Genomic DNA, 132,856 nt, shown 5'->3' with positions numbered 1-132,856 from the left:
TAATACACTTTGTGTGAAGACCAGTTAGTGGAGTGTTCAACATAATACCCTCTGTTTGAGTGTGTGTTAGGGACAGTTAGTGGACTGTTCACTATAATACACTCTGTGTGAGGACCAGTTAGTGGAGTGTTCAACATAATACCCTCTGTGTGAGTGTAGGTGTTAGGGCCAGTTAGTGGAGTGTTCAACATAATACACTATGTGTGAGTGTGTGCGAGGGCCAGTTAGTGGACTGTTCAACATAATACACTCTGTGTGAGTGTGTGTGAGGGCCAGTTAGTGGACTGTTCAACATAATACACTCTGTGTGAGGGCCAGTTAGTGGAGTGTTCAATATAATACACTGTGTGAGGGCCAGTTAGTGGACTGTTCAACATAATACACTCTGTGTGAGTGTGTGTGAGGGTCAGTTAGTGGAGTGTTCAACATAATACACTCTGTGTGATTGTGTGTGAGGGCCAGTTAGTGGACTGTTCAACATAATACACTGTGTGAGGGCCAGTTAGTGGCATGTTCAACATAATACACTCTGTGTGAGGGCCAGTTAGTGGAGTGTTAAAATAAACACTCTGTGTGAGGGCCAGTTAGTGGAGTGTTCAACATAATACACTCTGTGTGAGGGTCAGTTAGTGGAGTGTTCAACATAATTCACTCTGTGTGAGGGCCAGTTAGTGGAGTGTTCAACCTAATACACTCTGTGAGAGGGACAGTTAGTGGAGTGTTCAACATAATACACCCTGTGTGAGGGCCAGTTAGTGGAGTGTTCAACATAATACACTCTGTGTGAGGGCCAGTTAGTGGAGTGTTCAACCTAATTCACTCTGTGAGAGGGACAGTTAGTGGAGTGTTCAACATAATACACCCTGTGTGAGGGCCAGTTAGTGGACTGTTCAACATAATATACTCTGTGTGAGGTCCAGTTAGTGGACTGTTCAACATAATACACTCTGTGTGAGGGCCAGTTAGTGGAGTGTTCAACATAATACACCTTGTGTGACAGCCAGTTAGTGGAGTGTTCAACATAATACACTCTGTGTGAGGGCCAGTTAGTGGAGTGTTCAAATAAAACACCCTGTGTGAGGGCCAGTTAGTGGAGTGTTCAACATAATATACTCTGTGTGAGGTCCAGTTAGTGGACTGTTCAACATAATACACTCTGTGTGAGGGCCAGTTAGTGGAGTGTTTAACATAATACACCTTGTGTGACAGCCAGTTAGTGGACTGTTCAACATAATACACTGTGTGAGGGCCAGTTAGTGGAGTGTTCAACATAATACACTCTGTGCGAGGGCCAGTTAGTGGAGTGTTCAACATAATACACTGTGTGAGGGCCAGTTAGTGGCATGTTCAACATAATACACTCTGTGTGAGGGCCAGTTAGTGGAGTGTTAAAATAAACACTCTGTGTGAGGGCCACTTAGTGGAGTGTTCAACATAATACACTCTGTGTGAGGGTCAGTTAGTGGAGTGTTCAACATAATTCACTCTGTGTGAGGGCCAGTTAGTGGAGTGTTCAACCTAATACACTCTGTGAGAGGGACAGTTAGTGGAGTGTTCAACATAATACACCCTGTGTGAGGGCCAGTTAGTGGAGTGTTCAACATAATACACTCTGTGTGAGGGCCAGTTAGTGGAGTGTTCCTGATCCTCAACACGGGGGCCCCTCAGGTGCGTGCTCAGTCCCCTCCTGTACTCTCTGTTCACCCATGACTGCATGGCCAGGCACGACTCCAACACCATCATTAAGTTTGCCGACGACACAACAGTGGTAGGCCTGATCACCGACAACGATGAGACAGCCTATAGGGAGGAGGTCAGAGATCTGGCCGTGTGGTGCCAGGACAACAACCTCTCCCTCAACGTGACCAAGACAAAGGAGATGATTGTGGACTACAGGAAAAAAAGAGGACTGAGCACGCCCCCATTCTCATCGACGGGGCTGTAGTGGAACAGGTTGAGAGCTTCAAGTTCCTTGGTGTCCACATCACCAACGAACTATCATGGTCCAAACACACCAAGACAGTCGTGAAGAGGGCACGACAAAGCCTATTCCCCCTCAGGAGACTAAAAAGATTTGGCATGGGTCCTCAGATCCTCAAAAAATTCTACAGCTGCACCATCGAGAGCATCCTGACTGGTTGCATCACCGCCTAGTATGGCAACTGCTTGGCCTCTGACCGCAAGGCACTACAGAGGGTAGTGCGTACGGCCCAGTACATCACAGGGGCAAAGCTCCCTGCCATCCAGGACCTCTATACCAGGCGGTGTCAGAGGAAGGCCCTCAAAATTGTCAAAGACTCCAGTCACCCTAGTCATAGACTGTTCTCTCTGCTACCGCACGGCAAGCGGTACCGGAGTGCCAAGTCTAGGTCCAAAAGACTTCTCAACAGCTTCTACCCCCAAGCCATAAGACTCCTGAACAGCTAATCATGGCTACCCGGACTATTTGCACTGCCACCCCACCCCCATACTTTTTACGCTGCTGCTACTCTGTTAAGTATTTATGCATAGTCACTTTAACTCTACCCACATGTACATATTACCTCAACTACCTCAACTAGCCGGTGCCCCCGCACATTGACTATGCAACGGTACCCCCCTGTATATATAGCCTCCCTACTGTCACTTTATTCTATTGTATATATAGCCTCCCTACTGTCACTTTATTTTTACTTCTGCTCTTTTTTTCTCAACACTTTTTTGTTGTTGTTTTATTCTTACTTTTTTGTTTAAAATAAATGCACTGTTGGTTAAGGGCTGTAAGTAAGCATTTCACTGTAATGTCTGCACCTGTTGTATTCGGCGCATGTGACCAATAAAATTTGATTTGATTTGATTTTGATTTGATTCAACCTAATTCACTCTGTGAGAGGGACAGTTAGTGGAGTGTTCAACATAATACACCCTGTGTGAGGGCCAGTTAGTGGACTGTTCAACATAATATACTCTGTGTGAGGTCCAGTTAGTGGACTGTTCAACATAATACACTCTGTGTGAGGGCCAGTTAGTGGAGTGTTCAACATAATACACCTTGTGTGACAGCCAGTTAGTGGAGTGTTCAACATAATACACTCTGTGTGAGGGCCAGTTAGTGGAGTGTTCAAATAAAACACCCTGTGTGAGGGCCAGTTAGTGGAGTGTTCAACATAATACACTCTGTGTGAGGGCCAGTTAGTGGAGTGTTCAACCTAATTCACTCTGTGAGAGGGACAGTTAGTGGAGTGTTCAACATAATACACCCTGTGTGAGGGCCAGTTAGTGGACTGTTCAACATAATATACTCTGTGTGAGGTCCAGTTAGTGGACTGTTCAACATAATACACTCTGTGTGAGGGCCAGTTAGTGGAGTGTTCAACATAATACACCTTGTGTGACAGCCAGTTAGTGGAGTGTTCAACATAATACACTCTGTGTGAGGGCCAGTTAGTGGAGTGTTCAAATAAAACACCCTGTGTGAGGGCCAGTTAGTGGACTGTTCAACATAATACACTCTGTGTGAGGGCTAGTTAGTGGAGTGTTCAACACAATATACTCTGTGTGAGGGCCAGTTAGTTGAGAGTTCAACATAATACACCATGTGTGACGGCCAGTTAGTGGACTGTTCAATATAATACACTCTGTATGAGGGCCAGTTAGTGGAGCGTTCAACATAATACACCCTGTGTGACGGCCAGTTAGTGGAGTGTTCAACATAATACCCTCTGTGTGAGTGTGTGTTAGGGCCAGGTAGTGGACTGTTCAACATAATACACTTTGTGTGAGGGCCAGTTAGTGGAGTGTTCAACAAAATACACTCTGTGTGAGGGCCAGTTAGTGGACTGTTCAACATAATACACTATGTGAGTGTGTGTGAGGGCCAGTTAGTGGACTGTTCAACATAATACACTGTGTGGGCCAGTTAGTGGAGTGTTCAATATAATACACTCGGTGTGAGGGCCAGTTAGTGGACTGTTCAACATAATACACTCTGTGTGAGGGCCAGTTAGTGGAGTGTTCAATATAATACACTCTGTGTGAGGGCCAGTTAGTGGACTGTTCAACATAACACACTCTGTGTGAGTGTGTGTGAGGGCCAGTTAGTGGAGTGTTCAACATAATACACTCTGTGTGAGTGTGTGTGAGGGCCAGTTAGTGGACTGTTCAACATAATACACTGTGTGATGGCCAGTTAGTGGAGTGTTCAACATAATACACTATGTGTGTGAGGGCCAGTTAGTGGAGTGTTCAACATAATACACTCTGTGTGAGTGTGTGTGAGGGCCAGTTAGTGGACTGTTCAACATAATACACTGTGTGATGGCCAGTTAGTGGAGTGTTCAACATAATACACTATGTGTGTGAGGGCCAGTTCATGGACTGTTCAACATAATAGGTATATTCAAAGCATGTGTGTTTGCTCATGTTTTAGGGGTATTTGTGCAAATCTCTCTGTGAGTTTGTTTGTGTGTGTGTTCAGTTGTTGCTGATAGGAAGATGTGATGTTCTGTGGGGTTCATGCCATGTAACAGCTGGCATGCGTTACATAAATGAAGCTAGTGGTAAATGAATTCAAGAATGTGTGTATATTATTTTGGTTAATCATATTGTGAGTGAGTGTGTGTGTGTGTGTGTGTGTGTGTGTGTGTGTGAGTGTGTGTGTGTGTGTGTGTGTGTGTGTGTGTGTGCGTGCAGCGGCGTCTTCTGGATTCTGTCATGTTGTTTTGGCCTCGTTGTGTACGGAGAGATTGAGTAACGCTATAACCTCATCCCATTGGCACTGGGCGTGCACGGCTTGTATGCGGTTGGTGTAATGGGCGTGCTGACAAAATGGAGACACGGCCGAGACCCAGAGACCTTCTCTGACATGTTATGTAATCCCAAACCAATCAGGGGACAGGATACATCCCCAGTCCCTGTGATGGTTGTTATTACCACGATTATGAAATGACCAGATGGCTCCTCCTGATGTCACCTAGTGGCTTCCACGATGGGAAACCCTAACTCATCCTCGATGGGAAACCCTAACCTTCCTCGATGGGACACCCTAAGCCGTAGCCCTTCCTCGATGGGAAAACCGAACCCTTCCACAATGGAAAACCCTAACCCTTCCACGATGGGAAACCCTAATGTTCCTCTATGGGACACCCAAACCTGTAACCATTCCTCGATGGGACACCCTAACCCTTCCTCGATGGGAAACCGTAACCATAACCCTTCTTCGATGGGAAATCCTAACCCATCCTCGATGGGAAACCCTAACCCTTCTTCGATGGGAAATCCTAACCCTTCTTCGATGGGAAATCCTAACCCATCCTCGATGGGAAACCCTTCCTTAATGGGAAACCGTAACCATAACCCTTCTTCGATGGGAAACCCTAACCCTTCTTCGATGGGAAATCCTAACCCATCCTCGATGGGAAACCCTTCCTTAATGGGAAACCATAACCATAATCCTTCCTCGATGGGACGCCCTAACCCGTAATCCTTCCTCGATGGGACGCCCTAACCCGTAACCCTTCCTCGTTGGGAAACGCTAACCCTTCCTCGATGGGACACCCTAAGCCGTAGCCCTTCCTCAATGGGAAAACCTAACCCTTCCACGATAGGGAACCCTAAACCTTCCTCGATGGGAAACCCTAACCCTTCCTCGATAGGAAACCTTAACCCTTCCTCGATGGGAAACCGTAACCATAACCCTTCCTCGATGGGAAACCCTAACCCTTCTTCGATGGGAAACCTTAACCCATCCTCGATGGGAAACCCTAGTGTTCCTCTATGGGACACCCTAACCCGTAACCCTTCCTCAATGGGAAACCCTTCCTCGACGGGAAACCCTAAACCTTCCTCTATGGGAAACCATAACCCATCCTCGATGGGAAACCCTAAATCTTCCTCATTGGGAAAAACCCTAACCCTTCCTCGATGGGACACCCTAACCCTTCCTCGATGGGACACCCTTACCCGTAACCCTTCCTCGATGGGACCCCGTAACCTTTCCTCGATGGGAACCCGTAACCCTTCCTCGATGGGAACCCGTAACCCTTCCTCGATGGGAACCCGTAACCGTAACCCTTCCTCGATGGGAACCCATAACCCTTCCTCGATGGGAACCCGTAACCCTTCCTCGATGGGAACCCGTAACCGTAACCCTTCTTCGATGGGACACCCTTACCCGTAACCCTTCCTCGATGGGAACCCGTAACCTTTCCTCGATGGGAACACGTAACCCTTCCTCGATGGGAACCCATAACCGTAATCCTTTTTCGATGGGACGCCCTAACCCGTAACCCTTCCTCGATGGGAACCCGTAACCTTTCCTCGATGGGAACCCGTAACACTTCCTCGATGGGAACCCGTAACCTTTCCTCGATGGAAACCCATAACCCTTCCTCGATGGGAACCCATAACCATAATCCTTCTTCGATGGGACGCCCTAACCCGTAACCCTTCCTCGATGGGAACCCGTAACCTTTCCTCGATGGGAACCCGTAACCCTTCCTCGATGGAAACCCGTAACCTTTCCTCGATGGGAACCCGTAACCCTTCCTCGATGGGAACCCGTAACCCTTCCTCGATGGGAACCCGTAACCCTTCCTCGATGGGAACCCGTAACCGTTCCTCGATGGGAACCCGTAACCGTTCTTCGATGGGAAACCCTTAATCTTCCTCAATGGGAAACCCTAACCCTAACCCTTCCTCGTTGGGAAACGCTAACCCTTCCAAAATGGAAAACCCTAACCCTTCCACGAACGGATACCCTAACCATAACCCTTCCTCGATGGGAAACCCTTCCTCGATGGGAAACCCTTCCTCAATGGGAATCCTTCACTCGATGGCAAACCCTAACCCTTCCACAAAGGGAAACCCTAACCCTTCCTCGATGGGAAACCCTAACCTTTCCTTGATGGGAAACCCTAACCCTTCTTCAATTAGAAACCCTAAATCTTCCTCGATTGGAAATCTTAACCCTTCCTCGATGGGAAACCCTTTCCCTTCCTCGATGGGAAACCCTAACCCTTCCTCGATGGGGCCCGGCCACTTGATCTGTGATTATATCTTTTCACATTGTCTGTCAGGTGTGTTTCCAGTACTTTTGGCAATTAATTAATTTCACCTTTTTGAATGTCGACATCACAAAACAATTCCAGTAAAATGTATAAAAGGTGACAACAATAAGGAAAGGGCCTGGGTAACAAAAGTATTCTTGCGCTTTGCTTGCTTAATAACATACTGTACATATGTCCGGCTTTTTTGCAATAGCAGGCTCTGTCGTAGCCGGCCATGACCGGGAGACCCATGGGGCGGCGCACAATTGGCCCAGAGTCGTCCAGGGTAGGGGAGGGAATGGCCGGCAGGGATGTAGAGCATGGCGTTTGCAACGCCAGGGTTGTGGGTTCGATTCCCACGGGGGGCCAGTATGAAAAATAAAAAGATAATGTAAGTCGCTCTGGATAAGAGCGTCTGCTAAATGACTAAAATGTAAATGTAAAATGGTAACATTAATATTTGTTTTTGTGGCACAGTGTTTCTTTTCACTCATGTTACAGAGTCTGTTCAGTGAACCATGCTTGTGTGATAATGAGTAACCTTGCCCGAAACCTGAAGGTTTGCGTTAGCTCCCTAAGCAAATGAATAGGCTCGAGTTCAGTGTGCTACCAGTCTTACAGTCCTGTCCAGAAACAACAGCATTGGTTTGCTCCTACTTGTCTGTGTCGACGTGGTAATCAAGCTATAAACCTGAATATCCTGCACATTTCCTTCTGGCCTTGTAATGAAAATAAAATGTGTTAGAAAAACATGGGGGGGAGAAACAGAAGTTACATGTTACCGTGGCAACCCTGATAAATACATCCCATAACTAGGTCCCTGGCCGCTGAGATTAGAACAGTGGGACATGGAAAAAGATAGCTTTTGTTACATTCCTGGGGTCTGGTCGCTGAGTGATGGCGATGGTGCTATTAGACTGCATTTATCGGCTTTAGTTAACGAGCGCAGAAGGAATGTCTCACCACTGGCTGTCCCGTCCGGTACATTGTGTGACAGTGAACGCAAATAAAAACGTAATACTAAAACTCAAATAAAACTGATGTTCTCTGGAATTAACCGACTGTGGATTAACACACTGCTATTTCTACAGCACGTGTACAGCCTCAGTGTGCTTCCATATCAATGGAATAATATCAATGGATATCAATGGAATGATATCAATGGAATAATATCAATGGATATCAATGGAATAATATCAATGGATATCAATGGAATAATATCAATGGATATCAATGGAATAATATCAATGGATATCAATGGAATAATATCAATGGATATCAATGGAATAATATCAATGGATATCAATGGAATAATATCAATGGATATCAATGGAATAACATCAATGGATATCAATGGAATAATATCAATGGATATCAATGGAATAATATCAATGGATATCAATGGAATAATATCAATGGATATCAATGGAATAATACATCTAATAGTATAATCTAATAGTAAAAAGGTCCCACATAAAACACTTTAGACATTGACTTAAACATTCCCTTTACCTTTGTTTGTATTAAATGCATGCTGCCCCATACCTATCCCTACCCATAATCCATTGTCCCCATTCCTTTAGCCATATTTTTGTCTTTGGGAAGACTGGCAGGCTGGCAAGGGCCCATTATCCCAGGACAGAATGCAGTCCTTATAGACTCACCTGTTTAAATATAGCTTGTCTACACACACCTACACTGTCGTGAAAAAGTATTTTCACCCTTTCAGATTCTCTATTTTTTTATATTTCTGACACTGAATATTAGATAAAGGGAACCTGAGTGAACAAATAACACAAAATGTTGATACTTTTTTCATTTATTTAATTAACAAAGTTATGCAACACCCAATGCCCCTGTGTGAAAAAGTGATTGCCCCCTTACACTCAATAACTGGTTGTGCCATTTGTAGCTGCTTCCTGCAGTTGTTGATCAGTCTCTCACAATAATGAATTCTGCTCTGTATCAGAGAAACCTAAAGGAGAATGTCAGGCCATCCATCCGTGAGCTGAAGTGCAAGCAAGACAATGATCCAGAACGAATCAAATCACAATCAAATCAAGCTTTATTTATACAGCACATTTCAGACATTGAATGCAACACAATGTGCTTCACAGGAAGAAAACAAATTAAAACAATGAAAATAAAAACTGAAATATTTACTACACAACATACATAAGAATAACAAATACTGAACGACTAAAAAGCACCCTAAGTAAAAAGCAAAGCTAAAAAGGTGTGTTTTAAGATCTCTTTTAAAAACGTCCACAGTTTTGGCCCCCCTCAGGTTCTCTGGCAGGCTATTCCAGAGGCTGGGGGCATAATAACTAAAGGCTGCCTCCCCATGCCTCTTGGTCCTAGGCTTTGGGATAGTTAAAAGGCCAGTGCCAGAGGACCTAGGGACCTACTGGGTACATAACTTAAAAGCATGTCTGACATGTATTGGGGTGCACAATCGTGGATTGATTTAAAAACGAATAGAATAATCTTAAAATTAATTAATTATATATCAGCGCGCGACATCCGCACCTTGGCAATGTTCCTCAGGTGGTAAAAAGCTTCTTTGGTCTCATTCCTGATGTGTGATTCGAAAATTGAGTTCAGAATCTAAAATAACACCTGGGTTTTTTTAACCTTGTGTTTTATCTTTATTGCCCGTAAATTAAAATGTGAGGCCAGATTCTCTCTCTGTGCTTTGGCTCCAACAGTAAGTACCTCGGTCTCGTCTTGATTTAGCTGGAGGAAGTTGTGAGCCATCCAAGTATTTAAATCACTTATAGAGTCAAATAATTTATCTGTGGAGCTAAAATCCTCTGCTTACACAGAAATGTAAAGTTGTGTATCGTCTGCGTAGCAGTGAAAATTAACACTGTGCTTTCTGATAACGCTGCCAAGTGGTAACATATATAAATTGAATAGTACAGGACCCAAAATCGAACCTTGTGGAATGCCACATGTGATATGTATTATCTCTGAGTTAGGTTCACCAAGGGTGCCAAAAAAACTCTAGACCGGTTAAATAGGTCCTAGTCTACATCAGAATGGCTGAAAATAAACACATTTAAAAGTTCTGGAATGGCCTAGTCAAAGTCCAGACCTAAACCCGATTGAGATGTTGTGGCAGGACATGAAACTAGCAGTTCATGCTTGAAAACCCACACGTCACTGAGTTAAAGCAGTTCTGCATGGAAGAGTGGGCCAAAATTCCTCCACAGCGACGTGAGAGACTGATCAACAACTACAGGAAGCATTTGGTTGGAGTCATTGCAGCTAAACAACCAGTTATTGACTGTAAGGGGGCAATTACTTTTTCACACACAGGGGCATTGGGTATTGCATAACTTTGTTTATTAAATAAATGAAAAAGTATCAAAATGTTGTGTTATTTGTCGCTCAGGTTCCATGTATATAATATTAGGTTTTGGTTGAAGCTCCGATAACATTCCGTTTCCAAAATAGGCAAAAATAGAGAACATCTGAAAGGGAGCAAATAATGTTTCACTGCACTGTACACACACACACACACGGTGGATAAATACAGTGCCTTCATAACGGAAGGTAGCCGTCAAGTGATTTAAGGTTGCCATTGTTTAGCCGATACGCAATCACTGTGAATGAGGAGTCATCTCACACACACTCTCCCCCTCCAACCTTTATTTTTTTCACCATTCTGTGCGCTCTCTATTCCCCCCCCAACCCACATCCCTCTGGAGCCATTCCAACCCCATTACATCACCCTTAACACTCTCCTGGTCAACAGACAGAGGAAAGTAAAGGAATGTCAAGAAATCAAGGAAAGGAACCCATTCCCTGTAACGTCTGTCCACATGGAGCATTTCAAATCACTGCTTGTTTTCGTTTGCTGCCCTTGACATGGATTTACTCAGATAGCACGAGGGCTAATTGTCGTAACACCCTGACTCTATAGATGACCTCAGAGAGGAGGGGCGGAGATAGAAGGCAAGTGAAAGAGAGAGACAGGTGGTACAAGAAAGAGAGAGAGAGAGCAAAGTAAAGAGAAAGAGAGGAGGACTGACATCTCTGACTGGGTCGGCGCGGGGGGAAATGGTGAGAACCGTCGGAGGCTCTGGCCTGCCTGTGTTGTTTCAGCCCACTCTGGAGCGGCCAGGCCAGGCCAGCGCTGCGCTGCGCTCGTTTCCCCTCTCCCTCCAATCCAAACGAAATGACTCAACCAGGGCTGTCCCTCGCCGGCCCCTCAGGGCCCCCGCAATAACTCAACCCTGAGAGGTCTACCGGTGTTGGTAGCCAGTGACCTCATTCTGCCACGGCGTAGACACTCAGGTAGGGGACGAGCTGGAAGCCCCGTTGCGTGCTGGGACAGGGTATCTCCCTCCCCCCCCCGCCCCCCAAACTCACAGTTTGAGGGTCATCCGCAGGGCACAGCCAACCCCACATGTATTGAGATGGGATGGGGAAAGTTAATGAAACTCTATTCTATTGAGTTTGCTCGGTGCTTAACCTTGCAGTTCTTTGTTTTCTTTCTTTTCAAGGCTTTATTCTTCCCGAAAGGTTGGCCAGAAGGAAAGGAATGTGAAAGGGATGTGAAAGGTTGGCCAGAAGGAAAGTGATGTGAAAGGTTGGCCAGAAGGAAAGTGATGTGAAAGGTTGGCCAGAAGGAAAGTGATGTGAAAGGTTGGCCAGAAGGAAAGGGATGTGAACGGTTGGCCAGAAGGAAAGGGATGTGCGTACAAGCCTCTAAACCCAAGGAGATACAATAGTATTCAAACGGAGGACACACAAACATAGATAAACATGCGCACAAACACGCCACACACACACACACGGGTCTTACCTGCTAGGTCTTCCTTGGATGAGGCCATGCGTGGGGAGCCGTGCATAGGTTCGATCTTCAGAGAAAGCCTGCAACGACAACAACAACCATCTGGTCAGCAACCGGAGACTCACAATTCATTTACCTCAAAATCACTGCTTGAGCCACTCACCATACCTTGTGATATCATAGCTTTTGAATGATCCCTATGTCTATGTCCTTATGCCCATAGCACTGGATATCAGTGGCTCACTTTAAAGTAGGAGTGTTGATTTAATATGTGTGACAGAAATCCTTGCCAGGGGGAAATGGATGTTAAAAGTCAAAGCTTGTGTTTGATTCTATTATACAAATCTGAAAACAAATGAAATGTTTGGAGCTCAAAAACAAGTAGGGTCTCTGTCAGAAGAAAACCTTCTTTGCCACATGTGAAGCCTGTAGCGGCATGCCAACAGCTCAGGGGGGCGCTATTTGATTCTTCACTGTTACAATCAAATAATATAATCTGTATGATGCTTCAATTAAATGTTCTGATCAAATGACCTCAACAAAAAAAAAGTATATCCTATCACATCTGGAAATTGATTTTACACTACACACTTAACCTTCATACTACCAACATATTGGATTACCCAAGAATAAACTATTGGAACAAGCAACAATCATAGAAGAATATAAACTTAATTCTTATCAAAACATCATGAGACATATAAATTTAAAAAATACTTATTTTAGCAAAATTATAGTTAATTTCCATATCCTGTAAAACAAAAATAGGTTTCCTTTAATGTGTAGCTTTTCCCCAAAGTACAATCCACATTAGTCCTAAAAAGCTGATTTACCATCATTTGATTGTAGTATCATTTCGTTTTTAGAATTTTGAAGTAAATACAAATGTGGTCATATTTACAGCAACATTTGAAATACACAAAAAGTGATTCATACATGGATCCTAGGAGACAATGACCAGCTTAGTTCTCTTTATCTACAGTGAGGGAAAAAAGTATTTGATCCCCTGCTGATTTTGTACGTTTGCCCACTGACAAAGAAATGATCAGTCTATAATAGTAATGGTAGGTTTATTTGAACAGTGAGAGACAGAATAACAACAAAAAATCTAGAAAAATGCATGTAAAAAATTTTATAAATTGATTTGCATTTTAATGAGGGAAATAAGTATTTGACCCCCTCTCAATCAGAAAGATTTCTGGCTCCCAGGTGTCTTTTATACAGGTAAAGAGCTGAGATTAGGAGCACACTCTTAAAGGGAGTGCTCCTAATCTCAGCTTGTTACCTGTATAAAAGACACCTGTCCACAGAAGCAATCAATCAATCAGATTCCAAACTCTCCACCATGGCCAAGACCAAAGAGCTCTCCAAGGATGTCAGGGACAAGATTATAGACCTACACAAGGCTGGAATGGGCTACAAGACCATCGCCAAGCAGCTTGGTGAGAAGGTGACAACAGTTGGTGCGATTATTCGCAAATGGAAGAAACACAAAAGACCTGTCAATCTCCCTCGGCCTGGGGCTCCATGCAAGATCTCACCTTGTGGAGTTGCAATGATCATGAGAACGGTGAGGAATCAGCCCAGAACTACACAGGAGGATCTTGTCAATGATCTCAAGGCAGCTGGGACCATAGTCACCAAGAAAACAATTGGTAACACACTACGCCGTGAAGGCCTAAAATCCTGCAGCGCCCGCAAGGTCCCCCTGCTCAAGAAAGCACATATATAGGCCCGTCTGAAGTTTGCCAATGAACATCTGAATGATTCAGAGGAGAACTGGGTGAAAGTGTTGTGGTCAGATGAGACCAAAATCGAGCTCTTTGGCATCAACTCAACTCGCCGTGTTTGGAGGAGGAGGAATGCTGCCTATGACCCCAAGAACACCATCCCCACCGTCAAACATGGAGGTGGAAACATTATGCTTTGGGGGTGTTTTTCTGCTAAGGGGACAGGACAACTTCACCGCATCAAAGGGACGATGGACGGGGCCATGTACCGTCAAATCTTGGTTGAGAACCTCCTTCCCTCAGCCAGGGCATTGAAAATGGGTCGTGGATGGGTATTCCAGCATGACAATGACCCAAAACACACGGCCAAGGCAACAAAGGAGTGGCTCAAGAAGAAGCACATTAAGGTCCTGGAGTGGCCTAGCCAGTCTGTAGGTTTTTGCTCCAACCCTGTTCCTGGAGAGCTACCGTCCTGTAGGTTTTCACTCCAACCCTAATCTAGCGCACCTGATTCTAATAATTAGCAGGTTGATAAGATGAATCAGGTTAGTAAACCCTGGGGTTGGAGTGAAAACCTACATGAGGGTAGCTCTCCAGGAACAGGGTTGCCATACGATACATTAGGCCATGTTAGGGTTAAATCCCAGGTGACAACAGCATAACAAAGCTAGAGGGGAATGGCGTATCATTGCTGCTTTCGAGTCCCCTTTGAGCGATGTACAAAATGTTCCCCTGTGGTTCAAGATACATTACTCTCCCTCACAGCTGGAGCTAAACACTCCCTCACAGGGGTAAATGGTAGAGCTAAACGCTCCCTCACGGGGGTAAATGGTAGAGCTAAACGCTCCCTCACAGGGGTAAATGGTAGAGCTAAACACTCCCTCACAGCTGGAGCTAAACACTCCCTCACGGGGGTAAATGGTAGAGCTAAACGCTCCCTCACAGGGGTAAATGGTAGAGCTAAACGCTCCCTCACAGGGGGTAAATGGTAGAGCTAAACACTCCCTCACGGAGGTAAATGGTAGAGCTAAACGCTCCCTCACAGGGGTAAATGGTAGAGCTAAACGCTCCCTCACGGGGGTAAATGGTAGAGCTAAACACTCCCTCACAGGGGTAAATGGTAGAGCTAAATTCTCCCTCACAAGGGGTAAATGGTAGAACTAAAAGCACATTTATGTCAAGGGAAATCAATGAAGATCGTATGGCAAACAGCACATAAACACTTTGAGAGGAATGCCTGAGGGTCACAACTCAGATCTGTGTTGGACAGAAGATATCCAGATGGACAGTGCGTTTTTATCGTGGGTATAAATCGTGGGTATAAATAACCTAAATTCAGAGCTTTCCATATCTGACGTTTACAACTCCACTACATTAACATTCCTGTCTTCATTATATTGGATCAAATGCATTCTTTGAGATGGGGTTCTGCCAACCTGCAATGGTGTTGATGGAAAATGTGAACATTGATAGGTCCCGAAATACAGATAAATCACTGTTAGTGCAGATTAATTCCTGGTTAGGGACATTTCAGTGAACAACTACAGTAACACACAGCTCCAAATGAGGATGGCTTCAATTAGTGAGTGAGTGAGGAAGAAGCAGCTCTTAAAGGGGCAATCTGCAGTTGCTACACAGATTTACGGCCTTATAAATTAATTATACAGTATGTACCCATTGGTTCTTGAAGAATATAAATTATGAGCTTAGTTCAACTGTCATACCCCATCAGAAGCCAAAATGTAAGCTTGTTATAAAGAAAAATGTAAACAAAAAATAAATATCCTCAAAACATGGTTAAAACTATAATGTTGATAGCATGGACGGTCAGTCCTTGCATCCATACCTCTGTCCATGAATTTGAGAGTGGTTACATATCTCCAGCCCCATCCCTCAACTTTTTACCTGAAAAGGGGCGGGGAGGCGCTTTGTTATCGTTTCAACTGCTGATTGCCGCTTTAAATCACACAAATATCAAAACTATCAATGCAGCTTCTCCCGGAGTAAACAGTACATTTCTGACGGCAAATACATGTGTATATATTAAATCAAATAAAACCCAAACAAAGCATGCTGACAACAGACAGACTAACTGACAGACAAACACTAACTAACTGACAAACACTAACTGAGAGACTAACTAACAGACAAAGACTAACTCCTGTATTGTCAACTATTTTCAAAAAGTATTTTGGGCTGCCTGAAGAACTCATTACTCACTGGATGTGATTTGCCGAAAGTACGTATTCACACACACAGCAATGTAATTCAATGTGTGTGTGAGTATTACCGTAGGACACAGCTCTTCTGGGAAATCAAATAATTTCAATCAGGTTGTTTTTTAAAGTGGGTCATGACGAATGGATCAAAGGAATTTTCCTTCGTAAAAAGTTGAAGTATTATAGTTAATGCTCAAAGTTGTGACGTACAGTGCATTCGGAAAGTATTCAGACCGCTTGACTTTTTCCACATTTTGTTACGTTACAGTCTTATTCTAAAATGGATTAAATCGTTTTCCCCCTCATCAATCTACACACAATACCCCATGATGACAAAGCAAAAACAGGTTTTTAGAAATGTAAAAATAAATAAATAATGACATTTACATAAATATTCAGACCCTTTACTCAGTACTTTTACAGCCTTACAGCCTTGAGTCTTCTTGGGTATGACACTATAAGCTTGGAACACCTGTATTTGGGGAGTTTCTCCCATTCTTCTCTGCAGATCCTCTCAAGCTCTGTCAGGTTGGATGGAGAGCGTCACTGCACCACTATTTGCACAACTATTTTCAGGTCTCTCAAGAGATGTTAGATCGGGTTCAAGTCCAGGCTCTGGCTGGGCCACTCAAGGACATTCAGAGACTTGTCCCGAAGCCACTCCTGCATTGTCTTGGCTGTGTGCTTAGGGTTGTTGTCCTGTTGAAAGGTGAACCTTCGCCCCAGTCTGAGGTCCTGAGCACTCTGGAGCAGGTTTTCATCAAGGATCTCTCTGTACTTTGCTCCGTTCATCTTTCCCTCGATCCTGACTAGTCTCCCAGTCCCTGCAGCTGAAAAACATCCCCACAGCATGATGCTGCCACCACCATGCTTCACCGTAGGGATGGTGCCAGGTTTCCTCCAGACGTGACGCTTGGCATTCAGGCCAAAGAGTTCAATCTTGGTTTGATCAGACCAGAGAATCTTGTTTCTCATGGTCAGAGTCCTTTCGGTGCTTTTTGGCAAACTCCAAGCGGGCTGTCATGTGCCTTTTACTGAGGAATGGCTTCCGTCTGGCCACTATACCATAAAGGCCTGATTGGGGGAGTGCTGAAGAGATGGTTCTCCTTCTGGAAGGATCTCCCATCTCCACAGAGGAACTCTGGAGCTCTGTCAGAGTGACCATTGGGTTCTTGGTCACCTCTCTGACCAAGGCCCTTCTCCCCCGATTGCTCAATTTGGCCGGGTGGCCAGCTCTAGGAAGAGTCTTGGTGGTTCCAAACTTCTTCCTTTTAAGAATGATGGAGGCCACTGTGTTCTTGGGGACCTTCAATGCTGCAGACATTTGTTGGTACCTTTCCCCAGATCTGTGCCTTGACACAATCCTGTCTCGGAGCTCTACGGACAATTCCTTCGACCTCATGGCTTGGTTTTTGCTCTGACATGCACTGTCAACTGTGGGACCTTATATAGACAGGTGTGTGCCTTTCCAAATCATGTCCAATCAACAGAATTTACCACAGGTGGAATCCAATCAAGTTGTAGAAACATCAAGGATGTTCAATGGAAACGGGATGCACCTGAGCTCAATTTTGAGTCTAAAAGTAATCCTTCTACCCCCCCCCCCCCCCCCCCATAAAAAAAAAGGAAAAGAAGTGGCTATCATAAGTTGAATGCACCAATTTGTAAGTCACTCTGGATAAGAGCGTCTGCTAAATGACGTAAATGTAATAGCAAAGGGTCTGAATACTCATGTAAATAAGGTATTTTTGAAATTATTATTTTATACATTTGCTAAAATTTTGAAAAAAACGTTTTTCGCTTTGTCAGTATGGGGTATTGTGTGTAGATTGATGAGAAAATATATAATAATACATTTTAGGATTTAACCTTTAAAAAAATGTGGAAAAAGTCAAGGGGTCTGAATACCTTCCGAATGACTTGCTTGTTTGAATTGATGTGGAATGATTCAAAGATAACTTTGTAAAACATTGCCACTGTGAGAGAAATGCTAAATACTGTTACAATGTCAAGTTCTTACTTCAGAGAAACTCGATTGATTGATTTTAGGAGATGGGCACTGACATGGAAAATCTACTGTATATCGATATATCAGTTGATTACAGCATCTTTTGATTTGATATCGATATCATACCGGTTTGTTGAAAATACATTGCAACTTTTCTGTTCACTTTCACAGTTCTGTGAAGTCCAGATAAGTGCTACTGGGGCAGGAGTGAATGTTCTGGTAGCATCAACATGCCTAAGCAGTTTGAATACAATGGGAAGCCCAGCCACAGTTGACGGCACATCAGCAGTATGCTAAATGGTGATGGATCATACATGACTGGTGGAGAGAGGCAGAAACTGACAGCTGTGGACAGCCACAGCAGCGCTGGTATACGAGTAGTTTCCACTGTAACCCTCTACTCTCCTCTGGTCATAACCTGCCCTGGTTACAGTCTGAACCAGACAACTGTACTCCTCTCCTCTGGTCATAACCTGCCCTGGTTACAGTCTGAACCAGACAACTGTACTTCTCTACTCTGGTCATAACCTGCCCTGGTTACAGTCTGAACCAGACAACTGTACTCCTCTCCTCTGGTCATAACTTGCCCTGGATACAGTCTGAACCAGACAACTGTACTCCTCTCCTCTGGTCATAACCTGCCCTGACTACAGTCTGAACCAGACAACTGTACTCCTCTCCTCTGGTCATAACCTGCCCTGGTTACAGTCTGAACCAGACAACTGTACTTCTCTACTCTGGTCATAACCTGCCCTGACTACAGTCTGAACCAGACAACTGTACTCCTCTCCTCTGGTCATAACCTGCCCTGGTTACAGTCTGAACCAGACAACTGTACTTCTCTACTCTGGTCATAACCTGCCATGGTTACAGTCTGAACCAGACAACTGTACTTCTCTACTCTGGTCATAACCTGCCCTGACTACAGTCTGAACCAGACAACTGTACTCCTCTCCTCTGGTCATAACTTGCCCTGGATACAGTCTGAACCAGACAACTGTACTCCTCTCCTCTGGTCATAACCTGCCCTGACTACAGTCTGAACCAGACAACTGTACTCCTCTCCTCTGGTCATAACCTGCCCTGGTTACAGTCTGAACCAGACAACTGTACTTCTCTACTCTGGTCATAACCTGCCATGGTTACAGTCTGAACCAGACAACTGTACTTCTCTACTCTGGTCATAACTTGCCCTGGTTACAGTCTGAACCAGACAACTGTACTTCTCTACTCTGGTCATAACCTGCCATGGTTACAGTCTGAACCAGACAACTGTACTCCTCCAGACATTTCATCAGTCTTTTTTTTCTTCTCCCTCTTACACAGGATGGAAAGTTACAGTGCATTAAAAGAACAACAGACAGAGGGAGGGAGGGATGGAGAGAGGGAGGGAGGGATGGAGAGAGGGAGGGAGGGATGGAGAGAGGGAGAGAGGGATGGAGAGAGGGAGGGAGGGATGGAGAGAGGGAGGGGAGGGAGGGAGAGAGGGAGGGAGGGATGGAGAGAGGGAGAGAGGGATGGAGAGAGGGAGAGAGGGATGGAGAGAGGGAGAGAGGGATGGAGAGAGGGAGGGAGGGATGGAGAGAGGGAGAGAGGGATGGAGAGAGGGAGGGAGGGATGGAGAGAGGGAGAGATGGAGGGAGAGGGATGGAGAGAGGGAGGGAGGGATGGAGAGAGGGAGGGAGGGATGGAGAGAGGGAGGGAGGGATGGAGAGAGGGAGGGAGGGATGGAGAGAGGGAGGGAGGGATGGAGGGAGAGGGATGGAGAGAGGGAGGGAGGGATGGAGAGAGGGAGGGAGGGATGGAGAGAGGGAGGGAGGGATGGAGAGAGGGAGGGAGGGATGGAGAGAGAGCGTCCAGGTTGGTCAGTGCAGAGGAAAGCAGCAGACGGATGGAGAGAGGGAGGGAGGGATGGAGAGAGGGAGGGAGGGATGGAGAGAGGGAGGGAGGGATGGAGAGAGGGAGAGATGGAGAGAGGGAGAGATGGAGAGAGGGAGAGAGGGATGGAGAGAGGGAGGGAGGGATGGAGAGAGGGAGAGAGGGATGGAGAGAGGGAGAGATGGAGAGGGAGCGTCCAGGTTGGTCAGTGCAGAGGAAAGCAGCAGACGGATGGAGAGAGGGAGGGAGGGATGGAGAGAGGGAGGGAGGGATGGAGAGAGGGAGGGAGGGATGGAGAGAGAGAGGGAGGGAGGGATGGAGAGAGGGAGGGAGGGAGGGAGGGAGAGGGAGCGTCCAGGTTGGTCAGTGCAGAGGAAAGCAGCAGACGGATGGAGAGAGGGAGGGGAGGGAGGGATGTGAAAGCAGCAGACTGAGCTCATGATGTAGGCGTTTGGATGAAGATCAAGGGCTCTCTCCTCTTGCTCTCCCTTTCTCGCTCTGGTCGCTAAGGGACTTTCAGACTGAGTCAGGGTCACTTCACCTTGGAGGATCGCAGACAGCCATCACTATGGTTACCACATGGGAACCCCCCTCCACTGGTCCGGATGGTTACCACAACCGTCACCACAAAACTGCCATCCCCCCCAAACCCACCTCTCTCCTCCATCCCTCCCTCAATTGTTTGGAATGTGGCCATCCCGTTCTATCAGGCCCTCCATCCACTGTTCCAATTCCACCAACATCTCTCCCACACACCAGGAGATGGTCTGATGAGACAGAAACCTCCCCAGGCCACATTTAACAGAAAAGTAGACAAGCTGTACTGCAGTGCTGGATATGGGAACCAGGTGTGGGTTTCCAACAGCTACGGGGGCAGGAAAGAAATAGATGTCCCTTTAAAACAGTGGTGAAGCCTGCTACTAACACAGTGTTAAAACAGTGGTGAAGCCTGCTACTAACACTGTTAAAACAGTGGTGAAGCCTGTTACTAACACTGTTAAAACAGTGGTGAAGCCTGCTACTAACACAGTGTTAAAACAATGGTGAAGCCTGCTACTAACAGTGTTAAAACAGTGGTGAAGCCTGCTACTAACACAGTGTTAAAACAGTGGTGAAGCCTGCTACTAAGTGTTAAAACAGTGGTGAAGCCTGTTACTCACACAGTTAAAACAGTGGCGAAGCCTGTTACTAACACAGTGTTAAAACAGTGGCGACGCCTGCTACTAACACAGTGTTAAAACAGTGGTGAAGCCTGCTACTAACACTGTTAAAACAGTGGTGAAGCTAGTTACTAACACTGTTAAAACAGTGGTGAAGCCTGTTACTAACAGTGTTCAAACAGTGGTGAAGCCTGCTACTGACACAGTTAAAACAGTGGTGAAGCCTGCTACTGACACAGTGTTAAAACAGTGGTGAAGCCTGCTACTAACACAGTGTTAAAACAGTGGTGAAGCCTGCTACTAACACAGTGTTAAAACAGTGGTGAAGCCTGCTACTAAGTGTTAAAACAGTGGTGAAGCCTGTTACTCACACAGTTAAAACAGTGGCGAAGCCTGTTACTAACACAGTGTTAAAACAGTGGCAAAGCCTGCTACTAACACAGTGTTAAAACAGTGGTGAAGCCTGCTACTAACACTGTTAAAACAGTGGTGAAGATTGTTACTAATACTGTTAAAACAGTGGTCAAACCTGTTACTAACAGTGTTCAAACAGTGGTGAAGCCTGCTACTGACACAGTTAAAACAGTGGTGAAGCCTGCTACTAACACAGTGTTAAAACAGTGGTGAAGCCTGCTACTAACACAGTGTTAAAATAGTGGTGAAGCCTGCTACTAAGTGTTAAAACAGTGGTGAAGCCTGCTACTAACACAGTGTCAAAACAGTGGTGAAGCCTGCTACTAACACAGTGTTAAAACAGTGGTGAAGCCTGCAACTAACACAGTGTTAAAACAGTGGTGAAGCCTGCAACTAACACAGTGTTAAAACAGTGGTGAAACCTGCTACTAACACGGTGTTAAAACAGTGGTGAAGCCTGCTACTAACACGGTGTTAAAACAGTGGTGAAGCCTGCTACTAACACAGTGTTAAAACAGTGGTGAAGCCTGCTACTAACACAGTGTTAAAACAGTGGTGAAGCCTGCTACTAACAGTGTTAAAACAGTGGTGAAGCCTGCTACTAACAGTGTTAAAACAGTGGTGAAGCCTGCTACTGACACAGTGTTAAAACAGTGGTGAAGGCTGCTACTAACAGTGTTAAAACAGTGGTGAAGCCTGCTACTGACACAGTGTTAAAACAGTGGTGAAGCCTGCTACTAACAGTGTTAAAACAGTGGTGAAGCCTGCTACTAACAGTGTTAAAACAGTGGTGAAGCCTGCTACTAACACGGTGTTAAAACAGTGGTGAAGCCTGCTACTAACACAGTGTTAAAACAGTGGTGAAGCCTGCTACTAACACAGTGTTCAAACAGTGGTGAAGCCTGCTACCAACAGTTAAAACAGTGGTCAAGCCTGCTACTGACACGGTGTTAAAACAGTGGTGAAGCCTGCTACTAACACAGTGTTAAAACAGTGGTGAAGCCTGCTACTAACACAGTGTTAAAACAGTGGTGAAGCCTGCTACTAACACAGTGTTAAAACAGTGGTGAAGCCTGCTACTAACACAGTGTTAAAACAGTGGTGAAGCCTGCTACTAACACAGTGTTAAAACAGTGGTGAAGCCTGCTACTAACACAGTGTCAAAACAGTGGTGAAGCCTGCTATTAACACGGTGTTAAAACAGTGGTGAAGCCTGCTACTAACACAGTGTTAAAACAGTGGTGAAGCCTGCTACTAACAGTGTTAAAACAGTGGTGAAGCCTGCTCCTAACAAAGTGTTAAAACAGTGGTGAAGCCTGCTACTAACACAGTGTTAAAACAGTGGTGAAGCCTGCTACTAAGTGTTAAAACAGTTGTGAAGCCTGTTACTCACACAGTTAAAACAGTGGCGAAGCCTGTTACTAACACAGTGTTAAAACAGTGGCAAAGCCTGCTACTAACACAGTGTTAAAACAGTGGTGAAGCCTGCTACTAACACTGTTCAAACAGTGGTGAAGCCTGCTACTGACACAGTTAAAACAGTGGTGAAGCCTGCTACTAACACAGTGTTAAAACAGTGGTGAAGCCTGCTACTAACACAGTGTTAAAATAGTGGTGAAGCCTGCTACTAAGTGTTAAAACAGTGGTGAAGCCTGCTACTAACACAGTGTCAAAACAGTGGTGAAGCCTGCTACTAACACAGTGTTAAAACAGTGGTGAAGCCTGCAATTAACACAGTGTTAAAACAGTGGTGAAGCCTGCAACTAACACAGTGTTAAAACAGTGGTGAAACCTGCTACTAACACGGTGTTAAAACAGTGGTGAAGCCTGCTACTAACACGGTGTTAAAACAGTGGTGAAGCCTGCTACTAACACAGTGTTAAAACAGTGGTGAAGCCTGCTACTAACACAGTGTTAAAACAGTGGTGAAGCCTGCTACTAACAGTGTTAAAACAGTGGTGAAGCCTGCTACTAACAGTGTTAAAACAGTGGTGAAGCCTGCTACTAACAGTGTTAAAACAGTGGTGAAGCCTGCTACTGACACAGTGTTAAAACAGTGGTGAAGGCTGCTACTAACAGTGTTAAAACAGTGGTGAAGCCTGCTACTGACACAGTGTTAAAGCAGTGGTGAAGCCTGCTACTAACAGTGTTAAAACAGTGGTGAAGCCTGCTACTAACAGTGTTAAAACAGTGGTGAAGCCTTCTACTAACACGGTGTTAAAACAGTGGTGAAGCCTGCTACTAACACAGTGTTAAAACAGTGGTGAAGCCTGCTACTAACACAGTGTTCAAACAGTGGTGAAGCCTGCTACTAACAGTTAAAACAGTGGTCAAGCCTGCTACTGACACAGTGTTAAAACAGTGGTGAAGCCTGCTACTAACACAGTGTTAAAACAGTGGTGAAGCCTGCTACTAACACAGTGTTAAAACAGTGGTGAAGCCTGCTACTAACACAGTGTTAAAACAGTGGTGAAGCCTGCTACTAACACAGTGTTAAAACAGTGGTGAAGCCTGCTACTAACACAGTGTTAAAACAGTGGTGAAGCCTGCTACTAACACAGTGTCAAAACAGTGGTGAAGCCTGCTACTAACACGGTGTTAAAACAGTGGTGAAGCCTGCTACTAACACAGTGTTAAAACAGTGGTGAAGCCTGCTACTAACAGTGTTAAAACAGTGGTGAAGCCTGCTCCTAACACAGTGTTAAAACAGTGGTGAAGCCTGCTACTAACACAGTGTTAAAACAGTGGTGAAGCCTGCTACTAACACAGTGTTAAAACAGTGGTGAAGCCTGCTACTAACACAGTGTTAAAACAGTGGTGAAGCCTGCTACTAACAGTGTTAAAACAGTGGTGAAGCCTGCTACTGACATAGTGTTATTTTCCTGATTGACTGCTCGTCGTACGGGTGGCCTGAGGTTTTAGGCTGCAACTCAGAGAGCCTTCAGCTCAGACGCTGAATTATGGACTGCTGGGTCTCTGATGTTTGTCTTATTGGCGCTGCCTGCCCTTAGAGCTGTGGTTCTATCCATGTTGGTTTTCAATAATATCACTTATAGCTGTGGCTCTATCCATGTTGATTTTCAATGATATCCTCATGAAGGCTGAGAATCATGTCATAACCATATAGTTGGTCAACAGGTCAATAGAAAGATCTGTATTGTGTACTGTACACAGGAGACCATGGAAAAGGTTGGGGGAAACAAAATATTTAGATCAAAAATACCCCTCTGCTACACATAAAGAGTTGATGGTGCACCAGAGTAAAAAAACATAGAAGAAGAAAAGAGAATCCATATGTGTTCCCTGCAGCAAAATACAGCTATATGCACAAGATACATTAAAGGGGCAATCTGCTGTTTAAACAATAACAAAGCCAAATCCCCGCCACGGTTTCTGTAAAAAGCTGAGCGATGTGGTTGGAGAATTGTAAACACTCTAGTTCATAGACAGCGCTATGGATGCAAGGACTGACCATCCATGATATCAAAATTATATACTGAACAAAAATAAAACGCAACATGCAACAATTTCAAAGATGTTAGTGAGATACAGTTCATATAAGGAAAGCCTGCTACTAACTGTGTTAAAACAGTGGTGAAGCCTGCTACTAACTGTGTTAAAACAGTGGTGAAGCCTGCTACTAACTGTGTTAAAACAGTGGTGAAGCCTGCTACTAACTGTTTTAAAACAGTGGTGAAGCCTGCTACTAACTGTGTTAAAACAGTGGTGAAGCCTGCTACTAACTGTGTTAAAACAGTGGTGAAGCCTGCTACTAACTGTTTTAAAACAGTGGTGAAGCCTGCTACTAACTGTGTTAAAACAGTGGTGAAGCCTGCTACTAACTGTGTTAAAACAGTGGTGAAGCCTGCTACTAACTGTGTTAAAACAGTGGTGAAGCCTGCTACTAACTGTTTTAAAACAGTGGTGAAGCCTGCTACTAACTGTGTTAAAACAGTGGTGAAGCCTGCTACTAACTGTGTTAAAACAGTGGTGAAGCCTGCAACTAACTGTGTTAAAACAGTGGTGAAGCCTGCTACTAACTGTTTTAAAACAGTGGTGAAGCCTGCTACTAAGAGTATTAAAACAGTGGTGAAGCCTGCTACTAACAGTGTTAAAACAGTGGTGAAGCCTGCTACTAACCGTGTTAAAACAGTGGTGAAGCCTGCTACTAACACAGTGTTAAAACAGTGGTGAAGCCTGCTATTAACACAGTGTCAAAACAGTGGTGAAGCCTGCTACTAACTGTGTTAAAACAGTGGTGAAGCCTGCTACTAACTGTGTTAAAACAGTGGTGAAGCCTGCTACTAACTGTTTTAAAACAGTGGTGAAGCCTGCTACTAACTGTGTTAAAACAGTGGTGAAGCCTGCTACTAACTGTGTTAAAACAGTGGTGAAGCCTGCAACTAACTGTGTTAAAACAGTGGTGAAGCCTGCTACTAACTGTTTTAAAACAGTGGTGAAGCCTGCTACTAAGAGTATTAAAACAGTGGTGAAGCCTGCTACTAACAATGTTAAAACAGTGGTGAAGCCTGCTACTAACCGTGTTAAAACAGTGGTGAAGCCTGCTACTAACACAGTGTTAAAACAGTGGTGAAGCCTGCTACTAACACAGTGTTAAAACAGTGGTGAAGCCAGCTACTAACTGTGTTAAAACAGTGGTGAAGCCTGCTACTAACTGTTTTAAAACAGTGGAGAAGCCTGCTACTAACAGTGTTAAAACAGTGGTGAAGCCTGCTACTAATAGTGTTAAAACAGTGGTGAAGCCTGCTACTAACACAGTGTTAAAACAGTGGTGAAGCCTGCTACTAACTGTGTTAAAACAGTGGTGAAGCCTGCTACTAACTGTTTTAAAACAGTGGTGAAGCCTGCTACTAACAGTGTTAAAACAGTGGTGAAGCCTGCTACTAACTGTGTTAAAACAGTGGTGAAGCCTGCTACTAACACAGTGTTTAACTGTGTTAAAACAGTGGTGAAGCCTTCAACTAACACAGTGTTAAAACAGTGGTGAAGCCTGCTACTAACACAGTGTTAAAACAGTGGTGAAGCCTGTTACTGTTTTAAAACAGTGGTGAAGCCTGCTACTAACTGTTTTAAAACAGTGGTGAAGCCTGCTACTAACTGTGTTAAAACAGTGGTGAAGCCTGCTACTAACACAGTGTTAAAACAGTGGTGAAGCCTGCTACTAACACAGTGTTAAAACAGTGGTGAAGCCTGCTACTAACTGTGTTAAAACAGTGGTGAATCGTTCTACTGACACGGTGTTAAAACAGTGGTGAAGCCTGCTACTAACATGGTGTTAAAACAGTGGTGAAGGCTGTTACTAACACTGTTAAAACAGTGGAGAAACCTGCTACTAACACGGTGTTAAATTAGTGGTGAAGGCTGTTACTAACACTGTTAAAACAGTGGTGAAGCCTGTTACTAACACAGTGTTAAAACAGTGGTGAAGCCTGCTACTAACTGTGTTAAAACAGTGGTGAAGCCTGCTACTAACACGGTGTTAAAACAGTGGTGAAGCCTGTTACTAACACTGTTAAAACAGTGGTGAAGCCTGTTACTAACACAGTGTTAAAACAGTGGTAAAAACTGTTACTAAAACTGTTAAAACAGTGGTGAAGCCTGCTACTGACACGGTGTTAAAACAGTGGTGAAGCCTGCTACTAACACAGTGTTAAAACAGTGGTGAAGCCTGTTACTAACAGTGTGAAAACAGTGGTGAAGCCTGTTACTAACAGTGTGAAAACAGTGGTGAAGCCCGCTACTAACAGTGTTAAAACAGTGGTGAAGCCTGCTACTAACACAGTGTTAAAACAGTGGTGAAGCCTGCTTCTAACAGTGTGTTAAAACAGTGGTGAAGCCTGCTACTAACACAGTGTCAAAACAGTGGTGAAGCCTGCAATTAACACAGTGTTAAAACAGTGGTGAAGCCTGCAACTAACACAGTGTTAAAATAGTGGTGAAGCCTGCAGCTAACACAGTGTTAAAACAGTGGTGAAGCCTGCTACTAACACAGTGTTAAAACAGTGGTGAAGCCTGCTACTAACTGTGTTAAAACAGTGGTGAAGCCTGCTACTAACTGTTTTAAAACAGTGGTGAAGCCTGCTACTAACAGTTTTAAAACAGTGGTGAAGCCTGCTACTAAGAGTATTAAAACAGTGGTGAAGCCTGCTACTAACAGTGTTAAAACGGTGGTGAAGCCTGCTACTAACCGTGTTAAAACAGTGGTGAAGCCTGCTACTAACACAGTGTTAAAACAGTGGTGAAGCCTGCTACTAACACAGTGTTAAAACAGTGGTGAAGCCTGCTACTAACTGTGTTAAAACAGTGGTGAAGCCTGCTACTAACTGTTTTAAAACAGTGGTGAAGCCTGCTACTAACAGTGTTAAAACAGTGGTGAAGCCTGCTACTAACAGTTTTAAAACAGTGGTGAAGCCTGCTACTAATAGTGTTAAAACAGTGGTGAAGCCTGCTACTAACATAGTGTTAAAACAGTGGTGAAGCCTGCTACTAACTGTGTTAAAACAGTGGTGAAGCCTGCTACTAACTGTGTTAAAACAGTGGTGAAGCCTGCTACTAACTGTTTTAAAACAGTGGTGAAGCCTGCTACTAACAGTGTTAAAACAGTGGTGAAGCCTGCTACTAACAGTGTTAAAACAGTGGTGAAGCCTGCAATTAACACAGTGTTAAAACAGTGGTGAAGCCTGCAACTAACACAGTGTTAAAATAGTGGTGAAGCCTGCAGCTAACACAGTGTTAAAACAGTGGTGAAGCCTGCTACTAACACAGTGTTAAAACAGTGGTGAAGCCTGCTACTAACTGTGTTAAAACAGTGGTGAAGCCTGCTACTAACTGTTTTAAAACAGTGGTGAAGCCTGCTACTAACAGTTTTAAAACAGTGGTGAAGCCTGCTACTAAGAGTATTAAAACAGTGGTGAAGCCTGCTACTAACAGTGTTAAAACGGTGGTGAAGCCTGCTACTAACCGTGTTAAAACAGTGGTGAAGCCTGCTACTAACACAGTGTTAAAACAGTGGTGAAGCCTGCTACTAACACAGTGTTAAAACAGTGGTGAAGCCTGCTACTAACTGTGTTAAAACAGTGGTGAAGCCTGCTACTAACTGTTTTAAAACAGTGGTGAAGCCTGCTACTAACAGTGTTAAAACAGTGGTGAAGCCTGCTACTAACAGTTTTAAAACAGTGGTGAAGCCTGCTACTAATAGTGTTAAAACAGTGGTGAAGCCTGCTACTAACATAGTGTTAAAACAGTGGTGAAGCCTGCTACTAACTGTGTTAAAACAGTGGTGAAGCCTGCTACTAACTGTGTTAAAACAGTGGTGAAGCCTGCTACTAACTGTTTTAAAACAGTGGTGAAGCCTGCTACTAACAGTGTTAAAACAGTGGTGAAGCCTGCTACTAACAGTGTTAAAACAGTGGTGAAGCCTGCTACTAATAGTGTTAAAACAGTGGTGAAGCCTGCTACTAACATAGTGTTAAAACAGTGGTGAAGCCTGCTACTAACTGTGTTAAAACAGTGGTGAAGCCTGCTACTAACTGTTTTAAAACAGTGGTGAAGCCTGTTACTAACTGTTTTAAAACAGTGGTGAAGCCTGCTACTAACTGTTTTAAAACAGTGGTGAAGCCTGCTACTAACACAGTGTTAAAACAGTGGTGAAGCCTGCTACTAACACAGTGTTAAAACAGTGGTGAAGCCTGCTACTAACTGTGTTAAAACAGTGGTGAATCGTTCTACTGACACGGTGTTAAAACAGTGGTGAAGCCTGCTAATAACTGTGTTAAAACAGTGGTGAAGCCTGCTACTAACACGGTGTTAAAACAGTGGTGAAGGCTGTTACTAACACTGTTAAAACAGTGGTGAAGCCTGCTACTAACACGGTGTTAAAACAGTGGTGAAGGCTGTTACTAACACTGTTAAAACAGTGGTGAAGCCTGTTACTAACACAGTGTTAAAACAGTGGTGAAGCCTGCTACTAACCGTGTTAAAACAGTGGTGAAGCCTGCTACTAACACAGTGTTAAAACAGTGGTGAAGCCAGCTACTAACTGTGTTAAAACAGTGGTGAAGCCTGCTACTAACTGTTTTAAAACAGTGGTGAAGCCTGCTACTAACAGTGTTAAAACAGTGGTGAAGCCTGCTACTAACAGTGTTAAAACAGTTGTGAAGCCTGCTACTAATAGTGTTAAAACAGTGGTGAAGCCTGCTACTAACACAGTGTTAAAACAGTGGTGAAGCCTGCTACTAACTGTGTTAAAACAGTGGTGAAGCCTGCTACTAACTGTTTTAAAACAGTGGTGAAGCCTGCTACTAACAGTGTTAAAACAGTGGTGAAGCCTGCTACTAACTGTGTTAAAACAGTGGTGAAGCCTGCTACTAACACAGTGTTTAACTGTGTTAAAACAGTGGTGAAGCCTGCAACTAACACAGTGTTAAAACAGTGGTGAAGCCTGCTACTAAACTGTGTTAAAACAGTGATGAAGCCTGCTACTAACTGTGTTAAAACAGTGGTGAAGCCTGCTACTAACTGTTTTAAAACAGTGGTGACGCCTGCTACTAACTGTGTTAAAACAGTGGTGAAGCCTGCTACTAACTGTGTTAAAACAGTGGTGAAGCCTGCAACTAACTGTGTTAAAACAGTGGTGAAGCCTGCTACTAACTGTTTTAAAACAGTGGTGAAGCCTGCTACTAAGAGTATTAAAACAGTGGTGAAGCCTGCTACTAACAGTGTTAAAACGGTGGTGAAGCCTGCTACTAACCGTGTTAAAACAGTGGTGAAGCCTGCTACTAACACAGTGTTAAAACAGTGGTGAAGCCTGCTACTAACACAGTGTTAAAACAGTGGTGAAGCCTGCTACTAACTGTGTTAAAACAGTGGTGAAGCCTGCTACTAACTTTTTTAAAACAGTGGTGAAGCCTGCTACTAACAGTGTTAAAACAGTGGTGAAGCCTGCTACTAACAGTGTTAAAACAGTGGTGAAGCCTGCTACTAATAGTGTTAAAACAGTGGTGAAGCCTGCTACTAACACAGTGTTAAAACAGTGGTGAAGCCTGCTACTAACTGTGTTAAAACAGTGGTGAAGCCTGCTACTAACTGTTTTAAAACAGTGGTGAAGCCTGCTACTAACTTTGTTAAAACAGTGGTGAAGCCTGCTACTAACTGTGTTAAAACAGTGGTGAAGCCTGCTACTAACACAGTGTTTAACTGTGTTAAAACAGTGGTGAAGCCTGCAACTAACACAGTGTTAAAACAGTGGTGAAGCCTGTTACTAACTGTTTTAAAACAGTGGTGAAGCCTGCTACTAACTGTTTTAAAACAGTGGTGAAGCCTGCTACTAACTGTGTTAAAACAGTGGTGAAGCCTGCTACTAACATAGTGTTAAAACAGTGGTGAAGCCTGCTACTAACTGTGTTAAAACAGTGGTGAAGCCTGCTACTAACTGTTTTAAAACAGTGGTGAAGCCTGCTACTAACTTTGTTAAAACAGTGGTGAAGCCTGCTACTAACTGTGTTAAAACAGTGGTGAAGCCTGCTACTAACACAGTGTTTAACTGTGTTAAAACAGTGGTGAAGCCTGCAACTAACACAGTGTTAAAACAGTGGTGAAGCCTGCTACTAACACAGTGTTAAAACAGTGGTGAAGCCTGTTACTAACTGTTTTAAAACAGTGGTGAAGCCTGCTACTAACTGTTTTAAAACAGTGGTGAAGCCTGCTACTAACACAGTGTTAAAACAGTGGTGAAGCCTGCTACTAACTGTGTTAAAACAGTGGTGAATCGTTCTACTGACACAGTGTTAAAACAGTGGTGAAGCCTGTTACTAACACAGTGTTAAAACAGTGGTGAAGCCTGCTAATAACTGTGTTAAAACAGTGGTGAAGCCTGCTACTAACACGGTGTTAAAACAGTGGTGAAGGCTGTTACTAACACTGTTAAAACAGTGGTGAAGCCTGCTACTAACACGGTGTTAAAACAGTGGTGAAGGCTGTTACTAACACTGTTAAAACAGTGGTGAAACCTGTTACTAACACAGTGTTAAAACAGTGGTGAAGCCTGCTACTAACCGTGTTAAAACAGTGGTGAAGCCTGCTACTAACACAGTGTTAAAACAGTGGTGAAGCCAGCTACTAACTGTGTTAAAACAGTGGTGAAGCCTGCTACTAACTGTTTTAAAACAGTGGTGAAGCCTGCTACTAACAGTGTTAAAACAGTGGTGAAGCCTGCTACTAACAGTGTTAAAACAGTTGTGAAGCCTGCTACTAATAGTGTTAAAACAGTGGTGAAGACTGCTACTAACACAGTGTTAAAACAGTGGTGAAGCCTGCTACTAACTGTGTTAAAACAGTGGTGAAGCCTGCTACTAACTGTTTTAAAACAGTGGTGAAGCCTGCTACTAACAGTGTTAAAACAGTGGTGAAGCCTGCTACTAACTGTGTTAAAACAGTGGTGAAGCCTGCTACTAACACAGTGTTTAACTGTGTTAAAACAGTGGTGAAGCCTGCAACTAACACAGTGTTAAAACAGTGGTGAAGCCTGCTACTAAACTGTGTTAAAACAGTGGTGAAGCCTGCTACTAACTGTGTTAAAACAGTGGTGATGCCTGCTACTAACTGTGTTAAAACAGTGATGAAGCCTGCTACTAACTGTGTTAAAACAGTGGTGAAGCCTGCTACTAACTGTTTTAAAACAGTGGTGACGCCTGCTACTAACTGTGTTAAAACAGTGGTGAAGCCTGCTACTAACTGTGTTAAAACAGTGGTGAAGCCTGCAACTAACTGTGTTAAAACAGTGCTGAAGCCTGCTACTAACTGTTTTAAAACAGTGGTGAAGCCTGCTACTAAGAGTATTAAAACAGTGGTGAAGCCTGCTACTAACAGTGTTAAAACGGTGGTGAAGCCTGCTACTAACCGTGTTAAAACAGTGGTGAAGCCTGCTACTAACACAGTGTTAAAACAGTGGTGAAGCCTGCTACTAACTGTGTTAAAACAGTGGTGAAGCCTGCTACTAACTGTTTTAAAACAGTGGTGAAGCCTGCTACTAACTTTGTTAAAACAGTGGTGAAGCCTGCTACTAACTGTGTTAAAACAGTGGTGAAGCCTGCTACTAACACAGTGTTTAACTGTGTTAAAACAGTGGTGAAGCCTGCAACTAACACAGTGTTAAAACAGTGGTGAAGCCTGCTACTAACACAGTGTTAAAACAGTGGTGAAGCCTGTTACTAACTGTTTTAAAACAGTGGTGAAGCCTGCTACTAACTGTTTTAAAACAGTGGTGAAGCCTGCTACTAACTGTGTTAAAACAGTGGTGAAGCCTGCTACTAACACAGTGTTAAAACAGTGGTGAAGCCTGCTACTAACTGTGTTAAAACAGTGGTGAAGCCTGCTACTAACTGTTTTAAAACAGTGGTGAAGCCTGCTACTAACTTTGTTAAAACAGTGGTGAAGCCTGCTACTAACTGTGTTAAAACAGTGGTGAAGCCTGCTACTAACACAGTGTTTAACTGTGTTAAAACAGTGGTGAAGCCTGCAACTAACACAGTGTTAAAACAGTGGTGAAGCCTGCTACTAACACAGTGTTAAAACAGTGGTGAAGCCTGTTACTAACTGTTTTAAAACAGTGGTGAAGCCTGCTACTAACTGTTTTAAAACAGTGGTGAAGCCTGCTACTAACACAGTGTTAAAACAGTGGTGAAGCCTGCTACTAACTGTGTTAAAACAGTGGTGAATCGTTCTACTGACACAGTGTTAAAACAGTGGTGAAGCCTGTTACTAACACAGTGTTAAAACAGTGGTGAAGCCTGCTAATAACTGTGTTAAAACAGTGGTGAAGCCTGCTACTAACACGGTGTTAAAACAGTGGTGAAGGCTGTTACTAACACTGTTAAAACAGTGGTGAAGCCTGCTACTAACACGGTGTTAAAACAGTGGTGAAGGCTGTTACTAACACTGTTAAAACAGTGGTGAAACCTGTTACTAACACAGTGTTAAAACAGTGGTGAAGCCTGCTACTAACTGTGTTAAAACAGTGGTGAAGCCTGCAACTAACTGTGTTAAAACAGTGGTGAAGCCTGCTACTAACTGTTTTAAAACAGTGGTGAAGCCTGCTACTAAGAGTATTAAAACAGTGGTGAAGCCTGCTACTAACAGTGTTAAAACGGTGGTGAAGCCTGCTACTAACCGTGTTAAAACAGTGGTGAAGCCTGCTACTAACACAGTGTTAAAACAGTGGTGAAGCCTGCTACTAACTGTTTTAAAACAGTGGTGAAGCCTGCTACTAACTTTGTTAAAACAGTGGTGAAGCCTGCTACTAACTGTGTTAAAACAGTGGTGAAGCCTGCTACTAACACAGTGTTTAACTGTGTTAAAACAGTGGTGAAGCCTGCAACTAACACAGTGTTAAAACAGTGGTGAAGCCTGCTACTAACACAGTGTTAAAACAGTGGTGAAGCCTGTTACTAACTGTTTTAAAACAGTGGTGAAGCCTGCTACTAACTGTTTTAAAACAGTGGTGAAGCCTGCTACTAACTGTGTTAAAACAGTGGTGAAGCCTGCTACTAACACAGTGTTAAAACAGTGGTGAAGCCTGCTACTAACTGTGTTAAAACAGTGGTGAAGCCTGCTACTAACTGTTTTAAAACAGTGGTGAAGCCTGCTACTAACAGTGTTAAAACAGTGGTGAAGCCTGCTACTAACTGTGTTAAAACAGTGGTGAAGCCTGCTACTAACACAGTGTTTAACTGTGTTAAAACAGTGGTGAAGCCTGCAACTAACACAGTGTTAAAACAGTGGTGAAGCCTGCTACTAAACTGTGTTAAAACAGTGGTGAAGCCTGCTACTAACTGTGTTAAAACAGTGGTGATGCCTGCTACTAACTGTGTTAAAACAGTGATGAAGCCTGCTACTAACTGTGTTAAAACAGTGGTGAAGCCTGCTACTAACTGTTTTAAAACAGTGGTGACGCCTGCTACTAACTGTGTTAAAACAGTGGTGAAGCCTGCTACTAACTGTGTTAAAACAGTGGTGAAGCCTGCAACTAACTGTGTTAAAACAGTGGTGAAGCCTGCTACTAACTGTTTTAAAACAGTGGTGAAGCCTGCTACTAAGAGTATTAAAACAGTGGTGAAGCCTGCTACTAACAGTGTTAAAACGGTGGTGAAGCCTGCTACTAACCGTGTTAAAACAGTGGTGAAGCCTGCTACTAACACAGTGTTAAAACAGTGGTGAAGCCTGCTACTAACTGTGTTAAAACAGTGGTGAAGCCTGCTACTAACTGTTTTAAAACAGTGGTGAAGCCTGCTACTAACTTTGTTAAAACAGTGGTGAAGCCTGCTACTAACTGTGTTAAAACAGTGGTGAAGCCTGCTACTAACACAGTGTTTAACTGTGTTAAAACAGTGGTGAAGCCTGCAACTAACACAGTGTTAAAACAGTGGTGAAGCCTGCTACTAACACAGTGTTAAAACAGTGGTGAAGCCTGTTACTAACTGTTTTAAAACAGTGGTGAAGCCTGCTACTAACTGTTTTAAAACAGTGGTGAAGCCTGCTACTAACTGTGTTAAAACAGTGGTGAAGCCTGCTACTAACATAGTGTTAAAACAGTGGTGAAGCCTGCTACTAACTGTGTTAAAACAGTGGTGAAGCCTGCTACTAACTGTTTTAAAACAGCGGTGAAGCCTGCTACTAACTTTGTTAAAACAGTGGTGAAGCCTGCTACTAACTGTGTTAAAACAGTGGTGAAGCCTGCTACTAACACAGGGTTAAACTGTGTTAAAACAGTGGTGAAGCCTGCAACTAACACAGTGTTAAAACAGTGGTGAAGCCTGCTACTAACACAGTGTTAAAACAGTGGTGAAGCCTGTTACTAACTGTTTTAAAACAGTGGTGAAGCCTGCTACTAACTGTTTTAAAACAGTGGTGAAGCCTGCTACTAACTGTGTTAAAACAGTGGTGAAGCCTGCTACTAACTGTGTTAAAACAGTGGTGAAGCCTGCTACTAACACAGTGTTAAAACAGTGGTGAAGCCTGCTACTAACACAGTGTTAAAACAGTGGTGAAGCCTGCTACTAACACTGTTAAAACAGTGGTGAAGATTGTTACTAACACTGTTAAAACAGTGGTGAAGCCTGTTACTAACAGTGTTCAAACAGTGGTGAAGCCTGCTACTGACACAGTTAAAACAGTGGTGAAGCCTGCTACTAACACAGTGTTAAAACAGTGGTGAAGCCTGCTACTAACACAGTGTTAAAATAGTGGTGAAGCCTGCTACTAAGTGTTAAAACAGTGGTGAAGCCTGCTACTAACACAGTGTCAAAACAGTGGTGAAGCCTGCTACTAACACAGTGTTAAAACAGTGGTGAAGCCTGCAACTAACACAGTGTTAAAACAGTGGTGAAGCCTGCAACTAACACAGTGTTAAAACAGTGGTGAAACCTGCTACTAACACGGTGTTAAAACAGTGGTGAAGCCTGCTACTAACACGGTGTTAAAACAGTGGTGAAGCCTGCTACTAACACAGTGTTAAAACAGTGGTGAAGCCTGCTACTAACACAGTGTTAAAACAGTGGTGAAGCCTGCTACTAACAGTGTTAAAACAGTGGTGAAGCCTGCTACTAACAGTGTTAAAACAGTGGTGAAGCCTGCTACTAACAGTGTTAAAACAGTGGTGAAGCCTGCTACTGACACAGTGTTAAAACAGTGGTGAAGGCTGCTACTAACACAGTGTCAAAACAGTGGTGAAGCCTGCTACTAACACGGTGTTAAAACAGTGGTGAAGCCTGCTACTAACACAGTGTTAAAACAGTGGTGAAGCCTGCTACTAACAGTGTTAAAACAGTGGTGAAGCCTGCTCCTAACACAGTGTTAAAACAGTGGTGAAGCCTGCTACTAACACAGTGTTAAAACAGTGGTGAAGCCTGCTACTAACACAGTGTTAAAACAGTGGTGAAGCCTGCTACTAACACAGTGTTAAAACAGTGGTGAAGCCTGCTACTAACAGTGTTAAAACAGTGGTGAAGCCTGCTACTGACATAGTGTTATTTTCCTGATTGACTGCTCGTCGTACGGGTGGCCTGAGGTTTTAGGCTGCAACTCAGAGAGCCTTCAGCTCAGACGCTGAATTATGGACTGCTGGGTCTCTGATGTTTGTCTTATTGGCGCTGCCTGCCCTTAGAGCTGTGGTTCTATCCATGTTGGTTTTCAATAATATCACTTATAGCTGTGGCTCTATCCATGTTGATTTTCAATGATATCCTCATGAAGGCTGAGAATCATGTCATAACCATATAGTTGGTCAACAGGTCAATAGAAAGATCTGTATTGTGTACTGTACACAGGAGACCATGGAAAAGGTTGGGGGAAACAAAATATTTAGATCAAAAATACCCCTCTGCTACACATAAAGAGTTGATGGTGCACCAGAGTAAAAAAACATAGAAGAAGAAAAGAGAATCCATATGTGTTCCCTGCAGCAAAATACAGCTATATGCACAAGATACATTAAAGGGGCAATCTGCTGTTTAAACAATAACAAAGCCAAATCCCCGCCACGGTTTCTGTAAAAAGCTGAGCGATGTGGTTGGAGAATTGTAAACACTCTAGTTCATAGACAGCGCTATGGATGCAAGGACTGACCATCCATGATATCAAAATTATATACTGAACAAAAATAAAACGCAACATGCAACAATTTCAAAGATGTTAGTGAGATACAGTTCATATAAGGAAAGCCTGCTACTAACTGTGTTAAAACAGTGGTGAAGCCTGCTACTAACTGTGTTAAAACAGTGGTGAAGCCTGCTACTAACTGTGTTAAAACAGTGGTGAAGCCTGCTACTAACTGTTTTAAAACAGTGGTGAAGCCTGCTACTAACTGTTTTAAAACAGTGGTGAAGCCTGCTACTAACTGTGTTAAAACAGTGGTGAAGCCTGCTACTAACTGTGTTAAAACAGTGGTGAAGCCTGCTACTAACTGTGTTAAAACAGTGGTGAAGCCTGCTACTAACTGTTTTAAAACAGTGGTGAAGCCTGCTACTAACTGTGTTAAAACAGTGGTGAAGCCTGCTACTAACTGTGTTAAAACAGTGGTGAAGCCTGCAACTAACTGTGTTAAAACAGTGGTGAAGCCTGCTACTAACTGTTTTAAAACAGTGGTGAAGCCTGCTACTAAGAGTATTAAAACAGTGGTGAAGCCTGCTACTAACAGTGTTAAAACAGTGGTGAAGCCTGCTACTAACCGTGTTAAAACAGTGGTGAAGCCTGCTACTAACACAGTGTTAAAACAGTGGTGAAGCCTGCTATTAACACAGTGTCAAAACAGTGGTGAAGCCTGCTACTAACTGTGTTAAAACAGTGGTGAAGCCTGCTACTAACTGTGTTAAAACAGTGGTGAAGCCTGCTACTAACTGTTTTAAAACAGTGGTGAAGCCTGCTACTAACTGTGTTAAAACAGTGGTGAAGCCTGCTACTAACTGTGTTAAAACAGTGGTGAAGCCTGCAACTAACTGTGTTAAAACAGTGGTGAAGCCTGCTACTAACTGTTTTAAAACAGTGGTGAAGCCTGCTACTAAGAGTATTAAAACAGTGGTGAAGCCTGCTACTAACAGTGTTAAAACAGTGGTGAAGCCTGCTACTAACCGTGTTAAAACAGTGGTGAAGCCTGCTACTAACACAGTGTTAAAACAGTGGTGAAGCCTGCTACTAACACAGTGTTAAAACAGTGGTGAAGCCAGCTACTAACTGTGTTAAAACAGTGGTGAAGCCTGCTACTAACTGTTTTAAAACAGTGGTGAAGCCTGCTACTAACAGTGTTAAAACAGTGGTGAAGCCTGCTACTAATAGTGTTAAAACAGTGGTGAAGCCTGCTACTAACACAGTGTTAAAACAGTGGTGAAGCCTGCTACTAACTGTGTTAAAACAGTGGTGAAGCCTGCTACTAACTGTTTTAAAACAGTGGTGAAGCCTGCTACTAACAGTGTTAAAACAGTGGTGAAGCCTGCTACTAACTGTGTTAAAACAGTGGTGAAGCCTGCTACTAACACAGTGTTTAACTGTGTTAAAACAGTGGTGAAGCCTTCAACTAACACAGTGTTAAAACAGTGGTGAAGCCTGCTACTAACACAGTGTTAAAACAGTGGTGAAGCCTGTTACTGTTTTAAAACAGTGGTGAAGCCTGCTACTAACTGTTTTAAAACAGTGGTGAAGCCTGCTACTAACTGTGTTAAAACAGTGGTGAAGCCTGCTACTAACACAGTGTTAAAACAGTGGTGAAGCCTGCTACTAACACAGTGTTAAAACAGTGGTGAAGCCTGCTACTAACTGTGTTAAAACAGTGGTGAATCGTTCTACTGACACGGTGTTAAAACAGTGGTGAAGCCTGCTACTAACATGGTGTTAAAACAGTGGTGAAGGCTGTTACTAACACTGTTAAAACAGTGGAGAAACCTGCTACTAACACGGTGTTAAATTAGTGGTGAAGGCTGTTACTAACACTGTTAAAACAGTGGTGAAGCCTGTTACTAACACAGTGTTAAAACAGTGGTGAAGCCTGCTACTAACTGTGTTAAAACAGTGGTGAAGCCTGCTACTAACACGGTGTTAAAACAGTGGTGAAGCCTGTTACTAACACTGTTAAAACAGTGGTGAAGCCTGTTACTAACACAGTGTTAAAACAGTGGTAAAAACTGTTACTAAAACTGTTAAAACAGTGGTGAAGCCTGCTACTGACACGGTGTTAAAACAGTGGTGAAGCCTGCTACTAACACAGTGTTAAAACAGTGGTGAAGCCTGTTACTAACAGTGTGAAAACAGTGGTGAAGCCTGTTACTAACAGTGTGAAAACAGTGGTGAAGCCCGCTACTAACAGTGTTAAAACAGTGGTGAAGCCTGCTACTAAAACAGTGTTAAAACAGTGGTGAAGCCTGCTTCTAACAGTGTGTTAAAACAGTGGTGAAGCCTGCTACTAACAGTGTCAAAACAGTGGTGAAGCCTGCAATTAACACAGTGTTAAAACAGTGGTGAAGCCTGCAACTAACACAGTGTTAAAATAGTGGTGAAGCCTGCAGCTAACACAGTGTTAAAACAGTGGTGAAGCCTGCTACTAACACAGTGTTAAAACAGTGGTGAAGCCTGCTACTAACTGTGTTAAAACAGTGGTGAAGCCTGCTACTAACTGTTTTAAAACAGTGGTGAAGCCTGCTACTAACAGTTTTAAAACAGTGGTGAAGCCTGCTACTAAGAGTATTAAAACAGTGGTGAAGCCTGCTACTAACAGTGTTAAAACGGTGGTGAAGCCTGCTACTAACTGTGTTAAAACAGTGGTGAAGCCTGCTACTAACACAGTGTTAAAACAGTGGTGAAGCCTGCTACTAACACAGTGTTAAAACAGTGGTGAAGCCTGCTACTAACTGTGTTAAAACAGTGGTGAAGCCTGCTACTAACTGTTTTAAAACAGTGGTGAAGCCTGCTACTAACAGTGTTAAAACAGTGGTGAAGCCTGCTACTAACAGTGTTAAAACAGTGGTGAAGCCTGCTACTAATAGTGTTAAAACAGTGGTGAAGCCTGCTACTAACATAGTGTTAAAACAGTGGTGAAGCCTGCTACTAACTGTGTTAAAACAGTGGTGAAGCCTGCTACTAACTGTGTTAAAACAGTGGTGAAGCCTGCTACTAACTGTTTTAAAACAGTAGTGAAGCCTGCTACTAACTTTGTTAAAACAGTGGTGAAGCCTGCTACTAACTGTGTTAAAACAGTGGTGAAGCCTGCTACTAACAGTTTTAAAACAGTGGTGAAGCCTGCTACTAAGAGTATTAAAACAGTGGTGAAGCCTGCTACTAACAGTGTTAAAACGGTGGTGAAGCCTGCTACTAACCGTGTTAAAACAGTGGTGAAGCCTGCTACTAACAGTGTTAAAACAGTGGTGAAGCCTGCTACTGACACAGTGTTAAAACAGTGGTGAAGGCTGCTACTAACACAGTGTCAAAACAGTGGTGAAGCCTGCTACTAACACGGTGTTAAAACAGTGGTGAAGCCTGCTACTAACACAGTGTTAAAACAGTGGTGAAGCCTGCTACTAACAGTGTTAAAACAGTGGTGAAGCCTGCTCCTAACACAGTGTTAAAACAGTGGTGAAGCCTGCTACTAACACAGTGTTAAAACAGTGGTGAAGCCTGCTACTAACACAGTGTTAAAACAGTGGTGAAGCCTGCTACTAACACAGTGTTAAAACAGTGGTGAAGCCTGCTACTAACAGTGTTAAAACAGTGGTGAAGCCTGCTACTGACATAGTGTTATTTTCCTGATTGACTGCTCGTCGTACGGGTGGCCTGAGGTTTTAGGCTGCAACTCAGAGAGCCTTCAGCTCAGACGCTGAATTATGGACTGCTGGGTCTCTGATGTTTGTCTTATTGGCGCTGCCTGCCCTTAGAGCTGTGGTTCTATCCATGTTGGTTTTCAATAATATCACTTATAGCTGTGGCTCTATCCATGTTGATTTTCAATGATATCCTCATGAAGGCTGAGAATCATGTCATAACCATATAGTTGGTCAACAGGTCAATAGAAAGATCTGTATTGTGTACTGTACACAGGAGACCATGGAAAAGGTTGGGGGAAACAAAATATTTAGATCAAAAATACCCCTCTGCTACACATAAAGAGTTGATGGTGCACCAGAGTAAAAAAACATAGAAGAAGAAAAGAGAATCCATATGTGTTCCCTGCAGCAAAATACAGCTATATGCACAAGATACATTAAAGGGGCAATCTGCTGTTTAAACAATAACAAAGCCAAATCCCCGCCACGGTTTCTGTAAAAAGCTGAGCGATGTGGTTGGAGAATTGTAAACACTCTAGTTCATAGACAGCGCTATGGATGCAAGGACTGACCATCCATGATATCAAAATTATATACTGAACAAAAATAAAACGCAACATGCAACAATTTCAAAGATGTTAGTGAGATACAGTTCATATAAGGAAAGCCTGCTACTAACTGTGTTAAAACAGTGGTGAAGCCTGCTACTAACTGTGTTAAAACAGTGGTGAAGCCTGCTACTAACTGTGTTAAAACAGTGGTGAAGCCTGCTACTAACTGTTTTAAAACAGTGGTGAAGCCTGCTACTAACTGTTTTAAAACAGTGGTGAAGCCTGCTACTAACTGTGTTAAAACAGTGGTGAAGCCTGCTACTAACTGTGTTAAAACAGTGGTGAAGCCTGCTACTAACTGTGTTAAAACAGTGGTGAAGCCTGCTACTAACTGTTTTAAAACAGTGGTGAAGCCTGCTACTAACTGTGTTAAAACAGTGGTGAAGCCTGCTACTAACTGTGTTAAAACAGTGGTGAAGCCTGCAACTAACTGTGTTAAAACAGTGGTGAAGCCTGCTACTAACTGTTTTAAAACAGTGGTGAAGCCTGCTACTAAGAGTATTAAAACAGTGGTGAAGCCTGCTACTAACAGTGTTAAAACAGTGGTGAAGCCTGCTACTAACCGTGTTAAAACAGTGGTGAAGCCTGCTACTAACACAGTGTTAAAACAGTGGTGAAGCCTGCTATTAACACAGTGTCAAAACAGTGGTGAAGCCTGCTACTAACTGTGTTAAAACAGTGGTGAAGCCTGCTACTAACTGTGTTAAAACAGTGGTGAAGCCTGCTACTAACTGTTTTAAAACAGTGGTGAAGCCTGCTACTAACTGTGTTAAAACAGTGGTGAAGCCTGCTACTAACTGTGTTAAAACAGTGGTGAAGCCTGCAACTAACTGTGTTAAAACAGTGGTGAAGCCTGCTACTAACTGTTTTAAAACAGTGGTGAAGCCTGCTACTAAGAGTATTAAAACAGTGGTGAAGCCTGCTACTAACAGTGTTAAAACAGTGGTGAAGCCTGCTACTAACCGTGTTAAAACAGTGGTGAAGCCTGCTACTAACACAGTGTTAAAACAGTGGTGAAGCCTGCTACTAACACAGTGTTAAAACAGTGGTGAAGCCAGCTACTAACTGTGTTAAAACAGTGGTGAAGCCTGCTACTAACTGTTTTAAAACAGTGGTGAAGCCTGCTACTAACAGTGTTAAAACAGTGGTGAAGCCTGCTACTAATAGTGTTAAAACAGTGGTGAAGCCTGCTACTAACACAGTGTTAAAACAGTGGTGAAGCCTGCTACTAACTGTGTTAAAACAGTGGTGAAGCCTGCTACTAACTGTTTTAAAACAGTGGTGAAGCCTGCTACTAACAGTGTTAAAACAGTGGTGAAGCCTGCTACTAACTGTGTTAAAACAGTGGTGAAGCCTGCTACTAACACAGTGTTTAACTGTGTTAAAACAGTGGTGAAGCCTTCAACTAACACAGTGTTAAAACAGTGGTGAAGCCTGCTACTAACACAGTGTTAAAACAGTGGTGAAGCCTGTTACTGTTTTAAAACAGTGGTGAAGCCTGCTACTAACTGTTTTAAAACAGTGGTGAAGCCTGCTACTAACTGTGTTAAAACAGTGGTGAAGCCTGCTACTAACACCATGTTAAAACAGTGGTGAAGCCTGCTACTAACACAGTGTTAAAACAGTGGTGAAGCCTGCTACTAACTGTGTTAAAACAGTGGTGAATCGTTCTACTGACACGGTGTTAAAACAGTGGTGAAGCCTGCTACTAACATGGTGTTAAAACAGTGGTGAAGGCTGTTACTAACACTGTTAAAACAGTGGAGAAACCTGCTACTAACACGGTGTTAAATTAGTGGTGAAGGCTGTTACTAACACTGTTAAAACAGTGGTGAAGCCTGTTACTAACACAGTGTTAAAACAGTGGTGAAGCCTGCTACTAACTGTGTTAAAACAGTGGTGAAGCCTGCTACTAACACGGTGTTAAAACAGTGGTGAAGCCTGTTACTAACACTGTTAAAACAGTGGTGAAGCCTGTTACTAACACAGTGTTAAAACAGTGGTAAAAACTGTTACTAAAACTGTTAAAACAGTGGTGAAGCCTGCTACTGACACGGTGTTAAAACAGTGGTGAAGCCTGCTACTAACACAGTGTTAAAACAGTGGTGAAGCCTGTTACTAACAGTGTGAAAACAGTGGTGAAGCCTGTTACTAACAGTGTGAAAACAGTGGTGAAGCCCGCTACTAACAGTGTTAAAACAGTGGTGAAGCCTGCTACTAAAACAGTGTTAAAACAGTGGTGAAGCCTGCTTCTAACAGTGTGTTAAAACAGTGGTGAAGCCTGCTACTAACACAGTGTCAAAACAGTGGTGAAGCCTGCAATTAACACAGTGTTAAAACAGTGGTGAAGCCTGCAACTAACACAGTGTTAAAATAGTGGTGAAGCCTGCAGCTAACACAGTGTTAAAACAGTGGTGAAGCCTGCTACTAACACAGTGTTAAAACAGTGGTGAAGCCTGCTACTAACTGTGTTAAAACAGTGGTGAAGCCTGCTACTAACTGTTTTAAAACAGTGGTGAAGCCTGCTACTAACAGTTTTAAAACAGTGGTGAAGCCTGCTACTAAGAGTATTAAAACAGTGGTGAAGCCTGCTACTAACAGTGTTAAAACGGTGGTGAAGCCTGCTACTAACTGTGTTAAAACAGTGGTGAAGCCTGCTACTAACACAGTGTTAAAACAGTGGTGAAGCCTGCTACTAACACAGTGTTAAAACAGTGGTGAAGCCTGCTACTAACTGTGTTAAAACAGTGGTGAAGCCTGCTACTAACTGTTTTAAAACAGTGGTGAAGCCTGCTACTAACAGTGTTAAAACAGTGGTGAAGCCTGCTACTAACAGTGTTAAAACAGTGGTGAAGCCTGCTACTAATAGTGTTAAAACAGTGGTGAAGCCTGCTACTAACATAGTGTTAAAACAGTGGTGAAGCCTGCTACTAACTGTGTTAAAACAGTGGTGAAGCCTGCTACTAACTGTGTTAAAACAGTGGTGAAGCCTGCTACTAACTGTTTTAAAACAGTGGTGAAGCCTGCTACTAACTTTGTTAAAACAGTGGTGAAGCCTGCTACTAACTGTGTTAAAACAGTGGTGAAGCCTGCTACTAACAGTTTTAAAACAGTGGTGAAGCCTGCTACTAAGAGTATTAAAACAGTGGTGAAGCCTGCTACTAACAGTGTTAAAACGGTGGTGAAGCCTGCTACTAACCGTGTTAAAACAGTGGTGAAGCCTGCTACTAACACAGTGTTAAAACAGTGGTGAAGCCTGCTACTAACACAGTGTTAAAACAGTGGTGAAGCCTGCTACTAACTGTGTTAAAACAGTGGTGAAGCCTGCTACTAACTGTTTTAAAACAGTGGTGAAGCCTGCTACTAACAGTGTTAAAACAGTGGTGAAGCCTGCTACTAACAGTGTTAAAACAGTGGTGAAGCCTGCTACTAATAGTGTTAAAACAGTGGTGAAGCCTGCTACTAACATAGTGTTAAAACAGTGGTGAAGCCTGCTACTAACTGTGTTAAAACAGTGGTAAAGCCTGCTACTAACTGTTTTAAAACAGTGGTGAAGCCTGCTACTAACTTTGTTAAAACAGTGGTGAAGCCTGCTACTAACTGTGTTAAAACAGTGGTGAAGCCTGCTACTAACACAGTGTTTAACTGTGTTAAAACAGTGGTGAAGCCTGCAACTAACACAGTGTTAAAACAGTGGTGAAGCCTGCTACTAACACAGTGTTAAAACAGTGGTGAAGCCTGTTACTAACTGTTTTAAAACAGTGGTGAAGCCTGCTACTAACTGTTTTAAAACAGTGGTGAAGCCTGCTACTAACACAGTGTTAAAACAGTGGTGAAGCCTGCTACTAACACAGTGTTAAAACAGTGGTGAAGCCTGCTACTAACACAGTGTTAAAACAGTGGTGAAGCCTGCTACTAACTGTGTTAAAACAGTGGTGAATCGTTCTACTGACACGGTGTTAAAACAGTGGTGAAGCCTGCTAATAACTGTGTTAAAACAGTGGTGAAGCCTGCTACTAACACGGTGTTAAAACAGTGGTGAAGGCTGTTACTAACACTGTTAAAACAGTGGTGAAGCCTGCTACTAACACGGTGTTAAAACAGTGGTGAAGGCTGTTACTAACACTGTTAAAACAGTGGTGAAGCCTGTTACTAACACAGTGTTAAAACAGTGGTGAAGCCTGCTACTAACCGTGTTAAAACAGTGGTGAAGCCTGCTACTAACACAGTGTTAAAACAGTGGTGAAGCCAGCTACTAACTGTGTTAAAACAGTGGTGAAGCCTGCTACTAACTGTTTTAAAACAGTGGTGAAGCCTGCTACTAACAGTGTTAAAACAGTGGTGAAGCCTGCTACTAACAGTGTTAAAACAGTTGTGAAGCCTGCTACTAATAGTGTTAAAACAGTGGTGAAGCCTGCTACTAACACAGTGTTAAAACAGTGGTGAAGCCTGCTACTAACTGTGTTAAAACAGTGGTGAAGCCTGCTACTAACTGTTTTAAAACAGTGGTGAAGCCTGCTACTAACAGTGTTAAAACAGTGGTGAAGCCTGCTACTAACTGTGTTAAAACAGTGGTGAAGCCTGCTACTAACACAGTGTTTAACTGTGTTAAAACAGTGGTGAAGCCTGCAACTAACACAGTGTTAAAACAGTGGTGAAGCCTGCTACTAAACTGTGTTAAAACAGTGGTGAAGCCTGCTACTAACTGTGTTAAAACAGTGGTGATGCCTGCTACTAACTGTGTTAAAACAGTGATGAAGCCTGCTACTAACTGTGTTAAAACAGTGGTGAAGCCTGCTACTAACTGTTTTAAAACAGTGGTGACGCCTGCTACTAACTGTGTTAAAACAGTGGTGAAGCCTGCTACTAACTGTGTTAAAACAGTGGTGAAGCCTGCAACTAACTGTGTTAAAACAGTGGTGAAGCCTGCTACTAACTGTTTTAAAACAGTGGTGAAGCCTGCTACTAAGAGTATTAAAACAGTGGTGAAGCCTGCTACTAACAGTGTTAAAACGGTGGTGAAGCCTGCTACTAACCGTGTTAAAACAGTGGTGAAGCCTGCTACTAACACAGTGTTAAAACAGTGGTGAAGCCTGCTACTAACTGTGTTAAAACAGTGGTGAAGCCTGCTACTAACTGTTTTAAAACAGTGGTGAAGCCTGCTACTAACTTTGTTAAAACAGTGGTGAAGCCTGCTACTAACTGTGTTAAAACAGTGGTGAAGCCTGCTACTAACACAGTGTTTAACTGTGTTAAAACAGTGGTGAAGCCTGCAACTAACACAGTGTTAAAACAGTGGTGAAGCCTGCTACTAACACAGTGTTAAAACAGTGGTGAAGCCTGTTACTAACTGTTTTAAAACAGTGGTGAAGCCTGCTACTAACTGTTTTAAAACAGTGGTGAAGCCTGCTACTAACTGTGTTAAAACAGTGGTGAAGCCTGCTACTAACATAGTGTTAAAACAGTGGTGAAGCCTGCTACTAACTGTGTTAAAACAGTGGTGAAGCCTGCTACTAACTGTTTTAAAACAGCGGTGAAGCCTGCTACTAACTTTGTTAAAACAGTGGTGAAGCCTGCTACTAACTGTGTTAAAACAGTGGTGAAGCCTGCTACTAACACAGTGTTTAACTGTGTTAAAACAGTGGTGAAGCCTGCAACTAACACAGTGTTAAAACAGTGGTGAAGCCTGCTACTAACACAGTGTTAAAACAGTGGTGAAGCCTGTTACTAACTGTTTTAAAACAGTGGTGAAGCCTGCTACTAACTTTTAAAACAGTGGTGAAGCCTGCTACTAACACAGTGTTAAAACAGTGGTGAAGCCTGCTACTAACTGTGTTAAAACAGTGGTGAATCGTTCTACTGACACGGTGTTAAAACAGTGGTGAAGCCTGTTACTAACACAGTGTTAAAACAGTGGTGAAGCCTGCTAATAACTGTGTTAAAACAGTGGTGAAGCCTGCTACTAACACGGTGTTAAAACAGTGGTGAAGGCTGTTACTAACACTGTTAAAACAGTGGTGAAGCCTGCTACTAACACGGTGTTAAAACAGTGGTGAAGGCTGTTACTAACACTGTTAAAACAGTGGTGAAGCCTGTTACTAACACAGTGTTAAAACAGTGGTGAAGCCTGCTACTAACCGTGTTAAAACAGTGGTGAAGCCTGCTACTAACACAGTGTTAAAACAGTGGTGAAGCCAGCTACTAACTGTGTTAAAACAGTGGTGAAGCCTGCTACTAACTGTTTTAAAACAGTGGTGAAGCCTGCTACTAACTGTTTTAAAACAGTGGTGAAGCCTGCTACTAACAGTGTTAAAACAGTGGTGAAGCCTGCTACTAACAGTGTTAAAACAGTTGTGAAGCCTGCTACTAATAGTTTTAAAACAGTGGTGAAGCCTGCTACTAACACAGTGTTAAAACAGTGGTGAAGCCTGCTACTAACTGTGTTAAAACAGTGGTGAAGCCTGCTACTAACTGTTTTAAAACAGTGGTGAAGCCTGCTACTAACAGTGTTAAAACAGTGGTGAAGCCTGCTACTAACTGTGTTAAAACAGTGGTGAAGCCTGCTACTAACACAGTGTTTAACTGTGTTAAAACAGTGGTGAAGCCTGCAACTAACACAGTGTTAAAACAGTGGTGAAGCCTGCTACTAAACTGTGTTAAAACAGTGGTGAAGCCTGCTACTAACTGTGTTAAAACAGTGGTGATGCCTGCTACTAACTGTGTTAAAACAGTGATGAAGCCTGCTACTAACTGTGTTAAAACAGTGGTGAAGCCTGCTACTAACTGTTTTAAAACAGTGGTGACGCCTGCTACTAACTGTGTTAAAACAGTGGTGAAGCCTGCTACTAACTGTGTTAAAACAGTGGTGAAGCCTGCAACTAACTGTGTTAAAACAGTGGTGAAGCCTGCTACTAACTGTTTTAAAACAGTGGTGAAGCCTGCTACTAAGAGTATTAAAACAGTGGTGAAGCCTGCTACTAACAGTGTTAAAACGGTGGTGAAGCCTGCTACTAACCGTGTTAAAACAGTGGTGAAGCCTGCTACTAACACAGTGTTAAAACAGTGGTGAAGCCTGCTACTAACACAGTGTTAAAACAGTGGTGAAGCCTGCTACTAACTGTGTTAAAACAGTGGTGAAGCCTGCTACTAACTGTTTTAAAACAGTGGTGAAGCCTGCTACTAACATTTTTAAAACAGTGGTGAAGCCTGCTACTAACAGTGTTAAAACAGTGGTGAAGCCTGCTACTAATAGTGTTAAAACAGTGGTGAAGCCTGCTACTAACAGTGTTAAAACAGTGGTGAAGCCTGCTACTAACTGTGTTAAAACAGTGGTGAAGCCTGCTACTAACTGTTTTAAAACAGTGGTGAAGCCTGCTACTAACTTTGTTAAAACAGTGGTGAAGCCTGCTACTAACTGTGTTAAAACAGTGGTGAAGCCTGCTACTAACACAGTGTTTAACTGTGTTAAAACAGTGGTGAAGCCTGCAACTAACACAGTGTTAAAATAGTGGTGAAGCCTGCAGCTAACACAGTGTTAAAACAGTGGTGAAGCCTGCTACTAACACAGTGTTAAAACAGTGGTGAAGCCTGCTACTAACTGTGTTAAAACAGTGGTGAAGCCTGCTACTAACTGTTTTAAAACAGTGGTGAAGCCTGCTACTAACAGTTTTAAAACAGTGGTGAAGCCTGCTACTAAGAGTATTAAAACAGTGGTGAAGCCTGCTACTAACAGTGTTAAAACGGTGGTGAAGCCTGCTACTAACTGTGTTAAAACAGTGGTGAAGCCTGCTACTAACACAGTGTTAAAACAGTGGTGAAGCCTGCTACTAACACAGTGTTAAAACAGTGGTGAAGCCTGCTACTAACTGTGTTAAAACAGTGGTGAAGCCTGCTACTAACTGTTTTAAAACAGTGGTGAAGCCTGCTACTAACAGTGTTAAAACAGTGGTGAAGCCTGCTACTAACAGTGTTAAAACAGTGTTGAAGCCTGCTACTAATAGTGTTAAAACAGTGGTGAAGCCTGCTACTAACATAGTGTTAAAACAGTGGTGAAGCCTGCTACTAACTGTGTTAAAACAGTGGTGAAGCCTGCTACTAACTGTGTTAAAACAGTGGTGAAGCCTGCTACTAACTGTTTTAAAACAGTGGTGAAGCCTGCTACTAACTTTGTTAAAACAGTGGTGAAGCCTGCTACTAACTGTGTTAAAACAGTGGTGAAGCCTGCTACTAACAGTTTTAAAACAGTGGTGAAGCCTGCTACTAAGAGTATTAAAACAGTGGTGAAGCCTGCTACTAACACAGTGTTAAAACAGTGGTGAAGCCTGCTACTAACACAGTGTTAAAACAGTGGTGAAGCCTGCTACTAACACAGTGTTAAAACAGTGGTGAAGCCTGCTACTAACTGTGTTAAAACAGTGGTGAATCGTTCTACTGACACGGTGTTAAAACAGTGGTGAAGCCTGCTAATAACTGTGTTAAAACAGTGGTGAAGCCTGCTACTAACACGGTGTTAAAACAGTGGTGAAGGCTGTTACTAACACTGTTAAAACAGTGGTGAAGCCTGCTACTAACACGGTGTTAAAACAGTGGTGAAGGCTGTTACTAACACTGTTAAAACAGTGGTGAAGCCTGTTACTAACACAGTGTTAAAACAGTGGTGAAGCCTGCTACTAACCGTGTTAAAACAGTGGTGAAGCCTGCTACTAACACAGTGTTAAAACAGTGGTGAAGCCAGCTACTAACTGTGTTAAAACAGTGGTGAAGCCTGCTACTAACTGTTTTAAAACAGTGGTGAAGCCTGCTACTAACAGTGTTAAAACAGTGGTGAAGCCTGCTACTAACAGTGTTAAAACAGTTGTGAAGCCTGCTACTAATAGTGTTAAAACAGTGGTGAAGCCTGCTACTAACACAGTGTTAAAACAGTGGTGAAGCCTGCTACTAACTGTGTTAAAACAGTGGTGAAGCCTGCTACTAACTGTTTTAAAACAGTGGTGAAGCCTGCTACTAACAGTGTTAAAACAGTGGTGAAGCCTGCTACTAACTGTGTTAAAACAGTGGTGAAGCCTGCTACTAACACAGTGTTTAACTGTGTTAAAACAGTGGTGAAGCCTGCAACTAACACAGTGTTAAAACAGTGGTGAAGCCTGCTACTAAACTGTGTTAAAACAGTGGTGAAGCCTGCTACTAACTGTGTTAAAACAGTGGTGATGCCTGCTACTAACTGTGTTAAAACAGTGATGAAGCCTGCTACTAACTGTGTTAAAACAGTGGTGAAGCCTGCTACTAACTGTTTTAAAACAGTGGTGACGCCTGCTACTAACTGTGTTAAAACAGTGGTGAAGCCTGCTACTAACTGTGTTAAAACAGTGGTGAAGCCTGCAACTAACTGTGTTAAAACAGTGGTGAAGCCTGCTACTAACTGTTTTAAAACAGTGGTGAAGCCTGCTACTAAGAGTATTAAAACAGTGGTGAAGCCTGCTACTAACAGTGTTAAAACGGTGGTGAAGCCTGCTACTAACCGTGTTAAAACAGTGGTGAAGCCTGCTACTAACACAGTGTTAAAACAGTGGTGAAGCCTGCTACTAACTGTGTTAAAACAGTGGTGAAGCCTGCTACTAACTGTTTTAAAACAGTGGTGAAGCCTGCTACTAACTTTGTTAAAACAGTGGTGAAGCCTGCTACTAACTGTGTTAAAACAGTGGTGAAGCCTGCTACTAACACAGTGTTTAACTGTGTTAAAACAGTGGTGAAGCCTGCAACTAACACAGTGTTAAAACAGTGGTGAAGCCTGCTACTAACACAGTGTTAAAACAGTGGTGAAGCCTGTTACTAACTGTTTTAAAACAGTGGTGAAGCCTGCTACTAACTGTTTTAAAACAGTGGTGAAGCCTGCTACTAACTGTGTTAAAACAGTGGTGAAGCCTGCTACTAACATAGTGTTAAAACAGTGGTGAAGCCTGCTACTAACTGTGTTAAAACAGTGGTGAAGCCTGCTACTAACTGTTTTAAAACAGCGGTGAAGCCTGCTACTAACTTTGTTAAAACAGTGGTGAAGCCTGCTACTAACTGTTTTAAAACAGTGGTGAAGCCTGCTACTAACACAGTGTTAAAACAGTGGTGAAGCCTGCTACTAACACAGTGTTAAAACAGTGGTGAAGCCTGCTACTAACACAGTGTTAAAACAGTGGTGAAGCCTGCTACTAACTGTGTTAAAACAGTGGTGAATCGTTCTACTGACACGGTGTTAAAACAGTGGTGAAGCCTGCTAATAACTGTGTTAAAACAGTGGTGAAGCCTGCTACTAACACGGTGTTAAAACAGTGGTGAAGGCTGTTACTAACACTGTTAAAACAGTGGTGAAGCCTGCTACTAACACGGTGTTAAAACAGTGGTGAAGGCTGTTACTAACACTGTTAAAACAGTGGTGAAGCCTGTTACTAACACAGTGTTAAAACAGTGGTGAAGCCTGCTACTAACCGTGTTAAAACAGTGGTGAAGCCTGCTACTAACACAGTGTTAAAACAGTGGTGAAGCCAGCTACTAACTGTGTTAAAACAGTGGTGAAGCCTGCTACTAACTGTTTTAAAACAGTGGTGAAGCCTGCTACTAACAGTGTTAAAACAGTGGTGAAGCCTGCTACTAACAGTGTTAAAACAGTTGTGAAGCCTGCTACTAATAGTGTTAAAACAGTGGTGAAGCCTGCTACTAACACAGTGTTAAAACAGTGGTGAAGCCTGCTACTAACTGTGTTAAAACAGTGGTGAAGCCTGCTACTAACTGTTTTAAAACAGTGGTGAAGCCTGCTACTAACAGTGTTAAAACAGTGGTGAAGCCTGCTACTAACTGTGTTAAAACAGTGGTGAAGCCTGCTACTAACACAGTGTTTAACTGTGTTAAAACAGTGGTGAAGCCTGCAACTAACACAGTGTTAAAACAGTGGTGAAGCCTGCTACTAAACTGTGTTAAAACAGTGGTGAAGCCTGCTACTAACTGTGTTAAAACAGTGGTGATGCCTGCTACTAACTGTGTTAAAACAGTGATGAAGCCTGCTACTAACTGTGTTAAAACAGTGGTGAAGCCTGCTACTAACTGTTTTAAAACAGTGGTGACGCCTGCTACTAACTGTGTTAAAACAGTGGTGAAGCCTGCTACTAACTGTGTTAAAACAGTGGTGAAGCCTGCAACTAACTGTGTTAAAACAGTGGTGAAGCCTGCTACTAACTGTTTTAAAACAGTGGTGAAGCCTGCTACTAAGAGTATTAAAACAGTGGTGAAGCCTGCTACTAACAGTGTTAAAACGGTGGTGAAGCCTGCTACTAACCGTGTTAAAACAGTGGTGAAGCCTGCTACTAACACAGTGTTAAAACAGTGGTGAAGCCTGCTACTAACTGTGTTAAAACAGTGGTGAAGCCTGCTACTAACTGTTTTAAAACAGTGGTGAAGCCTGCTACTAACTTTGTTAAAACAGTGGTGAAGCCTGCTACTAACTGTGTTAAAACAGTGGTGAAGCCTGCTACTAACACAGTGTTTAACTGTGTTAAAACAGTGGTGAAGCCTGCAACTAACACAGTGTTAAAACAGTGGTGAAGCCTGCTACTAACACAGTGTTAAAACAGTGGTGAAGCCTGTTACTAACTGTTTTAAAACAGTGGTGAAGCCTGCTACTAACTGTTTTAAAACAGTGGTGAAGCCTGCTACTAACTGTGTTAAAACAGTGGTGAAGCCTGCTACTAACATAGTGTTAAAACAGTGGTGAAGCCTGCTACTAACTGTGTTAAAACAGTGGTGAAGCCTGCTACTAACTGTTTTAAAACAGCGGTGAAGCCTGCTACTAACTTTGTTAAAACAGTGGTGAAGCCTGCTACTAACTGTGTTAAAACAGTGGTGAAGCCTGCTACTAACACAGTGTTTAACTGTGTTAAAACAGTGGTGAAGCCTGCAACTAACACAGTGTTAAAACAGTGGTGAAGCCTGCTACTAACACAGTGTTAAAACAGTGGTGAAGCCTGTTACTAACTGTTTTAAAACAGTGGTGAAGCCTGCTACTAACTTTTAAAACAGTGGTGAAGCCTGCTACTAACACAGTGTTAAAACAGTGGTGAAGCCTGCTACTAACTGTGTTAAAACAGTGGTGAATCGTTCTACTGACACGGTGTTAAAACAGTGGTGAAGCCTGTTACTAACACAGTGTTAAAACAGTGGTGAAGCCTGCTAATAACTGTGTTAAAACAGTGGTGAAGCCTGCTACTAACACGGTGTTAAAACAGTGGTGAAGGCTGTTACTAACACTGTTAAAACAGTGGTGAAGCCTGCTACTAACACGGTGTTAAAACAGTGGTGAAGGCTGTTACTAACACTGTTAAAACAGTGGTGAAGCCTGTTACTAACACAGTGTTAAAACAGTGGTGAAGCCTGCTACTAACCGTGTTAAAACAGTGGTGAAGCCTGCTACTAACACAGTGTTAAAACAGTGGTGAAGCCAGCTACTAACTGTGTTAAAACAGTGGTGAAGCCTGCTACTAACTGTTTTAAAACAGTGGTGAAGCCTGCTACTAACTGTTTTAAAACAGTGGTGAAGCCTGCTACTAACAGTGTTAAAACAGTGGTGAAGCCTGCTACTAACAGTGTTAAAACAGTTGTGAAGCCTGCTACTAATAGTTTTAAAACAGTGGTGAAGCCTGCTACTAACACAGTGTTAAAACAGTGGTGAAGCCTGCTACTAACTGTGTTAAAACAGTGGTGAAGCCTGCTACTAACTGTTTTAAAACAGTGGTGAAGCCTGCTACTAACAGTGTTAAAACAGTGGTGAAGCCTGCTACTAACTGTGTTAAAACAGTGGTGAAGCCTGCTACTAACACAGTGTTTAACTGTGTTAAAACAGTGGTGAAGCCTGCAACTAACACAGTGTTAAAACAGTGGTGAAGCCTGCTACTAAACTGTGTTAAAACAGTGGTGAAGCCTGCTACTAACTGTGTTAAAACAGTGGTGATGCCTGCTACTAACTGTGTTAAAACAGTGATGAAGCCTGCTACTAACTGTGTTAAAACAGTGGTGAAGCCTGCTACTAACTGTTTTAAAACAGTGGTGACGCCTGCTACTAACTGTGTTAAAACAGTGGTGAAGCCTGCTACTAACTGTGTTAAAACAGTGGTGAAGCCTGCAACTAACTGTGTTAAAACAGTGGTGAAGCCTGCTACTAACTGTTTTAAAACAGTGGTGAAGCCTGCTACTAAGAGTATTAAAACAGTGGTGAAGCCTGCTACTAACAGTGTTAAAACGGTGGTGAAGCCTGCTACTAACCGTGTTAAAACAGTGGTGAAGCCTGCTACTAACACAGTGTTAAAACAGTGGTGAAGCCTGCTACTAACACAGTGTTAAAACAGTGGTGAAGCCTGCTACTAACTGTGTTAAAACAGTGGTGAAGCCTGCTACTAACTGTTTTAAAACAGTGGTGAAGCCTGCTACTAACATTTTTAAAACAGTGGTGAAGCCTGCTACTAACAGTGTTAAAACAGTGGTGAAGCCTGCTACTAATAGTGTTAAAACAGTGGTGAAGCCTGCTACTAACAGTGTTAAAACAGTGGTGAAGCCTGCTACTAACTGTGTTAAAACAGTGGTGAAGCCTGCTACTAACTGTTTTAAAACAGTGGTGAAGCCTGCTACTAACTTTGTTAAAACAGTGGTGAAGCCTGCTACTAACTGTGTTAAAACAGTGGTGAAGCCTGCTACTAACACAGTGTTTAACTGTGTTAAAACAGTGGTGAAGCCTGCAACTAACACAGTGTTAAAATAGTGGTGAAGCCTGCAGCTAACACAGTGTTAAAACAGTGGTGAAGCCTGCTACTAACACAGTGTTAAAACAGTGGTGAAGCCTGCTACTAACTGTGTTAAAACAGTGGTGAAGCCTGCTACTAACTGTTTTAAAACAGTGGTGAAGCCTGCTACTAACAGTTTTAAAACAGTGGTGAAGCCTGCTACTAAGAGTATTAAAACAGTGGTGAAGCCTGCTACTAACAGTGTTAAAACGGTGGTGAAGCCTGCTACTAACTGTGTTAAAACAGTGGTGAAGCCTGCTACTAACACAGTGTTAAAACAGTGGTGAAGCCTGCTACTAACACAGTGTTAAAACAGTGGTGAAGCCTGCTACTAACTGTGTTAAAACAGTGGTGAAGCCTGCTACTAACTGTTTTAAAACAGTGGTGAAGCCTGCTACTAACAGTGTTAAAACAGTGGTGAAGCCTGCTACTAACAGTGTTAAAACAGTGTTGAAGCCTGCTACTAATAGTGTTAAAACAGTGGTGAAGCCTGCTACTAACATAGTGTTAAAACAGTGGTGAAGCCTGCTACTAACTGTGTTAAAACAGTGGTGAAGCCTGCTACTAACTGTGTTAAAACAGTGGTGAAGCCTGCTACTAACTGTTTTAAAACAGTGGTGAAGCCTGCTACTAACTTTGTTAAAACAGTGGTGAAGCCTGCTACTAACTGTGTTAAAACAGTGGTGAAGCCTGCTACTAACAGTTTTAAAACAGTGGTGAAGCCTGCTACTAAGAGTATTAAAACAGTGGTGAAGCCTGCTACTAACAGTGTTAAAACGGTGGTGAAGCCTGCTACTAACCGTGTTAAAACAGTGGTGAAGCCTGCTACTAACACAGTGTTAAAACAGTGGTGAAGCCTGCTACTAACACAGTGTTAAAACAGTGGTGAAGCCTGCTACTAACTGTGTTAAAACAGTGGTGAAGCCTGCTACTAACTGTTTTAAAACAGTGGTGAAGCCTGCTACTAACAGTGTTAAAACAGTGGTGAAGCCTGCTACTAACAGTGTTAAAACAGTGGTGAAGCCTGCTACTAATAGTGTTAAAACAGTGGTGAAGCCTGCTACTAACATAGTGTTAAAACAGTGGTGAAGCCTGCTACTAACTGTGTTAAAACAGTGGTGAAGCCTGCTACTAACTGTTTTAAAACAGTGGTGAAGCCTGCTACTAACTTTGTTAAAACAGTGGTGAAGCCTGCTACTAACTGTGTTAAAACAGTGGTGAAGCCTGCTACTAACACAGTGTTTAACTGTGTTAAAACAGTGGTGAAGCCTGCAACTAACACAGTGTTAAAACAGTGGTGAAGCCTGCTACTAACACAGTGTTAAAACAGTGGTGAAGCCTGTTACTAACTGTTTTAAAACAGTGGTGAAGCCTGCTACTAACTGTTTTAAAACAGTGGTGAAGCCTGCTACTAACACAGTGTTAAAACAGTGGTGAAGCCTGCTACTAACACAGTGTTAAAACAGTGGTGAAGCCTGCTACTAACACAGTGTTAAAACAGTGGTGAAGCCTGCTACTAACTGTGTTAAAACAGTGGTGAATCGTTCTACTGACACAGTGTTAAAACAGTGGTGAAGCCTGCTAATAACTGTGTTAAAACAGTGGTGAAGCCTGCTACTAACACGGTGTTAAAACAGTGGTGAAGGCTGTTACTAACACTGTTAAAACAGTGGTGAAGCCTGCTACTAACACGGTGTTAAAACAGTGGTGAAGGCTGTTACTAACACTGTTAAAACAGTGGTGAAGCCTGTTACTAACACAGTGTTAAAACAGTGGTGAAGCCTGCTACTAACCGTGTTAAAACAGTGGTGAAGCCTGCTACTAACACAGTGTTAAAACAGTGGTGAAGCCAGCTACTAACTGTGTTAAAACAGTGGTGAAGCCTGCTACTAACTGTTTTAAAACAGTGGTGAAGCCTGCTACTAACAGTGTTAAAACAGTGGTGAAGCCTGCTACTAACAGTGTTAAAACAGTTGTGAAGCCTGCTACTAATAGTGTTAAAACAGTGGTGAAGCCTGCTACTAACACAGTGTTAAAACAGTGGTGAAGCCTGCTACTAACTGTGTTAAAACAGTGGTGAAGCCTGCTACTAACTGTTTTAAAACAGTGGTGAAGCCTGCTACTAACAGTGTTAAAACAGTGGTGAAGCCTGCTACTAACTGTGTTAAAACAGTGGTGAAGCCTGCTACTAACACAGTGTTTAACTGTGTTAAAACAGTGGTGAAGCCTGCAACTAACACAGTGTTAAAACAGTGGTGAGCCTGCTACTAAACTGTGTTAAAACAGTGATGAAGCCTGCTACTAACTGTGTTAAAACAGTGGTGAAGCCTGCTACTAACTGTTTTAAAACAGTGGTGACGCCTGCTACTAACTGTGTTAAAACAGTGGTGAAGCCTGCTACTAACTGTGTTAAAACAGTGGTGAAGCCTGCAACTAACTGTGTTAAAACAGTGGTGAAGCCTGCTACTAACTGTTTTAAAACAGTGGTGAAGCCTGCTACTAAGAGTATTAAAACAGTGGTGAAGCCTGCTACTAACAGTGTTAAAACGGTGGTGAAGCCTGCTACTAACCGTGTTAAAACAGTGGTGAAGCCTGCTACTAACACAGTGTTAAAACAGTGGTGAAGCCTGCTACTAACACAGTGTTAAAACAGTGGTGAAGCCTGCTACTAACTGTGTTAAAACAGTGGTGAAGCCTGCTACTAACTTTTTTTAAACAGTGGTGAAGCCTGCTACTAACAGTGTTAAAACAGTGGTGAAGCCTGCTACTAACAGTGTTAAAACAGTGGTGAAGCCTGCTACTAATAGTGTTAAAACAGTGGTGAAGCCTGCTACTAACACAGTGTTAAAACAGTGGTGAAGCCTGCTACTAACTGTGTTAAAACAGTGGTGAAGCCTGCTACTAACTGTTTTAAAACAGTGGTGAAGCCTGCTACTAACTTTGTTAAAACAGTGGTGAAGCCTGCTACTAACTGTGTTAAAACAGTGGTGAAGCCTGCTACTAACACAGTGTTTAACTGTGTTAAAACAGTGGTGAAGCCTGCAACTAACACAGTGTTAAAACAGTGGTGAAGCCTGCTACTAACACAGTGTTAAAACAGTGGTGAAGCCTGTTACTAACTGTTTTAAAACAGTGGTGAAGCCTGCTACTAACTGTTTTAAAACAGTGGTGAAGCCTGCTACTAACTGTGTTAAAACAGTGGTGAAGCCTGCTACTAACATAGTGTTAAAACAGTGGTGAAGCCTGCTACTAACTGTGTTAAAACAGTGGTGAAGCCTGCTACTAACTGTTTTAAAACAGTGGTGAAGCCTGCTACTAACTTTGTTAAAACAGTGGTGAAGCCTGCTACTAACTGTGTTAAAACAGTGGTGAAGCCTGCTACTAACACAGTGTTTAACTGTGTTAAAACAGTGGTGAAGCCTGCAACTAACACAGTGTTAAAACAGTGGTGAAGCCTGCTACTAACACAGTGTTAAAACAGTGGTGAAGCCTGTTACTAACTGTTTTAAAACAGTGGTGAAGCCTGCTACTAACTGTTTTAAAACAGTGGTGAAGCCTGCTACTAACACAGTGTTAAAACAGTGGTGAAGCCTGCTACTAACTGTGTTAAAACAGTGGTGAATCGTTCTACTGACACAGTGTTAAAACAGTGGTGAAGCCTGTTACTAACACAGTGTTAAAACAGTGGTGAAGCCTGCTAATAACTGTGTTAAAACAGTGGTGAAGCCTGCTACTAACACGGTGTTAAAACAGTGGTGAAGGCTGTTACTAACACTGTTAAAACAGTGGTGAAGCCTGCTACTAACACGGTGTTAAAACAGTGGTGAAGGCTGTTACTAACACTGTTAAAACAGTGGTGAAACCTGTTACTAACACAGTGTTAAAACAGTGGTGAAGCCTGCTACTAACCGTGTTAAAACAGTGGTGAAGCCTGCTACTAACACAGTGTTAAAACAGTGGTGAAGCCAGCTACTAACTGTGTTAAAACAGTGGTGAAGCCTGCTACTAACTGTTTTAAAACAGTGGTGAAGCCTGCTACTAACAGTGTTAAAACAGTGGTGAAGCCTGCTACTAACAGTGTTAAAACAGTTGTGAAGCCTGCTACTAATAGTGTTAAAACAGTGGTGAAGCCTGCTACTAACACAGTGTTAAAACAGTGGTGAAACCTGCTACTAACTGTGTTAAAACAGTGGTGAAGCCTGCTACTAACTGTTTTAAAACAGTGGTGAAGCCTGCTACTAACAGTGTTAAAACAGTGGTGAAGCCTGCTACTAACTGTGTTAAAACAGTGGTGAAGCCTGCTACTAACACAGTGTTTAACTGTGTTAAAACAGTGGTGAAGCCTGCAACTAACACAGTGTTAAAACAGTGGTGAAGCCTGCTACTAAACTGTGTTAAAACAGTGGTGAAGCCTGCTACTAACTGTGTTAAAACAGTGGTGATGCCTGCTACTAACTGTGTTAAAACAGTGATGAAGCCTGCTACTAACTGTGTTAAAACAGTGGTGAAGCCTGCTACTAACTGTTTTAAAACAGTGGTGACGCCTGCTACTAACTGTGTTAAAACAGTGGTGAAGCCTGCTACTAACTGTGTTAAAACAGTGGTGAAGCCTGCAACTAACTGTGTTAAAACAGTGGTGAAGCCTGCTACTAACTGTTTTAAAACAGTGGTGAAGCCTGCTACTAAGAGTATTAAAACAGTGGTGAAGCCTGCTACTAACAGTGTTAAAACGGTGGTGAAGCCTGCTACTAACCGTGTTAAAACAGTGGTGAAGCCTGCTACTAACACAGTGTTAAAACAGTGGTGAAGCCTGCTACTAACTGTGTTAAAACAGTGGTGAAGCCTGCTACTAACTGTGTTAAAACAGTGGTGAAGCCTGCTACTAACTGTTTTAAAACAGCGGTGAAGCCTGCTACTAACTTTGTTAAAACAGTGGTGAAGCCTGCTACTAACTGTGTTAAAACAGTGCTGAAGCCTGCTACTAACACAGTGTTTAACTGTGTTAAAACAGTGGTGAAGCCTGCAACTAACACAGTGTTAAAACAGTGGTGAAGCCTGCTACTAACACAGTGTTAAAACAGTGGTGAAGCCTGTTACTAACTGTTTTAAAACAGTGGTGAAGCCTGCTACTAACTGTTTTAAAACAGTGGTGAAGCCTGCTACTAACACAGTGTTAAAACAGTGGTGAAGCCTGCTACTAACTGTGTTAAAACAGTGGTGAATCGTTCTACTGACACGGTGTTAAAACAGTGGTGAAGCCTGTTACTAACACAGTGTTAAAACAGTGGTGAAGCCTGCTAATAACTGTGTTAAAACAGTGGTGAAGCCTGCTACTAACACGGTGTTAAAACAGTGGTGAAGGCTGTTACTAACACTGTTAAAACAGTGGTGAAGCCTGCTACTAACACGGTGTTAAAACAGTGGTGAAGGCTGTTACTAACACTGTTAAAACAGTGGTGAAGCCTGTTACTAACACAGTGTTAAAACAGTGGTGAAGCCTGCTACTAACCGTGTTAAAACAGTGGTGAAGCCTGCTACTAACACAGTGTTAAAACAGTGGTGAAGCCAGCTACTAACTGTGTTAAAACAGTGGTGAAGCCTGCTACTAACTGTTTTAAAACAGTGGTGAAGCCTGCTACTAACTGTTTTAAAACAGTGGTGAAGCCTGCTACTAACAGTGTTAAAACAGTGGTGAAGCCTGCTACTAACAGTGTTAAAACAGTTGTGAAGCCTGCTACTAATAGTGTTAAAACAGTGGTGAAGCCTGCTACTAACACAGTGTTAAAACAGTGGTGAAGCCTGCTACTAACTGTGTTAAAACAGTGGTGAAGCCTGCTACTAACTGTTTTAAAACAGTGGTGAAGCCTGCTACTAACAGTGTTAAAACAGTGGTGAAGCCTGCTACTAACTGTGTTAAAACAGTGGTGAAGCCTGCTACTAACACAGTGTTTAACTGTGTTAAAACAGTGGTGAAGCCTGCAACTAACACAGTGTTAAAACAGTGGTGAAGCCTGCTACTAAACTGTGTTAAAACAGTGGTGAAGCCTGCTACTAACTGTGTTAAAACAGTGGTGATGCCTGCTACTAACTGTGTTAAAACAGTGATGAAGCCTGCTACTAACTGTGTTAAAACAGTGGTGAAGCCTGCTACTAACTGTTTTAAAACAGTGGTGACGCCTGCTACTAACTGTGTTAAAACAGTGGTGAAGCCTGCTACTAACTGTGTTAAAACAGTGGTGAAGCCTGCAACTAACTGTGTTAAAACAGTGGTGAAGCCTGCTACTAACTGTTTTAAAACAGTGGTGAAGCCTGCTACTAAGAGTATTAAAACAGTGGTGAAGCCTGCTACTAACAGTGTTAAAACGGTGGTGAAGCCTGCTACTAACCGTGTTAAAACAGTGGTGAAGCCTGCTACTAACACAGTGTTAAAACAGTGGTGAAGCCTGCTACTAACACAGTGTTAAAACAGTGGTGAAGCCTGCTACTAACTGTGTTAAAACAGTGGTGAAGCCTGCTACTAACTGTTTTAAAACAGTGGTGAAGCCTGCTACTAACATTTTTAAAACAGTGGTGAAGCCTGCTACTAACAGTGTTAAAACAGTGGTGAAGCCTGCTACTAATAGTGTTAAAACAGTGGTGAAGCCTGCTACTAACAGTGTTAAAACAGTGGTGAAGCCTGCTACTAACTGTGTTAAAACAGTGGTGAAGCCTGCTACTAACTGTTTTAAAACAGTGGTGAAGCCTGCTACTAACTTTGTTAAAACAGTGGTGAAGCCTGCTACTAACTGTGTTAAAACAGTGGTGAAGCCTGCTACTAACACAGTGTTTAACTGTGTTAAAACAGTGGTGAAGCCTGCAACTAACACAGTGTTAAAACAGTGGTGAAGCCTGCTACTAACACAGTGTTAAAACAGTGGTGAAGCCTGTTACTAACTGTTTTAAAACAGTGGTGAAGCCTGCTACTAACTGTTTTAAAACAGTGGTGAAGCCTGCTACTAACTGTGTTAAAACAGTGGTGAAGCCTGCTACTAACACAGTGTTAAAACAGTGGTGAAGCCTGCTACTAACACAGTGTTAAAACAGTGGTGAAGCCTGCTACTGACACAGTGTTAAAACAGTGGTGAAGCCTGTTACTAACACAGTGTTAAAACAGTGGTGAAGCCTGCTGATAACTGTGTTAAAACAGTGGTGAAGCCTGCTACTAACACGGTGTTAAAACAGTGGTGAAGGCTGTTACTAACACTGTTAAAACAGTGGTGAAGCCTGCTACTAATACGGTGTTAAAACAGTGGTGAAGGCTGTTACTAACACTGTTAAAACAGTGGTGAAGCCTGTTACTAACACAGTGTTAAAACAGTGGTGAAGCCTGCTACTAACCGTGTTAAAACAGTGGTGAAGCCTGCTACTAACACAGTGTTAAAACAGTGGTGAAGCCAGCTACTAACTGTGTTAAAACAGTGGTGAAGCCTGCTACTAACTGTTTTAAAACAGTGGTGAAGCCTGCTACTAACAGTGTTAAAACAGTGGTGAAGCCTGCTACTAATAGTGTTAAAACAGTGGTGAAGCCTGCTACTAACACAGTGTTAAAACAGTGGTGAAGCATGCTACTAACTGTGTTAAAACAGTGGTGAAGCCTGCTACTAACTGTTTTAAAACAGTGGTGAAGCCTGCTACTAACAGTGTTAAAACAGTGGTGAAGCCTGCTACTAACTGTGTTAAAACAGTGGTGAAGCCTGCTACTAACACAGTGTTTAACTGTGTTAAAACAGTGGTGGAGCCTGCAACTAACACAGTGTTAAAACAGTGGTAAAGCCTGCTACTAACACAGTGTTAAAACAGTGGTGAAGCCTGTTACTAACTGTTTTAAAACAGCGGTGAAGCCTGCTACTAACTGTGTTAAAACAGTGGTGAAGCCTGCTACTAACACAGTGTTAAAACAGTGGTGAAGCCTGCTACTAACACAGTGTTAAAACAGTGGTGAAGCCTGCTACTAACTGTGTTAAAACAGTGGTGAAGCCTGCTACTAACTGTTTTAAAACAGTGGTGAAGCCTGCTACTAACAGTGTTAAAACAGTGGTGAAGCCTGCTACTAACAGTGTTAAAACAGTGGTGAAGCCTGCTACTAATAGTGTTAAAACAGTGGTGAAGCCTGCTACTAACACAGTGTTAAAACAGTGGTGAAGCTTGCTACTAACTGTGTTAAAACAGTGGTGAAGCCTGCTACTAACTGTTTTAAAACAGTGGTGAAGCCTGCTACTAACAGTGTTAAAACAGTGGTGAAGCCTGCTACTAACTGTGTTAAAACAGTGGTGAAGCCTGCTACTAACACAGTGTTTAACTGTGTTAAAACAGTGGTGAAGCCTGCAACTAACACAGTGTTAAAACAGTGGTGAAGCCTGCTACTAACACAGTGTTAAAACAGTGGTGAAGCCTGTTACTAACTGTTTTAAAACAGTGGTGAAGCCTGCTACTAACTGTTTTAAAACAGTGGTGAAGCCTGCTACTAACACAGTGTTAAAACAGTGGTGAAGCCTGCTACTAACTGTGTTAAAACAGTGGTGAATCGTTCTACTGACACGGTGTTAAAACAGTGGTGAAGCCTGCTACTAACACGGTGTTAAAACAGTGGTGAAGGCTGTTACTAACACTGTTAAAACAGTGGTGAAGCCTGTTACTAACACAGTGTTAAAACAGTGGTGAAGCCTGCTACTAACTGTGTTAAAACAGTGGTGAAGCCTGCTACTAACACGGTGTTAAAACAGTGGTGAAGCCTGTTACTAACACTGTTAAAACAGTGGTGAAGCCTGTTACTAACACAGTGTTAAAACAGTGGTAAAAACTGTTACTAAAACTGTTAAAACAGTGGTGAAGCCTGCTACTGACACGGTGTTAAAACAGTGGTGAAGCCTGCTACTAACACAGTGTGAAAACAGTGGTGAAGCCTGTTACTAACAGTGTGAAAACAGTGGTGAAGCCCGCTACTAACACAGTGTTAAAACAGTGGTGAAGCCTGCTACTAACACAGTGTTAAAACAGTGGTGAAGCCTGCTACTAACTGTGTTAAAACAGTGGTGAATCGTTCTACTGACACGGTGTTAAAACAGTGGTGAAGCCTGCTACTAACACGGTGTTAAAACAGTGGTGAAGGCTGTTACTAACACTGTTAAAACAGTGGTGAAGCCTGTTACTAACACAGTGTTAAAACAGTGGTGAAGCCTGCTACTAACTGTGTTAAAACAGTGGTGAAGCCTGCTACTAACACGGTTATAAAACAGTGGTGAAGCCTGTTACTAACACTGTTAAAACAGTGGTGAAGCCTGTTACTAACACAGTGTTAAAACAGTGGTAAAAACTGTTACTAAAACTGTTAAAACAGTGGTGAAGCCTGCAACTAACACAGTGTTAAAACAGTGGTGAAGCCTGCTACTAACACAGTGTTAAAACAGTGGTGAAGCCTGTTACTAACTGTTTTAAAACAGTGGTGAAGCCTGCTACTAACTGTTTTAAAACAGTGGTGAAGCCTGCTACTAACACAGTGTTTAACTGTGTTAAAACAGTGGTGGAGCCTGCAACTAACACAGTGTTAAAACAGTGGTGAAGCCTGCTACTAACACAGTGTTAAAACAGTGGTGAAGCCTGTTACTAACTGTTTTAAAACAGCGGTGAAGCCTGCTACTAACTGTTTTAAAACAGTGGTGAAGCCTGCTACTAACTGTGTTAAAACAGTGGTGAAGCCTGCTACTAACACAGTGTTAAAACAGAGGTGAAGCCTGCTACTAACACAGTGTTAAAACAGTGGTGAAGCCTGCTACTAACTGTGTTAAAACAGTGGTGAAGCCTGCTACTAACTGTTTTAAAACAGTGGTGAAGCCTGCTACTAACAGTGTTAAAACAGTGGTGAAGCCTGCTACTAACAGTGTTAAAACAGTGGTGAAGCCTGCTACTAATAGTGTTAAAACAGTGGTGAAGCCTGCTACTAACACAGTGTTAAAACAGTGGTGAAGCTTGCTACTAACTGTGTTAAAACAGTGGTGAAGCCTGCTACTAACTGTTTTAAAACAGTGGTGAAGCCTGCTACTAACAGTGTTAAAACAGTGGTGAAGCCTGCTACTAACTGTGTTAAAACAGTGGTGAAGCCTGCTACTAACACAGTGTTTAACTGTGTTAAAACAGTGGTGAAGCCTGCAACTAACACAGTGTTAAAACAGTGGTGAAGCCTGCTACTAACACAGTGTTAAAACAGTGGTGAAGCCTGTTACTAACTGTTTTAAAACAGTGGTGAAGCCTGCTACTAACTGTTTTAAAACAGTGGTGAAGCCTGCTACTAACTGTGTTAAAACAGTGGTGAAGCCTGCTACTAACACAGTGTTAAAACAGTGGTGAAGCCTGTTACTAACACAGTGTTAAAACAGTGGTGAAGCCTGCTACTAACTGTGTTAAAACAGTGGTGAATCGTTCTACTGACACGGTGTTAAAACAGTGGTGAAGCCTGCTACTAACACGGTGTTAAAACAGTGGTGAAGGCTGTTACTAACACTGTTAAAACAGTGGTGAAGCCTGTTACTAACACAGTGTTAAAACAGTGGTGAAGCCTGCTACTAACTGTGTTAAAACAGTGGTGAAGCCTGCTACTAACACGGTGTTAAAACAGTGGTGAAGCCTGTTACTAACACTGTTAAAACAGTGGTGAAGCCTGTTACTAACACAGTGTTAAAACAGTGGTAAAAACTGTTACTAAAACTGTTAAAACAGTGGTGAAGCCTGCTACTGACACGGTGTTAAAACAGTGGTGAAGCCTGCTACTAACACAGTGTTAAAACAGTGGTGAAGCCTGTTACTAACAGTGTGAAAACAGTGGTGAAGCCTGTTACTAACAGTGTGAAAACAGTGGTGAAGCCCGCTACTAACACAGTGTTAAAACAGTGGTGAAGCCTGCTACTAACTGTGTTAAAACAGTGGTGAAGCCTGCTACTAACACAGTGTTTAACTGTGTTAAAACAGTGGTGAAGCCTGCAACTAACACAGTGTTAAAACAGTGGTGAAGCCTGCTACTAACACAGTGTTAAAACAGTGGTGAAGCCTGTTACTAACTGTTTTAAAACAGTGGTGAAGCCTGCTACTAACTGTTTTAAAACAGTGGTGAAGCCTGCTACTAACTGTGTTAAAACAGTGGTGAAGCCTGCTACTAACACAGTGTTAAAACAGTGGTGAAGCCTGCTACTAACACAGTGTTAAAACAGTGGTGAAGCCTGCTACTAACTGTGTTAAAACAGTGGTGAATCGTTCTACTGACACGGTGTTAAAACAGTGGTGAAGCCTGCTACTAACACGGTGTTAAAACAGTGGTGAAGGCTGTTACTAACACTGTTAAAACAGTGGTGAAGCCTGTTACTAACACAGTGTTAAAACAGTGGTGAAGCCTGCTACTAACTGTGTTAAAACAGTGGTGAAGCCTGCTACTAACACAGTGTTAAAACAGTGGTGAAGCCTGTTACTAACACTGTTAAAACAGTGGTGAAGCCTGTTACTAACACAGTGTTAAAACAGTGGTAAAAACTGTTACTAAAACTGTTAAAACAGTGGTGAAGCCTGCTACTGACACGGTGTTAAAACAGTGGTGAAGCCTGCTACTAACACAGTGTTAAAACAGTGGTGAAGCCTGTTACTAACAGTGTGAAAACAGTGGTGAAGCCTGTTACTAACAGTGTGAAAACAGTGGTGAAGCCCGCTACTAACACAGTGTTAAAACAGTGGTGAAGCCTGCTACTAACAGTGTTAAAACAGTGGTGAAGCCTGCTACTAACACAGTGTTAAAACAGTGGTGAAGCCTGCTTCTAACAGTGTGTTAAAACAGTGGTGAAGCCTGCTACTAACACAGTGTCAAAACAGTGGTGAAGCCTGCTATTAACACAGTGTTAAAACAGTGGTGAAGCCTGCAACTAACACAGTGTTAAAACAGTGGTGAAGCCTGCAACTAACACAGTGTTAAAACAGTGGTGAAGCCTGCTACTAACACAGTGTTAAAACAGTGGTGAAGCCTGCTACTAACAGTGTTAAAACAGTGGTGAAGCCTGCTACTGACATAGTGTTATTTTCCTGATTGACTGCTCGTCGTACGGGTGGCCTGAGGTTTTAGGCTGCAACTCAGAGAGCCTTCAGCTCAGACGCTGAATTATGGACTGCTGGGTCTCTGATGTTTGTCTTATTGGCGCTGCCTGCCCTTAGAGCTGTGGTTCTATCCATGTTGGTTTTCAATAATATCACTTATAGCTGTGGCTCTATCCATGTTGATTTTCAATGATATCCTCATGAAGGCTGAGAATCATGTCATAACCATATAGTTGGTCAACAGGTCAATAGAAAGATCTGTATTGTGTACTGTACACAGGAGACCATGGAAAAGGTTGGGGGAAACAAAATATTTAGATCAAAAATACCCCTCTGCTACACATAAAGAGTTGATGGCGCACCAGAGTAAAAAAACATAGAAAAAAAGAGAATCCATATGTGTTCCCTGCAGCAAAGCCTGCTACTAACTGTGTTAAAACAGTGGTGAAGCCTGCTACTAACTGTTTTAAAACAGTGGTGAAGCCTGCTACTAACTGTGTTAAAACAGTGGTGAAGCCTGCTACTAACTGTTTTAAAACAGTGGTGAAGCCTGCTACTAACTGTTTTAAAACAGTGGTGAAGCCTGCTACTAACTGTGTTAAAACAGTGGTGAAGCCTGCTACTAACTGTTTTAAAACAGTGGTGAAGCCTGCTACTAACACAGTGTTAAAACAGTGGTGAAGCCTGCTACTAACACAGTGTTAAAACAGTGGTGAAGCCTGCTACTAATACGGTGTTAAAACAGTGGTGAAGGCTGTTACTAACACTGTTAAAACAGTGGTGAAGCCTGTTACTAACACAGTGTTAAAACAGTGGTGAAGCCTGCTACTAACCGTGTTAAAACAGTGGTGAAGCCTGCTACTAACACAGTGTTAAAACAGTGGTGAAGCCAGCTACTAACTGTGTTAAAACAGTGGTGAAGCCTGCTACTAACTGTTTTAAAACAGTGGTGAAGCCTGCTACTAACAGTGTTAAAACAGTGGTGAAGCCTGCTACTAATAGTGTTAAAACAGTGGTGAAGCCTGCTACTAACACAGTGTTAAAACAGTGGTGAAGCATGCTACTAACTGTGTTAAAACAGTGGTGAAGCCTGCTACTAACTGTTTTAAAACAGTGGTGAAGCCTGCTACTAACAGTGTTAAAACAGTGGTGAAGCCTGCTACTAACTGTGTTAAAACAGTGGTGAAGCCTGCTACTAACACAGTGTTTAACTGTGTTAAAACAGTGGTGGAGCCTGCAACTAACACAGTGTTAAAACAGTGGTGAAGCCTGCTACTAACACAGTGTTAAAACAGTGGTGAAGCCTGTTACTAACTGTTTTAAAACAGTGGTGAAGCCTGCTACTAACTGTTTTAAAACAGTGGTGAAGCCTGCTACTAACTGTGTTAAAACAGTGGTGAAGCCTGCTACTAACACAGTGTTAAAACAGTGGTGAAGCCTGCTACTAACACAGTGTTAAAACAGTGGTGAAGCCTGCTACTAACTGTGTTAAAACAGTGGTGAAGCCTGCTACTAACTGTTTTAAAACAGTGGTGAAGCCTGCTACTAACAGTGTTAAAACAGTGGTGAAGCCTGCTACTAACAGTGTTAAAACAGTGGTGAAGCCTGCTACTAATAGTGTTAAAACAGTGGTGAAGCCTGCTACTAACACAGTGTTAAAACAGTGGTGAAGCTTGCTACTAACTGTGTTAAAACAGTGGTGAAGCCTGCTACTAACTGTTTTAAAACAGTGGTGAAGCCTGCTACTAACAGTGTTAAAACAGTGGTGAAGCCTGCTACTAACTGTGTTAAAACAGTGGTGAAGCCTGCTACTAACACAGTGTTTAACTGTGTTAAAACAGTGGTGAAGCCTGCAACTAACACAGTGTTAAAACAGTGGTGAAGCCTGCTACTAACACAGTGTTAAAACAGTGGTGAAGCCTGTTACTAACTGTTTTAAAACAGTGGTGAAGCCTGCTACTAACTGTTTTAAAACAGTGGTGAAGCCTGCTACTAACTGTGTTAAAACAGTGGTGAAGCCTGCTACTAACACAGTGTTAAAACAGTGGTGAAGCCTGCTACTAACACAGTGTTAAAACAGTGGTGAAGCCTGCTACTAACTGTGTTAAAACAGTGGTGAATCGTTCTACTGACACGGTGTTAAAACAGTGGTGAAGCCTGCTACTAACACGGTGTTAAAACAGTGGTGAAGGCTGTTACTAACACTGTTAAAACAGTGGTGAAGCCTGTTACTAACACAGTGTTAAAACAGTGGTGAAGCCTGCTACTAACTGTGTTAAAACAGTGGTGAAGCCTGCTACTAACACGGTGTTAAAACAGTGGTGAAGCCTGTTACTAACACTGTTAAAACAGTGGTGAAGCCTGTTACTAACACAGTGTTAAAACAGTGGTAAAAACTGTTACTAAAACTGTTAAAACAGTGGTGAAGCCTGCTACTGACACGGTGTTAAAACAGTGGTGAAGCCTGCTACTAACACAGTGTTAAAACAGTGGTGAAGCCTGTTACTAACAGTGTGAAAACAGTGGTGAAGCCTGTTACTAACAGTGTGAAAACAGTGGTGAAGCCCGCTACTAACACAGTGTTAAAACAGTGGTGAAGCCTGCTACTAACAGTGTTAAAACAGTGGTGAAGCCTGCTACTAACACAGTGTTAAAACAGTGGTGAAGCCTGCTTCTAACAGTGTTAAAACAGTGGTGAAGCCTGCTATTAACACAGTGTTAAAACAGTGGTGAAGCCTGCAACTAACACAGTGTTAAAACAGTGGTGAAGCCTGCAACTAACACAGTGTTAAAACAGTGGTGAAGCCTGCTACTAACACAGTGTTAAAACAGTGGTGAAGCCTGCTACTAACAGTGTTAAAACAGTGGTGAAGCCTGCTACTGACATAGTGTTATTTTCCTGATTGACTGCTCGTCGTACGGGTGGCCTGAGGTTTTAGGCTGCAACTCAGAGAGCCTTCAGCTCAGACGCTGAATTATGGACTGCTGGGTCTCTGATGTTTGTCTTATTGGCGCTGCCTGCCCTTAGAGCTGTGGTTCTATCCATGTTGGTTTTCAATAATATCACTTATAGCTGTGGCTCTATCCATGTTGATTTTCAATGATATCCTCATGAAGGCTGAGAATCATGTCATAACCATATAGTTGGTCAACAGGTCAATAGAAATATCTGTATTGTGTACTGTACACAGGAGACCATGGAAAAGGTTGGGGGAAACAAAATATTTAGATCAAAAATACCCCTCTGCTACACATAAAGAGTTGATGGCGCACCAGAGTAAAAAAACATAGAAAAAAAGAGAATCCATATGTGTTCCCTGCAGCAAAGCCTGCTACTAACTGTTTTAAAACAGTGGTGAAGCCTGCTACTAACTGTGTTAAAACAGTGGTGATGCCTGCTACTAACTGTTTTAAAACAGTGGTGAAGCCTGCACTAACTGTGTTAAAACAGTGGTGAAGCCTGCTACTAACTGTTTTAAAACAGTGGTGAAGCCTGCTACTAACTGTGTTAAAACAGTGGTGATGCCTGCAACTAACTGTTTTAAAACAGTGGTGAAGCCTGCACTAACTGTGTTAAAACAGTGGTGAAGCCTGCTACTAACTGTTTTAAAACAGTGGTGAAGCCTGCTACTAACTGTGTTAAAACAGTGGTGAAGCCTGCTACTAACACAGTGTTAAAACAGTGGTGAAGCCTGCTACTAACTGTTTTAAAACAGTGGTGAAGCCTGCTACTAACTGTTTTAAAACAGTGGTGAAGCCTGCTACTAACTGTTTTAAAACAGTGGTGAAGCCTGCTACTAACTGTGTTAAAACAGTGGTGAAGCCTGCTACTAACACAGTGTTAAAACAGTGGTGAAGCCTGCTACTAACTGTTTTAAAACAGTGGTGAAGCCTGCTACTAACTGTTTTAAAACAGTGGTGAAGCCTGCTACTAACTGTTTTAAAACAGTGGTGAAGCCTGCTACTAACTGTGTTAAAACAGTGGTGAAGCCTGCTACTAACACGGTGTTAAAACAGTGGTGAAGCCTGTTACTAACACTGTTAAAACAGTGGTGAAGCCTGTTACTAACACAGTGTTAAAACAGTGGTAAAAACTGTTACTAAAACTGTTAAAACAGTGGTGAAGCCTGCTACTGACACAGTGTTAAAACAGTGGTGAAGCCTGCTACTAACACAGTGTTAAAACAGTGGTGAAGCCTGTTACTAACAGTGTGAAAACAGTGGTGAAGCCTGTTACTAACAGTGTGAAAACAGTGGTGAAGCCCGCTACTAACACAGTGTTAAAACAGTGGTGAAGCCTGCTACTAACAGTGTTAAAACAGTGGTGAAGCCTGCTACTAACACAGTGTTAAAACAGTGGTGAAGCCTGCTTCTAACAGTGTGTTAAAACAGTGGTGAAGCCTGCTACTAACACAGTGTCAAAACAGTGGTGAAGCCTGCTATTAACACAGTGTTAAAACAGTGGTGAAGCCTGCAACTAACACAGTGTTAAAACAGTGGTGAAGCCTGCAACTAACACAGTGTTAAAACAGTGGTGAAGCCTGCTACTAACACAGTGTTAAAACAGTGGTGAAGCCTGCTACTAACAGTGTTAAAACAGTGGTGAAGCCTGCTACTGACATAGTGTTATTTTCCTGATTGACTGCTCGTCGTACGGGTGGCCTGAGGTTTTAGGCTGCAACTCAGAGAGCCTTCAGCTCAGACGCTGAATTATGGACTGCTGGGTCTCTGATGTTTGTCTTATTGGCGCTGCCTGCCCTTAGAGCTGTGGTTCTTATCCATGTTGGTTTTCAATAATATCACTTATAGCTGTGGCTCTATCCATGTTGATTTTCAATGATATCCTCATGAAGGCTGAGAATCATGTCATAACCATATAGTTGGTCAACAGGTCAATAGAAAGATCTGTATTGTGTACTGTACACAGGAGACCATGGAAAAGGTTGGGGGAAACAAAATATTTAGATCAAAAATACCCCTCTGCTACACATAAAGAGTTGATGGCGCACCAGAGTAAAAAAACATAGAAAAAAAGAGAATCCATATGTGTTCCCTGCAGCAAAGCCTGCTACTAACTGTTTTAAAACAGTGGTGAAGCCTGCTACTAACTGTGTTAAAACAGTGGTGATGCCTGCTACTAACTGTTTTAAAACAGTGGTGAAGCCTGCACTAACTGTGTTAAAACAGTGGTGAAGCCTGCTACTAACTGTTTTAAAACAGTGGTGAAGCCTGCTACTAACTGTTTTAAAACAGTGGTGAAGCCTGCTACTAACTGTGTTAAAACAGTGGTGAAGCCTGCTACTAACACAGTGTTAAAACAGTGGTGAAGCCTGCTACTAACTGTGTTAAAACAGTGGTGAAGCCTGCTACTAACTGTTTTAAAACAGTGGTGAAGCCTGCTACTAACACAGTGTTAAAACAGTGGTGAAGCCTGCTACTAACACAGTGTTAAAACAGTGGTGAAGCCTGCTACTAACACAGTGTTAAAACAGTGGTGAAGCCTGCTACTAACACAGTGTTAAAACAGTGGTGAAGCCTGCTACTAATACGGTGTTAAAACAGTGGTGAAGGCTGTTACTAACACTGTTAAAACAGTGGTGAAGCCTGTTACTAACACAGTGTTAAAACAGTGGTGAAGCCTGCTACTAACCGTGTTAAAACAGTGGTGAAGCCTGCTACTAACACAGTGTTAAAACAGTGGTGAAGCCAGCTACTAACTGTGTTAAAACAGTGGTGAAGCCTGCTACTAACTGTTTTAAAACAGTGGTGAAGCCTGCTACTAACAGTGTTAAAACAGTGGTGAAGCCTGCTACTAATAGTGTTAAAACAGTGGTGAAGCCTGCTACTAACACAGTGTTAAAACAGTGGTGAAGCATGCTACTAACTGTGTTAAAACAGTGGTGAAGCCTGCTACTAACTGTTTTAAAACAGTGGTGAAGCCTGCTACTAACAGTGTTAAAACAGTGGTGAAGCCTGCTACTAACTGTGTTAAAACAGTGGTGAAGCCTGCTACTAACACAGTGTTTAACTGTGTTAAAACAGTGGTGAAGCCTGCAACTAACACAGTGTTAAAACAGTGGTGAAGCCTGCTACTAACACAGTGTTAAAACAGTGGTGAAGCCTGTTACTAACTGTTTTAAAACAGTGGTGAAGCCTGCTACTAACTGTTTTAAAACAGTGGTGAAGCCTGCTACTAACTGTGTTAAAACAGTGGTGAAGCCTGCTACTAACACAGTGTTAAAACAGTGGTGAAGCCTGCTACTAACACAGTGTTAAAACAGTGGTGAAGCCTGCTACTAACTGTGTTAAAACAGTGGTGAATCGTTCTACTGACACGGTGTTAAAACAGTGGTGAAGCCTGCTACTAACACGGTGTTAAAACAGTGGTGAAGGCTGTTACTAACACTGTTAAAACAGTGGTGAAGCCTGTTACTAACACAGTGTTAAAACAGTGGTGAAGCCTGCTACTAACTGTGTTAAAACAGTGGTGAAGCCTGCTACTAACACGGTGTTAAAACAGTGGTGAAGCCTGTTACTAACACTGTTAAAACAGTGGTGAAGCCTGTTACTAACACAGTGTTAAAACAGTGGTAAAAACTGTTACTAAAACTGTTAAAACAGTGGTGAAGCCTGCTACTGACACGGTGTTAAAACAGTGGTGAAGCCTGCTACTAACACAGTGTTAAAACAGTGGTGAAGCCTGTTACTAACAGTGTGAAAACAGTGGTGAAGCCTGTTACTAACAGTGTGAAAACAGTGGTGAAGCCCGCTACTAACACAGTGTTAAAACAGTGGTGAAGCCTGCTACTAACAGTGTTAAAACAGTGGTGAAGCCTGCTACTAACACAGTGTTAAAACAGTGGTGAAGCCTGCTTCTAACAGTGTGTTAAAACAGTGGTGAAGCCTGCTACTAACACAGTGTCAAAACAGTGGTGAAGCCTGCTATTAACACAGTGTTAAAACAGTGGTGAAGCCTGCAACTAACACAGTGTTAAAACAGTGGTGAAGCCTGCAACTAACACAGTGTTAAAACAGTGGTGAAGCCTGCTACTAACACAGTGTTAAAACAGTGGTGAAGCCTGCTACTAACAGTGTTAAAACAGTGGTGAAGCCTGCTACTGACATAGTGTTATTTTCCTGATTGACTGCTCGTCGTACGGGTGGCCTGAGGTTTTAGGCTGCAACTCAGAGAGCCTTCAGCTCAGACGCTGAATTATGGACTGCTGGGTCTCTGATGTTTGTCTTATTGGCGCTGCCTACCCTTAGAGCTGTGGTTCTATCCATGTTGGTTTTCAATAATATCACTTATAGCTGTGGCTCTATCCATGTTGATTTTCAATGATATCCTCATGAAGGCTGAGAATCATGTCATAACCATATAGTTGGTCAACAGGTCAATAGAAAGATCTGTATTGTGTACTGTACACAGGAGACCATGGAAAAGGTTGGGGGAAACAAAATATTTAGATCAAAAATACCCCTCTGCTACACATAAAGAGTTGATGGCGCACCAGAGTAAAAAAACATAGAAAAAAAGAGAATCCATATGTGTTCCCTGCAGCAAAGCCTGCTACTAACTGTTTTAAAACAGTGGTGAAGCCTGCTACTAACTGTGTTAAAACAGTGGTGATGCCTGCTACTAACTGTTTTAAAACAGTGGTGAAGCCTGCACTAACTGTGTTAAAACAGTGGTGAAGCCTGCTACTAACTGTTTTAAAACAGTGGTGAAGCCTGCTACTAACTGTGTTAAAACAGTGGTGATGCCTGCTACTAACTGTTTTAAAACAGTGGTGAAGCCTGCACTAACTGTGTTAAAACAGTGGTGAAGCCTGCTACTAACTGTTTTAAAACAGTGGTGAAGCCTGCTACTAACTGTGTTAAAACAGTGGTGAAGCCTGCTACTAACACAGTGTTAAAACAGTGGTGAAGCCTGCTACTAACTGTTTTAAAACAGTGGTGAAGCCTGCTACTAACTGTTTTAAAACAGTGGTGAAGCCTGCTACTAACTGTTTTAAAACAGTGGTGAAGCCTGCTACTAACTGTGTTAAAACAGTGGTGAAGCCTGCTACTAACACAGTGTTAAAACAGTGGTGAAGCCTGCTACTAACTGTTTTAAAACAGTGGTGAAGGCTGTTACTAACACTGTTAAAACAGTGGTGAAGCCTGTTACTAACACAGTGTTAAAACAGTGGTGAAGCCTGCTACTAACCGTGTTAAAACAGTGGTGAAGCCTGCTACTAACACAGTGTTAAAACAGTGGTGAAGCCAGCTACTAACTGTGTTAAAACAGTGGTGAAGCCTGCTACTAACTGTTTTAAAACAGTGGTGAAGCCTGCTACTAACAGTGTTAAAACAGTGGTGAAGCCTGCTACTAATAGTGTTAAAACAGTGGTGAAGCCTGCTACTAACACAGTGTTAAAACAGTGGTGAAGCATGCTACTAACTGTGTTAAAACAGTGGTGAAGCCTGCTACTAACTGTTTTAAAACAGTGGTGAAGCCTGCTACTAACAGTGTTAAAACAGTGGTGAAGCCTGCTACTAACTGTGTTAAAACAGTGGTGAAGCCTGCTACTAACACAGTGTTTAACTGTGTTAAAACAGTGGTGAAGCCTGCAACTAACACAGTGTTAAAACAGTGGTGAAGCCTGCTACTAACACAGTGTTAAAACAGTGGTGAAGCCTGTTACTAACTGTTTTAAAACAGTGGTGAAGCCTGCTACTAACTGTTTTAAAACAGTGGTGAAGCCTGCTACTAACTGTGTTAAAACAGTGGTGAAGCCTGCTACTAACACAGTGTTAAAACAGTGGTGAAGCCTGCTACTAACACAGTGTTAAAACAGTGGTGAAGCCTGCTACTAACTGTGTTAAAACAGTGGTGAATCGTTCTACTGACACGGTGTTAAAACAGTGGTGAAGCCTGCTACTAACACGGTGTTAAAACAGTGGTGAAGGCTGTTACTAACACTGTTAAAACAGTGGTGAAGCCTGTTACTAACACAGTGTTAAAACAGTGGTGAAGCCTGCTACTAACTGTGTTAAAACAGTGGTGAAGCCTGCTACTAACACGGTGTTAAAACAGTGGTGAAGCCTGTTACTAACACTGTTAAAACAGTGGTGAAGCCTGTTACTAACACAGTGTTAAAACAGTGGTAAAAACTGTTACTAAAACTGTTAAAACAGTGGTGAAGCCTGCTACTGACACGGTGTTAAAACAGTGGTGAAGCCTGCTACTAACACAGTGTTAAAACAGTGGTGAAGCCTGTTACTAACAGTGTGAAAACAGTGGTGAAGCCTGTTACTAACAGTGTGAAAACAGTGGTGAAGCCCGCTACTAACACAGTGTTAAAACAGTGGTGAAGCCTGCTACTAACAGTGTTAAAACAGTGGTGAAGCCTGCTACTAACACAGTGTTAAAACAGTGGTGAAGCCTGCTTCTAACAGTGTGTTAAAACAGTGGTGAAGCCTGCTACTAACACAGTGTCAAAACAGTGGTGAAGCCTGCTATTAACACAGTGTTAAAACAGTGGTGAAGCCTGCAACTAACACAGTGTTAAAACAGTGGTGAAGCCTGCAACTAACACAGTGTTAAAACAGTGGTGAAGCCTGCTACTAACACAGTGTTAAAACAGTGGTGAAGCCTGCTACTAACAGTGTTAAAACAGTGGTGAAGCCTGCTACTGACATAGTGTTATTTTCCTGATTGACTGCTCGTCGTACGGGTGGCCTGAGGTTTTAGGCTGCAACTCAGAGAGCCTTCAGCTCAGACGCTGAATTATGGACTGCTGGGTCTCTGATGTTTGTCTTATTGGCGCTGCCTACCCTTAGAGCTGTGGTTCTATCCATGTTGGTTTTCAATAATATCACTTATAGCTGTGGCTCTATCCATGTTGATTTTCAATGATATCCTCATGAAGGCTGAGAATCATGTCATAACCATATAGTTGGTCAACAGGTCAATAGAAAGATCTGTATTGTGTACTGTACACAGGAGACCATGGAAAAGGTTGGGGGAAACAAAATATTTAGATCAAAAATACCCCTCTGCTACACATAAAGAGTTGATGGCGCACCAGAGTAAAAAAACATAGAAAAAAAGAGAATCCATATGTGTTCCCTGCAGCAAAGCCTGCTACTAACTGTTTTAAAACAGTGGTGAAGCCTGCTACTAACTGTGTTAAAACAGTGGTGATGCCTGCTACTAACTGTTTTAAAACAGTGGTGAAGCCTGCACTAACTGTGTTAAAACAGTGGTGAAGCCTGCTACTAACTGTTTTAAAACAGTGGTGAAGCCTGCTACTAACTGTGTTAAAACAGTGGTGATGCCTGCTACTAACTGTTTTAAAACAGTGGTGAAGCCTGCACTAACTGTGTTAAAACAGTGGTGAAGCCTGCTACTAACTGTTTTAAAACAGTGGTGAAGCCTGCTACTAACTGTGTTAAAACAGTGGTGAAGCCTGCTACTAACACAGTGTTAAAACAGTGGTGAAGCCTGCTACTAACTGTTTTAAAACAGTGGTGAAGCCTGCTACTAACTGTTTTAAAACAGTGGTGAAGCCTGCTACTAACTGTTTTAAAACAGTGGTGAAGCCTGCTACTAACTGTGTTAAAACAGTGGTGAAGCCTGCTACTAACACAGTGTTAAAACAGTGGTGAAGCCTGCTACTAACTGTTTTAAAACAGTGGTGAAGCCTGCTACTAACTGTTTTAAAACAGTGGTGAAGCCTGCTACTAACTGTTTTAAAACAGTGGTGAAGCCTGCTACTAACTGTGTTAAAACAGTGGTGAAGCCTGCTACTAACACGGTGTTAAAACAGTGGTGAAGCCTGTTACTAACACTGTTAAAACAGTGGTGAAGCCTGTTACTAACACAGTGTTAAAACAGTGGTAAAAACTGTTACTAAAACTGTTAAAACAGTGGTGAAGCCTGCTACTGACACAGTGTTAAAACAGTGGTGAAGCCTGCTACTAACACAGTGTTAAAACAGTGGTGAAGCCTGTTACTAACAGTGTGAAAACAGTGGTGAAGCCTGTTACTAACAGTGTGAAAACAGTGGTGAAGCCCGCTACTAACACAGTGTTAAAACAGTGGTGAAGCCTGCTACTAACAGTGTTAAAACAGTGGTGAAGCCTGCTACTAACACAGTGTTAAAACAGTGGTGAAGCCTGCTTCTAACAGTGTGTTAAAACAGTGGTGAAGCCTGCTACTAACACAGTGTCAAAACAGTGGTGAAGCCTGCTACTAACACAGTGTTAAAACAGTGGTGAAGCCTGCAACTAACACAGTGTTAAAACAGTGGTGAAGCCTGCAACTAACACAGTGTTAAAACAGTGGTGAAGCCTGCTACTAACACAGTGTTAAAACAGTGGTGACGCCTGCTACTAACAGTGTTAAAACAGTGGTGAAGCCTGCTACTGACATAGTGTTATTTTCCTGATTGACTGCTCGTCGTACGGGTGGCCTGAGGTTTTAGGCTGCAACTCAGAGAGCCTTCAGCTCAGACGCTGAATTATGGACTGCTGGGTCTCTGATGTTTGTCTTATTGGCGCTGCCTGCCCTTAGAGCTGTGGTTCTTATCCATGTTGGTTTTCAATAATATCACTTATAGCTGTGGCTCTATCCATGTTGATTTTCAATGATATCCTCATGAAGGCTGAGAATCATGTCATAACCATATAGTTGGTCAACAGGTCAATAGAAAGATCTGTATTGTGTACTGTACACAGGAGACCATGGAAAAGGTTGGGGGAAACAAAATATTTAGATCAAAAATACCCCTCTGCTACACATAAAGAGTTGATGGCGCACCAGAGTAAAAAAACATAGAAAAAAAGAGAATCCATATGTGTTCCCTGCAGCAAAGCCTGCTACTAACTGTTTTAAAACAGTGGTGAAGCCTGCTACTAACTGTGTTAAAACAGTGGTGATGCCTGCTACTAACTGTTTTAAAACAGTGGTGAAGCCTGCACTAACTGTGTTAAAACAGTGGTGAAGCCTGCTACTAACTGTTTTAAAACAGTGGTGAAGCCTGCTACTAACTGTTTTAAAACAGTGGTGAAGCCTGCACTAACTGTGTTAAAACAGTGGTGAAGCCTGCTACTAACTGTTTTAAAACAGTGGTGAAGCCTGCTACTAACTGTGTTAAAACAGTGGTGATGCCTGCAACTAACTGTTTTAAAACAGTGGTGAAGCCTGCACTAACTGTGTTAAAACAGTGGTGAAGCCTGCTACTAACTGTTTTAAAACAGTGGTGAAGCCTGCTACTAACTGTGTTAAAACAGTGGTGAAGCCTGCTACTAACACAGTGTTAAAACAGTGGTGAAGCCTGCTACTAACTGTTTTAAAACAGTGGTGAAGCCTGCTACTAACTGTTTTAAAACAGTGGTGAAGCCTGCTACTAACTGTTTTAAAACAGTGGTGAAGCCTGCTACTAACTGTGTTAAAACAGTGGTGAAGCCTGCTACTAACACAGTGTTAAAACAGTGGTGAAGCCTGCTACTAACTGTTTTAAAACAGTGGTGAAGCCTGCTACTAACTGTTTTAAAACAGTGGTGAAGCCTGCTACTAACTGTTTTAAAACAGTGGTGAAGCCTGCTACTAACTGTGTTAAAACAGTGGTGAAGCCTGCTACTAACACGGTGTTAAAACAGTGGTGAAGCCTGTTACTAACACTGTTAAAACAGTGGTGAAGCCTGTTACTAACACAGTGTTAAAACAGTGGTAAAAACTGTTACTAAAACTGTTAAAACAGTGGTGAAGCCTGCTACTGACACAGTGTTAAAACAGTGGTGAAGCCTGCTACTAACACAGTGTTAAAACAGTGGTGAAGCCTGTTACTAACAGTGTGAAAACAGTGGTGAAGCCTGTTACTAACAGTGTGAAAACAGTGGTGAAGCCCGCTACTAACACAGTGTTAAAACAGTGGTGAAGCCTGCTACTAACAGTGTTAAAACAGTGGTGAAGCCTGCTACTAACACAGTGTTAAAACAGTGGTGAAGCCTGCTTCTAACAGTGTGTTAAAACAGTGGTGAAGCCTGCTACTAACACAGTGTCAAAACAGTGGTGAAGCCTGCTATTAACACAGTGTTAAAACAGTGGTGAAGCCTGCAACTAACACAGTGTTAAAACAGTGGTGAAGCCTGCAACTAACACAGTGTTAAAACAGTGGTGAAGCCTGCTACTAACACAGTGTTAAAACAGTGGTGAAGCCTGCTACTAACAGTGTTAAAACAGTGGTGAAGCCTGCTACTGACATAGTGTTATTTTCCTGATTGACTGCTCGTCGTACGGGTGGCCTGAGGTTTTAGGCTGCAACTCAGAGAGCCTTCAGCTCAGACGCTGAATTATGGACTGCTGGGTCTCTGATGTTTGTCTTATTGGCGCTGCCTGCCCTTAGAGCTGTGGTTCTTATCCATGTTGGTTTTCAATAATATCACTTATAGCTGTGGCTCTATCCATGTTGATTTTCAATGATATCCTCATGAAGGCTGAGAATCATGTCATAACCATATAGTTGGTCAACAGGTCAATAGAAAGATCTGTATTGTGTACTGTACACAGGAGACCATGGAAAAGGTTGGGGGAAACAAAATATTTAGATCAAAAATACCCCTCTGCTACACATAAAGAGTTGATGGCGCACCAGAGTAAAAAAACATAGAAAAAAAGAGAATCCATATGTGTTCCCTGCAGCAAAGCCTGCTACTAACTGTTTTAAAACAGTGGTGAAGCCTGCTACTAACTGTGTTAAAACAGTGGTGATGCCTGCTACTAACTGTTTTAAAACAGTGGTGAAGCCTGCACTAACTGTGTTAAAACAGTGGTGAAGCCTGCTACTAACTGTTTTAAAACAGTGGTGAAGCCTGCTACTAACTGTTTTAAAACAGTGGTGAAGCCTGCTACTAACTGTGTTAAAACAGTGGTGAAGCCTGCTACTAACACAGTGTTAAAACAGTGGTGAAGCCTGCTACTAACTGTGTTAAAACAGTGGTGAAGCCTGCTACTAACTGTTTTAAAACAGTGGTGAAGCCTGCTACTAACACAGTGTTAAAACAGTGGTGAAGCCTGCTACTAACACAGTGTTAAAACAGTGGTGAAGCCTGCTACTAACACAGTGTTAAAACAGTGGTGAAGCCTGCTACTAACACAGTGTTAAAACAGTGGTGAAGCCTGCTACTAATACGGTGTTAAAACAGTGGTGAAGGCTGTTACTAACACTGTTAAAACAGTGGTGAAGCCTGTTACTAACACAGTGTTAAAACAGTGGTGAAGCCTGCTACTAACCGTGTTAAAACAGTGGTGAAGCCTGCTACTAACACAGTGTTAAAACAGTGGTGAAGCCAGCTACTAACTGTGTTAAAACAGTGGTGAAGCCTGCTACTAACTGTTTTAAAACAGTGGTGAAGCCTGCTACTAACAGTGTTAAAACAGTGGTGAAGCCTGCTACTAATAGTGTTAAAACAGTGGTGAAGCCTGCTACTAACACAGTGTTAAAACAGTGGTGAAGCATGCTACTAACTGTGTTAAAACAGTGGTGAAGCCTGCTACTAACTGTTTTAAAACAGTGGTGAAGCCTGCTACTAACAGTGTTAAAACAGTGGTGAAGCCTGCTACTAACTGTGTTAAAACAGTGGTGAAGCCTGCTACTAACACAGTGTTTAACTGTGTTAAAACAGTGGTGAAGCCTGCAACTAACACAGTGTTAAAACAGTGGTGAAGCCTGCTACTAACACAGTGTTAAAACAGTGGTGAAGCCTGTTACTAACTGTTTTAAAACAGTGGTGAAGCCTGCTACTAACTGTTTTAAAACAGTGGTGAAGCCTGCTACTAACTGTGTTAAAACAGTGGTGAAGCCTGCTACTAACACAGTGTTAAAACAGTGGTGAAGCCTGCTACTAACACAGTGTTAAAACAGTGGTGAAGCCTGCTACTAACTGTGTTAAAACAGTGGTGAATCGTTCTACTGACACGGTGTTAAAACAGTGGTGAAGCCTGCTACTAACACGGTGTTAAAACAGTGGTGAAGGCTGTTACTAACACTGTTAAAACAGTGGTGAAGCCTGTTACTAACACAGTGTTAAAACAGTGGTGAAGCCTGCTACTAACTGTGTTAAAACAGTGGTGAAGCCTGCTACTAACACGGTGTTAAAACAGTGGTGAAGCCTGTTACTAACACTGTTAAAACAGTGGTGAAGCCTGTTACTAACACAGTGTTAAAACAGTGGTAAAAACTGTTACTAAAACTGTTAAAACAGTGGTGAAGCCTGCTACTGACACGGTGTTAAAACAGTGGTGAAGCCTGCTACTAACACAGTGTTAAAACAGTGGTGAAGCCTGTTACTAACAGTGTGAAAACAGTGGTGAAGCCTGTTACTAACAGTGTGAAAACAGTGGTGAAGCCCGCTACTAACACAGTGTTAAAACAGTGGTGAAGCCTGCTACTAACAGTGTTAAAACAGTGGTGAAGCCTGCTACTAACACAGTGTTAAAACAGTGGTGAAGCCTGCTTCTAACAGTGTGTTAAAACAGTGGTGAAGCCTGCTACTAACACAGTGTCAAAACAGTGGTGAAGCCTGCTATTAACACAGTGTTAAAACAGTGGTGAAGCCTGCAACTAACACAGTGTTAAAACAGTGGTGAAGCCTGCAACTAACACAGTGTTAAAACAGTGGTGAAGCCTGCTACTAACACAGTGTTAAAACAGTGGTGAAGCCTGCTACTAACAGTGTTAAAACAGTGGTGAAGCCTGCTACTGACATAGTGTTATTTTCCTGATTGACTGCTCGTCGTACGGGTGGCCTGAGGTTTTAGGCTGCAACTCAGAGAGCCTTCAGCTCAGACGCTGAATTATGGACTGCTGGGTCTCTGATGTTTGTCTTATTGGCGCTGCCTACCCTTAGAGCTGTGGTTCTATCCATGTTGGTTTTCAATAATATCACTTATAGCTGTGGCTCTATCCATGTTGATTTTCAATGATATCCTCATGAAGGCTGAGAATCATGTCATAACCATATAGTTGGTCAACAGGTCAATAGAAAGATCTGTATTGTGTACTGTACACAGGAGACCATGGAAAAGGTTGGGGGAAACAAAATATTTAGATCAAAAATACCCCTCTGCTACACATAAAGAGTTGATGGCGCACCAGAGTAAAAAAACATAGAAAAAAAGAGAATCCATATGTGTTCCCTGCAGCAAAGCCTGCTACTAACTGTTTTAAAACAGTGGTGAAGCCTGCTACTAACTGTGTTAAAACAGTGGTGATGCCTGCTACTAACTGTTTTAAAACAGTGGTGAAGCCTGCACTAACTGTGTTAAAACAGTGGTGAAGCCTGCTACTAACTGTTTTAAAACAGTGGTGAAGCCTGCTACTAACTGTGTTAAAACAGTGGTGATGCCTGCTACTAACTGTTTTAAAACAGTGGTGAAGCCTGCACTAACTGTGTTAAAACAGTGGTGAAGCCTGCTACTAACTGTTTTAAAACAGTGGTGAAGCCTGCTACTAACTGTGTTAAAACAGTGGTGAAGCCTGCTACTAACACAGTGTTAAAACAGTGGTGAAGCCTGCTACTAACTGTTTTAAAACAGTGGTGAAGCCTGCTACTAACTGTTTTAAAACAGTGGTGAAGCCTGCTACTAACTGTTTTAAAACAGTGGTGAAGCCTGCTACTAACTGTGTTAAAACAGTGGTGAAGCCTGCTACTAACACAGTGTTAAAACAGTGGTGAAGCCTGCTACTAACTGTTTTAAAACAGTGGTGAAGCCTGCTACTAACTGTTTTAAAACAGTGGTGAAGCCTGCTACTAACTGTTTTAAAACAGTGGTGAAGCCTGCTACTAACTGTGTTAAAACAGTGGTGAAGCCTGCTACTAACACGGTGTTAAAACAGTGGTGAAGCCTGTTACTAACACTGTTAAAACAGTGGTGAAGCCTGTTACTAACACAGTGTTAAAACAGTGGTAAAAACTGTTACTAAAACTGTTAAAACAGTGGTGAAGCCTGCTACTGACACAGTGTTAAAACAGTGGTGAAGCCTGCTACTAACACAGTGTTAAAACAGTGGTGAAGCCTGTTACTAACAGTGTGAAAACAGTGGTGAAGCCTGTTACTAACAGTGTGAAAACAGTGGTGAAGCCCGCTACTAACACAGTGTTAAAACAGTGGTGAAGCCTGCTACTAACAGTGTTAAAACAGTGGTGAAGCCTGCTACTAACACAGTGTTAAAACAGTGGTGAAGCCTGCTTCTAACAGTGTGTTAAAACAGTGGTGAAGCCTGCTACTAACACAGTGTCAAAACAGTGGTGAAGCCTGCTACTAACACAGTGTTAAAACAGTGGTGAAGCCTGCAACTAACACAGTGTTAAAACAGTGGTGAAGCCTGCAACTAACACAGTGTTAAAACAGTGGTGAAGCCTGCTACTAACACAGTGTTAAAACAGTGGTGACGCCTGCTACTAACAGTGTTAAAACAGTGGTGAAGCCTGCTACTGACATAGTGTTATTTTCCTGATTGACTGCTCGTCGTACGGGTGGCCTGAGGTTTTAGGCTGCAACTCAGAGAGCCTTCAGCTCAGACGCTGAATTATGGACTGCTGGGTCTCTGATGTTTGTCTTATTGGCGCTGCCTGCCCTTAGAGCTGTGGTTCTTATCCATGTTGGTTTTCAATAATATCACTTATAGCTGTGGCTCTATCCATGTTGATTTTCAATGATATCCTCATGAAGGCTGAGAATCATGTCATAACCATATAGTTGGTCAACAGGTCAATAGAAAGATCTGTATTGTGTACTGTACACAGGAGACCATGGAAAAGGTTGGGGGAAACAAAATATTTAGATCAAAAATACCCCTCTGCTACACATAAAGAGTTGATGGCGCACCAGAGTAAAAAAACATAGAAAAAAAGAGAATCCATATGTGTTCCCTGCAGCAAAGCCTGCTACTAACTGTTTTAAAACAGTGGTGAAGCCTGCTACTAACTGTGTTAAAACAGTGGTGATGCCTGCTACTAACTGTTTTAAAACAGTGGTGAAGCCTGCACTAACTGTGTTAAAACAGTGGTGAAGCCTGCTACTAACTGTTTTAAAACAGTGGTGAAGCCTGCTACTAACTGTTTTAAAACAGTGGTGAAGCCTGCTACTAACTGTGTTAAAACAGTGGTGAAGCCTGCTACTAACACAGTGTTAAAACAGTGGTGAAGCCTGCTACTAACTGTTTTAAAACAGTGGTGAAGCCTGCTACTAACTGTTTTAAAACAGTGGTGAAGCCTGCTACTAACTGTTTTAAAACAGTGGTGAAGCCTGCTACTAACTGTTTTAAAACAGTGGTGATGCCTGCTACTAACTGTTTTAAAACAGTGGTGAAGCCTGCTACTAACTGTGTTAAAACAGTGGTGAAGCCTGCTACTAACTGTTTTAAAACAGTGGTGAAGCCTGCTACTAACTGTGTTAAAACAGTGGTGAAGCCTGCTACTAACACAGTGTTAAAACAGTGGTGAAGCCTGCTACTAACACAGTGTTAAAACAGTGGTGAAGCCTGCTACTAACACAGTGTTAAAACAGTGGTGAAGCCTGCTACTAACTGTGTTAAAACAGTGGTGAAGCCTGCTACTAACTGTTTTAAAACAGTGGTGAAGCCTGCTACTAACTGTGTTAAAACAGTGGTGAAGCCTGCTACTAACTGTGTTAAAACAGTGGTGAAGCCTGCAACTAACTGTGTTAAAACAGTGGTGAAGCCTGCTACTAACTGTTTTAAAACAGTGGTGAAGCCTGCTACTAAGAGTATTAAAACGGTGGTGAAGCCTGCTACTAACAGTGTTAAAACAGTGGTGAAGCCTGCTACTAACCGTGTTAAAACAGTGGTGAAGCCTGCTACTAACACAGTGTTAAAACAGTGGTGAAGCCTGCTACTAACACAGTGTTAAAACAGTGGTGAAGCCAGCTACTAACTGTTTTAAAACAGTGGTGAAGCCTGCTACTAACTGTTTTAAAACAGTGGTGAAGCCTGCTACTAACTGTTTTAAAACAGTGGTGAAGCCTGCTACTAACTGTGTTAAAACAGTGGTGAAGCCTGCTACTAACACGGTGTTAAAACAGTGGTGAAGCCTGTTACTAACACTGTTAAAACAGTGGTGAAGCCTGTTACTAACACAGTGTTAAAACAGTGGTAAAAACTGTTACTAAAACTGTTAAAACAGTGGTGAAGCCTGCTACTAACACAGTGTTAAAACAGTGGTGAAGCCTGTTACTAACAGTGTGAAAACAGTGGTGAAGCCTGTTACTAACAGTGTGAAAACAGTGGTGAAGCCCGCTACTAACACAGTGTTAAAACAGTGGTGAAGCCTGCTACTAACAGTGTTAAAACAGTGGTGAAGCCTGCTACTAACACAGTGTTAAAACAGTGGTGAAGCCTGCTTCTAACAGTGTGTTAAAACAGTGGTGAAGCCTGCTACTAACACAGTGTCAAAACAGTGGTGAAGCCTGCTATTAACACAGTGTTAAAACAGTGGTGAAGCCTGCAACTAACACAGTGTTAAAACAGTGGTGAAGCCTGCAACTAACACAGTGTTAAAACAGTGGTGAAGCCTGCTACTAACACAGTGTTAAAACAGTGGTGAAGCCTGCAACTAACACAGTGTTAAAACAGTGGTGAAGCCTGCTACTAACAGTGTTAAAACAGTGGTGAAGCCTGCTACTGACATAGTGTTATTTTCCTGATTGACTGCTCGTCGTACGGGTGGCCTGAGGTTTTAGGCTGCAACTCAGAGAGCCTTCAGCTCAGACGCTGAATTATGGACTGCTGGGTCTCTGATGTTTGTCTTATTGGCGCTGCCTGCCCTTAGAGCTGTGGTTCTTATCCATGTTGGTTTTCAATAATATCACCTATAGCTGTGGCTCTATCCATGTTGATTTTCAATGATATCCTCATGAAGGCTGAGAATCATGTCATAACCATATAGTTGGTCAACAGGTCAATAGAAAGATCTGTATTGTGTACTGTACACAGGAGACCATGGAAAAGGTTGGGGGAAACAAAATATTTAGATCAAAAATACCCCTCTGCTACACATAAAGAGTTGATGGCGTACCAGAGTAAAAAAACATAGAAAAAAAGAGAATCCATATGTGTTCCCTGCAGCAAAGCCTGCTACTAACTGTTTTAAAACAGTGGTGAAGCCTGCTACTAACTGTGTTAAAACAGTGGTGATGCCTGCTACTAACTGTTTTAAAACAGTGGTGAAGCCTGCACTAACTGTGTTAAAACAGTGGTGAAGCCTGCTACTAACTGTTTTAAAACAGTGGTGAAGCCTGCTACTAACTGTTTTAAAACAGTGGTGAAGCCTGCTACTAACTGTGTTAAAACAGTGGTGAAGCCTGCTACTAACACAGTGTTAAAACAGTGGTGAAGCCTGCTACTAACTGTTTTAAAACAGTGGTGAAGCCTGCTACTAACTGTTTTAAAACAGTGGTGAAGCCTGCTACTAACTGTTTTAAAACAGTGGTGAAGCCTGCTACTAACTGTTTTAAAACAGTGGTGATGCCTGCTACTAACTGTTTTAAAACAGTGGTGAAGCCTGCTACTAACTGTGTTAAAACAGTGGTGAAGCCTGCTACTAACTGTTAAAACAGTGGTGAAGCCTGCTACTAACACAGTGTTAAAACAGTGGTGAAGCCTGCTACTAACACAGTGTTAAAACAGTGGTGAAGCCTGCTACTAACACAGTGTTAAAACAGTGGTGAAGCCTGCTACTAACTGTGTTAAAACAGTGGTGAAGCCTGCTACTAACTGTTTTAAAACAGTGGTGAAGCCTGCTACTAACTGTGTTAAAACAGTGGTGAAGCCTGCTACTAACTGTGTTAAAACAGTGGTGAAGCCTGCAACTAACTGTGTTAAAACAGTGGTGAAGCCTGCTACTAACTGTTTTAAAACAGTGGTGAAGCCTGCTACTAAGAGTATTAAAACAGTGGTGAAGCCTGCTACTAACAGTGTTAAAACAGTGGTGAAGCCTGCTACTAACCGTGTTAAAACAGTGGTGAAGCCTGCTACTAACACAGTGTTAAAACAGTGGTGAAGCCTGCTACTAACACAGTGTTAAAACAGTGGTGAAGCCAGCTACTAACTGTGTTAAAACAGTGGTGAAGCCTGCTACTAACTGTTTTAAAACAGTGGTGAAGCCTGCTACTAACAGTGTTAAAACAGTGGTGAAGCCTGTTACTAATAGTGTTAAAACAGTGGTGAAGCCTGCTACTAACACAGTGTTAAAACAGTGGTGAAGCCTGCTACTAACTGTGTTAAAACAGTGGTGAAGCCTGCTACTAACTGTTTTAAAACAGTGGTGAAGCCTGCTACTAACAGTGTTAAAACAGTGGTGAAGCCTGCTACTAACTGTGTTAAAACAGTGGTGAAGCCTGCTACTAACACAGTGTTTAACTGTGTTAAAACAGTGGTGAAGCCTTCAACTAACACAGTGTTAAAACAGTGGTGAAGCCTGCTACTAACACAGTGTTAAAACAGTGGTGACGCCTGTTACTGTTTTAAAACAGTGGTGAAGCCTGCTACTAACTGTTTTAAAACAGTGGTGAAGCCTGCTACTAACTGTGTTAAAACAGTGGTGAAGCCTGCTACTAACACAGTGTTAAAACAGTGGTGAAGCCTGCTACTAACACAGTGTTAAAACAGTGGTGAAGCCTGCTACTAACTGTGTTAAAACAGTGGTGAATCGTTCTACTGACACGGTGTTAAAACAGTGGTGAAGCCTGCTACTAACATGGTGTTAAAACAGTGGTGAAGGCTGTTACTAACACTGTTAAAACAGTGGTGAAGCCTGCTACTAACACGGTGTTAAAACAGTGGTGAAGGCTGTTACTAACACTGTTAAAACAGTGGTGAAGCCTGTTACTAACACAGTGTTAAAACAGTGGTGAAGCCTGCTACTAACTGTGTTAAAACAGTGGTGAAGCCTGCTACTAACACGGTGTTAAAACAGTGGTGAAGCCTGTTACTAACACTGTTAAAACAGTGGTGAAGCCTGTTACTAACACAGTGTTAAAACAGTGGTAAAAACTGTTACTAAAACTGTTAAAACAGTGGTGAAGCCTGCTACTGACACGGTGTTAAAACAGTGGTGAAGCCTGCTACTAACACAGTGTTAAAACAGTGGTGAAGCCTGTTACTAACAGTGTGAAAACAGTGGTGAAGCCTGTTACTAACAGTGTGAAAACAGTGGTGAAGCCCGCTACTAACACAGTGTTAAAACAGTGGTGAAGCCTGCTACTAACAGTGTTAAAACAGTGGTGAAGCCTGCTACTAACACAGTGTTAAAACAGTGGTGAAGCCTGCTTCTAACAGTGTGTTAAAACAGTGGTGAAGCCTGCTACTAACACAGTGTCAAAACAGTGGTGAAGCCTGCAATTAACACAGTGTTAAAACAGTGGTGAAGCCTGCAACTAACACAGTGTTAAAACAGTGGTGAAGCCTGCAGCTAACACGGTGTTAAAACAGTGGTGAAGCCTGCTACTAACACAGTGTTAAAACAGTGGTGAAGCCTGCTACTAACTGTGTTAAAACAGTGGTGAAGCCTGCTACTAACTGTTTTAAAACAGTGGTGACGCCTGCTACTAACAGTTTTAAAACAGTGGTGAAGCCTGCTACTAAGAGTATTAAAACAGTGGTGAAGCCTGCTACTAACAGTGTTAAAACGGTGGTGAAGCCTGCTACTAACCGTGTTAAAACAGTGGTGAAGCCTGCTACTAACACAGTGTTAAAACAGTGGTGAAGCCTGCTACTAACACAGTGTTAAAACAGTGGTGAAGCCTGCTACTAACTGTGTTAAAACAGTGGTGAAGCCTGCTACTAACTGTTTTAAAACAGTGGTGAAGCCTGCTACTAACAGTGTTAAAACAGTGGTGAAGCCTGCTACTAACAGTGTTAAAACAGTGGTGAAGCCTGCTACTAATAGTGTTAAAACAGTGGTGAAGCCTGCTACTAACACAGTGTTAAAACAGTGGTGAAGCCTGCTACTAACTGTGTTAAAACAGTGGTGAAGCCTGCTACTAACTGTTTTAAAACAGTGGTGAAGCCTGCTACTAACTTTGTTAAAACAGTGGTGAAGCCTGCTACTAACTGTGTTAAAACAGTGGTGAAGCCTGCTACTAACACAGTGTTTAACTGTGTTAAAACAGTGGTGAAGCCTGCAACTAACACAGTGTTAAAACAGTGGTGAAGCCTGCTACTAACACAGTGTTAAAACAGTGGTGAAGCCTGTTACTAACTGTTTTAAAACAGTGGTGAAGCCTGCTACTAACTGTTTTAAAACAGTGGTGAAGCCTGCTACTAACTGTGTTAAAACAGTGGTGAAGCCTGCTACTAACACAGTGTTAAAACAGTGGTGAAGCCTGCTACTAACACAGTGTTAAAACAGTGGTGAAGCCTGCTACTAACTGTGTTAAAACAGTGGTGAATCGTTCTACTGACACGGTGTTAAAACAGTGGTGAAGCCTGTTACTAACACAGTGTTAAAACAGTGGTGAAGCCTGCTAATAACTGTGTTAAAACAGTGGTGAAGCCTGCTACTAACACGGTGTTAAAACAGTGGTGAAGGCTGTTACTAACACTGTTAAAACAGTGGTGAAGCCTGCTACTAACACGGTGTTAAAACAGTGGTGAAGGCTGTTACTAACACTGTTAAAACAGTGGTGAAGCCTGTTACTAACACAGTGTTAAAACAGTGGTGAAGCCTGCTACTAACCGTGTTAAAACAGTGGTGAAGCCTGCTACTAACACAGTGTTAAAACAGTGGTGACGCCTGTTACTGTTTTAAAACAGTGGTGAAGCCTGCTACTAACTGTTTTAAAACAGTGGTGAAGCCTGCTACTAACTGTGTTAAAACAGTGGTGAAGCCTGCTACTAACACAGTGTTAAAACAGTGGTGAAGCCTGCTACTAACACAGTGTTAAAACAGTGGTGAAGCCTGCTACTAACTGTGTTAAAACAGTGGTGAATCGTTCTACTGACACGGTGTTAAAACAGTGGTGAAGCCTGCTACTAACATGGTGTTAAAACAGTGGTGAAGCCTGCTACTAACTGTGTTAAAACAGTGGTGAAGCCTGCTACTAACACGGTGTTAAAACAGTGGTGAAGCCTGTTACTAACACTGTTAAAACAGTGGTGAAGCCTGTTACTAACACAGTGTTAAAACAGTGGTAAAAACTGTTACTAAAACTGTTAAAACAGTGGTGAAGCCTGCTACTGACACGGTGTTAAAACAGTGGTGAAGCCTGCTACTAACACAGTGTTAAAACAGTGGTGAAGCCTGTTACTAACAGTGTGAAAACAGTGGTGAAGCCTGTTACTAACAGTGTGAAAACAGTGGTGAAGCCCGCTACTAACACAGTGTTAAAACAGTGGTGAAGCCTGCTACTAACAGTGTTAAAACAGTGGTGAAGCCTGCTACTAACACAGTGTTAAAACAGTGGTGAAGCCTGCTTCTAACAGTGTGTTAAAACAGTGGTGAAGCCTGCTACTAACACAGTGTCAAAACAGTGGTGAAGCCTGCAATTAACACAGTGTTAAAACAGTGGTGAAGCCTGCAACTAACACAGTGTTAAAACAGTGGTGAAGCCTGCAGCTAACACAGTGTTAAAACAGTGGTGAAGCCTGCTACTAACACAGTGTTAAAACAGTGGTGAAGCCTGCTACTAACTGTGTTAAAACAGTGGTGAAGCCTGCTACTAACTGTTTTAAAACAGTGGTGAAGCCTGCTACTAACAGTTTTAAAACAGTGGTGAAGCCTGCTACTAAGAGTATTAAAACAGTGGTGAAGCCTGCTACTAACAGTGTTAAAACGGTGGTGAAGCCTGCTACTAACCGTGTTAAAACAGTGGTGAAGCCTGCTACTAACACAGTGTTAAAACAGTGGTGAAGCCTGCTACTAACACAGTGTTAAAACAGTGGTGAAGCCTGCTACTAACTGTGTTAAAACAGTGGTGAAGCCTGCTACTAACTGTTTTAAAACAGTGGTGAAGCCTGCTACTAACAGTGTTAAAACAGTGGTGAAGCCTGCTACTAACAGTGTTAAAACAGTGGTGAAGCCTGCTACTAATAGTGTTAAAACAGTGGTGAAGCCTGCTACTAACACAGTGTTAAAACAGTGGTGAAGCCTGCTACTAACTGTGTTAAAACAGTGGTGAAGCCTGCTACTAACTGTTTTAAAACAGTGGTGAAGCCTGCTACTAACTTTGTTAAAACAGTGGTGAAGCCTGCTACTAACTGTGTTAAAACAGTGGTGAAGCCTGCTACTAACACAGTGTTTAACTGTGTTAAAACAGTGGTGAAGCCTGCAACTAACACAGTGTTAAAACAGTGGTGAAGCCTGCTACTAACACAGTGTTAAAACAGTGGTGAAGCCTGTTACTAACTGTTTTAAAACAGTGGTGAAGCCTGCTACTAACTGTTTTAAAACAGTGGTGAAGCCTGCTACTAACTGTGTTAAAACAGTGGTGAAGCCTGCTACTAACACAGTGTTAAAACAGTGGTGAAGCCTGCTACTAACACAGTGTTAAAACAGTGGTGAAGCCTGCTACTAACTGTGTTAAAACAGTGGTGAATCGTTCTACTGACACGGTGTTAAAACAGTGGTGAAGCCTGTTACTAACACAGTGTTAAAACAGTGGTGAAGCCTGCTAATAACTGTGTTAAAACAGTGGTGAAGCCTGCTACTAACACGGTGTTAAAACAGTGGTGAAGGCTGTTACTAACACTGTTAAAACAGTGGTGAAGCCTGCTACTAACACGGTGTTAAAACAGTGGTGAAGGCTGTTACTAACACTGTTAAAACAGTGGTGAAGCCTGTTACTAACACAGTGTTAAAACAGTGGTGAAGCCTGCTACTAACCGTGTTAAAACAGTGGTGAAGCCTGCTACTAACACAGTGTTAAAACAGTGGTGAAGCCAGCTACTAACTATGTTAAAACAGTGGTGAAGCCTGCTACTAACTGTTTTAAAACAGTGGTGAAGCCTGCTACTAACAGTGTTAAAACAGTGGTGAAGCCTGCTACTAACAGTGTTAAAACAGTGGTGAAGCCTGCTACTAATAGTGTTAAAACAGTGGTGAAGCCTGCTACTAACACAGTGTTAAAACAGTGGTGAAGCCTGCTACTAACCGTTTTAAAACAGTGGTGAAGCCTGCTACTAACACAGTGTTAAAACAGTGGTGAAGCCAGCTACTAACTATGTTAAAACAGTGGTGAAGCCTGCTACTAACTGTTTTAAAACAGTGGTGAAGCCTGCTACTAATAGTGTTAAAACAGTGGTGAAGCCTGCTACTAACACAGTGTTAAAACAGTGGTGAAGCCTGCTACTAACCGTTTTAAAACAGTGGTGAAGCCTGCTACTAACAGTGTTAAAACAGTGGTGAAGCCTGCTACTAACTGTGTTAAAACAGTGGTGAAGCCTGCTACTAACACAGTGTTTAACTGTGTTAAAACAGTGGTGAAGCCTGCAACTAACACAGTGTTAAAACAGTGGTGAAGCCTGCTACTAAACTGTGTTAAAACAGTGGTGAAGCCTGCTACTAACTGTGTTAAAACAGTGGTGATGCCTGCTACTAACTGTGTTAAAACAGTGATGAAGCCTGCTACTAACTGTGTTAAAACAGTGGTGAAGCCTGCTACTAACTGTTTTAAAACAGTGGTGACGCCTGCTACTAACTGTGTTAAAACAGTGGTGAAGCCTGCTACTAACTGTGTTAAAACAGTGGTGAAGCCTGCAACTAACTGTGTTAAAACAGTGGTGAAGCCTGCTACTAACTGTTTTAAAACAGTGGTGAAGCCTGCTACTAAGAGTATTAAAACAGTGGTGAAGCCTGCTACTAACAGTGTTAAAACGGTGGTGAAGCCTGCTACTAACCGTGTTAAAACAGTGGTGAAGCCTGCTACTAACACAGTGTTAAAACAGTGGTGAAGCCTGCTACTAACACAGTGTTAAAACAGTGGTGAAGCCTGCTACTAACACAGTGTTAAAACAGTGGTGAAGCCTGCTACTAACTGTGTTAAAACAGTGGTGAAGCCTGCTACTAACTGTTTTAAAACAGTGGTGAAGCCTGCTACTAACAGTGTTAAAACAGTGGTGAAGCCTGCTACTAACAGTGGTGAAGCCTGATACTAATAGTGTTAAAACAGTGGTGAAGCCTGCTACTAACACAGTGTTAAAACAGTGGTGAAGCCTGCTACTAACTGTGTTAAAACAGTGGTGAAGCCTGCTACTAACTGTTTTAAAACAGTGGTGAAGCCTGCTACTAACTTTGTTAAAACAGTGGTGAAGCCTGCTACTAACTGTATTAAAACAGTGGTGAAGCCTGCTACTAACACAGTGTTTAACTGTGTTAAAACAGTGGTGAAGCCTGCAACTAACACAGTGTTAAAACAGTGGTGAAGCCTGCTACTAACACAGTGTTAAAACAGTGGTGAAGCCTGTTACTAACTGTTTTAAAACAGTGGTGAAGCCTGCTACTAACTGTTTTAAAACAGTGGTGAAGCCTGCTACTAACTGTGTTAAAACAGTGGTGAAGCCTGCTACTAACACAGTGTTAAAACAGTGGTGAAGCCTGCTACTAACACAGTGTTAAAACAGTGGTGAAGCCTGCTACTAACTGTGTTAAAACAGTGGTGAATCGTTCTACTGACACAGTGTTAAAACAGTGGTGAAGCCTGTTACTAACACAGTGTTAAAACAGTGGTGAAGCCTGCTAATAACTGTGTTAAAACAGTGGTGAAGCCTGCTACTAACACGGTGTTAAAACAGTGGTGAAGGCTGTTACTAACACTGTTAAAACAGTGGTGAGGCCTGCTACTAACACGGTGTTAAAACAGTGGTGAAGGCTGTTACTAACACTGTTAAAACAGTGGTGAAGCCTGTTACTAACACAGTGTTAAAACAGTGGTGAAGCCTGCTACTAACCGTGTTAAAACAGTGGTGAAGCCTGCTACTAACACAGTGTTAAAACAGTGGTGAAGCCAGCTACTAACTGTGTTAAAACAGTGGTGAAGCCTGCTACTAACTGTTTTAAAACAGTGGTGAAGCCTGCTACTAACAGTGTTAAAACAGTGGTGAAGCCTGCTACTAACACAGTGTTAAAACAGTGGTGAAGCCTGCTACTAACACAGTGTTAAAACAGTGGTGAAGCATGCTACTAACTGTGTTAAAACAGTGGTGAAGCCTGCTACTAACTGTTTTAAAACAGTGGTGAAGCCTGCTACTAACAGTGTTAAAACAGTGGTGAAGCCTGCTACTAACTGTGTTAAAACAGTGGTGAAGCCTGCTACTAACACAGTGTTTAACTGTGTTAAAACAGTGGTGAAGCCTGCAACTAACACAGTGTTAAAACAGTGGTGAAGCCTGCTACTAACACAGTGTTAAAACAGTGGTGAAGCCTGTTACTAACTGTTTTAAAACAGCGGTGAAGCCTGCTACTAACTGTTTTAAAACAGTGGTGAAGCCTGCTACTAACTGTGTTAAAACAGTGGTGAAGCCTGCTACTAACACAGTGTTAAAACAGTGGTGAAGCCTGCTACTAACACAGTGTTAAAACAGTGGTGAAGCCTGCTACTAACTGTGTTAAAACAGTGGTGAAGCCTGCTACTAACACAGTGTTAAAACAGTAGTGAAGCCTGCTACTAACACAGTGGTGAAGCCTGCTACTAACACAGTGTTAAAACAGTGGTGAAGCCTGCTACTAACTGTGTTAAAACAGTGGTGAAGCCTGCTACTAACACAGTGTTAAAACAGTGGTGAAGCCTGCTACTAACACAGTGTTAAAACAGTGGTGAAGCCTGCTACTAACTGTGTTAAAACAGTGGTGAAGCCTGCTACTAACTGTTTTAAAACAGTGGTGAAGCCTGCTACTAACAGTGTTAAAACAGTGGTGAAGCCTGCTACTAACAGTGTTAAAACAGTGGTGAAGCCTGCTACTAATAGTGTTAAAACAGTGGTGAAGCCTGCTACTAACACAGTGTTAAAACAGTGGTGAAGCCTGCTACTAACTGTGTTAAAACAGTGGTGAAGCCTGCTACTAACTGTTTTAAAACAGTGGTGAAGCCTGCTACTAACAGTGTTAAAACAGTGGTGAAGCCTGCTACTAACTGTGTTAAAACAGTGGTGAAGCCTGCTACTAACACAGTGTTTAACTGTGTTAAAACAGTGGTGAAGCCTGCAACTAACACAGTGTTAAAACAGTGGTGAAGCCTGCTACTAACACAGTGTTAAAACAGTGGTGAAGCCTGTTACTAACTGTTTTAAAACAGTGGTGAAGCCTGCTACTAACTGTTTTAAAACAGTGGTGAAGCCTGCTACTAACACAGTGTTAAAACAGTGGTGAAGCCTGCTACTAACACAGTGTTAAAACAGAGGTGAAGCCTGCTACTAACACAGTGTTAAAACAGTGGTGAAGCCTGCTACTAACTGTGTTAAAACAGTGGTGAATCGTTCTACTGACACGGTGTTAAAACAGTGGTGAAGCCTGCTACTAACACGGTGTTAAAACAGTGGTGAAGGCTGTTACTAACACTGTTAAAACAGTGGTGAAGCCTGTTACTAACACAGTGTTAAAACAGTGGTGAAGCCTGCTACTAACTGTGTTAAAACAGTGGTGAAGCCTGCTACTAACACGGTGTTAAAACAGTGGTGAAGCCTGTTACTAACACTGTTAAAACAGTGGTGAAGCCTGTTACTAACACAGTGTTAAAACAGTGGTAAAAACTGTTACTAAAACTGTTAAAACAGTGGTGAAGCCTGCTACTGACACGGTGTTAAAACAGTGGTGAAGCCTGCTACTAACACAGTGTTAAAACAGTGGTGAAGCCTGTTACTAACAGTGTGAAAACAGTGGTGAAGCCTGTTACTAACAGTGTGAAAACAGTGGTGAAGCCCGCTACTAACACAGTGTTAAAACAGTGGTGAAGCCTGCTACTAACAGTGTTAAAACAGTGGTGAAGCCTGCTACTAACACAGTGTTAAAACAGTGGTGAAGCCTGCTTCTAACAGTGTGTTAAAACAGTGGTGAAGCCTGCTACTAACACAGTGTCAAAACAGTGGTGAAGCCTGCTATTAACACAGTGTTAAAACAGTGGTGAAGCCTGCAACTAACACAGTGTTAAAACAGTGGTGAAGCCTGCAACTAACACAGTGTTAAAACAGTGGTGAAGCCTGCAACTAACACAGTGTTAAAACAGTGGTGAAGCCTGCTACTAACACAGTGTTAAAACAGTGGTGAAGCCTGCTACTGACATAGTGTTATTTTCCTGATTGACTGCTCGTCGTACGGGTGGCCTGAGGTTTTAGGCTGCAACTCAGAGAGCCTTCAGCTCAGACGCTGAATTATGGACTGCTGGGTCTCTGATGTTTGTCTTATTGGCGCTGCCTGCCCTTAGAGCCGTGGTTCTATCCATGTTGGTTTTCAATAATATCACTTATAGCTGTGGCTCTATCCATGTTGATTTTCAATGATATCCTCATGAAGGCTGAGAATCATGTCATAACCATATAGTTGGTCAACAGGTCAATAGAAAGATCTGTATTGTGTACTGTACACAGGAGACCATGGAAAAGGTTGGGGGAAACAAAATATTTAGATCAAAAATACCCCTCTGCTACACATAAAGAGTTGATGGCGCACCAGAGTAAAAAAACATAGAAAAAAAGAGAATCCATATGTGTTCCCTGCAGCAAAGCCTGCTACTAACTGTTTTAAAACAGTGGTGAAGCCTGCTACTAACTGTGTTAAAACAGTGGTGATGCCTGCTACTAACTGTTTTAAAACAGTGGTGAAGCCTGCACTAACTGTGTTAAAACAGTGGTGAAGCCTGCTACTAACTGTTTTAAAACAGTGGTGAAGCCTGCTACTAACTGTTTTAAAACAGTGGTGAAGCCTGCTACTAACTGTGTTAAAACAGTGGTGAAGCCTGCTACTAACACAGTGTTAAAACAGTGGTGAAGCCTGCTACTAACTGTTTTAAAACAGTGGTGAAGCCTGCTACTAACTGTTTTAAAACAGTGGTGAAGCCTGCTACTAACTGTTTTAAAACAGTGGTGAAGCCTGCTACTAACTGTTTTAAAACAGTGGTGATGCCTGCTACTAACTGTTTTAAAACAGTGGTGAAGCCTGCTACTAACTGTGTTAAAACAGTGGTGAAGCCTGCTACTAACTGTTTTAAAACAGTGGTGAAGCCTGCTACTAACTGTGTTAAAACAGTGGTGAAGCCTGCTACTAACACAGTGTTAAAACAGTGGTGAAGCCTGCTACTAACACAGTGTTAAAACAGTGGTGAAGCCTGCTACTAACACAGTGTTAAAACAGTGGTGAAGCCTGCTACTAACTGTGTTAAAACAGTGGTGAAGCCTGCTACTAACTGTTTTAAAACAGTGGTGAAGCCTGCTACTAACTGTGTTAAAACAGTGGTGAAGCCTGCTACTAACTGTGTTAAAACAGTGGTGAAGCCTGCAACTAACTGTGTTAAAACAGTGGTGAAGCCTGCTACTAACTGTTTTAAAACAGTGGTGAAGCCTGCTACTAAGAGTATTAAAACGGTGGTGAAGCCTGCTACTAACAGTGTTAAAACAGTGGTGAAGCCTGCTACTAACCGTGTTAAAACAGTGGTGAAGCCTGCTACTAACACAGTGTTAAAACAGTGGTGAAGCCTGCTACTAACACAGTGTTAAAACAGTGGTGAAGCCAGCTACTAACTGTTTTAAAACAGTGGTGAAGCCTGCTACTAACTGTTTTAAAACAGTGGTGAAGCCTGCTACTAACTGTTTTAAAACAGTGGTGAAGCCTGCTACTAACTGTGTTAAAACAGTGGTGAAGCCTGCTACTAACACGGTGTTAAAACAGTGGTGAAGCCTGTTACTAACACTGTTAAAACAGTGGTGAAGCCTGTTACTAACACAGTGTTAAAACAGTGGTAAAAACTGTTACTAAAACTGTTAAAACAGTGGTGAAGCCTGCTACTAACACAGTGTTAAAACAGTGGTGAAGCCTGTTACTAACAGTGTGAAAACAGTGGTGAAGCCTGTTACTAACAGTGTGAAAACAGTGGTGAAGCCCGCTACTAACACAGTGTTAAAACAGTGGTGAAGCCTGCTACTAACAGTGTTAAAACAGTGGTGAAGCCTGCTACTAACACAGTGTTAAAACAGTGGTGAAGCCTGCTTCTAACAGTGTGTTAAAACAGTGGTGAAGCCTGCTACTAACACAGTGTCAAAACAGTGGTGAAGCCTGCTATTAACACAGTGTTAAAACAGTGGTGAAGCCTGCAACTAACACAGTGTTAAAACAGTGGTGAAGCCTGCAACTAACACAGTGTTAAAACAGTGGTGAAGCCTGCTACTAACACAGTGTTAAAACAGTGGTGAAGCCTGCAACTAACACAGTGTTAAAACAGTGGTGAAGCCTGCTACTAACAGTGTTAAAACAGTGGTGAAGCCTGCTACTGACATAGTGTTATTTTCCTGATTGACTGCTCGTCGTACGGGTGGCCTGAGGTTTTAGGCTGCAACTCAGAGAGCCTTCAGCTCAGACGCTGAATTATGGACTGCTGGGTCTCTGATGTTTGTCTTATTGGCGCTGCCTGCCCTTAGAGCTGTGGTTCTTATCCATGTTGGTTTTCAATAATATCACCTATAGCTGTGGCTCTATCCATGTTGATTTTCAATGATATCCTCATGAAGGCTGAGAATCATGTCATAACCATATAGTTGGTCAACAGGTCAATAGAAAGATCTGTATTGTGTACTGTACACAGGAGACCATGGAAAAGGTTGGGGGAAACAAAATATTTAGATCAAAAATACCCCTCTGCTACACATAAAGAGTTGATGGCGTACCAGAGTAAAAAAACATAGAAAAAAAGAGAATCCATATGTGTTCCCTGCAGCAAAGCCTGCTACTAACTGTTTTAAAACAGTGGTGAAGCCTGCTACTAACTGTGTTAAAACAGTGGTGATGCCTGCTACTAACTGTTTTAAAACAGTGGTGAAGCCTGCACTAACTGTGTTAAAACAGTGGTGAAGCCTGCTACTAACTGTTTTAAAACAGTGGTGAAGCCTGCTACTAACTGTTTTAAAACAGTGGTGAAGCCTGCTACTAACTGTGTTAAAACAGTGGTGAAGCCTGCTACTAACACAGTGTTAAAACAGTGGTGAAGCCTGCTACTAACTGTTTTAAAACAGTGGTGAAGCCTGCTACTAACTGTTTTAAAACAGTGGTGAAGCCTGCTACTAACTGTTTTAAAACAGTGGTGAAGCCTGCTACTAACTGTTTTAAAACAGTGGTGATGCCTGCTACTAACTGTTTTAAAACAGTGGTGAAGCCTGCTACTAACTGTGTTAAAACAGTGGTGAAGCCTGCTACTAACTGTTAAAACAGTGGTGAAGCCTGCTACTAACACAGTGTTAAAACAGTGGTGAAGCCTGCTACTAACACAGTGTTAAAACAGTGGTGAAGCCTGCTACTAACACAGTGTTAAAACAGTGGTGAAGCCTGCTACTAACTGTGTTAAAACAGTGGTGAAGCCTGCTACTAACTGTTTTAAAACAGTGGTGAAGCCTGCTACTAACTGTGTTAAAACAGTGGTGAAGCCTGCTACTAACTGTGTTAAAACAGTGGTGAAGCCTGCAACTAACTGTGTTAAAACAGTGGTGAAGCCTGCTACTAACTGTTTTAAAACAGTGGTGAAGCCTGCTACTAAGAGTATTAAAACAGTGGTGAAGCCTGCTACTAACAGTGTTAAAACAGTGGTGAAGCCTGCTACTAACCGTGTTAAAACAGTGGTGAAGCCTGCTACTAACACAGTGTTAAAACAGTGGTGAAGCCTGCTACTAACACAGTGTTAAAACAGTGGTGAAGCCAGCTACTAACTGTGTTAAAACAGTGGTGAAGCCTGCTACTAACTGTTTTAAAACAGTGGTGAAGCCTGCTACTAACAGTGTTAAAACAGTGGTGAAGCCTGTTACTAATAGTGTTAAAACAGTGGTGAAGCCTGCTACTAACACAGTGTTAAAACAGTGGTGAAGCCTGCTACTAACTGTGTTAAAACAGTGGTGAAGCCTGCTACTAACTGTTTTAAAACAGTGGTGAAGCCTGCTACTAACAGTGTTAAAACAGTGGTGAAGCCTGCTACTAACTGTGTTAAAACAGTGGTGAAGCCTGCTACTAACACAGTGTTTAACTGTGTTAAAACAGTGGTGAAGCCTTCAACTAACACAGTGTTAAAACAGTGGTGAAGCCTGCTACTAACACAGTGTTAAAACAGTGGTGACGCCTGTTACTGTTTTAAAACAGTGGTGAAGCCTGCTACTAACTGTTTTAAAACAGTGGTGAAGCCTGCTACTAACTGTGTTAAAACAGTGGTGAAGCCTGCTACTAACACAGTGTTAAAACAGTGGTGAAGCCTGCTACTAACACAGTGTTAAAACAGTGGTGAAGCCTGCTACTAACTGTGTTAAAACAGTGGTGAATCGTTCTACTGACACGGTGTTAAAACAGTGGTGAAGCCTGCTACTAACATGGTGTTAAAACAGTGGTGAAGGCTGTTACTAACACTGTTAAAACAGTGGTGAAGCCTGCTACTAACACGGTGTTAAAACAGTGGTGAAGGCTGTTACTAACACTGTTAAAACAGTGGTGAAGCCTGTTACTAACACAGTGTTAAAACAGTGGTGAAGCCTGCTACTAACTGTGTTAAAACAGTGGTGAAGCCTGCTACTAACACGGTGTTAAAACAGTGGTGAAGCCTGTTACTAACACTGTTAAAACAGTGGTGAAGCCTGTTACTAACACAGTGTTAAAACAGTGGTAAAAACTGTTACTAAAACTGTTAAAACAGTGGTGAAGCCTGCTACTGACACGGTGTTAAAACAGTGGTGAAGCCTGCTACTAACACAGTGTTAAAACAGTGGTGAAGCCTGTTACTAACAGTGTGAAAACAGTGGTGAAGCCTGTTACTAACAGTGTGAAAACAGTGGTGAAGCCCGCTACTAACACAGTGTTAAAACAGTGGTGAAGCCTGCTACTAACAGTGTTAAAACAGTGGTGAAGCCTGCTACTAACACAGTGTTAAAACAGTGGTGAAGCCTGCTTCTAACAGTGTGTTAAAACAGTGGTGAAGCCTGCTACTAACACAGTGTCAAAACAGTGGTGAAGCCTGCAATTAACACAGTGTTAAAACAGTGGTGAAGCCTGCAACTAACACAGTGTTAAAACAGTGGTGAAGCCTGCAGCTAACACGGTGTTAAAACAGTGGTGAAGCCTGCTACTAACACAGTGTTAAAACAGTGGTGAAGCCTGCTACTAACTGTGTTAAAACAGTGGTGAAGCCTGCTACTAACTGTTTTAAAACAGTGGTGACGCCTGCTACTAACAGTTTTAAAACAGTGGTGAAGCCTGCTACTAAGAGTATTAAAACAGTGGTGAAGCCTGCTACTAACAGTGTTAAAACGGTGGTGAAGCCTGCTACTAACCGTGTTAAAACAGTGGTGAAGCCTGCTACTAACACAGTGTTAAAACAGTGGTGAAGCCTGCTACTAACACAGTGTTAAAACAGTGGTGAAGCCTGCTACTAACTGTGTTAAAACAGTGGTGAAGCCTGCTACTAACTGTTTTAAAACAGTGGTGAAGCCTGCTACTAACAGTGTTAAAACAGTGGTGAAGCCTGCTACTAACAGTGTTAAAACAGTGGTGAAGCCTGCTACTAATAGTGTTAAAACAGTGGTGAAGCCTGCTACTAACACAGTGTTAAAACAGTGGTGAAGCCTGCTACTAACTGTGTTAAAACAGTGGTGAAGCCTGCTACTAACTGTTTTAAAACAGTGGTGAAGCCTGCTACTAACTTTGTTAAAACAGTGGTGAAGCCTGCTACTAACTGTGTTAAAACAGTGGTGAAGCCTGCTACTAACACAGTGTTTAACTGTGTTAAAACAGTGGTGAAGCCTGCAACTAACACAGTGTTAAAACAGTGGTGAAGCCTGCTACTAACACAGTGTTAAAACAGTGGTGAAGCCTGTTACTAACTGTTTTAAAACAGTGGTGAAGCCTGCTACTAACTGTTTTAAAACAGTGGTGAAGCCTGCTACTAACTGTGTTAAAACAGTGGTGAAGCCTGCTACTAACACAGTGTTAAAACAGTGGTGAAGCCTGCTACTAACACAGTGTTAAAACAGTGGTGAAGCCTGCTACTAACTGTGTTAAAACAGTGGTGAATCGTTCTACTGACACGGTGTTAAAACAGTGGTGAAGCCTGTTACTAACACAGTGTTAAAACAGTGGTGAAGCCTGCTAATAACTGTGTTAAAACAGTGGTGAAGCCTGCTACTAACACGGTGTTAAAACAGTGGTGAAGGCTGTTACTAACACTGTTAAAACAGTGGTGAAGCCTGCTACTAACACGGTGTTAAAACAGTGGTGAAGGCTGTTACTAACACTGTTAAAACAGTGGTGAAGCCTGTTACTAACACAGTGTTAAAACAGTGGTGAAGCCTGCTACTAACCGTGTTAAAACAGTGGTGAAGCCTGCTACTAACACAGTGTTAAAACAGTGGTGACGCCTGTTACTGTTTTAAAACAGTGGTGAAGCCTGCTACTAACTGTTTTAAAACAGTGGTGAAGCCTGCTACTAACTGTGTTAAAACAGTGGTGAAGCCTGCTACTAACACAGTGTTAAAACAGTGGTGAAGCCTGCTACTAACACAGTGTTAAAACAGTGGTGAAGCCTGCTACTAACTGTGTTAAAACAGTGGTGAATCGTTCTACTGACACGGTGTTAAAACAGTGGTGAAGCCTGCTACTAACATGGTGTTAAAACAGTGGTGAAGCCTGCTACTAACTGTGTTAAAACAGTGGTGAAGCCTGCTACTAACACGGTGTTAAAACAGTGGTGAAGCCTGTTACTAACACTGTTAAAACAGTGGTGAAGCCTGTTACTAACACAGTGTTAAAACAGTGGTAAAAACTGTTACTAAAACTGTTAAAACAGTGGTGAAGCCTGCTACTGACACGGTGTTAAAACAGTGGTGAAGCCTGCTACTAACACAGTGTTAAAACAGTGGTGAAGCCTGTTACTAACAGTGTGAAAACAGTGGTGAAGCCTGTTACTAACAGTGTGAAAACAGTGGTGAAGCCCGCTACTAACACAGTGTTAAAACAGTGGTGAAGCCTGCTACTAACAGTGTTAAAACAGTGGTGAAGCCTGCTACTAACACAGTGTTAAAACAGTGGTGAAGCCTGCTTCTAACAGTGTGTTAAAACAGTGGTGAAGCCTGCTACTAACACAGTGTCAAAACAGTGGTGAAGCCTGCAATTAACACAGTGTTAAAACAGTGGTGAAGCCTGCAACTAACACAGTGTTAAAACAGTGGTGAAGCCTGCAGCTAACACAGTGTTAAAACAGTGGTGAAGCCTGCTACTAACACAGTGTTAAAACAGTGGTGAAGCCTGCTACTAACTGTGTTAAAACAGTGGTGAAGCCTGCTACTAACTGTTTTAAAACAGTGGTGAAGCCTGCTACTAACAGTTTTAAAACAGTGGTGAAGCCTGCTACTAAGAGTATTAAAACAGTGGTGAAGCCTGCTACTAACAGTGTTAAAACGGTGGTGAAGCCTGCTACTAACCGTGTTAAAACAGTGGTGAAGCCTGCTACTAACACAGTGTTAAAACAGTGGTGAAGCCTGCTACTAACACAGTGTTAAAACAGTGGTGAAGCCTGCTACTAACTGTGTTAAAACAGTGGTGAAGCCTGCTACTAACTGTTTTAAAACAGTGGTGAAGCCTGCTACTAACAGTGTTAAAACAGTGGTGAAGCCTGCTACTAACAGTGTTAAAACAGTGGTGAAGCCTGCTACTAATAGTGTTAAAACAGTGGTGAAGCCTGCTACTAACACAGTGTTAAAACAGTGGTGAAGCCTGCTACTAACTGTGTTAAAACAGTGGTGAAGCCTGCTACTAACTGTTTTAAAACAGTGGTGAAGCCTGCTACTAACTTTGTTAAAACAGTGGTGAAGCCTGCTACTAACTGTGTTAAAACAGTGGTGAAGCCTGCTACTAACACAGTGTTTAACTGTGTTAAAACAGTGGTGAAGCCTGCAACTAACACAGTGTTAAAACAGTGGTGAAGCCTGCTACTAACACAGTGTTAAAACAGTGGTGAAGCCTGTTACTAACTGTTTTAAAACAGTGGTGAAGCCTGCTACTAACTGTTTTAAAACAGTGGTGAAGCCTGCTACTAACTGTGTTAAAACAGTGGTGAAGCCTGCTACTAACACAGTGTTAAAACAGTGGTGAAGCCTGCTACTAACACAGTGTTAAAACAGTGGTGAAGCCTGCTACTAACTGTGTTAAAACAGTGGTGAATCGTTCTACTGACACGGTGTTAAAACAGTGGTGAAGCCTGTTACTAACACAGTGTTAAAACAGTGGTGAAGCCTGCTAATAACTGTGTTAAAACAGTGGTGAAGCCTGCTACTAACACGGTGTTAAAACAGTGGTGAAGGCTGTTACTAACACTGTTAAAACAGTGGTGAAGCCTGCTACTAACACGGTGTTAAAACAGTGGTGAAGGCTGTTACTAACACTGTTAAAACAGTGGTGAAGCCTGTTACTAACACAGTGTTAAAACAGTGGTGAAGCCTGCTACTAACCGTGTTAAAACAGTGGTGAAGCCTGCTACTAACACAGTGTTAAAACAGTGGTGAAGCCAGCTACTAACTATGTTAAAACAGTGGTGAAGCCTGCTACTAACTGTTTTAAAACAGTGGTGAAGCCTGCTACTAACAGTGTTAAAACAGTGGTGAAGCCTGCTACTAACAGTGTTAAAACAGTGGTGAAGCCTGCTACTAATAGTGTTAAAACAGTGGTGAAGCCTGCTACTAACACAGTGTTAAAACAGTGGTGAAGCCTGCTACTAACCGTTTTAAAACAGTGGTGAAGCCTGCTACTAACACAGTGTTAAAACAGTGGTGAAGCCAGCTACTAACTATGTTAAAACAGTGGTGAAGCCTGCTACTAACTGTTTTAAAACAGTGGTGAAGCCTGCTACTAATAGTGTTAAAACAGTGGTGAAGCCTGCTACTAACACAGTGTTAAAACAGTGGTGAAGCCTGCTACTAACCGTTTTAAAACAGTGGTGAAGCCTGCTACTAACAGTGTTAAAACAGTGGTGAAGCCTGCTACTAACTGTGTTAAAACAGTGGTGAAGCCTGCTACTAACACAGTGTTTAACTGTGTTAAAACAGTGGTGAAGCCTGCAACTAACACAGTGTTAAAACAGTGGTGAAGCCTGCTACTAAACTGTGTTAAAACAGTGGTGAAGCCTGCTACTAACTGTGTTAAAACAGTGGTGATGCCTGCTACTAACTGTGTTAAAACAGTGATGAAGCCTGCTACTAACTGTGTTAAAACAGTGGTGAAGCCTGCTACTAACTGTTTTAAAACAGTGGTGACGCCTGCTACTAACTGTGTTAAAACAGTGGTGAAGCCTGCTACTAACTGTGTTAAAACAGTGGTGAAGCCTGCAACTAACTGTGTTAAAACAGTGGTGAAGCCTGCTACTAACTGTTTTAAAACAGTGGTGAAGCCTGCTACTAAGAGTATTAAAACAGTGGTGAAGCCTGCTACTAACAGTGTTAAAACGGTGGTGAAGCCTGCTACTAACCGTGTTAAAACAGTGGTGAAGCCTGCTACTAACACAGTGTTAAAACAGTGGTGAAGCCTGCTACTAACACAGTGTTAAAACAGTGGTGAAGCCTGCTACTAACACAGTGTTAAAACAGTGGTGAAGCCTGCTACTAACTGTGTTAAAACAGTGGTGAAGCCTGCTACTAACTGTTTTAAAACAGTGGTGAAGCCTGCTACTAACAGTGTTAAAACAGTGGTGAAGCCTGCTACTAACAGTGGTGAAGCCTGATACTAATAGTGTTAAAACAGTGGTGAAGCCTGCTACTAACACAGTGTTAAAACAGTGGTGAAGCCTGCTACTAACTGTGTTAAAACAGTGGTGAAGCCTGCTACTAACTGTTTTAAAACAGTGGTGAAGCCTGCTACTAACTTTGTTAAAACAGTGGTGAAGCCTGCTACTAACTGTATTAAAACAGTGGTGAAGCCTGCTACTAACACAGTGTTTAACTGTGTTAAAACAGTGGTGAAGCCTGCAACTAACACAGTGTTAAAACAGTGGTGAAGCCTGCTACTAACACAGTGTTAAAACAGTGGTGAAGCCTGTTACTAACTGTTTTAAAACAGTGGTGAAGCCTGCTACTAACTGTTTTAAAACAGTGGTGAAGCCTGCTACTAACTGTGTTAAAACAGTGGTGAAGCCTGCTACTAACACAGTGTTAAAACAGTGGTGAAGCCTGCTACTAACACAGTGTTAAAACAGTGGTGAAGCCTGCTACTAACTGTGTTAAAACAGTGGTGAATCGTTCTACTGACACAGTGTTAAAACAGTGGTGAAGCCTGTTACTAACACAGTGTTAAAACAGTGGTGAAGCCTGCTAATAACTGTGTTAAAACAGTGGTGAAGCCTGCTACTAACACGGTGTTAAAACAGTGGTGAAGGCTGTTACTAACACTGTTAAAACAGTGGTGAGGCCTGCTACTAACACGGTGTTAAAACAGTGGTGAAGGCTGTTACTAACACTGTTAAAACAGTGGTGAAGCCTGTTACTAACACAGTGTTAAAACAGTGGTGAAGCCTGCTACTAACCGTGTTAAAACAGTGGTGAAGCCTGCTACTAACACAGTGTTAAAACAGTGGTGAAGCCAGCTACTAACTGTGTTAAAACAGTGGTGAAGCCTGCTACTAACTGTTTTAAAACAGTGGTGAAGCCTGCTACTAACAGTGTTAAAACAGTGGTGAAGCCTGCTACTAACACAGTGTTAAAACAGTGGTGAAGCCTGCTACTAACACAGTGTTAAAACAGTGGTGAAGCATGCTACTAACTGTGTTAAAACAGTGGTGAAGCCTGCTACTAACTGTTTTAAAACAGTGGTGAAGCCTGCTACTAACAGTGTTAAAACAGTGGTGAAGCCTGCTACTAACTGTGTTAAAACAGTGGTGAAGCCTGCTACTAACACAGTGTTTAACTGTGTTAAAACAGTGGTGAAGCCTGCAACTAACACAGTGTTAAAACAGTGGTGAAGCCTGCTACTAACACAGTGTTAAAACAGTGGTGAAGCCTGTTACTAACTGTTTTAAAACAGCGGTGAAGCCTGCTACTAACTGTTTTAAAACAGTGGTGAAGCCTGCTACTAACTGTGTTAAAACAGTGGTGAAGCCTGCTACTAACACAGTGTTAAAACAGTGGTGAAGCCTGCTACTAACACAGTGTTAAAACAGTGGTGAAGCCTGCTACTAACTGTGTTAAAACAGTGGTGAAGCCTGCTACTAACACAGTGTTAAAACAGTGGTGAAGCCTGCTACTAACACAGTGGTGAAGCCTGCTACTAACACAGTGTTAAAACAGTGGTGAAGCCTGCTACTAACTGTGTTAAAACAGTGGTGAAGCCTGCTACTAACACAGTGTTAAAACAGTGGTGAAGCCTGCTACTAACACAGTGTTAAAACAGTGGTGAAGCCTGCTACTAACTGTGTTAAAACAGTGGTGAAGCCTGCTACTAACTGTTTTAAAACAGTGGTGAAGCCTGCTACTAACAGTGTTAAAACAGTGGTGAAGCCTGCTACTAACAGTGTTAAAACAGTGGTGAAGCCTGCTACTAATAGTGTTAAAACAGTGGTGAAGCCTGCTACTAACACAGTGTTAAAACAGTGGTGAAGCCTGCTACTAACTGTGTTAAAACAGTGGTGAAGCCTGCTACTAACTGTTTTAAAACAGTGGTGAAGCCTGCTACTAACAGTGTTAAAACAGTGGTGAAGCCTGCTACTAACTGTGTTAAAACAGTGGTGAAGCCTGCTACTAACACAGTGTTTAACTGTGTTAAAACAGTGGTGAAGCCTGCAACTAACACAGTGTTAAAACAGTGGTGAAGCCTGCTACTAACACAGTGTTAAAACAGTGGTGAAGCCTGTTACTAACTGTTTTAAAACAGTGGTGAAGCCTGCTACTAACTGTTTTAAAACAGTGGTGAAGCCTGCTACTAACACAGTGTTAAAACAGTGGTGAAGCCTGCTACTAACACAGTGTTAAAACAGAGGTGAAGCCTGCTACTAACACAGTGTTAAAACAGTGGTGAAGCCTGCTACTAACTGTGTTAAAACAGTGGTGAATCGTTCTACTGACACGGTGTTAAAACAGTGGTGAAGCCTGCTACTAACACGGTGTTAAAACAGTGGTGAAGGCTGTTACTAACACTGTTAAAACAGTGGTGAAGCCTGTTACTAACACAGTGTTAAAACAGTGGTGAAGCCTGCTACTAACTGTGTTAAAACAGTGGTGAAGCCTGCTACTAACACGGTGTTAAAACAGTGGTGAAGCCTGTTACTAACACTGTTAAAACAGTGGTGAAGCCTGTTACTAACACAGTGTTAAAACAGTGGTAAAAACTGTTACTAAAACTGTTAAAACAGTGGTGAAGCCTGCTACTGACACGGTGTTAAAACAGTGGTGAAGCCTGCTACTAACACAGTGTTAAAACAGTGGTGAAGCCTGTTACTAACAGTGTGAAAACAGTGGTGAAGCCTGTTACTAACAGTGTGAAAACAGTGGTGAAGCCCGCTACTAACACAGTGTTAAAACAGTGGTGAAGCCTGCTACTAACAGTGTTAAAACAGTGGTGAAGCCTGCTACTAACACAGTGTTAAAACAGTGGTGAAGCCTGCTTCTAACAGTGTGTTAAAACAGTGGTGAAGCCTGCTACTAACACAGTGTCAAAACAGTGGTGAAGCCTGCTATTAACACAGTGTTAAAACAGTGGTGAAGCCTGCAACTAACACAGTGTTAAAACAGTGGTGAAGCCTGCAACTAACACAGTGTTAAAACAGTGGTGAAGCCTGCAACTAACACAGTGTTAAAACAGTGGTGAAGCCTGCTACTAACACAGTGTTAAAACAGTGGTGAAGCCTGCTACTGACATAGTGTTATTTTCCTGATTGACTGCTCGTCGTACGGGTGGCCTGAGGTTTTAGGCTGCAACTCAGAGAGCCTTCAGCTCAGACGCTGAATTATGGACTGCTGGGTCTCTGATGTTTGTCTTATTGGCGCTGCCTGCCCTTAGAGCCGTGGTTCTATCCATGTTGGTTTTCAATAATATCACTTATAGCTGTGGCTCTATCCATGTTGATTTTCAATGATATCCTCATGAAGGCTGAGAATCATGTCATAACCATATAGTTGGTCAACAGGTCAATAGAAAGATCTGTATTGTGTACTGTACACAGGAGACCATGGAAAAGGTTGGGGGAAACAAAATATTTAGATCAAAAATACCCCTCTGCTACACATAAAGAGTTGATGGCGCACCAGAGTAAAAAAACATAGAAAAAAAGAGAATCCATATGTGTTCCCTGCAGCAAAGCCTGCTACTAACTGTGTTAAAACAGTGGTGAAGCCTGCTACTAACTGTTTTAAAACAGTGGTGAAGCCTGCTACTAACTGTGTTAAAACAGTGGTGAAGCCTGCTACTAACTGTTTTAAAACAGTGGTGAAGCCTGCTACTAACTGTTTTAAAACAGTGGTGAAGCCTGCTACTAACACAGTGTTAAAACAGTGGTGAAGCCTGCTACTAACACAGTGTTAAAACAGTGGTGAAGCCTGCTACTAACACAGTGTTAAAACAGTGGTGAAGCCTGCTACTAACACAGTGTTAAAACAGTGGTGAAGCCTGCTACTAACACAGTGTTAAAACAGTGGTGAAGCCTGCTACTAACTGTGTTAAAACAGTGGTGAAGCCTGCTACTAACACAGTGTTAAAACAGTGGTGAAGCCTGCTACTAACACAGTGTTAAAACAGTGGTGAAGCCTGTTACTAACACAGTGTTAAAACAGTGGTGAAGCCTGCTACTAACACAGTGTTAAAACAGTGGTGAAGCCTGCTACTAACACAGTGTCAAAACAGTGGTGAAGCCTGCTCCTAACACATTGTTAAAACAGTGGTGAAGCCTGCTACTAACACAGTGTTAAAACAGTGGTGAAGCCTGCTACTGACACAGTGTTAAAACAGTGGTGAAGCCTGCTACTAACACAGTGTCAAAACAGTGGTGAAGCCTGCTCCTAACACATTGTTAAAACAATCAATCAATCAATCAATTTTATTTTATATAGCCCTTCTTACATCAGCTAATATCTCGAAGTGCTGTACAGAAACCCAGCCTAAAACCCCAAACAGCTAGTAATGCAGGTGTAGAAGCACGGTGGCTAGGAAAAACTCCCTAGAAAGGCGAAAACCTAGGAAGAAACCTAGAGAGGAACCAGGCTATGAGGGGTGGCCAGTCCTCTTCTGGCTGTGCCGGGTGAAGATTATAACAGAACCATGCCAAGATGTTCAAAAATGTTCATAAGTGACAAGCATGGTCAAATAATAATCAGGAATAAATCTCAGTTGGCTTTTCATAGCCGATCATTAAGAGTTGAAAACAGCAGGTCTGGGACAGGTAGGGGTTCCATAACCGCAGGCAGAACAGTTGAAACTGGAATAGCAGCAAGGCCAGGCGGACTGGGGACAGCAAGGAGTCACCACGGCCGGTAGTCCCGACGTATGGTCCTAGGGCTCAGGTCTCTCAGTTGGCTTTTCATAGCCGATCAGGTGAAGCCTGCTACTAACAGTGTTAAAACAGTGGTGAAGCCTGCTACTGACACAGTGTTAAAACAGTGGTGAAGCCTGCTACTAACAGTGTTAAAACAGTGGTGAAGCCTGCTACTGACATAGTGTTATTTTCCTGATTGACTGCTCGTCGTACGGGTGGCCTGAGGTTTTAGGCTGCAACTCAGAGAGCCTTCAGCTCAGACGCTGAATTATGGACTGCTGGGTCTCTGATGTTTGTCTTATTGGCGCTGCCTGCGCTTAGAGCTGTGGTTCTATCCATGTTGGTTTTCAATGATATCCTCATGAAGGCTGAGAATCATGTCATAACCATATAGTTGGTCAACAGGTCAATAGAAAGATCTGTATTGTGTACTGTACACAGGAGACCATGGAAAAGGTTGGGGGAAACAAAATATTTAGATCAAAAATACCCCTCTGCTACACATAAAGAGTTGATGGCGCACCAGAGTAAAAAAACATAGAAGAAGAAAAGAGAATCCATATGTGTTCCCTGCAGCAAAATACAGCTATATGCACAAGATACATTAAAGGGGCAATCTGCTGTTTAAACAATAACAAAGCCAAATCCCCGCCACGGTTTTTGTAAAAAGCTGAGCGATGTGGTTGGAGAATTGTAAACACTCTCTAGTTCATAGACAGCTCTATGGATGCAAGGACTGACCATCCATGATATCAAAATTATATACTGAACAAAAATAAAACGCAACATGCAACAATTTCAAAGATGTTAGTGAGTTACAGTTTATATAAGGAAATCAGTCAATTGAAATAAATAAATTAGGCCCTAATCTATGGATTTCACAAGACTGGGCAGGGGCGCAGCCATGGGTGTGGAGCCAGGCCCAGCCAATCAGAATGAGTTTTTCCCCACAAAAGGGCTTTATTACAGACAGAAATACTCCTCAGCTTCATCAGCTGTCCGGGTGGCTGGTCTCAGACGATCCCACAGGTGAAGAAGCTGGATGTGGAGGTCCTGGGCTGGCGTGGTTACACGTGGTCTGCGGTTGTGAGGCCGGTTGGATGTACAGCCAAATTCTCTAAAACGATGTTGGAGGCGGCTTATGGCAGAGAAATGAACATTCAATTATCTGGCAACAGCTCTGGTGGACATTCTTGCAGTCAGCATGCCAATTGCACGCTCCCTCAAAACTTGAGACATCTGTGGCATTGTGTTGTGTCAAAACTGCACATTTTAGAGTTGCCTTTTATTGTCCCCAGCACAAGGTGCACCTGTGTAATGATCATGCTGTTTGGTATTTTGGTATTTTATTAGGATCCCCATTAGCTGTTGCAAAAGCAGCAGCTACTCTTCCTGGGGTCTACACAAAACATGAAACATGACATAATATAGAACATTAATAGACAAGAACAGCTCAAGGACAGAACTACAGTGAGGGAAAAAAGTATTTGATCCCCTGCTGATTTTGTACGTTTGCCCACTGACAAAGAAATGATCAGTCTAAGGGAAGGAGGTTCTTGGGTGAGAACCTCTTGGGTGAGAACCCCTCATGGATGGGTATTCCAGCATGACAATGACCCAAAACACATGGCCAAGGCAACAAAGGAGTGGCTCAAGAAGAAGCACATTAAGGTCCTGGAGTGGCCTAGCCAGTCTCCAGACCTTAATCCCATAGAAAATCTGTGGAGGGAGCTGAAGGTTCGAGTTGCCAAACGTCAGGCTCGAAACCTTAATGACTTGGAGAAGATCTGCAAAGAGGAGTGGGACAAAATCCCTCCTGAGATGTGTGCAAACCTGGTGGCCAACTACAAGACATGTCTGACCTCTGTGATTGCCAACAAGGGTTTTGCCACCAAGTACTGAGTCATGTTTTGCAGAGTGGTCAAATACTTATTTCCCTCATTAAAATGCAAATCAATTTATAACATTTTTGACATGCGTTTTTCTGGATTGTGGCGTTTCGGGTTTCGGCCATTACCATTTATTATTGCATTATTATTATTAGTGTATTGACATTTTGGCCATTGGTTCATGAGCGAGAATCGAACTTGCCATCCTAAGGGCAATAGACAGACACGTTACCACCACTCCAGGAAAAGCTAGCTCTCTTGGGTGAGCAGTAAATCGGTCTCATCAATGCCAGGTTAGTTAGAGTAGGAATATATACCTTTACAGCTCAAAAAGACACCTACCAAGAGAGAGTCTCTCACAGCCTCTGCATCTCAAAACAGGCCGGACTTCATATTAAACTCATCATCAGCAGGAGTGCATATGAGGCTGAGCTCCGAGGGTGAGTTTTCTTTTTCAACAGCTGTGAGATGACACAGCTGTTGAACTACGTTTCTTTTCTATGGCACGGGGATGAGGTTTACGCTCACAATAATATTTATCTTTACTAGAACACGGCTGGGAGTCGACAAACGTTTTGTGACATGTGCTTTACATTTTCTCCACAAACACATCGTACGTAACTCAAATGTAGCGGGAGCACGCTGGGCCTGGCGGGTGCCAATGTTAACATACGCTGTCATCCCCCTGGCGGAGGAGATCCTCTCTTGGCTAATCACTCAGGCCGGGGGATCTAAACATTGTCCTGTAGTCTAATGAGCTGTAATCATTTAAAGGGGCTCTCCATCTCTCTGATGTCTAGAACAGCGAGTGAGACAGAGACTGTTATTCTAGATTGTCTACAGTACAGTAGACAGAGACTGTTATTCTAGATTGTGTTCCCGAGTGGCGCAGCGGTCTAAGGCACTGCATCTCAGTGCTTGAGGCGTCACTACAAACCCCCTGGTTCGATTCCAGGCTGGATCACAACCGGCCGTGATTGGGAGTCCCATAGGGCGGCGCACAATTGGCCCAGCGTCGTCCGGGTTTTGCCGGTGTAGGCCGTCATTGTAAATAAGAATTTGTTCTTAACTGACTTGTCTAGTTAAATAAAGAAAAATAAAATTGTCTACAGTACAGTAGACCACAATGAGAAACCCCTACCAGAGTAGACGCTGGTCAAGATCAGGCCATTATTTAATCATTGCAGATAGAATTTTCCATACTGTGTTCTGGACACAAATGGAGCAGAATATTAAATTGTAGAAACCTGGTTGTGTGGGGTTAGATTACTTCTCAGACCACTTTGTCGTCAGTACTGGTCACACCATAAGACTGAAGATTTCTAAGTTAAGTGTCAACTCCTTCTGTCCAGGACACACTAATGTACAAAATCACTTCTGAAAACCCAGATACTGGTCCAATACCACCCTAATAAAGGACCTGTAGATGAAGACCTCATAATCCATAGTGATCAGTTCATGGTGGTAAGAATTTCAATGAAACTGTCAAGTGTACTGCAGTCCTTCACATAGTAACACAGGCTTCAGTAGTTCAGCCCACATGCTTTTTGTTACGGCCTTTCAATTTAAGACTAAAATAAACCTAATCCTGCCACACTCGAAGGAAATCCAATGTGATCAATGAAAACAACTTCCAGTAGTTTTATTAGACCTAATATTTACTACCCTAATTAAAATGTCTGGAGGTCTGGTTAACGTTACACTGCGTTGATAATAATTACAACAAATTCTGAGCGAGCAGACTGCCGACCACCCAAAAATTACATCACAAAAGACTGGCTCTAAAACGAAACGATCCATAAGATTCCATCTTGGGACCCCCCCTGTCCGTCCCAGCAGTGCATGTCTTCACAGTTGACCTCCAGGTGCCGGCTCCGGTTCTAAATCAAGCCCCCGTTAGAAGCGTTGCGCTTCCGGGGCCACGCTTGGTCATGCTCCCTCAAGGCAGACTATGGATCTAAGACGTTGCCTGAAGAACTCATTAGAGCCACTGGATGAATGAGCCCCCCCCCCCCCAACACCTGTGTGTGTGTGTGTGTGTGTGTGTGTGAGAGAGAGAGGACGGTATGTTGGTGGGGAGAGACGGGGGTGGACTCCCACTTACTTGAAGTTGTCGTCCTCTACGAACTTCTGAAGCTCCTCGATATAGCGCACGGACATTAAATACTTCTGAACATGGGGGAGGGTCACCAGGTGATCTGTGAAGGGAAGATTAAAAACAGACAGTAAGACGAGACCAAGAGAACGACACAGAGAGAGAGAGAGAGAGAGAGAGAGAGAGAGAGAGAGAGAGAGAGAGAGAGAGAGAGAGAGAGAGAGAGAGAGAGAGAGAGAGAGAGAGAGAGAGAGAGAGAGAGAGCACGAGAGAGAGAGAGAGAGAGCACGATTGAGAGCGAGCGAGAGACCAAGAGAAAGATAGACAGAGAAAGAGATGGAGAGAAAGTGAGAGAGAGAAATTGAGAGAGAGAGGAGAAAGGGGGCTTTCTCCCTCTCTCAGCAACACTCTCCTCCCAACTCCTCCCATCAGCAACACTCTCCTAACTCCTCCCATCAGCAACACTGTCCTCCCAACTCCTCCCATCAGCAACACTCTCCTCCCAACTCCTCCCATCAGCAACACTCTCCTCCCAACTCCTCCCATCAGCAACACTGTCCTCCCAACTCCTCCCATCAGCAACACTGTCCTCCCAACTCCTCCCATCAGCAACACTCTCCTCCCAACTCCTCCCATCAGCAACACTGTCCTCCCAACTCCTCCCATCAGCAACACTCTCCTCCCAACTCCTCCCATCAGCAACACTCTCCTCCCAACTCCTCCCATCAGCAACAATCTCCTCCCAACTCTTCTCATCAGCAACACTCTCCTCCCCTCCTCCCATCAGCAACACTCTCCTCCCAACTCCTCCCATCAGCAACACTCTCCTAACTCCTCCCATCAGCAACACTCTCCTCCCAACTCCTCCCATCAGCAACACTCTCCTAACTCCTCCCATCAGCAACACTCTCCTCCCAACTCCTCCCATCAGCAACACTCTCCTAACTCCTCCCATCAGCAACACTCTCCTCCCAACTCCTCCCATCAGCAACAATCTCCTCCCAACTCCTCCCATCAGCAACACTCTCCTCCCCTCCTCCCATCAGCAACACTCTCCTCCCCTCCTCCCATCAGCAACACTCTCCTCCCCTCCTCCCATCAGCAACACTCTCCTCCCAACTCCTCCCATCAGCAACACTCTCCTAACTCCTCCCATCAGCAACACTCTCCTCCCAACTCCTCCCATCAGCAACACTCTCCTCCCAACTCCTCCCATCAGCAACACTCTCCTCCCAACTCCTCCCATCAGCAACACTCTCCTCCCAACTCCTCCCATCAGCAACACTCTCCTAACTCCTCCCATCAGCAACACTCTCCTCCCAACTCCTCCCATCAGCAACACTCTCCTAACTCCTCCCATCAGCAACACTCTCCTAACTCCTCCCATCAGCAACACTCTCCTCCCAACTCCTCCCATCAGCAACACTCTCCTAACTCCTCCCATCAGCAACACTCTCCTCCCAACTCCTCCCATCAGCAACACTCTCCTAACTCCTCCCATCAGCAATACTCTCCAAACTCCTCCCATCAGCAACACTCTCCTCCCCTCCTCCCATCAGCAACACTCTCCTAACTCCTCCCATCAGCAACACTCTCCTCCCAACTCCTCCCATCAGCAACACTCTCCTAACTCCTCCCATCAGCAACACTCTCCTCCCAACTCCTCCCATCAGCAACACTCTCCTAACTCCTCCCATCAGCAACACTCTCCTAACTCCTCCCATCAGCAACACTCTCCTCCCAACTCCTCCCATCAGCAATACTCTCCAAACTCCTCCCATCAGCAACACTCCGTCTAACGCAAATTAACATCTGAGATGTCTGTGTAGCCTCATCGCTAACCCTTCCCCCGTTCTCTCCTCAAACTCTGGTCCGAGTGAAGCAAATGGCCAGCGCCTAGCCGGCAGTACATGAGAGAGAGATGACGTGTAAGCTCTGGGGCGAACACTGGCCGGTTTGGTTGTTGCATTTTAATGCTGTTACCAGCAGTTGTAGGGGGTTAAGGTTGTACACGTGTGCAGCTGCCATTTTGTTCGGGCCCTGTGGAAGTTCTCGGGAACCTCGCTGGCATTTGACCTTGCCGCTCAGCTCCGTGTCCATCGATGAGGGATTTACTTTATTTAAACCAACTCCGCTAACAATGACGCCATGGCAGCGTGGCCCACTCCAACACTTCAGGGGTCACGAGCTCAGGCTTGTTGCTGTAGAAGAGCCATCTTGGATCTAAGATCTGTTCCACAGTTCCAATGTATAAATTAACATTTACATCATTAATAGACGCTCTTATCCAGAGCGACTTACATGAGCAATTAGGGTTAAGTGCCTTGCTTAAGGGCACATCGACAGATTTTTCACCTAGTCGGCTCGGGGATTAGAACCAGCGACCTTTCGGTTACTGGCACAACGCTCCTACCCACTAAGCTATCTGCCGCCATGAGGAGTAAACATTTGCTTGCTCTTGCCAGTGTTGTCAAACTAAAAGTATCTTCAACGATGACGTAGATGCAAGGACAGCAGACTACATAACACAGGCTTGAAGGAACATTCATATCCTTTAACGTTGCCGGGCGTCTCCTTTAGCATATGCTTCAGATGCATATCAACCCACAAGGTAGTCAAACATAAGAACCAACTCTTGATAGATAGTGCATAAACTATTATAAAAGGATTAATTGCATAAATAAATATTTGTGGAAATATCAATTTAAAAAAACAACAATGGTTATTTGTTTACACAGAGTCAAGGATGTGTTTTGTATAATTCTACAAAGTGACGTAGAGAATATTTTCATTTCCCTTACAATAAAAACATTACGGTGTAAACCATTTGATCAACTTTATTTGTAGATTTGATTAGTAATATAGTTATAGTAATTAATAAAGTCCAGTTACAGCTTCTTTTGACAAAGCAGAAACTAAAAAGATGATAATATAACCAGCCAGGTCACAGGTGAAATGATTTGCAGTATTCCTAAACAAAAGCACCAGTGCATGAACAATTGTAAAGGATGAATTGCATAAAGAAATATTGGTGGAAATATATTCATGACAAGATATAAAAACAGTCAGTTGTTGACCGTATCAAACACTATTGCGCCTTTACGCATGAATCAATCTAGTCTGTCTTTGCTTTGGGTCCACAGTCAGCACACATCTTCGGGGCTTTGTGTGAGCAAGCCCCACAAACAAATCGGTTGTTCTGCACACAGTTTTCAGGAATTTTGAGAGTTATTTGACAAAGGTAGTTGTCATAGAAACCATAGAAAATCAAAAAAGTTTTACCTGCATGTGACTCTGAGGGAGGATTTGATAAAGTGATGCTCCTTTCCCTGCGTCTGTCAATTACACGATGCGTCCATCTCTTCATGGACAATTTGACCACTGATGGGTTTAATATTGTCACTCATCAGATGATTGTCAATTTAATCTGGTCTATAGGCTAACTCTTATTATGTGTCAAATTATTTTTGGTATAGTTAGGGTGTAGTTTGTCATCCATTTGTAATTCATTCAGTGGGCTGTTATCGTTTGCTTCCCTGGATAGAGTCGAGGGTATGTTTCGCATTATTCTAAAGGCCTACTGCAACATGTAGCATGTTTTTTGTTTCCCACAATACATTTGAATAGTAATAGAGCGATAGTAAATAAAACAGTTCCATTAACAGCTTCTGTTTACAAAAGGTGTGCAGTCAAATTATTTGCTGCTGATAAACAGGCATAACACAAACTCGTCATTACACTATTGTCTTTCTAAATTAAAATCAACCTCTTCACCCTCCTTATCATTCAGTTAGGCCTAATTTAAATTAGACTGTGAATGAACGTGCACAATTATCGCCCATTGACCCATTTGTCATTCATTCAGTGAGGAGAGAGAGAGACGCATTAGCGCCTGTCTGGTACCAACGTCCTACAGCACATTGTCTTGGCAGTGTTATGTTGGAAATAGTCCCATATGGGACTCCTGGTCAAGGCCGGTTGTGATACAGCCTGGAATCGAACCAGGGGGTCTGTAGTGACGCCTCAAGCACTGAGATGCAGTGCCTTAGACCGCTGCGCCACTCGGGAACACAATCTAGTATAACAGTCTCTGTCTACTGTACTGTAGCCAATCTAGAATGACAGTCTCTGTCTCACTTGCTGTTCTAGACATCAGAGAGATGGAGAGCCCCTTTAAATGATTACAGGACAATGTTTAGAACCCCGGCCTGAGTGATTAGCCGGGTGATCCCCGCAGGGGATGACAGCGTATGTTAACATTGGCACCCGCCAGGGCCAATTGTGCGCCGCCCTATGGGACTCCTGGTAAAGGCCGGTTGTGACACAGCCTGGGATCGAACCCCAGGCTGCAGTGATGCCGCAACATTGCGATGCAGTGCCTTAGACCGCTGCGCCACTCGGGAGGCCCTGGGGCTGATTTTGTACAAAATCAAACATCAGTGGGCCATTGGCGGTTCTAGTGTTTACACTATTATGCCGACCCAAATCAAACTGTGCCGACTCTGATATGTCCTTTCTAGCGTGGTTCCAGCAACTATGGTGGATGCAGCCAGGCCAGTGCAGTACAGCTTTATTTGGCTAAGTTCAGTCGGGCTCAGTTGTTTGAAAAGCCCTTCATCAATAAGAGAGTATTTGAGATTTGAGGGTCTCTATGGGTGATACAGTGATATAGTGGCTGAAGCTGTCAATAAGGAAACCCTGCACTAACTGGTATATACTATATAGCCTTCTGTCGCTGAAATGCGTCTGTTGGTTGACCTGTGATGCTGCTAAAATACATTAAAACTACTCTAATATACCAGTGAGAGCGGGCTTTCCTTCTTTTCACCATGCATTTTTTAAACCTGGCATCCGAAGACTGTCTGTTAATCTATACTTTTGAGCTGAGCACAACAATTTATTTTTGTGTGGTGAAGCTGACATGTCTGTAAAAAATGAGGGAAACGTTGTACTCTTACCATATTTACAGGACATCTGCAGGTCAGAGATCACCCTCAGCAGGTTGTTCATCTGATTTGTCCTCTGCTCCGTCTCGATGATGCTATCCGACGCCGGATAGGCCGAGTCGATGTAGATCATGTCCAATAGGTAGATGCCTGGAGAGGGGCGGGACCAGAGGAAGGGGAGGAGTTAGTGGGATCCTGTACACAACTTCTTTAATATTCATTATGTGACAGACATATAGTATCTTGGTTAGATAAGTATTCAATACATGTTAGAATCACCGTTGGCAGCGATTACAGCTGTGTCTTTCTGGGTAAGTCTAAGAACTTTAAACACCTGGATTGTACAATATTTACAATTATTTAAGCTCTGTCAAGTTGGTTGTTGATCATTGCTACAGATTTTCAAGCCGATTTAAGTCAAAACTGTAATTAGGCCACTCAGGAACATTCAATGTCGTCTTGGTAAGGAACTCCAGTGTATATTTGGCCTTGTGTTTTAGGTTATTGTCCTGCTGAAAGGTGAATTTGTCTCCCAGTGTCTGGTGGAAAGCAGACTGAACCAGGTTTTCCTCCAGGATTTTGCCTGTGATTAGCTCCATTCCTTTTATCCTAAAACAAACTCCCTAGTCCTTATTGATGTACAAGCATACCCATAACATGATGCAGCCACCACCATTCTTGAAAATATGAAGAGTGTTACTCAGTGATGTGTTGTGTTGGATTTGCCCCTAACATAACGCTTTGTATTCAGGACAAAAAGTTAATTTCTTTGCCACATTTTTTGCAGTATTACTTTAATGCCTTATTGCAAACAGGATGCCTGTTTTGGAATATTTGTATTCTGTAGAGGCTTGCTTCTTTCCACTCTGTCATTTAGGCTAGTATTGTGGAGTAACTACAATGTTGTTGATCCATCCTCATTTTTCTCCTATCACAGCCATTAAACTCGAACCGTTTTAAAATCACCATTGGCCTCATTGTGAAATCCCTGAGCGGTTTCCTTCCTCTCCAGCACCTGAGTTAGGAAGGACGCCCGTATCTTTGTAATGACTGGGTGTACTGATACACCATACAAATTATACAATTAATAACTGCACCATGTTCAAAGGGATACAAAATGTTAAAAAAAAAAAAAAATAATAATAAAACAAATTTTGTTAATGAAATAGCGCCCCCTTCTGTGCACATTTGGTAATACCGTATACCCCGGTATGGTACAGAAACGGTATGACGGTAAGAAAATCTGGATACCGCCCAACCCTATTGAGGAGCTGTGTTGAGTACTGGAGTGTCACTCCTCTTACTCCAGCTCAAACCAGATTTAAGTATTTCACTATAACCTTGTTGAACGGCTGCTTGGGTTTTCCACTCAACTTTCCTCCTAAGCCTAACCTGGTTGAACCGGACTGAAAGCTGTGCTCACAGTGCTTTAACCAGGCTATCTTAAGCTGTCCATGGACATCGCATACTGTCGTGTACAGTACTCTTTAGTCTTGTGAGACTGTTAGCAGAAATTAAGTTAACAAATCAAATCAAGATTTGCTTCTGGGTTCCAATATTCTCTAGTCTTGAATGTTGTCCTGTTGTTTACCTTTACATACCTTTAGTTCATAAAGGCTATTTGTTCCAGAGATGTCTGTTTTTCCTGCTGCTACTGTTGTCAGACATCTTGGAAACATACACAGTTTGCACATCTTAAGATGTAAACGTTTTATAAAAAAAGACACAGTGATCCAGAACCCAGATCTTACAGCAGAAAGTAACGCTGTCTGTGTGTGTGTGTGTGTGTGAATCTACAGCATAACAGATGTCTGTCTGGTCGTGTCCAACGCGCTAAGAAAGGAATGCTAGAGATTCACAGCACAGTGCTGAGTTTTACTGTTGTGTTGGAGTTCAGGCTGTCTTAGACTTTGTTGTTGGGCAGGTGTGTTGTCTCATAAGCCTCCTGTACAGCCATCTATTGTTTTATAGGCAGGAGGATTTTTTCACTCACGAAACGCTGCAAAGTACTCCCCCTCTATTCTCTCACACAGTAGTTCTAAATTTTAAACCACAACAGAACACTACTAGGTTGCCTTGTTGTATGCATTCCACATCCTGTCACCAGCTCTCAGCCTGACGTATATCAAGTGTCTGTATGCGTACACCCTCTGTGTGTCTACTTTCTGAAGAAATAGTATATAAAGTGGGGGAAAAAAAGTATTTAGTCAGCCACCAATTGTGCAAGTTCTCCCACTTAAAAAGATGAGAGAGGCCTGTAATTTTCATCATAGGTACACGTCAACTATGACAGACAAATTGAGAAAAAGAAATCCAGAAAATCACATTGCAGGATTTTTAATGAATTTATTTGCAAATTATGGTGGAAAATAAGTATTTGGTCACCTACAAACAAGCAAGATTTCTGGCTCTCACAGACCTGTAACAACTTCTTTAAGAGGCTCCTCTGTCCTCCACTCGTTACCTGTATTAATGGCACCTGTTTGAACTTGTTATCAGTATAAAAGACACCTGTCCACAACCTCAAACAGTTACACTCCAAACTCCACTATGGCCAAGACCAAAGAGCTGTCAAAGAGCTGTCAAAGGACACCAGAAACAAAATTGTAGACCTGCACCAGGCTGGGAAGACTGAATCTGCAATAGGTAAGCAGCTTGGTTTGAAGAAATCAACTGTGGGAGCAATTATTAGGAAATGGAAGACATACAAGACCACTGATAATCTCCCTCGATCTGGGGCTCCACGCAAGATCTCACCCCGTGGGGTCAAAATGATCACAAGAACGGTGAGCAAAAATCCCAGAACCACACGGGGGGACCTAGTGAATGACCTGCAGAGAGCTGGGACCAAAGTAACAAAGCCTACCATCAGTAACACACTACGCCGCCAGGGACTCAAATCCTGCAGTGCCAGACGTGTCCCCCTGCTTAAGCCAGTACATGTCCAGGCCCGTCTGAAGTTTGCTAGAGTGCATTTGGATGATCCAGAAGAGGATTGGGAGAATGTCATATGGTCAGATGAAACCAAAATAGAACTTTTTGGTAAAAACTCAACTCGTCGTGTTTGGAGGACAAAGAATGCTGAGTTGCATCCAAAGAACACCATACCTACTGTGAAGCATGGGGGTGGAAACATCATGCTTTGGGGCTGTTTTTCTGCAAAGGGACCAGGACGACTGATCCGTGTAAAGGAAAGAATGAATGGGGCCATGTATCGTGAGATTTTGAGTGAAAACCTCCTTCCATCAGCAAGGGCATTGAAGATGAAACGTGGCTGGGTCTTTCAGCATGACAATGATCCCAAACACACCGCCCGGGCAACGAAGGAGTGGCTTCGTAAGAAGCATTTCAAGGTCCTGGAGTGGCCTAGCCAGTCTCCAGATCTCAACCCCATAGAAAATCTTTGAAAGTCCGTGTTGCCCAGCGACAGCCCCAAAACATCACTGTTCTAGAGGAGATCTGCATGGAGGAATGGGCCAAAATACCAGCAACAGTGTGTGAAAACCTTGTGAAGACTTACAGAAAACGTTTGACCTGTGTCATTGCCAACAAAGGGTATATAACAAAGTACTGAGAAACTTTTGTTATTGACCAAATACTTATTTTCCACCATAATTTGCAAATAAATTCATTAAAAATCCTACAATGTGATTTTCTGGGTTTTTTTCCCTCATTTTGTCTGTCATAGTTGACGTGTAACTATGATGAAAATTACAGGCCTCTCATCTTTTTAAGTGGGAGAACTTGGACCATTGGTGGCTGACTAAATACTTTTTTCCCTACTGTATGTGTTATGCTCTTCATATGTTTACATTTACCTTTTAGTCAATTAGCAGACGCTCTTATCCAGAGCGATTTACAGTTAGTGAGTGCATACATTATTTATTTTTTCTTATTTTTATTTTTTTTTCATACCGTGGGAATCGAACCCACAACCCTGGCGTTGCAAACGCCATGCTCTACCAACTGAGCTACATCCCCTGCCGGCCATTCCCTCCCCTACCCTGGACGACGCTGGGCCAATTGTGCGCCGCACCCATTGGTCTCCCGGTCGCGGCCGGCTACGACAGAGCCTGGATTCGAACCAGGATCTCTAGTGGCACAGCTAGCACAGCGATGCAGTGCCTTAGACCACGGCGCCACTCGGGAGACGAATGAAAACAAAACGGTGTCACAGAAAGGAAAACTATTGAAACCCACCCAGCAGGTGGCATTAATAACTTGTTGCCCTGATAGCTGGTGTAACATTATAAAAAGGGTGTATTATTTCGCCAATGTGTGGTACACCTGGTCTTTTACTCACAACAGGATTTGACATCCATGTCACCATGCCCTGCAATGTGTCAAACAGTCAAAACACACACCATGCCCTGGCAATGTGTCAAACAGTCAAAACACACACCATGCCCTGGCAATGTGTCAAACAGTCAAAACACACACCATGCCCTGGCAATGTGTCAAACAGTCAAAACACACACCATGCCCTGCAATGTGTCAAACAGTCAAAACACACACCATGCCCTGGCAATGTGTCAAACAGTCCAAACACACACCATGCCCTGGCAATGTGTCAAACAGTCAAAACACACACCATGCCCTGGCAATGTGTCAAACAGTCCAAACACACACCATGCCCTGCAATGTGTCAAACAGTCCAAACACACACCATGACCTGGCAATGTGTCAAACAGTCCAAACACACACCATGCCCTGCAATGTGTCAAACAGTCCAAACACACACCATGCCCTGCAATGTGTCAAACAGTCCAAACACACCCCATGCCCTGCAATGTGTCAAACAGTCCAAACACACACCATGCCCTGCAATGTGTCAAACAGTCAAAACACACACCATGCCCTGCAATGTGTCAAACAGTCCAAACACACACCATGCCCTGCAATGTGTCAAACAGTCCAAACACACACCATGCCCTGCAATGTGTCAAACAGTCAAAACACACACCATGCCCTGCAATGTGTCAAACAGTCCAAACACACACCATGCCCTGCAATATGTCAAACAGTCCAAACACACACCATGCCCTGGCAATGTGTCAAACAGTCCAAACACACACCATGCCCTGCAATGTGTCAAACAGTCAAAACACACACCATGCCCTGGCAATGTGTCAAACAGTCCAAACACACACCATGCCCTGGCAATGTGTCAAACAGTCAAAACACACACCATGCCCTGGCAATGTGTCAAACAGTCCAAACACACACCATGCCCTGCAATGTGTCAAACAGTCCAAACACACACCATGACCTGGCAATGTGTCAAACAGTCCAAACACACACCATGCCCTGCAATGTGTCAAACAGTCCAAACACACACCATGCCCTGCAATGTGTCAAACAGTCCAAACACACCCCATGCCCTGCAATGTGTCAAACAGTCCAAACACACACCATGCCCTGCAATGTGTCAAACAGTCAAAACACACACCATGCCCTGGCAATGTGTCAAACAGTCAAAACACACACCATGCCCTGCAATGTGTCAAACAGTCCAAACACACACCATGCCCTGCAATGGGTCAAACAGTCCAAACACACACCATGCCCTGCAATGTGTCAAACAGTCAAAACACACACCATGCCCTGCAATGTGTCAAACAGTCCAAACACACCCCATGCCCTGCAATGTGTCAAACAGTCCAAACACACACCATGCCCTGCAATGTGTCAAACAGTCCAAACACACACCATGCCCTGCAATGTGTCAAACAGTCCAAACACACACCATGCCCTGCAATGTGTCAAACAGTCCAAACACACACCATGCCCTGCAATGTGTCAAACAGTCAAAACACACACCATGCCCTGCAATGTGTCAAACAGTCCAAACACACACCATGCCCTGCAATATGTCAAACAGTCCAAACACACACCATGCCCTGCAATATGTCAAACAGTCCAAACACACACCATGCCCTGGCAATGTGTCAAACAGTCAAAACTAGCAGAGAAGCGGCAAGGACTGTTCCCCATTTCCTGTCTTTATTCTGTGCAGAGGAAAAACAAGGCACGCATGAAACGCAACCTGGAAAAACATCTGCTGACCTTTTTATTGACTGGATGTCAGACTTTTCCTACCATTCGACTCTTTGTATCATAACCAGCTACCCAGAAGGCATGTGTATACATGTGGGCAGCGAAGCTGGTGAGTCTCATGTTTGTTGTTCCTCATTTGCAAGGTGGTTGGCATCATCTTTCCACAACTTTCTGGAAGACTTTTTGTATAGAAACGAGACGTCACCCATATACATCCACATAACTAAATCACTTCAGCAGCTGCGGTTAATTTGCCCCAACAATATATCCCACATGTTGCCATAGCCCCCCTAATTGGTTTAAACAGGGACCCTCGAAGCGGAGTAGAAGACATTACGATTAGTGTCAATTGTGCAAAGTGTCTGTCGGCGACTTTGTCAGCTCTGTCGGCGACCTCGTCAGCTCAGACGAATGCGATGAGATGAGAAGAGAAGAGAAGGAGGGGAGAGCAGATTGAGATGTATTGAGCAGGGACTTGCTCTGGGGTCGAAGGGTTGCTTTGAGCTACAGCTTCCGAATCGTGCCCTGAAACCTTAGCCGTCCCTCTTGGGGGGTGGGGGGGGGGGGGGGGTAGCTGTTCAGAATGTGGCGTGCCAAAATCCATGCGTAAAATGGAGAACAGGCGAAAAACAAACCCACCTAACGTGGAAAAACAACCACTTCATGGTGAGAACGACAGAGCAGCTTAAAGGGGGTCTGAACATACTGATTTGGCCTCGTTTTTTTACTTGTTCATTAACAAATGCAGCGGCCATTACTGAAGCCAAACTAGCATTGTCTTGGGGAGTATGGTTTAATGTGTGTGTGTGTGTGTGTGTGTGTGTTCGCACGTGGGAAGCATTTGTAAATTAGCTTCAGCCGGCTGGTGTACGACCGTGGCAAAGTTGGTTTGACTTTGGATAGCCTATGTCTGGTGATAGTTAGGGACAGTCAATAAATGACACAATGTAAATGGGACAATATTTTCATGTTGCACATCTTCGAGTTGTCTCATTAAAATGCTTTCAATATTTGTATATGCATTTCTACAATTTATTGTTGGTTTGAGGTTTTTAACCCTTTACACTCGTGGGAATTGGATTGTGATGCATTGAAATGTTTCTTACAGAAGAAATATGAAAAGTATATGCATAAGCAGAGTAGGGAACAGTTTGGAGATTATGGGAAAATTATTAGACCAAAGTTAACGACAACAGTTCACCTGATACAACACTGAATCCAAACATTACACTTTTGATTTTATGTGCATTTTACATTTACTGTACTTTTTGCCGCATTTGTTGATAAAGACATCTGAAAATACTCTGGATACATTCAGTAACATGATAAGAATAGTCCTGGAAAATGTGGGGTAGGTGTAACATAAGACAAAAAAATAACAAGGGTTTGAGTGAGAGGACTAACTGGTGTCTCCATCAAAACGGTATTTATTATAGTCAACATCTCATCTTTAAAATTACATAGAGTCCTCTTAATTTACGGCAGGTAGCCTAGTGGTTAAGAGCGTTAGGCCAGTAACCGAAAGGTTGCTGGATCGAATCCCCAAGCCACTGACTAGGTGAAATCTTTCGATGTGCCCTTGAACAAGGCACGTAACCCTAATTGCTCTTGTAAGTCAGCTAAATTATGTACATTTGAAATTGACAGCATTTCCCTCACTCAGACAACAAAAAATTTGCAAGTCACCCAATTAGCAGCATGGATGGGGGCAACCTACAGCGTTGTGAAGTGCAGAGCCTGAGCTCTGACGTCATTTATAGCATGTTACTGTACAGCCACTGCGTTCCAATTTTGGCGGTTATCAGTTGCCCAAATCTGCCATTTTCAACCTGTATACGGGCACAAGTGTAAAGGGCTACGTTATTGAAATTTTGAGCTTTTTGACATCTGCAAAAATTGTCCCATGTACATTGAGTAATTTAATGATGGTCCCTAACCTGCCCCATAGGGATATCAAATATCGAACCAAATTGATCATGGACATTACGATCGGGTCGTGTGCAGATGCGCTCCGAATTGATGATTACTTGGTACTGTCAGCTGTGGGCATGATTGAAATAAGCCCAACCCAAGGAAAACTGTTACGGTACCCTTCATTCCGTGACGTACCATTTTTTACTAATTACTGTATCTCGCAAATCTCCATTTTGGACAAGACTGACTAAGACCAAAATTATCCTATTTACACTTTGTAGTCAATTTTGACACTGGATTTTTTTTTTTTTACTAATATGGATGCAACAGGCCATTTCCTACCAGATACGTTGTTTATTGCCTTCAGTTGCTCTTTAACCACAAAATGATATAATCTACTATACAGTGATGTCATCTACTATACAGTGATGTAATCTACTATACAGTGATGTCATCTACTATACAGTGATGTCATCTACTATACAGTGATGTCATCTACTATACAGTGATGTCATCTACTATACAGTGATGTAATCTACTATACAGTGATGTAATCTACTATACAGTGATGTCATCTACTATACAGTGATGTCATCTACTATACAGTGATGTCATCTACTATACAGTGATGTCATCTACTATACAGTGATGTCATCTACTATACAGTGATGTCATCTACTATACAGTGATGTAATCTACTATACAGTGATGTAATCTACTATACAGTGATGTAATCTACTATACAGTGATGTCATCTACTATACAGTGATGTAATCTACTATACAGTGATGTAATCTACTATACAGTGAGCCAAGAAGCTGATTAAGAAAACAAAGGCAAGATTTTATAACATTTAGGAACATGAGATTTTATAACATTTAGGAACATGGGTTACTGGAAAATGAGCATACGATGATTTATGATAATCATTTTACATTTACGTCATTTAGCAGACGCTCTTATCCAGAGCAACTTACAGTCAGTGAGTGCAAACATTTTCATACTGGCCTCCCGTGGGAAACGAACCCACAACCCTGGCATTGCAAGCACCATGCTCTACCAACTGAGCTACAGGGGACAATAATCATTGTATACAATGATTTGTACAACACATGTACAACTGTGCATTTGGAAATGTATTTTTTTGCAAATTTTTTTGCAATGCAAATCATGCTCAATGAGGATGCCGTTTCAATTCGTCTGATACTAGGGTAGCCACGACTGACCTAATCCCACAAGTCTAATAGCTGGTGAAACCAGACAGCCAACAGGAACAGACCATTAAAACTCAAGATGAAAGCAGTAATACATATCACCTGTAAACCTTATCGTTTTAAAAGCATGTCTTAAAGTGGGTTGACAAGGCTAATTTTACTGCAGGGGACCAAATAAATCCCAAAAGAGGTTGAGGGTGCAGTATGGTTGGTCAACACAAGCCCCAGCCGTTCCTGTGTGGCTTAACCCTGAGGTGCTCAACACAGGGGGCTGGTCAACACAAGCCCCAGCCGTTCCTGTGTGGCTTAACCCGGAGGTGCTCAACACAGGGGGCTGGTCAACACAAGCCCCAGCCGTTCCTGTGTGGCTTAACCCTGAGGTGCTCAACACAGGGGGCTGGTCAACACAAGCCCCAGCCGTTCCTGTGTGGCTTAACCCGGACGTGCTCAACACAGGGGGCTGGTCAACACAAGCCCCCGCCGTTCCTGTGTGGCTTAACCCTGAGGTGCTCAACACAGGGGGCTGGTCAACACAAGCCCCAGCCGTTCCTGTGTGGCTTAACCCTGAGGTGCTCAACACAGGGGGCTGGTCAACACAAGCCCCAGCCGTTCCTGTGTGGCTTAACCCGGACGTGCTCAACACAGGGGGCTGGTCAACACAAGCCCCAGCCGTTCCTGTGTGGCTTAACCCGGACATGCTCAACACAGGGGGCTGGTCAACACAAGCCATAATGAAACATGGAGGTGTTGACACCGTCAAAGTCCTAAAATTGAGAAAGATCCATGACCAGACCAGAACCCCCAGTATGGTGGTGAGGAAGGTGTGGACATGATAATTGGTTCTCAACCCCACTCAGCAGGGTCAGAAACAACTGGATGCATCCGCTTTTCAGGGGAAATGGAAAGATGTTAAGAAAGTAACACTCCATCTTAACTCCTCCTCCACATTTACTGGATGGGTTGAACAGCGCAGAAGAGAACCTCCCCCGGCAGTTTATTTTTTTTCTCTCGTCAGGACCAGAAAGAAAGAAACGCCGCTCAGGCATTTATTTTTACACCTGCTAAGTTAGGTTAGTTCAGGTTAAATAGAATGTAAAAACAGAAGTGATGTTGAATGCACAGACTAAGCCGTTCTGGATAAGGGTCTGGTGAATGACCAACATGAAAAAATAGACAAATGTCACCAGAAAGCCGCTCAGATTGTATACGTGGCCAGACAGTAAAACATCCCTCTGCAAGGTTTCAATGTACGAGACAGAGCTAAGGAAAGGTTCACTTCAGGCCTTCTTTTTTTTTCCCACATTCATTTTCTATGTCATAATGAATTGCTAGTGTCAAATAGAACGTTGAGATCCATTGTTTTGATTCAAATGACTATTTTCTTCTTGCCCACTTATAGCTGAACCAGTTAAGCCAGATGAACATCTACACGATGTATTATCAATTGGACGTAATGGAAAAAGTGAATAATATTCACCAAATTACAAATGAAAACCAGCCCCTTTCCTGTCCTTACCCCATATTCCCCTTAACAAAAACCAACAAGCAGCCCTGCATTTCAACAATGGTCTGCTTAGCTTCAACGGCTCTGAACTTAAAAAATTGGAAAACAAATCTTGAAGTTAGCCAGTAGTACTTGATAGAACTGTTTTTTTTTTTTTTTTAAGTCGTGGGGGAGGCGTGCAATGAAAAATAATTGACTCTATAGTATCTGGAAAGGTCCATTGAGTGACCTTTCACCAGGCCTCCTCCCATTGCAGTTTTAAAAAAGCCAGGAGAAATGAGAGAGGAACTGTTGGGGGGGTGAAGATTTGAAAAATTGCCTGAGGTCCCAACATCTTTGATGACAACAATTAACCCAAAAATTAACCCAAAAATGTTAACTTTATGAACAGGGCCTGAGAAACAGATCCAGGAACAGTGAGTGCTTACTTGTGCCCCTCTAAAAAAAAAAAGGCATTCAGGTCACACAGTTCAGGTCCAGGAACAGTTAGTTCTCACTGGCTCCATTTTCCAAAAGGTTTCTGGTCAAGTGATGTTTGCTTTTTTAAAAAGATCCACATGGCTGCCAGGGAAAGTCCTTAAAACATAAAATATCATAAACAGAGCGATATATTATACAACCGGATGGCTGACATATTGCTCATAGTCAAGTCTTAACAGTTGTGTGCTGGTAATGATTACGGTTCATTAGTCTGGCAAATGAAATAAGGTTCCATACATTTGGTGCGGTAATTTATTGTTCTTCAAATTAAGCCGAATGATGTCTCCGGCTAGAGGTGGAGCGCGGACCATTGTTTCACTAGTGTGAAAGGACATGTTTCTGTGTAAATCACATCTTGCAGTGTCGTTGAAAAGGTTGAGTTGTAGGCCAGGTAATTGGAGAGAGTGAGGACGAGAGAGAAAAATTGAGGTCCAAAGGGAGGCCCCGTCACAGGTGTGCACCGCCCCGTCACAGGTGGGCACCGCCCCGTCACAGGTGGGCACCGCCCCGCCTCATGTTGATACACTGCTGATCATGGTGATACTGTAGCAAGGATTCTGATAACTAATAAAACCTCAATAAGTAACAAAAGAAAACGTCATATCACCTTTAAAAGGAATAAGGTAAAGTAAAACGTTACACGCGTACTTCTGGATCAAAAACAGAAGTCAAGGGAAAAAGATGACATCATCATCCAGATTTAACTCACACTAACATCCTGAGAGGATCGTCTCTTTAAGACAACGGCAATCATTTGTACGATCAGTACCGCTAATATATAAAGTGCAAATCAATCCCTGAACAACAGCAAAGGACCTTGTGAAGATGCTGGAGGAAACAGGTACAAAAGTATCTATATCCACAGTAAAACGAGTCCTATATCGACATACAGTAGGGAAAAAAAGTATTTAGTCAGCCACCAATTGTGCAAGTTCTCCCACTTAAAAAGATGAGAGAGGCCTGTAATTTTCATCATAGGTACACGTCAACTAT

The 132,856-nt window shown here is 42.7% G+C and overlaps 1 long non-coding RNA gene across 1 annotated transcript; it reads right to left on the bottom strand.

Moving 5' to 3' along the window:
• Positions 1-11,836: 11,836 nt before the first annotated feature.
• On the bottom strand, positions 11,837-120,817 carry LOC311126183. The gene is made up of 3 exons (XR_014612965.1): positions 120,707-120,817; positions 115,758-115,851; positions 11,837-11,906 (listed from the first exon to the last, which is right to left on the bottom strand). It is a non-coding gene; the product is annotated as an uncharacterized lncRNA (long non-coding RNA).
• Positions 120,818-132,856: the final 12,039 nt, after the last annotated feature.

The sequence above is a fragment of the Coregonus lavaretus genome (genome assembly GCF_964263955.1).
Source record: "Coregonus lavaretus genome assembly, contig: HAP1_SCAFFOLD_990, whole genome shotgun sequence".
NCBI lineage: Eukaryota > Metazoa > Chordata > Actinopteri > Salmoniformes > Salmonidae > Coregonus > Coregonus lavaretus.
The sequence above is the reverse complement of the archived record's forward strand: the minus strand, read 5'-3'. Positions and strand labels throughout refer to the sequence as shown.